Consider the following 126,433-nt stretch of genomic DNA (forward strand, 5'->3'; position numbering starts at 1 on the left):
CTGGGGACTGTTTGTCGTTGGTGCAGCACTCATAGACCGTAAAACGTCCAGGGGTGGGCTGTACAGGGCGGAGGGCCCGCGACATTAAAGTGGTGGCAGCGGCGGGACGAAAGATTGTCATAAAGTGGTGGTCACATCAAGATCAAAGATAGATCTAAAGTGTTGGCAAGAAGTGCCAAGGTACAAGAAGGATTTAAGGGTTACGCATTGTGTGAAGTGTGAGGCTTAAAGAGGATTTAAGCAAACTTCTGTGAGACTCTACAATCTAGGCAGAAAGGGGATCGCATACACCTGGAAAGGGAGAAGGGGAATTCAGAGAGGAATTACCTGGCCCTAGGGTGTGGTGTGATAGCGCCTAAGACTGTGAGATTGTGAGAGAGTTACAAAGATACTTTGCGTTTGAAACTATTTCAGGCAGAAAGGTTTATAGTGAGAGGTCGGAAAAGTACGCTGGACAAAGTGCACTGAGGCAACTTTAGGCGTGACTTTGGACCTAAGCTGTGGAAACTAAGCCTGGAGAAATAGTTTAACTGAAACATCCTTGATTTAAGTACAGAAATAATACCACCAAATAAATAGAAAATGCCACCTAGAAAGACTAAAACAGCTCTTAGGGACTCACAAGTAGAAAGCTCTGAAGACGAAAATGGGGTTTCCCAGATGGAAGAAACCAGTACTGAAACAGTTAACAAAAATCCTGCTGAGGGGACTAGTTTTAAAGCCTCAGAGGAATTTGAGAAATGGAAACTAGAACAAGAATATAAACTGAAGGAATTAGAAATGAGATTGCAAGCTGAGGCAAAAGAGAAAGAAATGACCTTAAATATTGAAAGAGAAAGAGAAAGAGAGGCAATAGCACTGAAAGAGAAAGAAATGACCTTAAAGTTACAAGCTGAAGCAAAAGAGAGAGAATTAAAGTTACAAGCTGAGGCAAAAGAGAGAGAATTAAAGTTACAAGCTGAGGCAAAAGAGAGAGAACTGAAAGAGAAAGAAATGACCTTAGTTATTGAGAGAGAAAGAGAAAGGGAGGAAAGAGAATATTTATTAGAAATGAAAAGACTTGAATTATCAGCTGCAGATAATAGAAACAACAACAATAGTTCCACACAAAATCCTAGCAGGGTGGATTTAAAAAGATTCCCTGACTTCAGAGATAAAGACGATCCTGAAGCGTTTATCATTTCTTTTGAGAGGGCTTGCGAAGATTTTGAAGTAAAAGATGAGGAGAAAATGCAAATACTGAGAGCTCGTATTAGTGGATCATTAACAGAGATTTATTCTCAAATGCCATCTGATCAATCTAAAGATTTTGAAGCATTTAAACAGTTGGTTTATGTTAGATTCGGAATTACTGCAGAACAACTGAGACAAAAGTTTAGAACAATAAAAAAGGTGCGTGAGGAAACATTCGCTCAATTAGGAGCTAAAACTACAAATTATTTAAACAAGTGGCTAGAACAGGAGGGTGCTGATTCTGTGGCAAAAATAAAAGAGGTGATCGCATTGGAACAATTTTATGACACGATTAATAGTCATCTGAAGTATTTAATTAAAGAAAGACGCCCTAAAACCATCCTGGAAGCTGCTAATCTGGCAGATGAAATAAATGAAATCCGAGAACACGCTTATGATGCCCCAAAATATAAGGACAAGCAGTGGGAAACAAATAAGTTTAAGAGAACGCAACAGCCCACAAAGTTTACCACAGAAACTGCCAAGAAAATTTTTCCCGCCAATGCAAATGTTCCCCATAACACGCCTATGACAACGGGGGGGACTGAGGGAAAAGTAAATAAATATAGTGAGGGTAAAAGACCTGAATTAATCTGTTGGCAATGTGGGAAAAAAGGCCATAGACAACTGGACTGTAGAACTGAAATCAGAACTAAGAGTGCAAATAATATCCCTCAGAAGCAGACATATTGTGTCCAAACTGTGGAGACAGAGCCAACTGCCAACATGGTTGCCACGGCAACCGAGGCCCAGTCTAGAGAACAGGCTGATGAGTTACCAGTGGCCCAAGTTGTGAGGTGCTATATAATTCAACAAGATGACATGCTATTACACAAAACAGGAGAAGAAATTTGGGTGAATGGTAAACAATATAAAGGCTTAAAAGACACAGGGTCTCAGATTAGTATTGTACATCCTGATTTATTAAAGCCAGAAGACTTTATTAAAGACAAAACAATCAGTTTAAAAGGAATATCAAAACAGCCAGAAATCTTGCCAGTCGCATTAGTTAATCTGACATATAAACAATGGTCTGGAAAATGGCAAGTAGCAGTTTCACCAGAAATCCCAGCTCCAATGTTAATCGGGTGGGACCTACTTGACCATGTACAGAGTGCATTTGTGATAACTAGGGCACAAAAACTGCGACAGTTACCTCAGGAGGAAAGGCCTGATACAATTGTTGAACTGACACAAGATACAAGTATAATACCAGTTACAAATAGTCAAGCAGCTAGTTTTGCAGCCAAGCAGAAACTAGATACAGATTTACAGAAGTATTTTCAAGCCACAGCCTTGAATACAGTATTAACCCCGGAAAGCCCGGAGCGGTTTATAGTCAACAATGGGTTGCTATACAGAGAGATTCTTTTAAAGCCTAATAGAGGGGGTAATGAAATCCACAGGCAACTGATAGTACCTACTGAATTTAGAACCAAGATAATACAACATGCACATGGCAGTATCTTTGGAGGTCACTTGGGAATCACCAGAACCAAACAAAGGGTGTCCCAAAATTTCTTTTGGCCTGGGATGGGCAAGCAAATAAAGTTATTTTGTCGAACGTGCCATACTTGCCAATTACAAGGACATGGGCAAGATAAGACGAAAGCACATGAGAGATCTTTTGAGCCAGGACAAGATATTTTATTAATCAGATCAGTAAACAGTGACAAGTTACAACTGACATGGGAAGGTCCTTTTAAGATCATTTCAAAACTGAATGATGTAAATGATATAATTCAGCACGGTGAAGGGAGGCGGGTCATGCATGTGAATATGATAAACCCAATCAAGTCCCTAAACCATGAACCCAATCTAGACTACAGTAGTCACGTTATTGAAAAAGCCTGTGATATTGGTAAAGGAGTGTCTACCTGCAATGTGACCAGTGACCTATCTGTGAGATCAGTTAGAACAACTAGTCAAATTTATGATAAACCATTCATCAGTTGGAAAGATAGAAAGAAAGACGTGCTAGAAGTTATAGCTGGCATGGGGTCCCATCGACTTTCTATGAAAGTGAAATTGTTTCCTACACTAGAGATTGTGTGGTGGGAAGATGGGTACCCTGCTGCTCAGGCAACACAAATAAATGCCCAAAATGAATGTAGTTACACAGCATTAACAGGGCTACCACGTCAAAGGCATACAAAAGTAATCTTAAAATTGCTCGAAGTGGGAACTAATAAATCACTACAGACCAAAGATGAACTGACAACAAGGGAGATTGCTATGAGCAATAAGCAATCAGAGCTTGTTAGCCTATTTTCATTAAGTGATCACGCTTGTCTAGAAAGCTTCAGCAAGCTGACTAAAAAAGAAGATATCCACAAACTTCTGAAAATAGTTCCCAGTGCATTTAAAAGCCAGACAACCAGTTTATATGCAGCTTATGATGATTTGGAGATGTGTGTACAAGTCTGCGAGCTTAAACATTTAACAGAGATCCTGAAGGAGGGAGAGGTTGAACTAAGAGAGCTTTTGATCCTGAGAAACAAGGACTCTACCCAGCTTGAGACCCACAACCGTTACAGACGCCTCGAGTGCAGAGATCGGAATGGGACTGTGTCATCTGGCCGGGGAAGACAGCTTACATCCCATCACGTTTGGCAGAGAAAAGACTGGTGCCCCGAGAAAGATACTTCTTGCGACGGTTAAGGACGATAAGGAGCGTGAAAGGATCCTAAACATCATCGCAGACGCCTTATAATGAAGACCCAAAGACAAAGGTTAATGGACAGTTACGGTTTTTCTTGCAATAAAGACCTAATGCTGCATGAACTATTGTATATAATGTTCACAACCATATGTACTTTTACTGAAGATGTAACTGTTTATGCTATAGTTAGGTAATATAGGTAAGAGTTATGAAATGTAATGTTTATAGTAATGTTTTAAACTGTTGTTTGTATCAGAGGGATACTTTGGCTAGTAACTCCTCTGATACAAACCTAAAAAGGAGGGAGGTATGTGGAGAACTAGCCCAAGGCCAGGTAGGGGTTAACTTTTCTGACAGTTAGAACCCTCAGGGGCGGGCTTAGCCTGAGTATAAAACACCCCTCCCAGTGGACAGTAAGGCAGTTGAAGTGTGGGCAGGAGGAGTTAGAGTTAAGTGCGGGGAGTTAGAGTTGAAGTTGAAGTGTGAGTCAAGAGATAGAGCTGGGAGTTTAGAGTCTTAGGTGGATGTTAGCAGAGAGGATAAAGAGATTGTGAAACGCGTTGTTATTGCTATTTAGTTAACTATTAGAGGTATTAGGCCGGTAACATTTAGAGGTATTAGGCCGGTATAGGACAACTGTTATAAGCTTATTGAACAACCTTTTATTTATCAGCAACCACAAGCTTTGTACGCAATAAACATCTTTTTAGTTCACAATATCCTCGTCTGTGGTGAATGAAGTAAGCAGGATCCAGCTAGTAGTCTGAAGGGCTGCAGCTGGGGACTGTTTGTCGTTGGTGCAGCACTCATAGACCGTAAAACGTCCGGGGGTGGGCTGTACAGGGCGGAGGGCCCGCGACAACTTCCTCCCCCCTCAGTGTCACTTCCTACTCTCTCTGCTGAAATCTCTGCCATTGTTAAAAATTACCACTCCCCCCCCCTCACTTCTTCTCCATCCCTGGTCTACTCAAACGTCTGCTGTTATTAAAAACTGCCACTGTGGTGCAGCACTACAAATACTCCAATGGGGACTGCGTAATGATAGCCTTCTTCTGATCTGAAAAGTAAATTAGGCTTTGATCCTATACACACTTACCTTGAAAGTAATAACCATTCAGTTCAGAGGAGCTGGTGCTTACTTCTGAGTAGACATGCATAGGATTGTGCTGTTATCTAATTTTAATATAAAGCCTTTTAATATTTCTATTCACAGAATTTTTGCCCAGAAATTTCAAATCACTACAGAAAAACAGCCCCTGCTCTCAGGTTTACGAGCTAAAACAACATGACACAAATGGTAAGTGGTTTAGAAGGAATGAGGAAATAAGCAAACTTGAGTTCAGGTTCCCTGGGCCAGTAACGCGAGATGAGCGCCGCAACCCTATAGTCGGACACGACTGGACCTAATGGTCAGGGGTCCCTTTACCTTTTTACTATACTAGTGACTTGAGATGGTATCTTGTTAGAATCATAGAATCATAGAGTTGGAAGAGACCACAAGGGCCATCCAGTCCAACCCCCTGCCAAGCAGGAAACACCATCAAAGCATTCCTGACAGATGGCTGTCAAGCCTCTGCTTAAAGACCTCCAAAGAAGGAGACTCCACCACACTCCTTGGTAGCAAATTCTACTGCCGAACAGTTCTCACTGTCGGGAAGTTCTTCCTAATGTTTAGGTGGGATCTTCTTTCTAGTAGTTTGAATCCATTGCTCCATGTCCGCTTCTCTGGAGCAGCAGAAAACAACCTTTCACCCTCCTCCATATGACATAGAGGACTTCTTAGGCTTTTGTTCTGGCTCCCAAATTCTACATTCTGGCCACAAGGCTTCTCCTTGCACCACAGACGTGTCTTCAAATATCTGCCCCACACTGCTGAGACTTTATAAAGTCTTTATTGTTGTTTCAGAACATGCTTTTACTGAATTTACAGTATATTAAACTGTTTTATTTCTCCAATATATATGATACAATTTGGATTTGAACTACTTGAAACATGTGGTGCGGCATAGAATAGTTCGAGCTGTTACCTTTGGTAAGGTTTTGATTGCTTCAAATAATTTTTATTTACTTATTTAAAACAAACTTTATGAATTAGAATTTATTTGATATACAAACTGAGCTAAGAATGGAATGGTAAAAGCAGCTGTTTAAAATATCTTGCTTGTTTTCTAGGAAATGCTAAAGATTTAAAGACTAGCACTGGTTGACTGCTGCCTACACCTCTATAATCTAGTTGTATGTTTGAAAATAAAAAAAGATATTTATAAAATGCAAAATGTGTGCAGCACTCTCTGCTTCAAAGGAAGTAACCACAAAGCTGCTCTCTATGGAGCACCCTACTGCACAAGGAAGTGGTGAGGCATTAAACACCATACAAATATGGTGTAACAGGTCCATTAGATAAAACACATTCAAGTAAATATGGATGCACCTAAGAACAAGTGAAAGTCATAAAAGCATGGAATATCAATGCTGGTATTGATATAAATGGTTGATGCAAAGTGCTGTAAGCAGACTGCCATGCATCTTCACACCTAAAATTGCCCTATACTTTGGGTTGTCAATATCACTATTATTTCATTCTTTGCTCATCTATTGATTACAATCCTCTGTGCAGCTGCACACTTTTAAAACCAAGTGTTTTTGGCTGATGGATCCAGTGTACTGAACAAATACAAATACATAGTTACTATGATCTGTCAGAAGGTACGAGTCAATTATTTGCAATAATATTGAAACTGCTTGCTGTTCTCAATTTCTGTGCCAATATTATATCATTGAATACCAAGCTTGCAACAGAGTGCATATTATATCAATGATCACTTGCAGACAAGGTTTCACTTTCTTCTTTTTTGCTACAGGATGCCTAAAATATACAGTGTCAAAGCATTTTTATTTTTTAAAAAAATAGCCACTATTGGTTTCAATATCAACAGGATTAGTTCCACAAATCAGAGCAGCAGCTGGGGAAGGAGGGCTATCTGATCGAAAGGGTGTTTTTGTTCTGGTCTAGAAAAATAGACTCCCAATATCTAAGCATTCTAAAATGAATTTAATTTTTAATATGCTCTCAAAACCTCTGCTAATGAATCATGATTGCTGTGTGAGTGAATCAAATTATTGTAAGTGATGATTCACTCCAGGTGTTCAAAAGTGACACAACCCCACCTCCAATTTCTCATTTATTATGCCATTTGATTTGGAAAGGAGGGTGTTAAGGAGCCTTGTGGCACTTCTTTTAACAAACCATAACATTTCTGGAAAAGATGGAGATACACAAATCATTTGCTTCTTCCTTTTCTTTGGCAGCATCAGCTCATCATTCCATGTCAGTTTGGTACCAACAAGCTGTTGCTAGGATGTGGATGTTTCCATGGCAATAAGCAAACCACTTAGCAGAGCTAACAAACAGAACTCTCTCTTTTGCTCTCAACTCCCTCCCACACCTTACCACGCTTGCTCAAGGCATATAGGTGTATTCACTATTATTAAGCCCAAACAAAGCTGAGAACACAGCATGGCTGAATGCATCTTTTCTTGTGTAGAACACATCTGCAAATTCGATTATTCCAGTGAAAGTTTTTGATTGGGGGGGGGAGGATTTAATTCACCCCTTGGGAGTAATGTGTGGCTGTCTGATATGGAGCCCGACTTCCAATGGATAAGCCAAAGTTATCTCAAGAGTCAGAAGGAACATCCAGTTTCTCTTAAATGAATGTGGATTGCCGAATGACCCAGGTGCTCTCTTGTTCTATCTAGATGACTTAAGGATGCCTGGTAGCTTCCTGTAGCACACTCTGCAAGCATTAAGAGACTGTGTGTGATTGCCACCTGTTGGGTCTGAAACTGTAACTACAGTGTTGTGAGCTGCGATGGGCAAATAATATGACTTGATGGAGTGGTTGCCCATATCGCTCCAAATACCTATTTCCAGCTTCAGAGGTTCTGTGCACACATTAAGATTATGCTGTTTTTATAGAAAATACTACCACTTTCAACTTTTCCTACATTCTTCAAGGTGTCTATGTTTTAGATGAGTCATCTGATGGCATGTCTTCAATGTAAACAAGGAGCTTGGGAACCTTTGTTGCCATTCATTGCCACTCTGTTTCCGTAGAAGAGAGGTAGTTGCTAAGTAGAACATAGGAAGTTGTGTTATTGTCAGCTTGCATTTCTTAGTATTGATCTGATGTGTAGAGATGTTTCCTGTTCTGCTTAGTTCAAGAGGGTTCTGGAAGCTTGTCTATATGAAGGAAGGTTTCTGATGTTTGGGTTATTCCTTCTGGGAAGCTGAGTACAGCTGGTTTAAACTGGTTCTGTTATCCTTTCTGTCAAGGTCATTCTGACTATAATGGTCAGGCCAGGAGGAGCCTGGGTTTCACACTTTCTCTTTCTATCTCTTTGTTCTGGTGTGGTGTTCAATATGCAGTGTTCAGGTTTAGTCTTATTATAACTTCTTGTTAGTTTAATTTAAGTCTGCTGCAACTGGATTTTTTATGGACTGTGCCAATCCTGAATGTATTGGATTTGTGACCATTATGCTTATTTGCCTTCAGTAGCAGTAAAGCTCTGCTGGATGAAATACAATTGCCTCTGGTCTATTTTAGGAACTCTGCAATAGGTTTAAGTTTTGCTCCACACACAACAGTGATGCCAGGTCAGGCCATTTGTCCCTCTAGAGTAGTGTCCACTCTGACTGGCTACAGATCTCAAACAGAGCTCTTTCCCATCACTTGCTACCTCATCCATGCATCTCTAGAGACTTAAATCTGGGACCTTCTTGTCATGGACTGGCTAGACACAGAGGAATGGTGGGAGGCACCAGCTAGGGAACCCCCAAGGAAACCCCCAGGGGAAGATGGCTCAGATCCAGGGGATTGGTGGTGGGACAATGATGCGAGGTCAAGGGGGGGGAAGAGGGAGCAGACTGAGAGGAGGAGGTGTCGGAAGCTGGAGCAGGAAGAGGCTGGGGCAGAGAGCAGTCCAGGCTCAGAGGCTGGAGAGAGGAGGCTGGAGAGGGGCCAAGAGACAGCAAGGAGGCAGGCTATTTAAGAATGCAGGAAGTTTCCCCCTCCTGCTGCAACCAGCTCCCCTCTGCCCCCCCCCCATCTCCTAGAACATGCATATAAATGAAAAGAGCAGAGGAGAGATTGGCTGTGCACAAAAGCAGTCTAAGATTGCTGGGGGGGGAAACCTGGAGAGGAAGGGACTTAGGCAGCTGTGGAAGGGGGGATATTCTGTCCTCACAACAGCCTCATTGAGGCAAGACCCACAGAGTGGAGTTGCTGTAATTACTAGGCCAGCATTGTTTTGAATAAAGATTTAAGTTCACCGAGACTGTGCTTTTTATTGCTACACCTGACTCTGGCTCCTGCATGGAAAGCTGATGCCCATTGGCACTGGTGGGGCAGAAGGCAGAGAGTCCAACAATAGGCAGATCCAGAGCAAATGACAGATGGAACCAACTAATTCTAGTTTGACCTTCCTCCTCCATGCTGAGTTTTACCAGGACAATACTGAGACTAAGGAGGAACGGCAGGCACAGCAACCCTAAAGGTAAAGGTAAAGGGACCCCTGACCATTAGGTCCAGTCGCGGACGACTCCGGGGTTGCGGCGCTCATCTCACTTTATTGGCCAAGGGAGCCAGCATACAGCTTCCGGGTCATGTGGCCAGCATGACAAAGCCGCTTCTGGTGAACCAGAGCAGCGCACAGAAATGCCGTTTACCTTCCCACCGGAGCGGTACCTATTTATCTACTTGTACTTTGACGTGCTTTCGAACTGCTAGGTTGGCAGGAGAACCCTTCCCTAGACTGGTTGTAAGTATGACAGTGGAGGAAGCTAAGGAGCTGGTTAAATGCAGACTGGGTTTAGTGGAGCAGTGCCCCAACGGACCAGCTTCCACTACTTTACTATACTTCTGTGTGTAACTTTCCCCAATAATAAATTGTCAATCTTAAATTGGTTGTTTTCCCTCATTAAAGGCTGAGTCACAGAATGGAAAGAGCAAAAAGCCAACCAAGTTTCTTTTGTTGCACAAAGTATTTCAATAGTTAATGTTCTGAGTCTTCCACTGTAATTTCTGGCAAGTCCTTTAACAGCCAGGCAGAAATTCAACAGGAGCATGGATGGGTTCAGCAATGAAGAAATCTTCACCTGCAAAGTTTCTGCCTGACACACAGACAAAAGGGTGGCAATTTTTTAGCCCCATCCAAATATTATAATTTAAATCATAGAACGCTTCCATATGACACAAGATGCTACCTCACTTAGCTAATAAACAGAAAATGCTATAGAAAGGGTTGCCAACTGACCAGAAGAAAAGAGGGTGATCTGTTCCTGTGCCTTTCGCAGCAACACAACCTGCCGAAAACATCAGGTGAAACATTTTGTAGCATGGATATAAACCCGCTGTTCTTTGAAGAACAAAATTTGTTAAAGGCATTGAAGTAAGAGGCAGTTTAAAAACAACAACAACTTGGCAATGGGAAATAGCTCATTAAACAAGTTACTACCTATTTAGATCTCTCATTGCTATTTTGGTGCAGGGGTGATTTGTCTCTGGTGCCAATCTTGCCAATTTTTCTGAACTAGCAGTAAAAAGAACTCGTGCTGTCCTTTGGGCCTGCGTGAATCATGGGCAGATGATGAACATCAGCATGATTAAGAGTACCAATTCTCCACAAACCCATTCACATGGAAACTATTTAGCGACAGGCAGAGAGCATGGAGTGATCAAGTCCCAATGTGCATGAAATGCTTCAGTGGCTAAAGAAAAACAGGATGAGCAGAAATGCTAATATGTAGGTAGAGGGGGGAGGGAAATGGTTTACAGTATTTCACATTTAAAAGTAAACCTACATAATTCACAGTTTCCAAAACTATACACAAACTGAAAGACAGCAATCCTTCAGAAACTGCACTTCTCCAAATTTTGCAATGCAGTTCCCCAGCCAAGTGATGCATAGAAAAATGCATATATTATTGAGTATAGCATACAAAAATGCATTGTATTAGGTTAAATTATTTTTTTAAAAATGTGTGTATTACACAAAATTACATACAAACCTGTATATAATTGTTGTTGTTTTTATTTTGATTGTGTATTTTGTGGTTTTATATTTTGATTTTATTCTATGAACTGCCCTGAGACCTCTGGGTATAGGGTGATCGATATATATATAGAGAGGGGGGGGGGAATTCGGGTTAAAATGCTAATTAGTTTTCAGGAGGACTTTTATAAAAAAATCATCATCATCATAAACTGATGTGGGATTCTAGAGGATTGAATTGCAGCTTAAGAAACAGAGAAACAAAAAATGACAGATCCAGCCATCCCTAGGAAAGGGGATTATGAATCCTTCATTGAATGGTAAGGAGAGGATGGTGATTCCCTTTTGGGTATACTACAATTGTTTCTTCTGAAAGACAAAACCTCTGTGTGTGTGTGTGTGTGTGTGTGTGTGTGTGTGTGCCTTGCTTTTCTAAAATAAGACCATAAGAAAAGCCCTGCTGGTTCAGACCAGTGGGCCGTCTAGTCTAGCATCCTGTTCTCACAGTGGCCAACCAGATTGCCTGTGGGAAACCTGCAAGCAGGATTTTAGCACAAGAGCATTCTCCCCACCTGTGGTTTTCCGCAACTGGGATGATGATGCAAGAAGGTCTGTGGGGTGGGTGTGTTTCCCTAGGCTAATGATATGCACAACATATTTTTAGGAGCTGTGTCTAAATATTTCCAACATACTGTGCACAATATGGTTGTTTGTGCCTTCCTTCAATATGTGATAACATTTGTTTAATGATTTTTCAGGCACCGACCCAAGCTTGGCGGTACCTGCTGTTAAGTTCTAATGAAACCGGGGGAGAGAGTTGCTTACTAAAACTGGAGCAATGTATTCAGCAGCGCCCCCTCCAACTTTCCTTTCAAACCCAACTACAACATGTTGCCTTGGGAGGAAATAGCATTCATTGCAAGAGAACTTCATTCCTTCTTCATTGTTAGGGCGCCAACAAGTTGGTGTGCTGAAGTGCAGCAGTCAGTCAGATAAGCCAAGGTCAAACAGTCCGGGTCAGAGGCCAGCTGAAGTCAGATATCCGTATGGGGTCAGGAGAAGCCGAAGTCAGAACAGTCCAAGTCAGGAACCAGCCAAGTCAGTCAGGGAAAAGCCAGGAGCCAGGAACAAGCCAAGGGTAAGGAACAAGCCGAGGTCAGGAACAAGCCAAGGGTCAGGGACAAGCCAGGAGACAGGAACAAGCCGAGGGTCAGGAACAAGCCAGGAGTCAGGAACAAGCCAGGAATCAGGAACAAGCCAGGAATCAGAAACAGAACGAGCAAGAGCAACCACGCACTCAGCATATCAGTTGCAGGTGCTAGTGAAGGGAGGAGCTAACCTTTCTTAAGTAGCTGGCCTGCAACCACGTCTCTTACGAGTTGCAGCTGCCTCTAATTGTTCCCTGCATCTCTCAGCTCTACGCTCTACAGCTGAGAAGGGAGGAGGGGAAGGGCTGTTTCTCTCCTCACAAGGGCCTGATTCTGGCTCGACTTCCTCCTCCTCCTGTTCTGGTCTTTCCCCCTCTCCATCTGACTCTTCCTCTTCCGAGGAGTGCCGCCACCAGTCTTCTCCAGGTACGAACTCCTCCATTTCCCCAGGTTCTTCCGTGGGTGCAGCCTCACCAGGGGGGGCTTGCCACCACTCCTCCTCATCCGGCTCAACCCTGACATTCATATGCATGCTTATTGTTTCATCCTTAAGTTTCCCTCTTTGATATTTTTTTCTTCTAGTCTTAGGATCACTTGCACTGCTAAGATTTTAAAGTTCAGGGATACACCTGCAAACCAGTTCTGTGTCAGGAGAAAGCATAATACACATTGCCAACAATGAGGAAGAAATGCGCTGGCACTCTAAGAATGTAGGATAAGTTTATCATTCCTTTTTATTTAAGGAATGATTAACAGCTGCCCCACAAATGATTCCAAAGTGACGTGCAATCGAAATATAAAATTGTGTACACTTGAAAACGTTGGCAGCATTAAGATAAATTCAACAGTGTGAATCAGTTTTGATGGATGGAATAATGGAATACTGAATGGTTTAATTAGTTTTTGTAAAATATGCAGTGATTTATGATATGCAAAATGAACCTTGGAAAGAGAAGAACAGAAGTCATTGATATTTTAAGGATGCATTAATGAGTATTCTAAATTGTAAAGCAGAAAAATTAATAAAAATTAACCAAAAAAAAAACCCACTCTCACCAAAACTGATGAAGTGTAGCGGTGGCAAAATGACACTGGTGCATTTTAAGCTGTTAATATGTACAAAGCTCAAGAGAGAAAAAGATGCAAATTTTAAAGGGGATTTTAAAAAGGCACATGGATACTATTATGATTTAAAAACAAAACAAAACTGTGAAGTTTCAAGGTTTGCTCTCTTTTGTGTCTCCTCCTGAAAAAGGGGAGGTGGAGTTCCTGAAATGATTTACAGATTCAGCAGCAGGTAGCAGCAATGAAGACAATTCCTGGTTTTACTTTTCTTTTTCTTAAAGCATTTTAATAGGGGGGACTTCAGGCGTCTTCTCCTCATTGCCCCTCCTTTCACACCCTCCTGCATCTGCTCTGGCATTGCAATTAGCACAGTGGGAGCCAGAAGTTCTTGCTCCATTGTTTCACTTCCCCTTTAGGCTGTGATGAGATTGCAGGAAGCAAGAAAGATTCTGTCCTAGATGTGTGCGTGTGCAATTTAATAGTGGATATATTCGAGGAAAGGCCTTTACACTTTGCAAATTATTAGTCTTCGCTAGAGAAATCTCTCTGTGCCAGGGCCTCGTGAAATCTCCAGCAAATATTTCGATTTCCTATTCAGAAGAATAGACATCTTTCTATTGCAGTGGTCCAGATCCACAATTCTCAAATTCACTGTCTCAGTGATGGAACTGCTGACACTGAACATTCGGATTTCAAAGAGCCAGGCATGTTTCTCCTCCTTCTTGTAGTAGACATAGCTCTGGGAGCTAATAGTGAAGACCTGGAGAAATGTGCAGTGACTAGCTCACTGATTTAAAGTGGCTGATGGAACGCAAATGGTTATAAATGTTTTGTGGCCTGCACATGAATTTCGTGTTTGCAAAGTGTATGGTTGGAAAGGGCCTAATAGGATAGGATTCCAAAGGATATGATTCCCAGGTAAGTGTTACAGGCTTAAAAATGCTTACACTGTGGTGGGTTGTGCCTAATAGATTGAGCTAGTTTAGAACCTGCATAGGTGCCAACTCCTGGGGCCCTGGGTGCCCAAGCACCCACAAAATTCCCCATGAAGGGGCGGGGCATCCACAAATTTTGGTGCCAGGGCCATGCACACTGTATGGCACCCATGGCCCCAGACACCCATGGTTGCTGGGCCAAGTTGGCACTCCTGAGAACCTGGTTTCCAGTAGTCACCCAAATTGTACTTGCAATATTACTGGTCATTTCTGTTTAAATCACTTGCAAATGAGAATGCTATTTCATCTTCTCCACTCTCCAATTGATTATGAAACTAGTGGACCCCTCAGCAAATATTTCTTTAGTAATTAAAAAAAATATGCCACACACTCTAGATTATGGATTCATTTAATGCTTTTTAAATATATAGTTTGTAAATGGTGTCCATGTGGTATTAGCTTGAGAAAGGGGAGCTAAGAAAAATAGCCCTGCAAAATGTAGAAAATAGATTGTAAGCCTGCTAGCATTTTCATATTGTGTCTGTTAAAAAATCCATCTCATCTAACTATCTGGATTTATGAATAAGATTCCCAGGAATTGTGAACTCATATATATCAAGTGTCATTTCACGACGGAAGAGGTGATGAAACAGTAGAGTGAAACTACGCACATCTCTGGGGAGCTTTCATATTTCAAAATCATATGAATAGCATTTTTCTTTTTTATGCAAAGGTTTTTCCAGGAATCCTTATGTACTGTAGAAGCTAGTCATAGTAATTAATAATTGCAGAACCTGGGAGACAGTCTGTATTTAAAGAGACTGATTTTTAGTTCCAGATTGGCACAAATCACTATAAACCCCAATCCCCCCCCCCTGTAGCAATTTATAGCTGCCTCGACCTAATCCAACACCTAACTATGTTCTTTTCCAGCGGAGGGAAATTTACCTCTCCTCAGACCTCCACTTACTATGATGCTAGTATAGGAGTTGCGAGAGTTCGGGGGGGGGGGGACTCCTAGGCAGGAGAACCATCAGTTAACATTGAATATTGGAACCTTCCAAGCACTGAAGTTGCCTCACCCCCCAAGCCTTGCTGCCCTCCTAGTCAGGGCCTTTGATCTGGCACTCCTGATCATAGCTGTCAACTTTTCCCTTTTCTTGCGAGGAATCCTATTCGGAATAAGGGAATTTCCCTTTAAAAAAGGGAAAAGTTGACTGCTATGCTCCTGATCTTGCTTGCATCTGCCTGTATCTATGTGTAGGACTCCCCCCCCCTCCTCACCTGATTTCAATAAACTGAATTGTGCTTAGTTATTGAAACAATATAAAATACCTACAGTTAGAAAGTGTTGCTGCTGAGCAAATCAAGGGCTCTTGGAGAAATCTTCCCTATCCAGTGGCAATTTCCAGCTGCCTAAGTCTGAGAGCTGCTTTTCCACATCCTGGCCATCCCGGTCTGGGCTTTTGCATTGGAAGTTGCCAATCAAATGATTTTCACTTCTCCATATATGCAGTGTCCCCTTGGGCTCACTTTAAAAGACCTCAAAACTTCCCTTTGCACATTAAATGAATGCTCCTTTTTCTGATTGGCTTGCTATTGGGATGCTTTGGTTTCTTTCAACATTTGCTCCATCTTGGCTTACACATTTATCTCACAGAAAAAATCCCACCACTGACACCAGTCTGTCAGGAGCTCCTCGCTTCCCTGAGCAATGAAAAGTCAAGGGACTGCACCTGTTTGGATGCATAAGCACTGGATATTTTTGTTGTTGCTGTTGTTGCATTTGCTTTATTTTCAAATAAACAGGTAGACCAGGGGCAAATTAATCCCCTCAATAGAAAGCATAGGTGTGAATCCTGCATCATATTCCCCAAAGAAAAGCCCTTGGACTCCAAGGTGCTTCCCTTTCAACTAACTCACAGCTCTGACAGTCTCGCTCCTCTGTCCTTGAATACAATAAAATTTGCTTTTAACTGTCTCTCAGCCCCTCCTCCAAATGGGTGTCTGATGGATGTCGTGTGCCAAAGGCTAGGGCTATTAAGGTACATTTATGGTTCACTTCAGCACCCTGAGCAAAACCTTCCTGATAAACCCATTGAGAGTAAGCCAAACTTATAACAGCCACAATCATATTGAGGAAAACACATCTGCTTTCTCAAACCATAATGGTGACTGTGCATTTGATGCTGTGCCCTCCAGGCTTAATTAAACTACTTACTTGCAAAAAAAAATGTCGCACTCAAAGAGAACTAGATGCTGACATTTGAAAATGTATGAAAGACGGGAAGAATTGGTGTCTGTTGAACAACTGCCGTAACACTAATTCTGTACAACTCCTGTTTAATATTTTTGATTATTAGTTGCATTAACAAATATTGGAAGGCAATGGGTGACGGTTCGTTTCATAGAATCACAGAGCCATAGAGCTGGAAGGGACCCCAAGGGTCATTTAGTTCAACCCCCTGCAGTGAAGGAATCTCAAGTAGATCATACACGACAGGTGGCCATCCAACCTCTGCTTATAAACCTCCAAGGAAGGAGATTCCACCACCTTCGGAGAGAGTCTGCTTCACTGTCAAACAGCTCTTACTGTCAGAGACTGTTCTTCCCGATATTTAGTCAGAATCTCCTTTCCTGTAACTTGAATCCATTGGTTTGGGTCCTAGGCCCCTCCTCCTAACCCCACCCCTCACACCCTGATCGTTCCCCTCTGTTGGAGGACAGAACTGTACCTACAACATGTCATGTCCAGGTCTCCCTAAACTGCCCCACTGCCAGTCCAGTTGAGCTCTCAGCATGGAAATGTTGTCTAGTCCTTCACCTCAGCCACGTAAATATATCAGATTGCCTCTGGCTTTTTTCTTATGAAAAAAATTATAGCCCAGGTACCAATTGTTGATTTTCTGGATGGCCTAGTCATTTATTGCTGCCAGATCAGATTTGGTTTTTATGTTTTGCTTTGTTTTGCTTTTTAAAGCAAAAGCACTTGCTCACATTTTCAGTTTTATTCTCAGTACAACATTGTAACCCACTATCACAAATTGCCCAAAGATCACAAAATGGTTGTCTGGCTTTGGCATCTGCACATAAAAGGGTTATAAAAATAACCATGGCATGTTTCGCATACCAAAATACAGCATTTTGTCACCCAAATGATACTACTTTGCAATGATGCCTGGTATTTAGGCAGCTATTGCAGTTTTATGAAAGCATGAAGTTACAAGGAGTCTGTGATTGTCTTTCGCTCTGCCGTGAATTGATGCTACTTCACATGCCATTGATTTTGATGCAAGGGGTACATTATATGCTGAAAATTACAATCCTGAATCCACTTACCTTGGAATAAGAATAACTGAACTCAATGAATTTACTTTTAAGTAGACATACATAGGATTGCACTATAAATCTCTCCCAATAAAGCCAGTTAGTTGGACATTATCCGTGCTGAACTTTGGGCAGAATCATGCCGTGTGTGTGAAAATAGAGGCATAGCATTAAGCACAGAGAATGAAAGAAATCAAATGGGAGCAAGATAATCTTGACAGATCAGTACCGGTATTAGGCTCTTAGCTAAGGCACATAAATTTAGTTGCCTTCAGAGACGAGCAGCAGATCCAAATGAGCTCAGAATTCCAGCTTAGCAAAACGTGCTTAGACTTCAGTTCCACAAATGCCGCAGGATGCATTTGTTAGTTATAAAAGGTAAAAAGTAAAGGACCCCTGGATGGTTACATCCAGTCAAAGACGACTATGGGGTTGTAGCGCTCATCTCATTTTCAGGCCGTTTGTCCACAGACAGCTTTCCGGGTCATGTGGCCAGCATAACTAAACCACTTCTGGTGCAACGGGACACTGTGACGGAAACCAGAGTGCATGGAAACACCGTTTCCCACTGCAGTGGTAGCCATTTATCTACCTGCATTGGCATGCTTTCGAACTGCTAGTTATATTCCAGCATGGCTGCTGTTAGCGGGTGGCTCAGAGGGCCTGAGCCCAAGGTCTGCTGACCCTATGATTCCCCTTTAAAAAATGTAATCCCCCCTCAAAAAAACCACACCTTTGCTTACAGGGCAGTTGGGCACCCAGAGGCATCTAGCTGTCTGCTAATGGTATGTAAATTTGTATCATGGACTTCTGCTTAGTAATGCTCCTGTATTCCAGGGTGAGTTTGAGAACTCTGTCATTTTTGCTTTTCCAACTTTTCATTTTTTTCAAATCATAAATTCAATTCTCCACATTTCTGCAATGATTTGCAATTGTTATAAATGCTGATGGAAAATTGTCAGCATTTTAGTGCAGATTTCTCCTCATAAACATATTGCTGTATGCAGTTTTGACTGAGATCCACATTTCACAAGCAGTGCTTCATAACATAATGCATCTTTGTATGTTATTTTTTTTGTAATATACACATTTTTATAATAGTTGCTCTTTTTTGTAACTTGACTGGAGAACTGCATTGCCAAAATTTGGAGAACTGCAAATTCTCCAGTTCACATACCATTTCAAAAACTGTGAATGTGCCATGTTCGCATTTATATATGAACGGAACTGAATTTTTCCCCATCCCTAATTTCAGGCCACTCAAAGCCTAATGCATGCTTTAAAAGCCAAAAAAGGCTAGATCCTATGATATCCAATCATGGAAAAAGCCCTCCCAGGTATCTCCTAAAGGCAGGAGATGCTATTGTCACAGATCTAGGGTACCAGAGTCTGTTAGTGAATGGTAGAAATTAATAAATGGTACTATTTAAATAATATTTGGGATATGAAGGGAGAATGCATGCTGCAGAACTGTGCGAGACAATAAATTCCTGGGTTACCTTATGCAAACCAACCTAGTCTGGCTAGCTAACTGCAGAGCCATTGAGAAAGATTGGGGAGCTAGGTACTTGGCCATGAAGGGAAATTGGCAGTGCAAAAAAACTATCCTTCCCTCTGCTCTGAGGCGTGGACAGAGGCAGGAGATTTCTGAGGTTGCCAAGGTGATGGGAGGAAGTAAGCAGAACTCCACGCACTGACTGGAGGAGGCTGCACTGAGAGACGGGGGCCATGACTGACTGCTGCTTTAGACCCAGGCTTCCTGAAGCTATGTGAGGAGAATGAGAGACTCTTGGAGTATAATGTTCTGCACTCTCTACATTGAAGACTTTAGATGTAAATATGTGTAAAATAAATCACTAGTCTCCACTATGCCTCGATTTTCCCAGTGGAAACACAACCCTGGGTGAGCGCCTGAAACCCCTTGGAATCTTGCTACCCATTGGCAGAGATTGAAGGTGGCGCACAACCTTCATAACACCGTGTTAGCTGACTCGGTCTTACCCTGCAGCACCTGTGCGCCTTGAAAATCAGCTTTAGATGGGCATCCTCCACAGCAGCAGGAGGGAGTGGTCAGCAAAAATGGCCTCACCCACTGAGTCCTTCCATTCACATTCACAGGAGGGCACCTTGCGATCCTACCCATGAAGTCAAACCTCTTAAGGAGAGTCAGAGTCCTCCTGGTTCAGGCATTTACTCAGCTGGCCAAGACTTTTATGGGATGTAAAAGATGAATGCTAAGCCCTCGCTTCCAATAGCTTCTTGAAGTACTTTGTGATGTGGATTCTCCACATTTGATGTCCCAACTCACACTGTTGGTACCACTCAGAAGTGCAGAGATTGCCCAAACATGGTTCTCAAGGAATCAAGTTTCTATGATATGTTCCTTTGGAGAGAAGGGGCATGCAGCCTTTCTTCAACCCCACAGAAGAACAGATGACTAGGAAAGTATCTAAACCAGGGTTTACTTAAAAAAGAAAGAAAGAGCAGCCATTGATTTAGAACTGATACGCTTTCCTGAAAATTTGATGATATTTTGTGTCTGAGATCAGCTTCTATTTTTTCCTTGGGGTGAGGATGCCTACGATAGGAGTTTGCAACCCTACATAGTTATCTCATGAAGTGGCTGACTGATAGGAGACAGCCTTCCTGATTGGCAGTTTGTCTGTTGTTGTTGTTCTCTCTCTTTCTCTCAGAATATCTTCCCAAAATTTTCACCCAAGGAAATCTGTCTTCACACCAAACATTGATACCTGTCTATATAACTTCAGCTTTCTCCCAAAACAAATTAGTCATCACTTGGGCAGAAGTGACATTTCAGGTTTCCCTGAGAGTGGCTGCAAAGGATGTGATTACAGGTAAATCTGTCACCAGCTCTGAGAGCTAAAGTGCCTTAGGAAAAGACAAGATTCTGAACAAGGGCAACAAACAGTAATAGGTGCCTTCAGCCTGCCTTCCCTTGCCTGCCTCCGGGTTTCCCTCCTAAAAGAGGAGAGTGGCCTTGTGATCCTAAGCACATTTACATGGAATTCAACTCCTTTCATAGAATCATAGAATTGTAGAGTTGGAAGGGACCATGAGGATCATTTAATCCAGCCCCCTGCAAGGCAGGATCCCACAACCCTGAGATTAAGAGCCTCCAGAGTGATTCAGTCAGAGCATGAGACTCTTAATCTCATGGTCATGGGTTCAAGCCCCATGTTGAGGGGGGGGTGAATACTTCATTGTAGAGAGTTGGACTGGATGACCCTCATGGTCCCTTCCAACTCTGGAATTCAGTGAAAAAGGCTTCTATGCTCTACCAACTGAGCTGTCCCTCCAGTAATACTTGGGACAATGATGTTAATATTCAGTGCTCATGCATTCTTCTGGACTCTGCCTGCTTAACATTTTTTAAAGTACCCAAACTGGGATGCAGTCCAAAATCTTTTTGAAGTGATCTATAGTTGCGCGCAAAAGTACAGCAACCTTTCTTTCTTCTGCCTGTCTCCAACACATACAATTTCTGCAGAGGAGCTCTAAAAAGAACACTTTCCTCTTTGGAGTATCCATTGTTATGAAAGGAAAATCAGCTGAAAGCAACTATTTCTGTCAAGGGGAAGTCCAATAAGAACTTTGTTCTTACACCAAACAACCTTATGCAGGGGATATCTGTCTCTGCTATTGGAAAGGCCATACCTTCTCTCAGTTGCCAATCCCTCCTCGTAGATACCATTGCAATCTTTTGCAAAGAGCTGCCGTTTTCTGTTGGCTTTGTTCTTGCAGCCTTTGTGGTAGCAAATAAATGCATAAGGTCAGGCACAAGCCCTTGCAATCTCTGTTTCTTTTGCAGTCCATATGTCTTACCTTGCAGTCAAGCAGAACAGTGAAATTAGCACAGCGAAAATGAAAATGATGGCAAAAGGTAGCACCTATGCTTTGACTAGAACAAACTGTGCGCAAGTTAAAATCAACACATCAGTTTTCTTTCTCTGCACAGTTCTTTTGTTGCTGCTGTTAATTTGGGGAAGCACATTCATACAGACCACTGACTCCTCACACCTGAATCGTTATCATTATTTTTTCTAACACAAATACACACAGGCAGATTTTATTTCACCAGGCATAGCTCCACAAAATGTTTTTGAACTTTGCAATCCTAAGGACTAGAAACTTTGTGTGTGCTGAATTTTTAAAAAGTGAAATCCTGAGGATGCTGAATTCAATATATTATATGAATTTCTACACTTGTGTGGTCCATTCTAAGATGTGCAATACACCAAATTCTGACAGAGCCCTTAGATGACTGGAACTTGCGGTAGTTTCTAAGGTGTAGCAGAAGGGCAAGCACAAGATGGACCGAGCAAACAGGATGAACCAAAGAGACTAGTGAAAAAATAGAGCAAGTTGCCACTTCTCCGCCTAGTCTACCTCACACAGTTGTTTGGATGACAACAAGGGGCACTATCCAAGCATGATGCCTGTGTACTAACTCAACAAATGAAGTTTTGTTGCTCATCATTAAGGTTGTGCAAAGATTATCTGATAGGGGCTTATATTGCTCATGAACTTTTACATATTGCACTTCAAATGGCACAAGGTTCCAAAGGAAAGGGTGTGTGTTTTTTACCAGCAACAATACTTTACAGCTTGAATTCTGGGTACTTGTGATATTTGTGAAACCGAAGAGTTTATTTGCTCAGGCAACAAATGAGCAACTATTGCATCTGGAAAAAAATGATGAAATCAGCTTCTTATTCCAAAAATATGTTGGCATCCATCTGTCTCAATAGACAGTGGAGTGCACCTCTAGGGATGAAGTCAAATGCTGGAGAATCACAGCACTTTTTGTGGCTTCAGAAACTGGTAACTTGCAATTGCTTATTCCTGTATTGTTTTTTGCTCCATTAGCAGCACTGAAGTGACCTCTCCAGGGAACAAGCCTGGGCAATGTGTTTGGAGGTCTTGGGCTGCGTAGATGACAAGATCTCCTTCTCGACTTCACTGATGTGGTCCAAAGGGAAGCAGAGCAATATGTTTGGCACCAGCTTGGCTGCAGGAGTTGCCAGAAGGTACCCTCTAACCATCTTAGGGAGTCCAGTTCAGATTTGTAGGGTTTATTCCTTAGCCATTTCTTCTCACAAAGATGTTTCACAACGCAGCAAATAGAGATTATTGCTCAGGGTTCAGTCCCAAAGCCTTTCTCATGAATAAGTATAGCAGCTAGGCAGTAGAGGTTTAGGATTAAAGTTTTCCTTCTCCTGGATGGGACTTGTCAACCTGGGAATGTATCCCATCTGCCCAATGGAGTTTTTAAAGTCCAAAACATATTGTCAGCCTAAAAACTCTTGAGTTTTGTAACTGGAGCAAATTCAAACAAAAAACCAAAACCTACATTTAACAAAGTCAAACCACAGCTGAAGTTAAGAAACTCGTGAATTATCCCATTGGGAGTGTCATTTAAAAAAATTACTATATTTTATTTGACATTTTTGCATGACTGATCTGCACCTCGTGGGGTTTCATTTCCGCAGTTTGCCAGAGCAGCCCCAAATGGATAGCTCCATTAAATAATCAAGCCATAGTCCCAGGTTTTGCTGGAACATAATTGTAATTCTATGTTTAGAAAGGAGAAACACAGGAGCTGCTTCAAATAACACTTTCTACTACTCAGCATGTGTAATCAAACAAGGCAATATATACAGCTCAAAGCGTGCTGTTGACTGTTTTTTGACCTCAGTCACATGCACAGAGTGTGCGGCCATGAAAATCCAAGGTAACAATAATGTTGTTTCCAAACAATGTGTACTACTGAAAGCATCCTTTCATTTGACCCATGTTTTCTTGATGACAACAGTCATTGTTAGGGAACATAAGGAATGTTTGTAACAAGTGCCTGTAGCTTCTTTACTTATTAATTTGTTTATTGACTAATTTGATAAATTAGCAGGCACAGGAGAGCCCCTTCTGAGGGGATGAAGCTTGTTCAAATATGTGCTCTCAGTGGCTGCTAGCTACAATCACTATATTATGCCTCTGCTGTTGGAACCAGTATGCCTTTGAGCACCAGATGATGGGAACTGCAAGTGGGGAGAGTGTGGTTGCACTCAGGTCCTGCTGATGGACTTCGCATAAGAGACTGGGCAGCAGCAGCTTTCTCAAAACTTCTGGATCCATGGGGTGCCTCTTTAAGACCACGCCTCTTTCAATGTGGTGGGCATAACTCCCTCCCATTCTGACTCACTGGACTGTCCAGCCCACCCTCTCCTACTGGATTTTACCAGCCATGAATTATGATGGGCAAGGGCAAGCATTCTGTCCAGGAACTCAGGCTGCAACAAGGAAATGGATCCAACAGACAGTTCTTATTGGTTCTTTTAAACAAAGGAGACCTCCACCTGCTTACTTTTCTTAATTGTTGTTGTATTCCAAAAACTGGAATAATTAGATCCTGCTGTTAGCACATTACTACTAGACCTATGGCAGCTTTTAGCATAAAAAAATAATCTATTGACGGAACATTTTAAACAATAAAAAATGTGGTGAAGCAACAGAAAGGCAACAGCCTCCCAACCACTTCTACTCCAACATTGTGCGCACCTTTTCCCCTTCTAAAAAAAATATGCTTGATATCATTTACGGAACGCCATGTGTTCCCTCTCTCTGGTACTGGAAGCTCACACCTGACCGGATTTTTAATTTTCTTTTTCGTTGCAGTGAGCAGCAGTAGAACTGTGCCCGTTGCAGAAAGGCTGTCCTGTAATTACTATGCGAGGGACACTTCTGGCAAGGGTATAAAAGCGGTAGAGTCACGCTGTCATTTGTCTTCCGGATAAGAGCCCTCTTCGCTTTCCTTTATTTAAAACAAACAAAGCACCAATCTGCTGGCAACCATTGGGCACTGCAGCCTAATGCCATCTCATTGTTCTAGGAAAGCTGCGTGAACGGAAAGAACAAACTTTCCAAGTTCGTTACATAATCCAAGGTAGTCGCAGCCCGTGACTCGGACTGCAGACCGATAGTAGCTAAACCCCCTTCCCCTCAACCTAGAAAGCACCTTGAACTCAGCCCTCCGCCGCTCCCTGTGCTGGAATCCAACTCTCCCGCACAATTAACCCTCTTCCTACGATTATTAAACCTGGCGGCTGCTCTGGTTAGCTAAAGAAGGGAGAGACCGGTGAAGGTGAGGGTGAGGGGAGAGCCACAGCTGGCTCACGAAGCGAGACAGCCTCAAGTGCTCCTGCCTCTGTGCAGGTTGGGTTAAAAAGAGCCCCTCCTCGCCTCCTCGTCCCATCAGCTGGAGGCTCCTCCTCCCCATGCTTAGCCATCCCCCTGGCACAGGTGAGCGCGCGTGTGCCAGAGCCAGCTGTGGGAGCGCACGTGTGTGCGTGTGCGGGAGCGCGCGCACATCTGGAGGGAGGGAGCGCAAGCTTTTGGATTGCTTCCTGCCGGCTCCTTCGTCCCGAGCTCCTTGGTGCCTCCTCTGCGCTCTCCGGCCCTGGGTTTCCTTTTGCTCCGTGCGCTCCTGTCGAAGGAAGCGGCGGCAGCTCAGAGCAGAAGGCAGCGCTTCTTTCGTCTCCCGCTTTGCCACTGGCTTAGCCGGGAGGTGTAACCCACTGGTCCGTCTCCCTCCCTCTTTCACTCTCCTGCGTCTGGGGCAGCTTTCGACAGCAGCAGGGGTCCCGCCCTCCTTCACTGCAAAGGGGAATTTTCCTTGGGGCTGTCCGGTCAGCACCACGGACAGCTCCCTAGCCGGCCGCTCCAGCGCACGCAGCCCCTTGGAGCCTCGCTGTGGTCGGGCGGCCGCTGGGCGGGAGAAGCCCTCTCCGGGACCATGGGGGGCGAACCCTGGAACCAGAGCGAGCCCAACAGCACCCAGCTGTCCTGCGGCGGCCCCAACAGCAGCCTGGAGGCAAGCGGAGGCAGCCTGTGCTCTGCCCACGGGGTCAGCCCTTCCATGGTCACGGCCATCGTCATCATGGTTCTCTACTCCGTCGTGTGCGTGGTGGGACTCTTCGGCAACTTCTTGGTCATGTATGTCATCATCCGGTAAGAGGAAGCGGGTCTCGCGGGGAGGCGGTGGCGGGGTGCTGCCTGGGATCCAGAGAAAGGGCCATTCCTGCAAATAGGCAAGGAAGGGAGCTGGGGGCAACTTTTGGGGCGATGGTTCTCCCCACCACCCCATCATGGAGACTGGAAAGGGGGGTGGTTCCCTGGTCTTTTTCAGGGTGCTCCTTCAGGAAGGTGCAGCCAGGAGAAGTGCAGTGAGGAAAGACCCAGAGAACATAAGTGTGCCCTTGAGAACCCTAAAACGGCTTCCCCAATGCTGCTGGCTGGGATTGATGGGAATTGTAGAGGGGACACCAGGTTGGGGAAGGCAGACCTAAAGGTTTGGCTGGGAGGTGCTCTTTGGAAGATCTTCCAAAACCAGGGATTCTTATTCATGTGGGACCCATCTTCTGCAGAAACCCATTTGCACAGTTCATGAAAGGAGATATTTGTTGGACACCTTTGAGATGGACCAAACTGCAGGAAACCAATTGGTGGCCAAGGTGCCATGGCGCCTCTCGTCCTCACCAAGCCCTGGCTATGCTTACCACTGCCACCATGTTGATGCCTCTTCGCTCAGGAGGAACTGTATTCGTGGGACTTTAGTTGTGGTGGTGGGGATCATGTTGAGAAGAGATGCAGTCATTGCCTCTTGTTTTGATGCCTAAGGACTGATATGCATGGCAGTTCTGAAGACTCTGTGCTGGCAGCAAGAAGAAGTGTGTAATTGGAAAAATAAAGTTGCAACAGGGACCATGTCTGATTGTCCAAGTAAATCGGTTTGGAGTTGGAGTGGTGGTCAGGAGATCAGAAGACTTTCTTTTTAAAAAGAGAAGAAATTATTCTTGAGTGAGAATGTGAATTTTTACGAGTGAAGAGTTTAATATATGTATTAGATAGGAAACAACTTTGGGTCATAGCTCTTCCTATATCCATGGAGAGAGAAAAGAACAAAACAATAACCCCTTCACAAGTAGCTCAAAAGCAGTGCCTTCTATGCTCAGGTTTGCTGTCTTAGAAATACATGTCTGTGCTCTTTTGCCTGCCTCCCAGCTAATAAATCACTTATATATAAAGAGATGAATACCAACAATCCTTTCAGAAAAAACTAACAGAATTTGATGGTCATATCCCCCACCCTCTCCATTTGTCCTACTGACTTTCATACCAAAATGTTCCCTTTGTATTTTAGTTGTGAAAATATCTGAACACCCCCCCCCCTTTAAGGAATGCATTTTCCGGGCAAGTAAGTTCCTCTTCCAAAGAAACGTTGTGCAATATTTTTCCACAGAATACTTCTGTCAGATGCAAGTTTACTGCAAAGAGATTTGTTGCCCATTTTAAGGGAGGGGGGACAACACTCTTCTGTATGTGGAATGGGTTTTCTTGTTGCCTTTGTGAAATTAGATTTCTTTAATGAATGCCAGGTAGGACAGCAATCAAATTTGCTCCTAGCACCCAGCTAACATTTAGGAGAAACGAGATTACAATCAATATCTAAAAGAACACAGCACCATCTATTGAAACGATTGATAACAACAGGTGGAAATGGCTGCTTCTGAGAGTGGTATTGGAATGGGGGGGGGGGGGGCGGGACCAGAGTTTATTTATCTGAAAAATTCTACCTGGGATGGACAAAAGCCTAAAGAAGCAAAATCTTCATTTGAAAGTAATAAAGGTATTCAGTCATATTTTAATATTTAGTAGCACCTGTAACAAAATCTTGCAGTGTACCCCTCTCAAAAGTTCCCTTAACTTACTTCCCTGGGAAACTATATAAGCAATAAGCAGCTGAAACCAGTCTCTTTTTTCCAGCTGACACTCAAAATTCATTGGCAACTGAATTTCATTTCTTTTTGGTGGGGTGTGTGTCCCCCCAACCCTTGGGTCCATGTGTTGACATTCTATTTCAACAAACCTCAGAGTTCTCCAAAGCTTACTGATACCACCCTCTTTTTTTCTCTCAATGGCCCAGTTTTGACTACATAACCACCAGCACCACCCTGGCTTCGGGTTCTAGAGGGCCCTTAGGCAAGACAGGCCCTGTGCTTCCCCACACTCAGGGAGCCTCCCTCCTCACCACCATTATCACCAGCAGCTGCTTCTACTGCTGTCCCCATCCTCTTCATCATTGTGATGACCCGCTTGCTTGCCAGGCAGAGAGCCAATGTGCAAGCAGGCAGTGGCATCGACTGCTCCTCCTCCTCCCCACCACCACCACTGGTTGAACCAGACAGGTGAGTGATCAAACAGGAAGAGGAACAGGTCCAGGGAAGCTCTTGTCAGGGAACTCTTTGCTGGGTCACCCTCAGCAGCTGTCCAGCCACGCCAACACTTGACACCAGCCCTGCATTCACCACCTATGTCTGCTCTTAGCGGGAAGGAGTGGTGCATGTTGTTACTTATACAGTGCTATGAACTCATTGCAGGCTGACCTGTATTGCCTTTTTTTAATTATTTCATCATTTGGTTAAGAACTGAGCTAACTCAGGTTGCACAAGTGGAGATTGTGACTGAGAAGGAACACCACCTTTGACAATGATTATCTACTGTTTATTTCAGCAGCATCAATAAGAAATCTGCTCTCTCTCTGCCTTTCTCTTTGCAATGCTATTTCCATCTGCCTGGGAGTAAGCCCTACTTGACTCAGTTGGCTTACTTCTTCGTAGATGCATTTAGAATGTCATTGCTCTTTCGTTTATCCCCTGTTCTTCCTATATGGGACTCAGGACAGCATGTATGGGGCTCCCACTGAACCTCCAGGAGTTGAGTCCACAGTCCCACACTGCTATAAGACTAATTATTCAAATGCATTTCCTTCCTGCTCATCATTGCAAAATGACTTAATTGCTTTCTCAATAGTGGTTAGAGTGCTGATTAGTGCCAGGGAGATCCAGTTCAAATCTCCACTCAGCCATTGAGCTAACTAGTTGGCCTTGTTATGACAATAAAATAGAAGAAACATTGTGAGCTACCGAAAGGTCTTTGGAGGCAGGGTAGAATAGAAATTATATATATGTGGGTGGATGGGTGGGTGTTTGAGCTGATGAATGGTTTCCCACTCCATACCCCACAATGCCCAAGAGCAACATTTTCATTGACAGCAGTGGATTTGAACTCCAGGAGGCACATTGAGAAGCACATCAGCAGCAACCTCACATACTGAACATACAAAAAACCCAAAGTAACAGGCATCCTTTTTAGGTCTATAGGAAAGAGTAGATTAATTTTGTGTGGGGAACTTGCATTTCAATCTATACTTGGATATGAAGTTCTCTAAGGCTCAAATTACATGTGATACGTAACACCCCCCCCCCTTTTGGTAAATCTAATTTTTTATTGTTTTTACAGAACATTTAAAAAGTAAAGCAGGCATAGTGTGACAATGCAGAATCCAGACATTGTTCCTTTTAAAAAAATGAAATAAAGCAAAGTATCTGCTGGGAGAGACCATCTTGAGTGGGTGACTGTATAACTCCTACTTTTTAAGCGTTTGTTCATTGATTCCCACCCCAGTAGCCTTCGCACCTGTGGGAACAAGTATATTGGGACCTGCAGGTCTCCCTTTCTGGAGAGAAAATCAACGTGAGGTTGGGGAAAGTGGCATAAGGAGAGGTAAGAGTGAAGCAGAATGGATAATCTCCCTTCTGTTGGTGCTCTGATAAAAATACCAGTCTCCCACAACTGCTTTTTACTTTTTAAGAAAAGAAAATGCAGATCAAGTGGAGGAACAATAGACATCCAAGTATCATGTGTACTGATCATGGGGGACTCACTTTCTCTTGGTACTGTGAACAGTTCTATAGAATAATAATCATAGAAACATACAAACATAGAATCATAGAGTTGGAAGAGAACCCAAGGGCCATCCAGTCCAACCCCCTGCCAAGCAGGAAACACCATCAAAGCATTCCTGACAGATGGCTGTCAAGCCTCTGCTTAAAGACCTCCAAAGAAGGTGACTCCACCACACTCCTTGGCAGCAAATTCCACTGCCGAACAGCTCTCACTGTCAGGAAGTTCTTCCTAATGTTTAGGTGGAATCTTCTTTCTTGTAGTTTGAATCCATTGCCCTGTGTCCGCTTCTCTGGAGCAGCAGAAAACAACCTTTCTCCCTCCTCTATATGACATCCTTTTATATATTTGAACATGGCTATCATATCACCCCTTAACCTTCTTTTCTCCAGGCTAAACATACCCAGCTCCCTAAGCCGTTCCTCATAAGGCATTGTTTCCAGGCCTTTGACCATTTTGGTTGCCCTCTTCTGGACACGTTCCAGCTTGTCAGTATCCTTCTTGAACTGTGGTGCCCAGAACTGGACACAGTATTCCAGGTGAGGTCTGACCAGAGTGGAATACAGTGGTACTATTACTTCCCTTGATCTAGATGCTATACTCCTATTGATGCAGCCCAGAATTGCATTGGCTTTTTTAGCTGCTGCATCACACTGTTGACTCATGTCAAGTTTGTGGTCTACCAAGACTCCTAGATCCTTTTCACATGTACTGCTCTCAAGCCAGGTATTGAGACATTCTAGAGGTAAAGTCTGTCGATCAGAAGAAAAACTTCTTACTTCCATTGACCGGATTTGAGTAAGCCTTGTGTCTGCATAAACATGAATACCGGTAGAGTTACAGCCCCCAAAGTATTTTTCATTTCCTGAAATTTTGATTATGAGTCATGTTTGATTACACTCTGAGAAATAGCATCCCTGCCACTGCAATGCAAAGAATTAAGTCATTATTGCAACAGGTAGAAATTGGGTGTCCCGATTTATGTCTGCAGCCAAACAGAGACCACCCTGCCTGACAATTGCACAGTGTGAGGACCCTGCGTGAAAGGAAGTATATGCAGAATGCTTCCATTCTGGTAGATTATTTTAGATCCATACAGGCAATTTATATTTTAGGTTAATACAATGACTGAAAGGATTTGTTTAATCCAAGACTGCTCAAAACATCTGAGAAAGAAGAGCATACAAGTCCAGTCAGCCTCCCTAAATCATGGGCTGGAATTTACTCAGGGCATTGTTAAATGGTGGTATTTACTAATGTGCTAATGGCCACCAATTTAGATGACTTTAAAGGGGGATTAGACAAATTCATGAAGGACAAGGCTATACAATCACAATGGCTAAACCACTTCTAGCTTCATATTCAGCATACCACTCAGTCATAGCTGTCAACCTTTCCCTTTTTTGTGGGAAATTCCCTTATTATAGCATTGGGAAACAGCAGGGAGGGTTGACAGCTACGGGTATGTATATAGCAGTGGGGAACAGCAGGGAGGATTGACAGCTATGCCAGTGCTACTTACTGTGAAACAACAGTGGAGAAAGGCTATTGATCTCATCTTCTACTCATGGGCTTCATATCTGATGGGCTACTGTGAACAGACACAATAGGCCTCCTGAGAGACACTTCTTCTGTTCTTGATCAGGAGTGGGGAACCTTCTTCAGATAAAGGGCCACATTGCAACCTCCTGGGGGCAACTTGCCACTGGGTGGAGCCATGGATGGTAAATGTTTACCTTTGTACAGCAGGCTAATTTCTATACACACTTACACATCCCCTTTCATCCAAGTGCGTGAGAGGCATTAGCAGAGTTCAAGGCCTCATGGCAGCCAGCCAAAAAGCATTCTTGGAGATTGCAAAACAGGACTGAGGAGTAGCCTGGACAGATGAGGGTGGCTGGGGAGGGGGTGGCCTGGAGAAGGTCCTTAGGGCCAGGTAAAGAGGCTCAGAGGGCCATATCTGGCCCCTAGGTGAACCTGAGCAAAGCCTGCTTGGTCCAGTTCCACTCCCCTAGCCACGGCCCCTTGGCTGCCATGGACTGGCCAGTTTGAATAGCGGGCCTGGTGGGAACCCATGAGCCTCTGCTGTGGCTGAGGGGACATGATAACAGCCAGGAAAATGTCACGGTGCAGTGGGGCAAAGTGGAGGTGCCGCGGTGGGCCACAACCGCCACTCACAGTGAGGTCCAGCCACCTGAAACTCAGTAGGGGTGGTGCTTATCTAACTTATTGCAGGAGGGAGTTCCATAGAGCTGGGCCCAAAGTGTTGATTTCCCCTTCAATGATCTTGACTTGGGGTATACAGGGTAAAGAGGTCATTAAGGTTTTCTGGGCCTAAGTTATTCAGGGCTTAGTACACTAATCTTGAACCTGGCCTGGTTGATCCACACACACCCTTCCAGGAGAGCAGGTAGCTTTCTTTGTATTTGCATACTTTGATTATATGACCTGATAACAGAGTTTGAGGGCCAGAACTTATTTTACCCTAACAGACGGAGGGATAAGGAGAAGCATTGTTTGATCTTTCCATTTGCCTTCTTGGCATTTAAATACTAGATGAACTTGGGCCTGTTCCCTAGAAACATTCTTTGTTTGAGACTGCACAGTTATTGTGACCTGTAAACAAAGACCTGAAAAAGAAACCAGAATGTCAGAGTTGTACAATATCAAGAGGCCTGGAAATAGTTCTGCCAGGAACAGTCATTTGGATACAATATGTTGCTTTTGTGAATCCATTAAAATGATCTCAAGCACAAAGCAAATGATTTGCATGCTCTCCTGTCATGTCTAGTGTTGGTGCCAAAAAATTGCCCTTCAGTTTCTCAGAAGCTTTTTTCCTCTGAAAAGGAGGCTTCAGTTTTAATGCCCCATTTCAGAGCACATTAGAAATGCTTTAGAAATTTGATGGGGGTGCATTTTTGAGCTTACTGTGAGGTGGCCGGGGATGGCGTTTTTTTCATTGTAATAGGCTTCGGAGGGAAGCTGTCATTCATGCCAAGTGTACACCCCTGCCCCATAAGCCTGTTTGCTGTGTGGGAGGGTCAAGGAAGAGAGGCCATGAGCTACATCTAAACAGAAGTAGAATCAAAGTGTTTGAACAGCTGCATTGGGGGCTACACAGAACGTTTCCAATGAGTATTTTTAGGACGGAGCTTTCAGTCAAAATGATATCAGCCTTTTACACATATGAAGTGGACCAGGCAGTGCTGCGTATTGAGAATCACTGGAATGTTGCATTAGTTGCTATGGCTGTAATCAGTTATATTGTCTTCAGTAAATTTGCTAAAAAGCACCTTTTAAAACATGTATAGTTAAAAATAAGATCTTTGAGTGATTTTCTTTCAGATGAAATGTTTGGGGGTTTTTTTGGTCTGTTGCTAAGGTAGAAAACGAATTGTCAGTTTATTTAAAATATTTGTATAGCACTTTCACACAGCTCAAAGAAAATGTAAGAAAACATTTTTAAAACAATAATTAAACACCAAGCAAAATACAAATCAAAACTCAATGGTTGTGAGCTGAAATCTGGGCAACCTACCAATTGCTTCAGCAGCCAAAAAAAAAACCTCCCTGATTTTGCAGTCTCTCCAAGAAGGCTGTAAGGGAGGAGTGGATTCTGACCTCATTGGGGAGGTTATTCTAAGCTATTGTGGCAAAGGCTCTATTTTTTTTTTTTTTTTATAAGATTTTATTATTTTCCAATAGAAAAAAGAGAACAAAATATAACAACAACACATAGCATAAACATCAATAAAAACACAATAAACATTGAACATAATCAGCAATAAACAATAAACATAATCAACATTGAAAACAATAACAACAATAAAAACATAAAAATGACATATACAAACCTTAACCAATATCTTTCTTTGAATATTTCTTGTTTCTAACTTCTCTGTTTGGGGACTTCCCCCGTTCCCTCCACTGTCTTCAGAAAACATATACTTCTTCAAGGTAGCTTTATATATTATTCAATTCACTTTTACCCAAATTTTAATATACTTAACTTTCACTTAGTCAAATATCTCAGTCACTATGTATCTTATCTTAACAGCCTATCTTAACATATTTTGACATATACATCTTTCACATAACAACAATTCCCCTTACCATTCATATCTAACACATATCTACCAAAGCCGATGTTCTGTTTAATTCTGCTCAAATATTCAGTTTAACTGATTTAACCAAATAGTCTTTGAATTTTTTCCACTCCTGCGACGCCTTCCCCTCCCTCTGGTCTCGGATTCTGACGGTCAGTTCAGCGAGTTCCATATATTCCATCATCTTCATCTGCCATTCCTCCATCGTTGGTATCTCTTCACCTTTCCATGTTCTTGCCAATAAAATTCTAGCTGCTGTTGTGGCATACATAAAAAACACTCTATCCTGACTGGGTATCTCTTCATTGGTTATGCTCAGGAGAAATGCCTCTGGTTTCTTACAAAAGGTAACTTTCATTACCTTCTTAAGCTCATTATAAATCTTGTCCCAGAAGGCACTTACCACTGGGCACAACCACCACATATGAAAAAAGGTACCTTTCGCATGTTTACACTTCCAACATACATCTGACATTTTGGTGTTCATCTTAGCAATCTTAACTGGTGTCAAGTACCATCTATAAACCATTTTCATTATATTCTCTCTTAAACCATGACAAGCAGTAAATTTGATACCTTTTTGCCACAATCTCTCCCAGTCATCCATCATAATATTATGTCCGACATCTTTTGCCCAATCTATCATTGAAGATTTAACCAGTTCATCTTTTGTATGCCACTCTAGCAAAAGATTATACATTTTGGAAAGGTTTTTAAAGTTCGATTCTATCAGTTCTGTTTCCAGTTTTGATTTTTCTACTTGAAAACCAATTTTTTTGTCTATTTTAAATGTTTCGTAAACCTGATAGTAGTGCAGCCAGTCGGGGACCTGACTTTTTACTTGATCATAGCTTTTTAGCTTAAAGGAGTCCCCTTCCTGCTGCAATATGTCCATATATCTTAACCAGTTTGCAGACATATTCGGTCTCTTATATGCCTTGGCCTCCACTGGAGAGATCCATCTAGGAGTCTTTCTCTCAAACAAGTCTTTGTATCTAGTCCAAACCTGATATAGGGATTTTCTCACAATATGAGACTTAAAAGTTCTGTGGATTTTAGCCTTGTCATACCAAAGGTATGCATGCCAACCAAACATATTATCGTGTCCCTCCAAGTCCAACACATCCACGTTCTCTAGTTTAAACCAATCCTTTAACCAGCAAAAGGCCGCAGCTTCAAAATATTGCCTTAAGTCCGGCAGGGCAAAGCCTCCTCTGTCTTTAGAGTCTGTTAAAATCTTAAATTTTATTCTTGGCTTTTTGCCCTGCCATATAAATTTCGATAGGTCCTTTTGCCATTTTTTGAAACAGTCTAATTTGTCCAAAATTGGTATGGCTTGGAATAAAAACAGCATCCTTGGTAGGACATTCATTTTAACCACTGCTATTCTTCCCATTAACGACAGTTTGAGTCTTGTCCAAATCTCCATGTCTTTTTTTATCTCCATCCACAGTTTTTCATAATTGTCCTTATACAGGTTCAAGTTCTTACTTGTGAGATTGATACCTAGATATTTTACGGATTTGACAAAATTGAGGCCTGTGGCTTCTTGAATTCTTTGGATCTGTTCTGCACTCATATTTTTACCTAAAACTTTGGTTTTCTGCTTATTTAGTTTAAAGCCAGCTACAAGTCCGAATTGTTCAATTAATTCCAAGGCTCTGGGGACACTGCCTTCTGGTTCTTGCAGGGATAGCATCAAATCGTCCGCGAAGGCACGTAATTTGTATTCCTTCTCTCCCACTTTAATTCCTTTTGTCTGTTTATCTTTCCGAATCATATTCAGAAGGACTTCCAGGACCGTAATAAAGAGTAAAGGGGAGATAGGGCACCCTTGTCTTGTTCCTTTCTCTACTTCGATCTCCTCCGATATCACACTGTTTACAATAACTTTTGCTCTTTGTTCTGTATAAATGGCCTTTATGCCATTTAAAAAATTTTCTCCAACTCCCATCTTTTCCAAATTCTTTTTCATGAATGTCCAGGATACTTTATCAAAAGCTTTCTCTGCATCAACAAACAATAGTGCTGCATCTGTGTTTATGTCTCTCTCCAGTTTTTCTAAAATGTCCACAATGATCCTCGTATTATTACTTATTTGCCTTCCTGGCAAGAAACCTGCTTGGTCTCTATGTATATAATCTTTCAACACTCTTTTCAACCTTGTAGCCAAAACATTTGCAAAGATTTTATAATCCACATTCAAAAGGGATATTGGACGATAGTTTTTCATTAGAGTCTTGTCAGTATCTGGTTTTAAAATCAGTGTGATAAAGGCTTCTTTCCACGTCTCTGGTGCCCTATCTCCTTCTAGTATTCTATTGCAAGTTTCTCTTAACGGCTGTGATAGCCAGTCTTTCAATATCTTGTAATATTTTGCTGTTAATCCATCCGGTCCTGGAGCCTTCCCCAGTTGCATGTTGTTTATTGCATCTTCTATTTCTTGTGTCGTTATTGGGTGGTTGAGAGTTATTAGTTTTTCTTCTGGGACCTTTTGCAGTCCATTCTTCTCCAGGAATCGGTCTATCTCTGCGTCATCTATCTTCTCCTCCTTGTACAGTTGTTTATAGAATCTCTGGAAACACCATCTGATTTCCTCCGGTTTCTCTACATTTTTTCCATTTACTACCAATTTACTGATGACATTTGCCTTTTGTCTTTTCTTTAATTGCCAAGCTAGTAGTTTTCCACATTTATTTGCAGATTCAAATGTTCTTTGTTTCATCATTTTCACTTTCCATTCGATATCTTGATTCATAATATTAGCGTATTGGGATTGCAAGTATTTGATTTCTTTTTGAATTTTAACACATCTAGGATGTCCTCTTAGTTCTTTTTCCTTTTCTTTGATTAATTTCAACAATCTCTCCATCTCTGCACTTTGTTGTTTCTTCTTTTTTGCCTTTTCACTAATGAGGAATCCTCTCATTACCGCCTTACTTGCATCCCAGGCAATCCTTTTCTCCACATCTGAGTTCCAATTGATTTGAAAATATTCTTTCATCTTTTTCGCCGCTCTTTCTACTAGCTTGGTATCTCTCATCAATGCATCATCCATTCTCCACCTAAAAGAATCCTTGGAAATCATTTTTAGGTTTACCTGTACCGGATTGTGGTCTGAAAGCGTTTTAGGACCGATTTCTGCTTTTTGTAGTTTTGGAGCCAATTCATTCGAGATCCAGATGTAATCTATCCTCGACCATGACTGCTGAGATTCGCTGAAGTACGTTGCCTCTGTTTCTGTGGGATTTTTTAATCTCCAAGAATCTACCAAGTTCAAATTGTCCACCATTTCAAAAAAAGTCTTTGGGAGTTTCCCGTCATTTGTTAATTTTGTTCTTTGAGATCTGTCCATTAATGTGGAAACTGCCCCATTAAAATCTCCAAGGCAAACTACCTTATAGTCCAAATAATCCAACAGCAAGTCATGGATTTTTTTTGTAAAAAATCGACTTTCCATCATTTGGTGCGTAGAGTCCCAGGATTAAAAATTTTTCGCCTTGTACATTAATTTCAATTGCGATGTATCTCCCTTCTTCATCTTTAAATAGCTGTCTTGGGCTATATTTCTCCTTTGCGTAAATCACTACTCCTCTCTTCTTGACCTTGTCCGATGATATGAATTCTTGGCCTAATTTTTTGTTCTGTAGCAATCTTCTGTGACGCCGAACTATGTGGGTTTCCTGTAGACATATTATATCCAAATTCTTCTTTTCTATGCTGTAAAACACTCTGCGTCTCTTTGGTCTCTGGTTTAATCCCCGAACATTCCAAGTCATTAACTTGAGCGCCATTTCTTTGTTTATTCCTCTCCTCCAGTTGCCTGTCCTTTCTTATCTTGTTCTGGATCTTGGCTTGGTCCTGGTGGTCCCGGCGGTGGTGGGAATACTTCTGGAAACTTGTAGAGCTGTGCTGGATCCAATGGAGTTCCTTTGAAATGTTCCAGATGCTTGTCCAGGAACTTTTGCTTATCCGCCAAGGACCTTATTCTTATCTTTTTCCCTTCAAACGTGAATGCCAGGCCTTCTGGAAATTCCCAACTGAAGGAGATTTTTCTTCTTCTTAGCTCCGTCACCAGGTCGTTATAAGGAGCTCTTTTATCTAAAAAGAATCTGGGGATATCCTTGTAAAAAATTACTTTATTCTGCTGTACCACCAGGTTGTTTCTATAGTGTAAATCCAGAAAATAGTCTCTGTCGTGCCTATCGTGTAGCACAATCAAACAGTCACTGACTGTTTTAGTGCTTTTCTTTCCTCTGGAACCTCTTGGTCCAAATCTGAAGGCCTTCACTATGCGTGCTGAGACGTTTACCTCTTCCAACTCCCAAAAAGTCGAGAATAGTTTCACAATATAGGCTTTCAGGTCTTCCCCCTCCAATTCTGGAAGACCCCTTATTCTTAGGTTTCCTTCTCTCTGATGTAGTTGCAAAAAAGCAAGAGACTCTTCCACAGTCCTCTGTCGTGTTCCAATATTTTCGATCTGCTCCAAATCTAAATTGTCCAATTTTTCCTCCACCTTTTTTATTTTTTCTCTGACCACTTTAATTTCCTCCGAGTCTTTTTTTAACGTGGTCACCTCCTGCCCAATTTTATTAATTTCGTCTCTGTTCTTTCTTACGTTTTCCTCAATTTGTCCAATCGATTTTTCTAACGTTTGGGTGGAGGCTTTAATATCAGCCTTAATATCCACTTGGAGCTTTTCTATTGCAGAGTTGACTGTTGTATTCACTGATGCACCAATAGCATTAACCGATTCTTGTGTTTGCTTCAACCCTTCGGTGACACTTTTTAAGCCTTCTGCAATTTCTGCAACACTTGCAGCCAATTTCTCCATTTGTTCCTGAAGAGTTAAGGAAACAGAGCCTTTCCTTTTTTCAGAGCCAGTTCCTTTAGATCTAAGTTCCATTCCTTGTGGGCTCTGTAACTGTAATCTCAAGGTCACTCCAGTTGCTATAGTAACAATCTCAGACATTCACAGCAGAAGACCAACAGTCCCAAAAGTAAACACCAGGTGGCCTGCAGCTAGCCTTCTGAGAACAAAGAGGCTGCTGAGCCAGGAGTCCACAATAGTCCATTAATCCAACTTTTAGGCAAAGAGTTCAGATTTTTCAGAATTGTAAATTCCTTAAAGCCAAGAAGAGTCTATTTTAAATAGCCCAAGCCAGTAGCTGTTTTCTCACTTGCAGTGTAACCACCAAGTCTTTAAAGTAACTTGTATCTGGCTGTAAAAGAGTCAAAGTATCTCCACTGGTAAACAGTCACTGTAACACTGGAACACCAACAAAGAAAAAATGGCAACAATATAACCCAGCCCGCTACTGACCCGGAATCCTAATCCAGAGGGTGAGGGGCTTCTTCTTTTGCCATATCAACTGTTTTTGGAACTTTAAACAAACTTTAAACAACTTTTAAATCACTTTTAAGAAGTTTGGCAGAGTTCGCAAAACTTTCCCGTTAGCCGCGGCTTTGATCCTTTAGCGCTACCAAGCTCGCGCAAACAGTTCAAAGGGAACAGGCTTCCTTTTAGAGTTTCCTCTGCAAGCAGTGCTCTTTAAACTTGTGAAATAATCCAAAATTTTGACTTACAGAGTTTCTTTGGAAGTTTCTATGTAGGAAGTGCCGGGTGCTCGGGTCTGGCGGGATCGCTGCTTTGATCCTCCGCAGGCAGCCGCTTCTTCAGTCCCGTGCTGGGGCTCCGCTCGCCCGATTCTCCCCCTTACGAGGGTAAATCGGGAGCGAAGACAGCACGTCTGGGACCCACGAAGCTGTCGGTCCACGGGACGCTCTTCCCGTGGCTTTAAGGGACCCGTGGCGCAGGCACGGAGCTCCCTATCGCCTAACGGAGGACGGAGCCGTCGGACTCCCGTCCGCCATTGACTCGGCACCTAACCGCATTGTGGCAAAGGCTCTAGTCTATGCAGGGATGTTTTCACTCATACAGTGAGGCTCTATAGGGAAGGTTTGAAATGCAGTCCATAACCAGTAAATGCAGGGGCTCATTCATGAAATTAAAGACTCTCTAGTTTGTCACTTCCAGCCCAGGCCAATAAGTACTTTCAAGGTAGCCAATTTAGCTTGGTGCAGAATTGGCTAAATATGTTGTCACCACTTAATATTTTTCAGGAGGCAAGCCAAAACAACTTACAAGGTGTCTTCAAGGACAGTCCCATGTAAAGCACATTTTGAAGCAGTCAACCTCACAGCTCGCCCACAATTACATTCGTCATGCCTAGAAAGCATGGGTCCTTCCCCCACTCCTTCCCAAGGGAAAACCCACTCTTCAGCAATAGATCAGAACAAAAGATCAGAACAGAGTGGCTGGGGAAACCCAGCCAGATGGGCGGAGTAGAAATAACAATAGATTATTATTATTATTATTATTATTATTATTATTATTGAAATCAGCTCTGATTGAGCACTATGTCTGCAAAGGATGATTACCATCCTTCCTATTACAAACGCAACCCTCACTTAAGAGCCTAGGGTTTGCTCTTGTTAGCACCATGTATTTCTTGTCAGGATTCAACTTTTTTAACTTTATCCCATCTTCTAGGCCAGTGTTTCCCAAACTTGAGTCGCCGGCTGGTTTTGGACTACAACTCCTATCATCCCTAGCTAGCAAGACCAGTGGTCAGGGATGATGGGAACTGCAGTCCAAAAACAGCTGGAGACCCAAGTTTGGGAAGCACTATTCTAGGCACTAGTTTTGCAAAACTAGGACAGGTGCTCCTTGATGTCTTGTTATAATTGATACCCCAAACCAAAAGGCACTCTTTGTCTCATATGATCAGCTGCCCAATGACCAAGCTCAGAGCTACAACAATGAGATGGAAAGAAGTGGAGTAGGGTAGTGTTTCACACACCTTTCACAGGTAAACATGCAGAGATTCCACATCAGTAGAACCAGGGGTGTCCATTATATTGCAACATTTTCAAATGCAAAAAAAAAAAAAATGTGGCAGTGTTCAAAATTCAAGAAGTTGGGGTTAAATGCCAAATAATGCCAAGTTCTGGCATCCTTGAGAAATTCCCTTCTAGCGTTAGAAGAGTGGCTGAGGAAACCCAGGCAGATGGGTGGGGTATAATTAATTATTAGTAGTATTAGTAGTATTAGTATTATTTACTACTACTACTACTATTACTACTACTACTCCCTCCCTTTTTAAAATGTAATGTTGAAGCCTTCTGAGCTGCACAGTGAGAAACCGACTGGGCAATTCCATTCTATACTCACACCTGTGAGGCACCCCATTTAATTCAATGGGGCTTCATTCTAAATAGCATGAATAGAATTGTGCTGTCAGTCTTGGAAGTTGGAAGGGGTGAAGCAACACTTTTAGCAGCTAAGGGTGAGCCTTCAATGCCTGTCTAGATCTTTGCCCCTCAAAATGAGTAGAAGAAGCAAAAAAAGATGATACAAGATAAGAAAATATAAACTAGCGTGCATCATTTATACAGATCTTGTTGCAGATTGATTTTTTAGCATGGAATACAAACACAGACCTTACTGTAGCCAATAAAGCAAGCCATCTCCTGCCTCATCCTGACTGTCTACATTGACTAGTGACATCTCCCAAATGTTTCAGTTGCAGCAGGACTTCTCAATCCACCCTGGCTTCCAAGCCCTACTAAGTGTAATTCTGCCCTTAATGGTCAAAAGCCTTAGCACAGCCACTTGCTGGCGTTGCTTATGTACCTGAATGTTAACTTTGCTTAAGAGAAATTTCATTCGGAAAAGATATTAGCAGCCATCTGGGGAAGGCAAATAAAAGAGAATTGGGAGCATCTTATGAGTTTATATTGGAAGGAAAATAATAGATCTTCTGCCAGCTATCTTGAGTTGTACTGCTAGGATTGCAATAAAGAAATACAAATAAAATGTTTGGTATCGCCTCTTTTTTCATTTAGCTTTGGCTCTTGTCATAAATATGTAATAAGAACCATGAAACAAAATTATGAGAAAGTGTCAAAGCGAAAATAACTTTAATCATAGAAAAAACACTGGAGGTGGGTATTACATATTCCATCTTGAATACCGGCTCCTTATCTGTCCTATTCTCACTCGGTTACAATAAAGGAGCAATGTAAACACTGCCCTCGCAAACAGGAAATCATCTTTCTTAAATGGAGAAATATGCTGTTCTTTATAGGTGTGGAAAAATGAGACAACTTCATCATAAAGATAGGACAAAATGCAACATGGCCTAACCTAAGAATATAAAATGTAATATGGAGAAAATGAAGAAGGAGGTTAATAAAAATGTAAATGATACTATTTGAGTAGCTGGACAGCACATATTTCTTAGCCAGATTTCCCAATAGCTGCATAGATGGTTGCCCAGGGCAGCAATTTATAATGGGTACCAGTACTGCAGCATCAGATAGAAGAGACCTTTCCAGAGAAACATTGGTATGCCTGCTTCTTTTCCTCAGGAATATCATTAGCACAGTTTATGAATTCAGGTTGGTTTATGAATTGTGTGTACATATAAGTCAAGAGTAACAGGGTCTGGCCTGTTTGGCTTAGCAAATAACTACCGGTAGTCACAGGGATAGGATTGCAGCCTTTGAATATCAAGCTGGTAGCATAGTCAAGTGGGGCGACCTATAATTTAATTCTAGTGATTGAAAGGAATAACCTCCAGGATATTCTGCCGCAGCAGGAGCACATATGCAAAAAAGCACCATAAATTTTGGGAGACGGAGAAAGGGGCTCCTTTCAAAAATGGGATTTAGATGGGATTGAGTCAGCATCAGAGCCCTAGCTTGAAAAAGAACTGCCCTTATATTCACACACCCCTACTATCTTCACGCTGATCTCAGGTTTGAGAAGGGGAATGTCCTCAGTGAGGACCCCCCCCCCCGCTCCATTAAGGCTCTGGACAAGGGTTGTGCTAACCATGTTATGAGTTAGTGCATTTTCTTTAATACTCATTTTATTTTTCAGTCTCTTCACATATAAAGAGGCCTGTGGGGATGCTAAAGCTGTGCAAAATCCACGTGGCTATGGCCAGGTGCAGGACAGGAAGCACATAAAGTGAATTTATGCAACTAGCCAGAGTACGTCTCCGCTTAAGCCATGCCTTCCTGCTCTTGATCTCTCTTAGATATCTCAAAACGCGGGTATCAAGTGCCTTTCTTGCAGACACCTTTGCCCTTTGACTTGGGTTCAACGACGCTTTGTGGTAGACATTTATTTGTTGCTCTTTGGCAGCATACAGGGCAGTTAAGCCCAAGTACCTCAGACGTAGGTGGCGCTGTGGGTTAAACCACAGAGCCTAGGTTTTGCCGATCAGAAGGTCGGTGGTTCGAATCCCCATGACGGGGTGAGCTCCCGTTGCTCGGTCCCAGCTCCTGCCAACCTAGCAGTTCGAAAGCACGTCAAAAGTGCAAGTAGATATATAGGTACCGCTCCAGCGGGAAGGTAAACGGTGTTTCCGTGTGCTGCTCTGGCTCACCAAAAGCAGCTTAGTCATGCTGACCACATGGCTGTACACTGTACACTGGCTCCCTTGGCCAGTAAAGCGAGATGAGCGCCACAACCCCAGAGTTGTCCGCAACTGGACCTAACACTCAGGGGTCCCTTTACCTTTACCTCAGTTAAATTCTGTCCAGTGGAATGGGCAGCCTTGTCCTATAGGGATGCTTTAGCTGCAGTGGCACAAGTAGGAGTTTATGCCATATGTACAGAGCATCCCAGCTATAAGTGAAGCAGAGCTTTGGGGCTCAGGGTTGTGTCCATAGAAGAGATCTACAATCACTTTGGTTCTCATTGGGTAAAATGCTGTGAAATAACCACCTTGCTCACAACCTCAACTAAGTGCCCCACAAGAAGAACAGGACAGAGCAAAACTCCAGTGTGGTGAAGTGGTTAAGAGTGGTAGGCTCATAATCTGGTGAACCGGGTTCGTGTCTCCGCTCCTCCACATGCAGCTGCTGGGTGACCTTGGGCTAGTCACACTTCTTTGAAGTCTCTCAGCCCCACTCACCTCAAAGAGTGTTTGTTGTGGGGGAGGAAGGGAAAGGAGAATGTTAGCTGCTTTGAGACTCCTTCGGGTAGTGATAAAGCGGGATATCAAATCCAAATTCCTCCTCCTCCTCCTCCTCCTCCTCCTCCTCCTCCTCCTCCTCCTCTTCTTCTTCTTCTTCTTCTTCCAATGCAGGAGGGGCATCCTCACCCTTCCTAGAATAGCTTTCCAATGGCATGATGGAGAGTTCTGCTCTCCTCTCTGTAAGAACATTGTTTTATAAGTATTAATAAGTATTTATATACAGTTATATACAGTTATATACATTATTGTATATATCTGCTTATGTGCTTGTTCCTTTAGGAAACCCAGAATGTATAGGTACAAAATAAGTGCATAAAATTATTTATCTAATTATGTGTATAATATGTGAGAAATGTTTATATTTCTACTAGAACAGGTGGGGGGAAATAGCATGCTTCTCATCAAGATCAAGGAGAAAAATGGGAATTAGGGATAAAATATCTACAGATAAGCTTGATACTGAGTCCCCCCCCCCCCCGAAAATTCTTTCTGTACAATATTGCTGCACCAAGGCACAAAAATGTGATATTCTTAATCCCTAGTCCTCAAATCAGACACTAGTCTGGTTATAACTGCATTTGATCTTGTTATAGCTTTTCATTCCTCTCCTTTGTTGACTTTCTTAGATATACCAAAATGAAGACTGCCACCAACATCTATATTTTCAACCTTGCCCTGGCAGATGCCTTGGCAACAAGTACGCTGCCATTCCAAAGTGTGAATTACCTCCTGGGAACATGGCCGTTTGGTACCGCCATTTGTAAGATTGTTATCTCCATAGATTACTACAACATGTTCACAAGTATTTTCACTCTCTGCACGATGAGTGTGGATCGCTACATAGCAGTTTGCCACCCAGTCAAGGCTCTGGATTTCCGCACCCCCAGAAATGCCAAAATTGTCAACGTCTGTAATTGGATTGTTTCTTCAGCCATCGGCATCCCAGTTATGGTGATGGCAACCACCAAAGAGAGCAATGGTGAGTAAGGATTTCACACACCATTTCCAGATGCTCAATTATTTCAGCCGTAGCAGGAAGGCAGGGAATGAAGGAGAGAGAGGAAACTCATGCAGAAATCAAATTTCTAGGTTACCTTCCAGTGAAAGCCATAAAATTCAGTAGCACATGTAATTTACAATGTAAAGGGGACTTTTCTATACCGCACACTCAAATGGGGGGCTCAAAAGGCATCCACCCCCCAAATGGTGATACTACCACCCTAGTGAGAAATCTGACACTGATTATGGAAATGGGGGGGGGGGTGGATCTTAAAGGGAGGGCATTTGCAAATTAATATCAAGAAAGAGAGGAAAGATACCCTCCTAAACATTAAGGTACTTCCAGAACACCCAGAAGTAGGAAATTTGGTATACACATACATAACATGAGTCACAGTGATTAGTGGGAATGCATCCAAATAGGGTATTTTAATACCTAATGAGAAATAATGTTTACCTAAAAACAGGCTGACCCTCTGGCAAAGAACAAGCCAGGCCACAAGTACGATGCAAAATAGAGTTGTTGAAGGTTTGTAGGTTCTTCACACACTTCCATCAAACTGTGATTATGTGGGTAGAAAGAAGAATTTCTAGAAGCTGCTAGGAACATTATGGTTGCATAAAGGGAGCCTCATTTAGAAGTTGTGCGTCTACGTTTTATTTTTATTTTTTGGCTTCATCTATCTCTCTTTATGTAATCCATATAAACTAAGCGGTTTAGGATACAATCCTGCACCCACTTTCCTGGGAGTAATCCCCTTAGAAGACAGTGGGAATTACATCTACATAAGTACATACAAGGTTTTGCTGTTAATCAATAAACTAATCAGCTAAGAATGGGGTTATATTTTGTCTACTACAAAGTAAACCGGTCCATTCCAGTGGGACCTGCTCCCAAGTTAATGTATATAAGGATCACAACCTTGAGTTGTGGCTCATTTAGTGCTGGAGACCCAATTTAAGTTGTGGGACTGTGATTTAAAGGCACACTTTTATATTTAGATTATTTTAGAATTAGATAGCTACTTATAACAGGGAATGAAAAAGCAAGATATTTAAACATGATGTTTTTTTCTAATAGCAGTGAACGACACTTTTTTGTTATTAAACAGTAAATTATCTCAGACTTTCTTTTGCTCCTAACCGGAAAGAAGGAAGGAAGGAGACATCTATGAATTCCACTAAGTTATCTAACAGTCAAAGTGATGCTTTTTGACCAGAACTATTGCTGGTCAGCTTAAGGAAGCCTAGTTATGTGAATCTTATCTCCTATTTTCTCATTTTAGAAGAATGCTTTTATACGGAAAATAGGCTAATTTAAGCCAGCAAGACTCTATTCAGGGATCTTTTCCTTGCACAGATGCACTTTATCAGGGTCCCTGATAATGCAGTAGGTTCTGCTCATTTTCAAGCAAGCATGAATAAAACTTCTGCAGACAACTCCCAGTCAACATGAGAAGTTCAGGGACTGGACAGGCACAGGGAAATTTGGAGTGGGACTTGTATGTGTGGCCCTGCCCTTATTGACCTTTTGAACACTGAATCTCTCCCCCCACCCCTAAAAATTCTATGTTGTAAACATCACACTAAAAGCGAGTGAGTTTTCTTACAGGCTCACGCCACAGTATAATATAATTATGGCCTTGGAGTGGAGGGGGTGAGAGAAAGAACAGGATTAAATGGAAATAAATAATTCTGTCAAACCTCATTTATTCCTTTTTCTTTTCCTCCTAGGATCTGTTGATTGCACACTTATATTCTCTCACCCAGCATGGTATTGGGAGAACTTGCTGAAAATCTGTGTTTTCATCTTTGCCTTCATCATGCCTGTCCTAATTATCACGGTATGCTATGGGCTCATGATTTTACGCCTGAAGAGTGTCCGAATGCTCTCTGGCTCCAAGGAGAAGGACAGGAATCTTAGAAGGATCACCAGGATGGTCCTCGTGGTTGTGGCTGTCTTCATCGTCTGCTGGACCCCCATCCATATTTACGTTATCATTAAAGCCTTGATCCATATCCCAGAAACTACTTTCCAGACTGTCTCCTGGCACTTCTGTATTGCTTTGGGGTACACAAACAGCTGCCTTAATCCCGTCCTTTATGCCTTTCTAGATGAGAACTTCAAAAGGTGTTTCAGAGAGTTCTGCATCCCAACAGCTTCAACCATGGAGCAACAAAACTCCACCCACGTCCGACAAAACACTCGCGAGCATGCCTCCACCGCCAACACGGTGGATAGGACTAACCAACAGGTATGACTAGCAGTGGAGATGTCATCTCTGGATTCGGGAATCCCTCCTGGAGATGACATGAATTCTGAAATTACAGTCTTTACTGATGTGTAGGTTCTGGAAGATGTGACAGTCTTTTTGATTTATCTTCCCTAGCTGGGGCGATACACAAACATGGAATGATGAATCCAGACATCATCAGTCCCAATCGGGTTTTGGGAAACTAGAGAGCTCCCAGATGTACCTTGCATGGCCAGGCCCTTGTCTGTGTATCATTGTGATATTTATTCCATAGCTGAGAAAGGAGGAGATGCTTTCATAGTGTTTGAAGCAACAGAATGTTTGCTATTGCTTAACATTCTAGAACTGTATATATTTTAAGAACTGCCTTGTACCCAGTCGGAATCAATGTAACTAAGGTCTATCAGCCCTACTAGCACCTGGCCTTACAGCCAGCCCACAGGGCCCTTGATAGCCCTCCTTCTTTAGACTTCTGATTGGCAAGCAATAGACTTTCAGTCAATACTTTTAGACAGGTCTGCATCACCATGATTCATTTTCCTACCATGGCTTTTGTGAACAAGTAACCCATAGAATTCTTTGGTTGTGATCTCACCTTGAAATAACTATCTATTTTGCAATGGGTCATGTGGAAACTCACAATGGGGAGGTGTTTTTGTGAGCAAGCTCAAGTGGGCTGAACTCACAACAAGCCCACCATATTCTATTGAGTATTCACAATTTATTCAGTAGAGGTATTCCCAGTGCTCATTCCAGGGGTGTGTGTGTGTGTGTGTGTGTTGGGGAAGGGTGTTCTTGGAAAAGATGCCCTCTGTTGGCCCTCTGTTGTGCTCCTTGGGCACAATCCACACAAATGTTCAGAGGGAAAGAAAAGGCACTTGAAGGATGCTCTTTCTTCTCTTTGCTCCTGCCACTGCTCATAAGCTTAGAGGGGACAAGTGAAGAGGGAGCAACACCATGGAGAGGGGGGGGCAGCAGGCCCAGGGTAGAGGACTAGTGTCCAGCATCTGTCGGTGCCCAACAGTACTTGCCCCAATATCCCAGCCCTGTGAACTACCCAAAGTACAGGTTTGTTTCACCTTCATTTTGTAAAGAGTAACTGCCAGGGTTGATTCCCACTACAGCCATCAACCACTCATGTGATACACATATCCCCTTGCTTTCAGAATAGAAATAGAAATAGAATAGAAATAGAAATACTTTATTGTCACTCTGTACCACATGTTTACAGTGAGATTAAACGAGCCCCCCCCCCCCAATCTCTCATTCCTTGTCTATCAGCCCTATCTATGTGCTGTCGTACAACCACCGACCCCGAACGTCAGCTGCAGTGTTGCTATCTTCCATTCAGCAGCCTCACAGCCCACAGATAGAAACTGTTCTTTAACCTGCTGGTGCGGCTTATCATGCTTCACTATCTCCTGCCCAAGGGCAGGAGATTAAAAAGGTGCTGGCCAGGGTGTGAGTCATCCCTGAGAATGTTCCTTGCTCTTTTGAGGCAACGGTCTTCTGCGATAACATCTAGTGGACTCAGCCCATGATGTCTTGTGCTGTCTTCACCACCCTCTGTAGGGACTTTCTGTCCATGGCTGTCAAACCAGCGTACCACACCATGATACAGTCTGAAAGAACACTTTCTATCGTGGACCGATAGAAGGAAATCATTAGTTGTTGTCTAACATTGCTCTTTCGCAAGACCCTAAGGAAATGAAGTCTCTGTTGGGCCTTCCTGACCACCTGGGCTGTATTGACCTTCCAAGTAACTCTCTCCACACAGCCCCCCCCCAATATACAACAGGGCTAGCTCCCCTCTCTTCCTCCAAAAGTCCAACACCATCTCCTTTGTCTTGCCAATGTTTAGGTGCAGATTGTTCTCTGAGCACCATGTGGTTACCTTTTCAACCTCCCCCCCCATACTCAGATTCGTCTCCACCTGTAATTAAACCCATTGTGGTGGTGTCATCAGCAAACTTAATAATTGCAGTAGAATTGTTCAAACAACACTTTCTCCAAGTCTGGCCCTTTTGCATATTTCTTCTTTATCCTCCATGGTGACTCTCTTCCTTTTCTTAGTAATTCGTCCCTTTTGCTAGGGACCACAGACCACATTTCTGGGGCTCCATGACAGATTTTCATTGTGCATACATGGTGGGCATTTGCAATGATGGTGAAGAAATCTTTGCAGAAATAAGGGACAGCTGATCAGACAGTTAACAAGGTTGCTGTTGGTGAAGAGCGGCAGGAGAAGGGAATAGATGTTCCTTTTGGGTCACCTGATCTAAAGGTGTTGAATCTCTCTGACCAAGGCCTGCTCAGAATTTACCTTAAGTATAGTTGCCACCTCTAAGTAGCAAGCAAAGATATCAAGATTGTTTACAGATGTTACTTCATTATCCTGAGACAAGCATTGTGGCTGAACTGAAATTCAACAACTCGGAGGGAGGGAAAAGGGGTCACACTACTAATATTGGTATAGAGATATGGTAAACTTACAGCAATAAGCCCTGAGTGCTCACTAGAAGAAATCAGCCCTGAGTGCTCACTAGAAGGACAGATCCTGAAGTTGAGGCTCCAGTACTTTGGCCACCTCATGAGAAGAGAAGACTCCCTAGAAAAGACCCTGATGTTGGGAAAGATGGAGGGCACAAGGAGAAGGGGACGGCAGAGGATGAGATGGTTGGACAGTGTTCTTGAAGCTACTAACATGAGTTTGGCCAAACAGCGAGAGGCAGTGAAGGATAGGCATGCCTGGCATGCTCTGGTCCATGGGGTCACGAAGAGTCGGACACGACTGAACGAGTGAGCAACAACAAAACTTACAGAGGCCTCCTAAATACCTTTATGTTTCAACAGGAACGCTGAGTGCCCCTGTCTAACAGAACTACTCTAAAATTGGCACATTAAGTGAATTTATGTGCCTGTTTCTAAGGAATATCCCTGAATGGGTATATGAGGATTTATAAAGTCCTCCCACTTTGCCTGTGTGGTTTGTTGAACCTTGCCTTGAAATGGCAACCTGTGGGCACTTGGCAATATTGTAAAATTTCATTCTTATCTATTGCATTCATAAACACAGAGTTCAGGTGAGTATGTGTGGTTCTCCCTTCCCCACTGCAATTTAATGCTCACCACAACAAGTGAGGTAGGTTTGGCTGGATGGCATGATAGGGAACCAGTCCAAGGTGACTCCATGAGTTTCATGGCTGAACAAGGAATTAAACCGAGTCCTCTCACTACTCTAATTCAGCTCTCCAGCTCTCCATTTCTCTTCGCATTTTTCATTCAAAGTGGTTCTGAGATTCAGGTTCAAGGCCCCTGTCCTACTGCGTCAGTCCAAAAATGCCATATATACACCCTTTCCCGTATTTATTTTAGCCAGGACATTTTGCCCAAGGCATTTTACTATCTGAGGCAAGTGATGGGATGGCAACAACCCCCAATTCCATGTACAGAAACTGACTGGTCTGACAGCCAGTTCTTATTTCAATACTGGCAATGGGATAGTGTCCTTCACTGCACCTGAGGGCAGCAGGCTAGTTTCAGGCATTTGGGGGAACCAATGCAACTATCATTCTGAAATGTGCAGGCTGCACCCCATCAGAGGAGATGATAATACCTGCAAATTCTATCCAATTCTGGAAGAAATTGAAAACAGATTTTCTTTTTGTTTTAAAATGTCAAATTTCAAAGGCACCCTGCATGCAAACCCCCTGTATATATCTGCCTACAACAGCCTTTCTCAACCTTGGGTCCCCAGAGGTTTTTGGCCTACGACTCCCATCATCCCTGACCACTGGTCCTGCTACCTAGGGATGAGGGGAGTTGTAGGCCAAAAACATCTGGGGACCCAAGGTTGAGAAAGGCTGGCCTACAATTTGGCAGGTGTGATCCAATGGGGGGACAGGGCTGCTATTCCTGCAAATTTCATCTAGTTCTGTGAAAAGAAAAGAAAAGAAAAGAATCACTATTTTCAGATTCCCCATTACAGTGAAAGTGGCGCCAGGGAAACTTTATTTTTAGCAGATGGAATTTGGTCTCAAATAATGAGTTGAATTGGAAAGAAATAGAACAGCTCTGAAACAGACCATACTGCTTCCCAAAGCTACAGATGCATGCTAAATCTTGTGGATGGCACACACCCCCATGGGACTGCAGCTCTTCAGTATGCTCCAAGATTTAAAAGGAACCCACTGTGTGTAGAGACATTCTGGGATCATTACCTTTCAGCTTGCTATACCTCTGTATTTATATGACTCATTTTCAAAACTGTTCCATGGCCCTCTAGCAGGTGAAGGAGGAAATGAGAACTACCTCATATTTTTGTTGAATTTGTTTGTTTTCCCAGCATTTCAACTTTAAAAATAAAACCTTAAAAGTATGGGGGTTGTTTTTTTTTACTTAGTAGTAGCAATGTGAGTCTGCAGTCATAAACAAAAATGCTTAAATACCACTGGAATCAACTGGATTTTAGTGGCCTCAGGATAGGATTGTTGCTTAAGACATTACTGTAGATAACATTACATTCAAAAATAGGGTCAGATTTCAAACAATAGTTTTTCATCAATGGCTACAGAAAAGAAAACATCTACTAATGCAGTCTACAAAGGACCCATTGAAGCAGAGGAACAATTGTACTCTGTGTTTGATATATTATGTAATGGTGTGTGGGTGTGGGTGTGGGTGTGGGTGTGGGTGTGGGCACTGTATTTTTATATTCTATATAGTCTAGGATGTGTAGGTCCAAATCTTCAATTGGTATAGGTTAATGAAACTTTGTTCAACTCGGTGATATCTTACTAGACAAGATGATGCTCTGCCCAGCATGCCCCAGTCCTCTGGGTAGAATATTTCATTATTAAGAATCTTCTGAAATTCTCAACTACAAGTTTGGTGACATGAACCCACAAGGCAGACACTGGGAACCAAAAGCTTGTCACAAAGGGAACTACCATCTCAGTTTCAAAGTCCAAATGGGTCTACAAATGAACTTTCCCCACAAATCACTCTCATTCTTTAGAGTAAGAAGAGTGTGGCATGTTACTAGAGAAAGCAAAGATAATGTTAGAAACAACTTATGGAGTGTGAAATGTTGACAACTGGGGAGAGGGGGTGTTGCATGGGTGAGAAGGAGGAATGGTGGAGGAATTTGATTCAGTTCATGTTGAAAAACAAATCCACGCTTTCTGAAACAATATGAGAACTGAAACTTTGGAAAATAAAACTCGCAAATTGCTGCAGAAATGTGGGGAACTGAATTTAGGATTGGAAATTAAGAACAAAAACTGACAGCCCCTTCGTAAACATTGTGGTTCTACTGGTGGTTGTTAACTTGAAACCTGAAAAGCAAATATGTTTCTTTGTGTGCACCTTCAGATATTTTCTCCTTTAATCTTGCAACTGCCCACCTCCTTTCTGAGATAATAGGTCAGTTCCAACCAGATGGGCTTTTAGAAAGGTTTTGAGGTAAGAGAGAGAAATGGCATCACCCAGCTGATCTGAGAGACAATTCCAAGCCTATGGGGCAGTAGAGTCTTTTGAGGGAGGTGCAACATGGGATGCTGCCTTAGAATGAGTCAGGCCACTTGTGTCCATCCAACACAATATTGTCCATGCTGACTGCCACCACTTTCCAAGATATCAGAAAGGGCTCTCCCAGCCCTACCTAGAGATGTTAGGGCTTAGGCCTGGGACCTTCTGCATGCAAAGCTGATGCCTCACCACTGAGAAGCAGCCCTACCCCAGTCAAGAGAAGTGCCCATGTCCACTGCTTCTATTTTCCATCCTGCAGTTCTGTATTTTACACTCATATACTGTTGTGCAATTTTTAGCTCATCCAGTATCAAAAGGAGTCCTGAGAGGCAGGCTGATTACCATTTACACAGGAGTAACTGAGGCTGCAATATTATGGCTTCTCCGTGACTACCAGGGGAGCGAATGGAATTTGAAGCTTGAGGCTCCTACCAAGCCATCTATTGCCTCAGGTTGGGTCACTTATTCTAAGAAAATACACTAGTGATGTATCAGATACATTGCATCTATTGCAGAGATGAAACATCAAGGTTTACACTGGAACCAGCCTGGGTTTCTCAGGCTTCGTTGTTCCTTGTTGTCATGTGAAAGGGTATTCCTACCACCTCAAAATGACTCCACTCTGATTTGCCCCCTGAGAAAAGAATGGCTCGTGCTGAGCAAATCCACCCAGCATCATTTGCAGGCAGCAGGGTGGAGAAATTAGCTCATTTCTTTTCTCTCTCACTGTATTTCTTTCCTTTCAGTTGGAACTTCTGGAAGCTGAAACCACACCTCTGCCGTGACAGGGCCCCCTGCCGTGTAGCAACCCAAAACCAGTGCCACTGGGTGGCTGTGCTATAAGTGTGGTGGGGATATGGAGGAGACTGGTGCTCTCTCTTGCCCGCCCCGCCCCAAGGCAAGTGCCTGCATATAGTGTCCATCAGAACAATTTGCCCCTGTGGCAAAATCCCATTGCACAAATAACTTCAAAAGAAAGTCTGACCAAATGGGAACTTTGCAATCATAATCTACGGTACTGAGAAATAGAGCCACACAGAACATGATTCTGAGATTAGACAGCCTTACCTTAAACCAAACTCAAACTGCAGTGGCTCAGAGTCAGAGTAATTCCATCTGCCCCCTATTCCACTCCCTAAAAGGATCAGAGGTATGGGGAAAAGGAACCCAGTGGAGATTATCACTCAGAAGTACCATACTTTTCCGTGTATAAGACAAGGTTTTTTTTACTCTAAAATAATGTTTAAAATCTGGGGGAGGGGTCTTATACACGGATAGTGCATATGTGGGGCGGGCAATTGGTTGCAGCTGCAAGCAGCAGCTTGTTAGCGGCGATTGGGTGGGTGATTGGTGGCTGCAACAAGGGCTGCTGTGGATTGGCTGCTGCTCCAGCGACTGTGCGTGCGATTGGCGTCTGCTGGCGGCGAGTGGGCTGACACTTGTTTTCTTCTGTGATGTGTGCAATTTCAGCGTCCAGTGAGTGATTGATTTTTGGGGCTCAACAACTTTGGCAATCCTCCCCAAAAAAGCTCAACAACTCTGGGCCATCTCACCCCATTTTCTTAAATTTGAGTCCCCAAAAGTAGGGGGCGTCTTATACACAGAAAAACACAGTATATATCCAATGCATTTGAATAGAACTTGAAATAGTTCATTTTTATCTATATGTGTTTAGTTCTGCAGATTCCACCCCCCCCCCCATACAATTATTTCCAACATATCATTCTCAGAGAGAGAAAAATTATTTTCAAGCTAGCTGCAGTAACAAGACTGATCAAAGCTACCTCTGAGTGTTAGTGGAGGTTGTAACCCTCATCTGCTGAAGTCCTCCATTTCACTAAGATTTCATCCAAAGAAGATTCTTCATCTATATTCTGTGCTGACTTGGAAAAATAATCTCCTTCTTTACACATTTACAAATATATGAAGTGCAAAATTATGGAGTGAGGCAGCAGATGGATGGAGTGTAGAAAAGCTTTTGTGTTGTCGCTGCTGAATGTATGTATAAAAACAGAATACAACTGTAAATATTGTAAAATACCATAGTCAATACTTGTATATTCAGTGATAGGTTAGGAAATAAATTACATTCATATATTATTACATGTGCGTAAAATAATTGTTTGTGTGTGTAAATAACTACACCTGTAAAGTACTTGAGCATTTTTAATATACTTAAAATTGATTTACTACTTATGTAGCAGGAAATTATAGATTTTGTTTAAAGTTAAAAGATGGGCAGTCATATTATATAAGGTTTTCTGTTCCGTTACCAATGCCATCATCTGCTCCTCTGTTTTATGATAGCAGCAAAAATAATTCACAGCTTACAAAAGCATACTCTGTAAAAAGGGGGGGGGAATCTAATCTCCAGAATAAGCAACAGTAATAATTGTCTAGATAATTTGTAGTTCTATATCATTTTCTACTTGCTGTATAGTGTGTGCTGTAATTAAATGGTCAAAAATTACCCAGGAAGCAAAAAGCACTTTGATGAATTTGTGTGCATTAAAAAAGAAAAATCATATCCATGGTTTCTTTTTAAAAATTTCTGCCACTGCATTTTCATTGCTGCTCTGCTCAGTTGTGGAAGTGGTATCTACCTAGTGTGTAAAAAAGGAAGTCTACTCTTCATCTTGACTGAGATGATGAAGTTCAGTTACTTTTAAAAGTGAAATCAAGTTACCTTAGCTTTTTGAATTCACATGTACATGATTATGTAAAAACATGTATGAAAAAGTGCCTTATTTTTTTCTTGCATCTCAATTCTCTTTTGAAATCATGTTTTTTGCTAGCTTCAACCTTTGGTGAACCAGTTTTTTTGAAATGTATCCCGATTTTGATGCAAAAAAATGCATTGCACCAAATCATTCCCCTAACCACTGGCTCTTACAGGTGTTGAACTGAGTTTTACTCAGAGAAACCCACTGAAATTTCAGTGGGTCCACTCAGACTAAAACTTAGCTGAACACCATCCCAACCTTTCATTTTTAGAAGTTACCCACCTAACCAACCATCAAAGCTACTAGGCTCAAATCAACCTGCAAAGGACGAAGGAGAGAAAAGAGTGGTAAAATCTAAGGAAGGGTGGGGGGAGAAAGAAATGAGGGGTTTGTGTGTCTTCAACAGGAAGTAGGTCAATAACTTTGAGCTTCCCAATTTTATTTTATTTTTTTTATTCTGGGATAATGCATTCTTTAGATATACTGACCTAAAACCCACCCATCAAGGCAACAGTAAATTCTACAGGTATAGTGTTTTCTGTCACCTATGCACATGGGCATAGCCGGCGGGGGCAGGGAGGGGCAGCTACCCCCACTAAATTAATAAAAATACACAGCAAACTGAGGTTCTCCCCCCCCCCAACAAAAGGCCTGCCTATGCATACAAGTGTGTTAGCATGTACAACACAAGGCTTCATCCTTTACCACTCAGTATTGATTCATCTAGATTGTAGATCAAGAAGGAAAGGCTCTCAACTGCCTACAAATCTCTGCATTTTCTCTCTGCATTTTCTCTCTGTGGGGTGTCCTCACTGGGGCATATTGCTGTTGCAAGCATTAGCATCAAAGAAAGCTGGGGAAGGTTTTGCGAAAACAGCATGCTACCTAGTAATAAAGTAGATTGTTGAGGAGCATGCTAAGTGAGGAACTGTCTGGATGAATCCCAGAAACCAAGGTCCACGTTTATGAAGGTCCTATTGAGAACATTTATTTAACAGAGGAGGCATGTGGCTCTAATAAGCACACAGGGACACACAAATGCAAAAGATATGGTTTGGCCATGGTGGATGTCAACTGCATGTTTACAGACACCATTCCTCCTCTTCAAGCATTCCAAGTGTTCACTGGGGGAAGCAAGCCTTTTGCCCTGCAAAGTGTGATTTGTGCCTGCCACCAAAGAGCAATTCACAGGAACAGTAGATGGACTTGTTTTGGGGCAGGTGTGCAGGATCTGGACCAAGAGTCCATAGGATCCTAGGTATTGGAACAAGCACCAATCCAAGGTCAGGAAAGAGCTTTCTCAATCAGGAAGAAAAGAATTTTGCTCAGGTTAAGATCTGGATGAGCCCCAAAACTAATGGCTAGGCCAGGTCAGAGCAAGCAAAAAATGATAATTAAAAAATGGCAGTCCTCTTAGCAGAAGAGCTTCAGAAGGACTTTTCCCATTTATGCCAAGAAGAAGTCCAAGGTCACATGTTCAGCGATGCATTGGACAAAATGTGATCTTCCATAAAATATCAAACAACATGAAGGTTTGTAGCTTAGTGGGAAAGTATTGCATGCAGAAGCTCCCAGATATTTCCAGGTAGACCTGTCCCTTCCTGAAACCACAGAGAGCTGCTGCCAGGCAGTGTAGGCAATACTGTACTTGATGGACCAATTGCCTGACTAAATATGTTCCTATATTCCTATGTTCCTTTATTCCTAACAGCAAAGTATGCGAGCAAAGGGCAGCCATCAGCAACAAGGAGGTTGCCTGGGCACCATCTGGTGGAAAGGCAGGATAATAACAAACAAATACTGTACAGCAAACCAGTTGTGTATACAGCTGATGAGAACTAGGCTGCTGCTGATCTCTCTGAAAATTGTTTTACACATCACTCTTGGCCTCCTAATTAGAGCTACTGAAACACTGTAATCCCTTGCAGATAGAATCCAGGCAAGTCAGTCCCTGGATTAAAACTAATTTAAATACATGTTTGCAAAGCGCCCAGCACAGTATGCATCTGCATCTTCAAATCTGGCTTTTGAGAATCAACATGTAAAAGTTTTCTTTGCACAGATGTGAGCTGGTTCACCCCAGTTAAGCCAATTCCTGATATATGGGAAGGAAGTGTCTTACCATCTACAATGCAAACCAGGCCCAGTTTCTTACAGTTAGGGGATAGGGCTCCACAGGTGGAAAAATACAAGTTTCAGTACTAATAGTAAAAGGGACAAAGCACTTTCTTTACTCCAGAAAGTCAGGAAACAAACATGCAAACCAGCACCTGTCTTTGGCCTGGAGACTGAACTAGCAAACCATAGATATAACTCTGACCAGGTTGTTTGCAAGCCCAACTATTTTCTGGGCAGCAGTTGGCCATTGTCTTAAGCAGCTTCCCCATATCTGGTGTCCCCCAGATGTTTTGGAGTACAACTCCCATCATCACTGACTCATTCTGACTGATGCTGCTGGGAGTTGTAGTCCAACAACATTTGGAGGTCACCATGTTGGGTAAGGCTGATCTTAAGGCTCCTTGATTCTAAAGAAAAGCCCAATGACTCTTGCAAGGATGTTACGTTATTATTGGAAGCATCTTACTTGTTATCAGATGAAAAACTGAACACAAGAGTAGCCCCAGCAGCCAACTTGTCTAAACCACTCGATTAACATTACTGATCTGCCCTCAGTGCTCCAATACTCCATGTCCATTATGAACCTCTTGAAGAAAACGTAATTAAAGCAGAGCTCAGAGGTTACTGAATTCAATAGCTCTCCCACATCCTCTCGGCTACTTCAAACCATTATTTCTTTTATGCCAGGAGTAGAACGATGTCTCTGAGCATCACAACTTCTCTCCGTGGGTTAGTCAAGCACAAGAATTTGAAATATTCGTTTGTGTGAAATATCGGAATTGTTTTCAGTACATTATTCAACGTATCTTGCTGAAAGTGATGGGGGGGGACCTCATATCCAAGCATAAACAAACACTGCTGAACTGTGCTTTTTCTGAGAAGGTGTGAATATTCATTGTAAATGTGTTACAATAAATTGTGACCTGGCTTCTTTGCCCCCGATGCATTAATAAAGAAAAATCTGATTCAAATGCTGTTTTCATTTATGTGTGGTGTACAGCTGGTGAAGCTGGTGGAAACAAGCAGCAGAAGGGGAGGGCAGGTGGTCAGGAAGTCAGCCATCCCTGCATGGCTCTCCACGGAGACGGAGCACTGCTTGGGTGGGCCCATCTCTCCACGGCCCCCACCCCAGGTCCAGCTGCCAAACAAGGTCAGAGATCCTCCCTTCCACTCTCTCTTGGGTCAGTCCATCAGAGTTGTACAGTCAGTAGCACAAATATATTTACAGAAGACACCTATGCATGTCTATGCAGAAGTAAATCCAACCAATTTCAGTAGGGCTTACTCTCAGGTAAGAGGGTATTGGATTTTAGCCCTAGTCACCCGAAGCAACCCTACCATGAAGCAGGTTATGTAACTGTCTTCAAGCAGTAAATTTGGGGCTATTATTTCCTGTGACAGTGAGAGGTTGACCCAAAGGGCCAAATCCATTGAAGAAAAATTCTCAGCGAGACTCACTGAAATGAATTGCACAACAATTCATTGTAGTGGGGCTTCTGGCTGGAACTTTCTAGGAGATTTGTTCAATAGACGGAAGGTCCCATATCATTTTCTGCCTCCCATGTCAAAATGTTTTATTGACAATACAACTCACTACAATACTTTTTAGATTCAGCATTCCAAGATGTAAACATTATTGAGGAATACGAATATATAAAGGTTCTCATGTACCCATCGGTTTTGAGTTGTCCTTTTTTTAAAAACAAAAAACAAAAAACCCTGAAACAACAATGCTTATGAAAACATCTTTGTCACAAATCAGCTTTCATAGTCAGTTACTGTTACAAAAACCACACACACATAATCACCAATAATTAGGTTAGATTGCTCAATAAATTCTGCATTTTCATTAGCAATCAAGGCTAGTTTGCAGTTGCAACAAGAACCGGAATAGGCCTTATTAAACAAAATTAGCTTTCATGCTGAGCTCAGCAATAGAAAAGAAACTCAGTAGATCTGAAATGTCTTTTTTTTAAAAGTAGCGTTGATCTTATGGGAGTGAAACTTCTGCCTTATGAGAAGTATCTGGTTGCCAGAGACATTCAGCAGAGGAAAGGAAGAGAATTTCATAGGGCATTGAACAAAAGGGAGAAGCTTTCAGGCAAGGGCAGAGTTTGAACAGAAAGAGGGGTGGGGGCAGAAAGGGATCACTACAACTTCCATGAGGATAAAGGTTCACTGTATGAATAACTGTCCTCTTCAGATTTAGTCTGCCCTGCTACACACACCAGAAACTGAAGCAGGAAACCAGGGTTGGCTTAGCACTCTGTGTGAGTGATTGGTCTTCAACTGGTGGGCTAGGATCACTACGGCAAGGGTAAAAGGACATGTGGCCCTCCAGATGTTGCTGGACAGGGATAGCCTAACTACTGTTGTCTATGTTCTGGTAACCTCAAGGTTCGATTACTGCAAGGCGTTATACGTTGGGCTGTATCTGAAGATGGTTCAGAAACTTCAGCTGGTGCAGAATTCAGCGGCCAGGCTGCTTACCGGAGCAAGATGGTTTGAACATATTACACTGATCCTGGTCTGACTGCACTGGCTACCAATTAGTTTCTGGGCCCAATTCAAAGTGCTGTTTTTGACCTATAAAGCCTTAAACAGCTCAGGACTGCCTCTTTCCGTATGAACCTACCCAGACCTTGAGATAATCTTCCGAGGCCCTTCTTCATGTGCCTCTTCCTTGAGAGATCCAGAGGGTGGCCACACGAGAACGGGTATTCTCTGCAGTGGCTCCGTCTGTGGAATGCTCTCCCTAGGGAAGTTTGCCTGGTGCCTTTATTATACACCTTTAGGCACCAGGAAAAAACGTTCCCTTTTAACCAGTTGATCCTATTTACATCCTATGCCCTTTTAAAATGTGTTTTGGGGGGCATTGGGTTGCTATTTTTATTTTTATTAGGTATTTTGTGGTTTTATATCTTGATTTTATTCTGTGAACTGCCCTGAGGACCCCCCCCCCCGGGTATAGGGCAGTATATAAACTCAAATAACTACTACTACTACTACTACGGTACTACTACTACTACTACTACTACTATTACCCAAATCCCAGGCCATTAACCATGCTGGCCAACAAAATCTGAAGATTAGAGATTCCCCATTCCTGCTGATCTAAGGTGTTGCAGGAGCAACATCAGTACCATGTACAGATATGTGGCTTAAAAAGAGAGAGATTAGTCCTCAAGTGCATGTTTGGGCTAAAGGTGGGTCCCAGAACAGAAAAAGCTGGAGACTAATAGTGTCAAAGTTTTGACTTGTTTTGGCCTGTAACTGTTCCTCAAAGGTAACCTGCTCCTCAAAGGTGGGGAACCCCTTTCACCCTTGTGGGCAACCTTCCAGGGGCCACCTGCCATCCCACCAGCTCCATCCAACTCACCCAACTTGCAGTTTGTGGGTGTGAATGGGCAGGCTCCCTCAAATAAGTGCTATCTGTTAAGTTGTGGGTGGACACAGCAAACGACACAGTGATTTCCAAGCAGCTCTTGTTTATTCTCAGGCTGGAACAGAAGTGAGCTGAAGGCCTCAGCAGCCTGCTTATATAGAACTCAGCTACAAAGCAACAGTAACAACTTTCCGCAGTTAACCAATCCCTGAACGTTACTTTACAATCCTTCTTTTGCATATGCGGACCTGAGTGAAAACTGCAGCAGAATGAACTATATACACACACCCCTAGTGGCCTAGGGTGAGAACTTCAATACATAACACTATCGCTTAGCAGAAGGCGTTGAATCTGTGTGCAGCTTCCCCATGTGGTGAAACACTGAACTGAACTGGACAACTTTCTCTATAAAACTCCCTCAGGCCCTGAACTGACTCCACCCACCCTGGTTGGCAGTGGAACAGACTCCCACATGAGATGGTGGACTCTCCTACATTGGAGGTTTTAAAGCTGAGGTTGGGGGGGGCATCTGTCGTGGATGCTTTGGTTGACATTCCTGAAATACAGGGGCTTGGACCCAATGACCTTCAGGGTCCCGTCCAACTCTACAATCTATGATTCTTGGTCAACTCTGTTGAGTTCAATGGGATTTACTCCCACAGGATTAGCCATGGGGAAACCCCTGGGCAGAAAGGAGTAGAAAGGGTTTCCTAGTTCAGCTGAGTCTTCAGTAGAAAGGGTTTCCTAGTTCAGCTGAGTCTTCCTTGAGCAATGATCTTCTTGAGCGGTGGCGTATTCCTGTATCCTTCATTATTGACGTCCTCTGGTTCAGATTTGCTCTTTAAGCCTGGCTATTGGCTTGTCCCACAGCTTCTGGTTCTGGGTTCACCTCAGATTTATGTGTCCAGCTGACATTGCCAGGGTCATAGCACTGTGGTGGTACACCTGCCCTGCATGCAGAAGGCCCCAGCTTCAATCCTCAGCATCTCCATGTAGGGCTAAGAGAGTCCCCTGCCTAAAACCCTGGAGAGGCCCTGCTAGTCAGTGTGTAGACAATACTGAGTTAGATGGACCAATGGCCTGAGGCTGTTTCCTATGTTCCTGATGAAGTGACCTTCTATTGGAGAAATTGGGTTCTAAATTGGGGAGGGGCAGGGGGTAGAGAGAATGAGCACATTCATATCATACATTGAAAGCACTATGAAACCACTTTAAACAGCCATGGCTTCCCCCACAATAATTCTGTCAAGGGTGCTGAGAGTTGTTAGGAGATCCCAGATTCCCCTTCCAGGGCTACAATTCTCAGAGTGCTTTAGCAATCTTTCTTCCCAGGGAACTCTGGGAAATGTAACTCTGGGAGTGGAATAGAGGGGGCGGGGTGTCTCCCAACAACTCCCAGCACCCTTAACCAATGGCAGGTCCCAGAATGCTTTGGGAGAAGCCATGACTGTTTAAAGTGATATTCTAGCGCTTTAAATATGTGGTGTGAATAAAGAAGGAAGAAAGAGAGGTCTCTTCCTCAGGGCAGTCTGTCAGAGAACCAGCCCATCATTCTCATGGGTGCTTTGCTTGTTTATGAATTAGCACAAAACAAAAACAAACATCAGCCAGTTAGCCATAGCACTCATCTAGAAAAGAAATCCTACACCTTTACGTGAAACTTATATTTAACAAGGGTTGTTTGTATGTGAGAATTTATGTCTAGGGCATGGCAAGTCATGGCTGGAACTGAACCATGACTCTAAGGGGTCGGAGTAATTGGTCTGTATTGTGGTGGGTCTCTGCTTCTAAGCACAAATCAGCACAGTTCAATAAAGTTTTTAGTCCAAGTAAAGAACTAGGAAACAGCTGCATCTCTTTGCTTCAGTGTGACATGGATAGGCAAAACCCATTACTTATGCAAATATAAGCAAATTATATTCTGCCCTCTGGTCAAGGCATCTTCAGTTGATCAAATAAATGCATCCATCATACAAAACAGGAACAAAAATGAAAATATATGCTAACAAGCCCTTGTAGTACCATGAAAACCCAGCAGGTTGCGCTTGTGTGCTATTTTCAATAACTAGTAGATTCTTTAAGCAATTTGTGGAAGATGCAGAAACACACACACACACACACACACACAAATACACATTCACACACACATACTGCTTTTTCTAGTGATGCAAGCAGTTTTCAGGTACCGTATTCAGTCTTGCTGTCATAGATATTAGAACACTTTGTTTTGAATTTTTAAAAGCATTTAGAATAAGTCACGTCACAGACAATAAATTCTTTACCATGTTCATTCAATTCTTAAGTTTGCAATCACAATGGGAGTCATCTTTTACTCAAGGTGTAATCTCTAGGCTGCAGTCCTCCTATACACACCTACCTGGGAGTAAGCCAGGATTGCTCTGGAAGGAGTTCTTTTCAGGAAGTACTTAATTCAGCTCGGGTAGACTGGCATCTCCAGAGGTTGGTGGACCATCTGCCAGAAATTCTTTAGCTGTGGTTCCTGCACTGCACAGGATTGGACTAGAGCAGTGTTTCCCAACCTTTGGCCTCCAGCTGTTTTCGGACTACAATTCCCACCATCCCTGACCACTGGTCTTGCTAGCTAGGGATGATGGGAGTTGTAGTCCAAAAACAGCTGGAGGCACAAGGTTGGGAAACACTGGACTAGAGAACCCTCAGGGTCCCTTCCAACAGTTCAATTCTACACAGCACTACTGGCATTAAACAGAGTGATGAAGTGGTTAGAGGAGGAGTTGTCAAATGTGGTACTCTCCAGATCTGGTTGAACTACAACCCCATCACAAATGACCACTGACCTGAGTTTTCCCAGACCTGCTGCAATCATAGGAAGCCAGTCCCTAGGGGCTAGTGGCACTTCACACACCCCCTCCCAGTTGACTGGCATTGTCATTCAAATGGTGTGCACCTGCACATCTTGTGATCAATTATGTGTAGCAGGACTTAAATGCCCCCCCCCCCGATACTTTATTCAAGTTGGCACCGCTGTTTGCAATGTATACCAGACTGGCACTCATACTTGGAATTGTCTTGTCTTTACCAGAAGAAAAAGAAAAGAAAAGAAAAAGTTGTTCATTCTCTGCTTATATGAAATTTCAAGGGCAAAAGCAGTTTCTGTCTGCCTTCTCCCACTTGCAATAGAGTGGGGGACTTTGGGACAATGTCAGGAAGGCGTTATTATTAAAAAGCAAAACTTGCCACAATCCAAAAAACAGCTCAGTCAAGAGAAACAAATTTAATTGGAGTTGTATATTCCGTTACGAGTGTTTCACACAAGCCAGGAAATACTATTCTAACTTAGCATCACAAGAAAGCCGAAGAATTTCCTTCCTTCCTGCTAGAAAATTCACCTCACATAAATTAAAGAATGCTTTCTATAATTACAATGAGTTTATTTGTAAACTAAGAGATTCCTCAGGTCGACTGCTTTTCTGGGACTCAGCTGGAATTGAGCCAAAAAAAAACCTACCCATTTTTTAAAAAAATAAATAAATTGTGATTTTGTGGGGGGGGGGGTAATGCTAAAATGTGCTTCCCCTTTTCATTTTTGGCAGTCCTTGTAAAAATATTAATTTATCCTGAATTCTATGTTGCCCTTCACTGCCTTCAATGGCATCATCATGTTGCAAGATTTGATTGGCTGTGTTGACCTGTATCATTTTATGCACTGATGCGATATCACCTGTAGCATCATGGCATGATCCATTTCACTACAAGATCACTGACTACAACCACATTTGACAACCCTTCCTCCATGGTGGGCAGGAGATGGGTGGACAAAAACATCTGGTGCAGGCCTGTATTCAGGCTGGTTCCCAACATTCCATCACACTCTAGCATATTATTGAAACTAAACCCAGGGGAGAGATGCTATGCAAAGTGGACGAAGCATTGTCTTTAATGGCTGGAGTCAGCGCCAGGGACAAAATTGATTCTTTAACAATACTGTACAGTGAATATGGGTAGTAAGCAACAACATGCATTTGTAGGGTAAGTCGGCCAGATGCATTCTGCTGCAAATTAACAAAAAAAAAATATCCTGTTGAAGCTCCCTGCAAAGTATACATTTTCATATTGAGTAGAAGAGTTTTCTTTTTTCTTTTCTTTTAGCTCTCTGCTCCATAAAACAGGAAAAAAAACCCAGAAACTTAACACGAGTTTGCACAATGCTGCAGAATTTATTTTGGCATGAAAAACAATTTGAATGCAACTTTCCCCAGATGTAAGGAAACAGCTTTTTTTCTGGCCATTCATAAATACGGTGATGCTATGACTGCAAAAGGTGTTCACTCAACAGATGACAAGGCTTTTTAACAGAAGACAGGCACCATCCTGTCATCAGCAAAGGTTACAATCTTAATGGAAGTTTAGACAAGCTACAACAAAAGGGTGGTTTGTTTGTTTTTTTGTTTGAACCCTGGCAGCATTTCTACAACTTTTTTTTTTTTTTACTTCTCTTAACAAACTTTAAAATAACCATGAATTTCTTATTTACAATATGTACATACTCTTTAAAACCCTTAACGTCCAGATGCTGTGCTTGCTAAAACATTTATGTTATGAAGGTCAGCCATTTTAAAAAAAAATGGAATTCCAATTCCCGTCCACCAGATAATTGCTCTCCTCAGAAGTTCACAAAGACTAGAATCATTGTGATGTCACCACTTGGGTAGTGGCATTCTATCTTGAAGGAAGGTAAGGTAAATCACTCACTTAAAGGAAGACAGAATGGTGAAGAGCCATTGGTGAAGACAGAATGGTGAAGAGTATCTGTTTTGCATGCAGGAGGTCTGAGGTTCAATCCCAGGCATGCCCTGGAAGGGCTGGGAAAAATCCCTTCCTGCCGGCCAGTGTAGACAACACTGAGCTAGACAGACTGCCTTGGCTTAAGGCAGCTTCCTATGTTCCTAATATTGATTGAGATAAGAAACAATGATCTGGCTAACGGGTTGAGTTCTCCACTAGAAAAACAAAACAGGAAACAGTAGCAGCTTAAACTATTTGTAAATGAAGACAAACAGTGTGGGGAAAGTACCACACAGTCCACTTCTCTCAGATAGTGCTTTCGATGAAAGATGGTTGCAGCATCGTCTCTGCTTCTGTGCTATTTTCTTCAGGTGTATTCAGAACATCCTGCTGCTGGTAGATATCTTGAACCAACATGGTGTTTGAATCCTTCCACTCCCTGTACTTCCTTGCTGTTAGCTCAGGATCCTCCAACAACTGGTTAATCGTGGCCAAGTCATGTTCCTTGCACTAAAAGAAAGAAAGAAAGAAAGTTCATGAAACTGGAAATGTGAGTTGACCACTAAAGGTCTCTCATATCTGTTGTCCAATCCTAATGTTCTCCTCTCCAAGCTATTGGCTCTGGAGACCTTGTTGTTGTTGTTGTTGTTGTTGTTGTTGTTGTTGTTGTTGTTGTTGTTAAAATACCCACATTGTAAACACAATCATGATTGCAGGGATTTTCTGTGGCTGCTAAAAATTACAATGAGTTAAATGCCTCGACAACAGCTGAAGCACAACAACAACTCCACAAACACTTACCTTTAACGTACTATTCAGTGCTCGGATTTTGTGGAGTTTCTCATTAACAGTTGGGTTTTTGCACCTCTTGATGAAGGATTTTCTCAGTTCCTTCTTCGTAGAAGGTCGCCTGTCCCCCATGGGAGACAAACTCGCTTGCTCTAAGGACTTGTAAAGTTTCTCCATTTCATCTACGGAACATTTTGCATCTGTAGGGAAGACAGAAGACAGGCTGTGTCTAGGGCTACTGAGTTGTACTAAGTGTGCTCCTTATTTGTCTACTAGCTCTCAAGTGACCATACAAAGGATATATATATATATATATTTAGAGAGGCTTTGTTTTAATCTCTTCCAAGTTTTCCTAAAGTTGTTTTCCCCACATTTAAAACAGCCAAGATTTAGGTCTGTGGTATACCTGCAAATATTTGTATTTGAATACTTCCTAACGTGTGCATTTAGTCATTTCACAACGCTGCACAAAGATAAACACCCTGTCAATTGTACTCGGACAAGAGCTAAATATAGACCATGCTGAAGAAAAGAGCTGGTTGTGTCGCAAGACCATGACAGGAAAGAGCAATACTGGGGCCAATTTGCTGCAGCAGCATTTCCTGTGCATCTCACTGCCTCATTAAACATGCCCTAATTATGGCCAGAAAAAAAAACCACTTTTCTACTCATTGTAAAAAGCAGTTGCATATAATTAACAGAAAGTCTCATCAGAATTTATAAATGTACACATGCATAAAGTGTTTCTGTGACAACTTTATGGAAACTCACACTGACGAGAGAGAGCAAGAATTAGCTGTGAATGTGTTGTTTCGTTTAGACTATAGCTACTCAGTAAAAAAAAAAAAATCATTGATGGATGATATTGTTGTTGTTGTTATATTTATTTATACGCCACCTTTTTCTCCGACAGGGACTCAAGGCGGCTTACAGATAAAATAAGAATATCTCAAAACATAAGAAAAAAATAGTTTAAAATAATTAAACATTAACAGTGTGTGAGAGTGTAACATACAATCACAACAAAAACAGTCTATAGATCCCTACTAATAACAACTCTGATGATGTCAAACTAGGGTGTCCATTGTGGTGCTGGATATCAGAACAAAACTATGTTCATCAGGCACTTGAGCCTTTATCACCGTTGAGCATTTGCTTTAGAACATCAGTTAAAGTTTAGAGGAAGGAAGTGGTCACCCCTGGAACCAGCACAATGCCACTTAGCAGTTATCAAAGATCTTGCTCGCTTGTGTAACCAACCACCCTGCCTTCCCTCAAGGCAAGGAACGCTGTCCCCCACACACAAAGAAGGAAGCAACAGGCTCTGTCTCATATGATGGAAACATTTAATGGTCCTCATAGACCAGGGTTCTCATGAAGATTTCATGCTACTTCAGGCCCTCCCCCCAGTGCATCCCTTCCCCAAATTTATGGAATTTGTATGGGCATTCAAGGAGAGCTTGCAGGAAACACAGGGTTGTTGTGGCAAATGGGAGCTGTAGGCTGTACAGTGATACCTCGGTTTAAGAACAGTCCAGTTTAAGAACAATTTGGTTTACAAACTCCGCAAAACCGGAAAGAGTGTCTTGGTTTGAGAACTTTACCTCGGTCTAAGAACAGAATCCGAATGGTGGAAGGGCACCGGCAGTGGGAGCCCTCATTAGGGAAAGCGCACCTCGGTTTAAGAACGGACTTCTGGAATGGATTAAGTTCATAAACCAAGGTACCACTGTATATGCATCAGATGTTTAAATCTCATTCCTCACTCAAGAAATTCTAGGGACTATGGCTTACTCCTCAAAGAGCTTGAGTTTCCAGGACTCAAACTACAGTTACCAGGATTCTTTGTAGAAGGGGGTGCTGTAAAAGAATGGCATTTGCACAGCCTACATCTAAACCATCGGGAGAGCACCAGTTGGAGGGGCTATTATACTATTATACTACAGTGGTACCTCAGGTTACAAATGCTTCGGGATACAAATGCTTCGGGTTACAGACTCCGCTAACCTGGAAGTAGTACCTCGGGTTAAGAACTTTACCTCAGGATGAGAACAGAAATTGTGTGGAGGCGGTGTGGCGGCAGCGGGAGGCCCCATTAGCTAAAGTGGTACCTCAGGTTAAGAACAGTTTCAGGTTAAGAACGGACCTCCAGAATGAATTAAGTTCTTAACCAGTGGTACCACTGTATTATAAATAATGCCTCATTATGTTGCAGCGATGTCTCATTTTCTAAAGCGTCCCCCTTTTTTGTTCTCTTTTATAATCAGTCTTGCTGCATCAACAACTGCCAAAGGAAATAAAAATGGCCGTGGTTGGACACTGCTCCCCCACTCCCCAAAAGGCCTGTAAATTGGAAGAGAGGCCTATGGACAGAGGGGCACGTAGTCACAATGCTTGTTTATAGCCTCACAGTCTCACACACAAACAAGAAGCCACAGAGATTTCTGTTTATTTTTCCTCTTCTGGTTTTTTTTTAAAAAAATTAAAGCCAGGAAGTACTCTTGGCAGGCTGCAAGTCAGGATGAACAGAAACATAATGTTTAACCCTTTCTTTTTTGTTCGTGGGGCAGGGTGGGGGGTGGGATCAGTTTCCCTGTGCTGCTGCTTCCATGGAGGAAAAGATAATGGGATCCCACAATTTTCACACACACACCTCCTTGGGTAAAAGAAGGCGTTTGTGAAGGGAGATTTAAGTTGAATAATGATCATTCAATTTTACCTATTTATATAAGCAAAAAATCATTCATTTCAAGCCCTGGACTGGTTTCAACAAATCACGTCACTTCCTTCACCCATACTATCACTAAATGAAAGCAGAGGGGGCAGGTCCAACTGTTGGATCAATCACTACAACTTAAGTGTAGATATGGCACCAAATGATGGTGACTGAACCTGGGACTGTCTGCAGGTAAAGCAAACAGGATACAAGTGATCTGTTCCTCTTTATGGGTCAGGCAGGAAGAATATTGTAGGGCCGACAGATCATCTACTGCTTGACTCACCTTTAGGCAGGGTTTTCGATGCTGCTATTCTAGGCACGGGTAGGCTAGCCTTAGCACTGCATAATGTAGATGTAGCCTCATTCAAAGAGACCTGAAAGCTGCAGTCGGGTTTGACAGTCTCGCTTTCCAGTGTTCTGTTACAGCCTGTTACCAAGTGATCAGTATCCTGAGGGTTGCCAGAGGCAGCTGGAGATTGATTGTCCATTTCTTCCCCAGTGGTAGAGTTGTTCACGATGTCGAGCCATGACTGTCTCTCTGGATACAATACTTTGGACAACGAGGAAGACGAGGATCCTTCAGACTTCATTGTGCTTTCCGGCGAGGACAAAGAACATGATACTTCACTTGATGCGTGCGATGTCAAGGAAGGCTCTTCCTGGTCCTGTTTCTGAGAATAAATAAGAAGGTGGGGGTGGAATAAAGTCAAGTCAAAAGCTGGTCGTGGGTGGCAATATAAGAGGACAAGGATCAGCAAATATGAAATCATACTGTTCATCTGGGCCACTGCCTGTGAACTTGGGGCTACCATATAGCATACGAGTGAGTGGTATGGCTCCTTTGCTTAATTTTGCCTCAGTTTCACTCAGCCAAAGATTGTTTCCTTCAAACAGTGCTGGTTTTAAACAGAAGGCATCAGGTAGACACGGAGATAACCTCATAAATGTATGAAAGACTGTCTCTTTCCCTACAGACATTCTCAGGGGTTTAGATCAGCAGAGGGGACCTAGTTGGTAGTTCTACTGCTCTCAGAATGCCAGGGGTAGTGGCCTGAGACACTGACAGGGCATTCTTATGGCAGCTCCTAAGCCATGGAATCCCCTCCTCACAGAGGTGCAACGAGCACCTTCGTTCTATACTTTTTGCCATATGCTGAAAACTCACCCCTTTATCCTGGCTTTTGATTTATATATATATATATATATATATCTCCAGTCCTTCTCCTTTACCTCAGAGAACAATCAAGGAAGATCAAGCAGGAAATGCCACCTGAATAATCCCTGTCACCACAGAGGCATTTCTTTGATATTACTTTTATTGTGAAAATTTTTTGTAATCTGCTTTGAGAAACACTTGGAGTTATAAAGCAGGATATAACCAACACACACACACACACACACACACACACACACACACACTTATTTTGATCCTATGGCTAATTAAACAATTTACAGCATTTTAACCTGGGGGAGGACGTGTTGTTTTTGGCTGTTACAACGTTACATATTTTTGTGTTTTCGTACTGTAAACCACCTTGTGATCCTTGGATGGAGGGTGATTTAGGAATTAATTAATTAAATGTTTTAACTGGTTTTAATATTGTATTTTTATGTTGTTTTAACATGGGACAATACAGTGAGGGTTGAGTAAGAAATCAAATAAGGAGTACACCTCATATAAATTCTGCCAGAAAGAAAGAAAGAAGTTGGGATGAACTGGAGGCAATGAGAAATATTATCCAGACAGATTCCAGGAACTATCTCCCCATGACAGCTACAGTTGAAGTCTCCCTGCTCTGGCTTTGCCATATTGGCCCAGCAGTCTACTTTCCAGGCTTGAATATTCTGGACTTCATAAATCTTTAGAACAATTTAGATGGTCCAGAGTTTTGATACAAGTAGGACTAAGAGGTAAATGTGTCTCACTACCAGGGGAGTTCATTTATTCCAGGCTGAATACAAAGTAGAAGGATGCATGAAACACACCAAGGAGAGACATGCTCATTCCTAGGCAATGCTATTACTACCTGGGATGCTTAAGAATGTATATCTATGGTTTTAACTGGGGGGGGGGGGTGCAACATGAAATGTTGCTGTGACAAAGTGGAACAGATCTTGATACACTATAAGCCAATAAGAGAAACTTAACAGACTCAGAAGAGTCAGCAATGAGATGTTGATCATCTGTTTTGGCCATAAATCTCCCTCCTATTTCTATAGGTAGAAATAAAGTGTTTTGTTGAAGCAGATCACAAAATGGAATGCAAGGCAGGAGGAGTCGGCAGCCAAGCATAGCAACTCAATTTTTAAAAGCATTAAATACCATAGGATGTTAATACTCTCATGGAACTTCAGATAACTGTTGAAGATGGTGCATTATACTTGTGCAACTGCAAGAATAAACCACCCTTTCCCCATTCATAAGCATTTCTTTTTTAAACCCCCTGAACTTTTGACTGAGCAATTTTCTATATCACAAACTGATTTTATTCAACAGTAAAATTAAAAGTGGAAATTATTGTCCCCATGATTTTCTTACTTAAGATGATCTACACTTAACTTTTCAACTGCTTCATGACTCCCATCTACCAATAAACACCCAAGGAAGAATATTATAAAATGCAGGTGTTAGTGTTAGTAAATGGGAAAAGGATTCATCGGAAGATTAAGGAGCCCCGAGGGATCTATTTCAGACTAAAGAGATATGCTGCACCTTGACAGCCCACCTGGAAATCTTTGTAGTCTATTGTCTCGAAATGACTGTTCCATTCAAGTAGATATGGGGGAGTTTGCAAATAAACATTTTCTTGCCTGTTTAAGGAAACTTGTAAAAAAAAAAAACCACCCCCACCTCAAAATACTAATTTGCATTTGTTTCCATCTGGTTGGTGGCTAAACAAAGAGAAGCATATCTACTCTTGGAATTAATTACCCAGTAAATGATCACATAATCATTGAGTAATACGAACTATCCCAGCTTTAGATACTTACCGTATATACCCGAATATAAGCCGACCCGAATATAAACCGAGGCACCTAATTTTCCTACAAAAACCTGGGAAAGCTTATTGACTCAAGTATAAGCCGGTTCACCTTTGCCGCTGTGGAGGAGGAGGAGGAACGAGCAGCCCGAAAGCAGCCCTTTGGGTTGCTCCTTCCTCTTCCTCCTTTGCCAAGTTTGCATTTATGCGAGCAGTTCAGGAATGGAACAAGCTGCCTGGGGAGAGTAAAGAACCGCCGTTCTTGTACACTTCTTAAGGAATGGTTAACTGGGGAGAGCGGGTGGCGGCACAAGCGGAGAGAAAGGGCTTCTTTCTCGCTGCCCCCACCGCCCGCCTCACTCCAGTATAAGCCGAGGGCAGCTTTTTCAGCACAAAAAATGTGCTGAAAAACTAGGCTTATACTCAAGTATATACAGTACATTCTCCCTGTACAGGTATTCCCACATTTGAAAAGCACACACGGTGAAAGCAAAACACAAAATTATAAATCTGGATGATGTGTTCTAAAAATGGAGGCAACAGCAAAATTTGGATCCTACTCATTCCAGGGCCGGCTCAAGACATCTTGGCACCTGAAGCGAAGCACAAAATGGCGCGCCCTGCAAAGACCATGTTGCCTTGATTACTGGGAAGTTATGAGTTGGGTTTTATTGTTTTGTTTCCAATAGTGTGAACTGCTTTGGTGTAGAGGAAAAGTGATATAGAAACATTTTAAGTAAATAAATGTTGTGAGGACAATGTACTCCCTCCAGCAACAGAGGCAAACTGTCATTGGATACCAGTTGCTGGGAGCCACAAGCAGGGATGGTGCTGTTATTCTCATGTCCTACTTGTCGATTTCCCGTAGACGCCTGGTAGTCCACTGCGAAAACAGGATGTTGAACTGGATAGGGCTTTTGTTTGATCCAGCAGGGCTCATCTTATGCTTTTATGATTAACGACCAGAGGCCTCAGGCCCAAACTGCCCCCCCCAGGTGTATCAGCTGAGCTGCAGCCCAGGGCACCAACACAGAGAAACAATGGGGAACTTGCTGCCCTCTGGCCTACAACTCACTACCTCTTTCTTTCAGTAGCTTTCTCAAAAAGGAGTATGATAAAAAGTCTCAATAAAATTAGGGGGGGCAATCAAAAAGGAGGAAAAAGCTTGTCAGGTCATACGTCCTAGTCCTTCCTACAAGTTCTCTCTCATATGATGGGGGGGGGGAATCTGACGGGAAGAAATGATCTTGCAGACATGTTGGAAACAGGCAGACTGAATGCTGTTAGTGGCCTTGAAGTCAGAATGAAATTAACAAGCACTTCACTTTGTCAAAAGATGTGGAAGAGGTTAATGCCTCTTACATAGCACTGCAGGAGAGGGAAATAATTTCTGTCCTTGGAATGGGATGGTGGTTGATGTTCAATAATATGAGGCTGCTTTATTCACTGCTGTTATGGGGGGGAATCAACCGCTAAGTTTTAATATTACATTTTAATATGGCTTTATATTGCTGTTTATAAACCACTCTGTAAAGCCATGTGGTGAGATATGAAATGGAGAACAAACAGCAGCCTCTTTTGGCTTATGCTGGCATACCTGAGCTGCAAGCAACTCACTAGATTATGGAGTCACTGCTGTGAATGGGAGACTTTCTCTATGTAGACTCTGGATACAACCCTGTATCTTTAATTTGATATTACTGTAAAATTATCCGCTGCCAGCTTATTCTTGAATTTAATGAGGATGGAGGCGCCAGTGATTTCCTTATCTTCCTTAAACACAAGGGGGTTGAATTAGGAGAGGGTGTTGGCAGCAGAATGACCCAATATCCAAACACTATAAAACCAAATTTAGCACCAGCAAAGTCTGGCATAACTGACAATTGCGCAAGCCAAGTACCCGCCTTCCCGAGCTCTACCTGGATGCGAAGTTATTGAAGGACAGAAATCCATGATTTAGAGGAAACTGCTATCAACTGGGCTCAGTGAATGGGGGGGGGAGAGAAATAGGTTACAGAAGAAGATTGGTTCAAAATTGTTGCAGTACTGTATTGTTAGAATAAATAATGTGCTAGTGTTGAAAGCGCTAGAGCCATCCCAGGATGCATTTGATTCAACAAAAGCAAAGTGGGTTTTTGTACACCTGCCTCAAATTTATTTATTTTTAAAAACAAACTTCTGGCAGAATTGCAGCAATCCTAAGCCATGTGTTAGGTGCTGTGTGAGAGGCTTGTTCTTTTCTCTAAACCAAAAGGAAATAAGGCTGCCTGGGAAGGCTTTAGTAGCTATTTGGCTGTGATAACTGTTATTTGCTTTCAGCATATAACAGTGTATTTAGCCAAGAGACGTCCGCACTGTGGCGCAATGGTGAGAATGTCGGACTAAAACTCGTCCATACTTCCGCTTGCCCCATGCCTTGAAAGAATGGGTTTTCTGCCTTTATTGTGCTTTCTATACACCGTTTGCCCTGCTGCTTTCCCTGGGAAAACCCACTCTTTAGCCTCCCTGCAGGGAAGAAGGGATGAGTGAAGATCTACATCAGGAGGGAAGAAAGACTGACATTAGGATCCGCAGCCTCTGTGGATCTTGCTGCCTGAGGTGGTCACCTCACCTGGCCTCATGTGCAAGAGGCCACATGTAGGATACGAGTGGGTGACAGTCAGTGGAATGCCCCAAAACAGGGCATTCTGAGGGCAGGGAGGGGCTGAGCTGGGTCTGGACTTGTTGGTTCCCAAGCTGACCCCAATGCCATCAGGTGTCAGCATCAGGCCCAGTGTGGGCCTGACTTCCATTTTGGCCACCATGCACAGTGGATGCAGTAGTAGTGACCCTTCTGGTGGCCAGGGTTAGAATGGAAGTCTAAGCAACCTGAGTGACCCTCAGTTATTCTACAGGGCTGTTGTGAGGGGGGAGGAATGGGGGTGGGGGAAGAACACGTATAGCACCTTGAGCTCTTGGGAGGAAACATGGGACAACAATTTAATTAATAAATGGCAAAGGAGTGTTTTGTATTTATTCTTTCGTATGACTGATCTCACAACAAGCCCCCTGCAAAAATACCGAGTAGAGAAGAAATGTACAGCAATTTACTGCAGATTACTTATCAGAGTGGCATCTTGCGAACTGGATAGGGTGACACTTGTACGAGCCATTTAGCAAACAGAAGCTAGCTAATTACTATAATACATACCAAATGAGGTGGCGGCAGCTGATCTGAATACGGAGGGGGTGGCGTCTCCACGTTTATTTCTAGATCTTCATGCTCGCTCTCGCTATAGCACTCTGAAGCAAGAACACAACAGTTGAAGTGCATTAGACATGCCAATTATAGCACTGGAAACAAAAGCAAACCTCTTTCAGGTAACCTGAACTGAAAGCAAAACATACCGGCTCTGACTCAGTCAGGGTCAACTGTATGCAAAACAAAGGGTATTTTCTGACATTTCTAATTAGCGGAATCTCTCATTCTCTTTTCATCTTTCCACAGCATTGCATGAAAAGAAGAAAGAGGAGGTGGTGGAGGAGGAAGAAGACAAAGGCTTTAAAAAAAGCTCCAGATTTACAAAGTTTCTCGTGATCAGAGACATGGGACAAGCAGAGGGTGAGCTACTGTTTAGAAAGGCAATAAAAAGCTGCAGTACCCCCCCCAAAAAAAACCCTTCTAACCACTGATGAAACAGGCCTCTCAAAACAAGGTTGCTCTGCAGGAAATAAACTATAACTTTATATCTAATTCTATGAAAAATGAATTGATGCTCACACATTCTGAATGAACAGCCATGGCAAAAAAGTGGTATCATAGTGCTTTAAATGTATGGTAGGAATGTCACTATATGAGCTATCCATTGACAATGCGCAGGCAAAGGCAAACGTTTAATTTTATTTAAGATCTTAATTTTAAAATGCTGTTTTTTCGTGTGTTTGTCTTGTATGTGCTTCATTGTTCAGTTGAAGAGGACGATTTGGTCTGTGACCGTTTAATAAAATTTGATTTGATTTGATTTGCTCACACATTCTGAATGAACAGCCATGGCAAAAAGTGGTATCATAGTGCTTTAAATGTATGGTAGGAATGTCGCTATATATAAATACATAAACTTCTGCTTCAGATCAGACTTAAGAGGGAAGTGAAACTCTTAGTTGCTACTGGTACAAGGTTGGGAAATTCCTTGTCTTGTCCCATGCACTGAAATAGGATGTCCAAGGAGACCCAGCTTCAGTGCTGTGGAGCTCTAGGAAATTTTGCCTCTGCCAGGGAAGGCTGGGAGTATTCCATCTGAAAAGCTGGAGAGCCTCTGTCAGTAACTGTAGACAATACTAAGCTTAATGACCCAATGGCATGACTCAGGATAAGGCCTCTGTTCCTAAGATGTTCCCCTCTCTTTTCTGCAACTATGTGCCTAGACAGAATAAGGGCTTTAGACTAGAACATCCTTGGCCTATTGTCCTCCTTCCCAGGACAAAATGCATCTTTTGGATATCGTTTCAAAGCTCATAACTGCTAATCTAATCAAATCATTAAAAAAAGTTGGCATCTTGCTCTAGTTGAACATTCATCTCTGAGTATTTTGAATATATATGTGTTATCCCTGGAAAACTCCTCAGGTAGAAAGGTGTGGAACAATCCCATTCAAAATATTCCACTTGAGCATACCTTCTTCACTCTTTTTATTGGCTTGTTTGTCAAGGACAGCTGTACCTAATTTCTTCAGCCATCTGAAAAAATAAATGCAAGCACAGTCATTTGTATGGAATAGAAATAGCCAAGATGAGAGAAAACAGGTTTGGTAGTTACCAAGTCACTTCTGATCTTAAACTGAGGGTGAAATCCAATGTGTGCCTTTGCAATCATGAAAGGGTTCTGGGAGACGAGAGGAAGCAATTTTTGCCCACTCCTCCTGAAAATCGGCTCCAGAGAATTGGGTAGCCTTCCAGAACAGGGAAGGAGGCAAGGATTGCCTTGCTTCCTCTTCCAGTAGCAGCTCAAAAACTCTTCAGTCAGTATAAGGGATACCAACTACATTCCACCCTGAGGATTTTATAACAGTACAATAAACCATGGGTGGCTAACCTGTAGTTCTCCAAATGATGTTGGACTACAACTGTCATCACCCCTGGCCATTTGGCCATGCTGTCTGGGGCTGATGTGAATTAAGAGTTCAATAACACCTGGAAGGCACTACACTGGCTACCTCTGCAATAAACTAAACCAAAGCAAACCCATGAATCAAGTACAGCACCCATTGAGTGAGAATGATTGAAGATATCTCCTCCTGTTACCTGCTGAGTATCACAACACAAGCCATCAAGCACCAGCCATTATGGTACATCACATTCAACCTGCTCTCTGTCATTCATGGGCATGCTGCATGTTGGCCCACCTTGCTTTCAGCTTATGGCACACTGTAAGGTGAACAGTCACAGAAATCCTTCCATCAGCTGTATACTTTATGGTTGGGCAATCTTTTATGAACACTCAAGAGACAGAGGCTACCATCTCCAGTAACAACCAAGGAAACAACAAAGAGATGGTTCTTTTTTGTCGTAAGAAAAAAAGGAAGCAAGACTTTTGATTTTACTTACATGTTCATTTCCTCCGCATTTTCTGCTGCAAAATAAAATGTCTTGATCTGTGGATGGATGATCTTCATAGCGCTTCCAAAACAAAAACATATATTCATATATATGGGAAACATTAGATTTAAAAAGTGAGTACGTGGGTCAGTTTACCAAATACTTATTTGGTCTCTAAGGTGCTATTGGAAAATTTTTAAATTTATTCAGTCTAGGGGCTGCCATTTGGAAAGCCTTGTCCTGAGCCAACACTCCCTGCACTTTTGAGGATGATGCAACTACCAAGACAGTCCTCTCTAGTGACCTTAATGCATTATTAGAGGGTCGGTGGGGATGGAGACAATCTTTCAGATATGTAGAATGAATGGTCACGGCTCTGCAGTATTGGTTGCAATAAGCCTTAAAGTATGAGAGTATCTACATAACTACATCAAAACAATGAGTTTATATTTAACTAAGGAAAGTCGGCTGCCCTTCACATAAGATTTCAGACCAATGGGACAGTAGGGAAGTCATTTTTAAGGCTGCGATATCGCAATACTAAGTGCTACCCTCCCTTGGAAGGAAAACCAAGCAAGATCATAATTACATTTTCACAGGCAGGATTAACCTAAGCAGTGGAAACCCTTGCTCAACAGGTATTTCCTCCTCCTCCCTCCCATGTGCCCCCTAAAATTGTTTTTTGGGTATCGGGAGACAACCTCCCGCCCCGAGCAATGCACAGGGGGAGGAGGAAGGAATCATTCCATCTAGCAAGTGGCAATGCCTGCAGAAGGAACAACTGGAAGAACGTGACATTGAATTCCACCCCAAGGATTTCCAGTAACATATTAAGCTCCCATAAATTCCACCCGCATTCATCTCAATGGAGTCTATCGGTTTGAAATATTGGCAATGCTGTAAGGACAACAATGATTGGAGGCCTGTTGAGTTTATGTCCTGATGGACAGTTCTATTTACATAAATATCCATGATAAGCAGAACTAGCTGAGCCCTAGGTATGATCCAGCAGGGATCTTCTTGTATTCACATTTCAGCTTGTAAAATTTCACTTTCTCAAGGCTCCAAGTAGAATGAAAGACTTACTACTTTTTCTTGCATTCTGTTGCTTGATTCACTGTGAATTCTGGAAGGCTGAGGAACCCTTCAGCTTTCTCTGCCTGTGACAAAATAAGCCCGCAATATTAAAGCATGCTACATAATTGAATGAAATTAGACATTGGAAATTAAGTTGATTTCAGAAAGCTTTTCAGATTACAGAAATAATTTCTAATAACTTCAGATCTAAACTGTAAAGCGCAGTAGATAAGAAGAGCAATTTCTACCTTTCTTGGGTGTATATGTGGAGAGGCAGGTAGACAGTAAAGGGGGGACCCCTGACTGTTAGGTCCAGTCGTGGACAACTCTGGGGTTCCAGCGCTCATCTCACTTTATTGGCTGAGGGAACCAGCGTACAGCTTCTGGGTCATGTGACCAGCATGGCTAAGCCGCTTCCTGTGAACCAGAGCAGTGCACGGAAACGGCGTTTACCTTCCCGCCGGAGCAGTACCTATTTATCTACTTGCACTTCGTGCTTTTGAACTGCTGGGTTGGCAGGAGCAGGGACCGAGCAACGGGAGCTCACCCCGTCTCAGGGATTCGAACCGCCAACCTTCTGATCGGCAAGCCCTAGGCTCTGTGGTTTAACCCACAGCACCACCCGCATCTCAGGTAGACAGTAGTGCATGGTGGTACAAAAATGCAGGGCTTTTGCTGCACTCCCATGCTCAGAAGTTTACCAACCAAGTCATCCATTTGCATTGGACTGCAGTAAATTTTATCTCATTAGCAACCACACTCTGGTTTCTGAACAGCTGCAAAAAAACAACAACAACAACCCAATGTACTCATCTCGCGTTGGGTGGTTTCTTCACACTCTCTCCTCCATCCAAACAAGCAAGAGGCATTATGAGATTTCAAGAGAACATTCCAGCCAGGCATGCTCAGAAATATAAATTTACAAAATGGGAAACTTCATTCAATTAGGTCTCTCCAGGCTGCATCCAATGTGATATTGCCTTAGGGGAAAGTGCTTTTGATCATGCAACTCCAGGCATCCAACATTTCACTGATTCCCCCCCCCTTCCCCGTGAAAAATGCTCCTGAGGTCTGGTGGGTTTTCCAGAACATGATGGGATGTGGCATGGAGCACTGCAGTAGGTGGGAAATGTGGTGCTCTGACTTGTGCAGGAAGAAGCACCTCCTACCAAGGCAAATTGGTTATTTCAGGAGTTGGGAGCCTTTTACAGCCTAATGGGCACATTTCATCATGTGCAGGGGCAGGAACTAGCTGAAAGCAAAGGGAAGGTGTGGCAACAGGTTAGTGGTTTTAGGCAAACAAACCAGGTAAGCAAGAAGTAGGGTATCAGTTCAAGGACACATTCCAGTCAGGCAAAGGCACTGTGCACAGATAAGGACAGTGAGGCTTCTGAAGGGGCATATTCTGAAGAGAGTCCCAAAAGCTAAGGAGACAGCTCTGTAGTGCTGCATCTGGCCCCCAGGTCTGTAGTCTCCCACCCTTGCATTAGCACCCCTCCTTCATGTTTTATTTCACAATTTAAACAGATTTGGGTTTAAAAATAAATAAACCAGTCCTCCCTGGTTTTCTCCCTGCCTGTCCCATACCCATCGTTTTTGATCAACATGCCAACGGAGAAGTAGCCCCCATGTGTTTGGGTAATTGGTTGAGGGGTCCAAATATAGGCAGAATTCATTTCAAATGCTAACAGCCTTATATTCTCTCAAAGCTCACTGGTGGACTACGAGACACACTGCACCAGCCTGTTGTTGCTATGTTACGGTTCCTTGCATCAGCGCAACTCAAGTTTTTTTTTTTTTGTTTTTTTTTTACTGAAACAGAATTCGCACTTCATAAATATATAACCCATCGCAAAGAAGTACAAGTATTCCAGGCAAGCGAGATGAACACCGTTTATTTGAGCAGAGTTTCTGCCCACACACAGATTCATGAATGCCTTGCCTCTGAAAACTAAAATGTCTGCTTAGAATCTGAGCTGTGCCATCTGTAGGTGAAGGGGAAAGGGGTTTTCCCCAGGACCCTCACAAAACGGTAACCTCCACTTCCCTAAAAACACAGAAAACAGCAGATGTTGAGTGACGCTAAGGAACCTCTGTCTGCAGAGGAAGCTTTTGAACTTTTAAACCAAGGATGAAAACAGTCGTTTCAAGAGGGCTGAAGGCAAGTGGCCTGCTGGAGTGAGAGTTTACTGAAAAGCAAGGATTAAAGAGTGATAACCTTCCACTGCCCGCCCCCAGCTTCTGATACTTAGCTATACACCATAACTCAGCAGCGTGGAACCAGGTGCCTTCCAGATGTTGTTAGACTCCAGTTCCATCAGTCCCAGCCAGCATGGCCAATAGTCAGGGATGATGGGAGTTGCAGTTAAAAAAAATCTGGAAAGTCACATGTTCTGTATCCATGCTATTTATGAACAGAGAGGTCATTACATTTGGCTAATATGAAAGGACTATCAATGTCCATGTTATACCCTCTCATTTCCTTACTCCACTAGTGAAAGAGGTTTTGGAGGTTTGCCGGCCATTAACTGCCCTGTAAAACTTTGATGGTGGCTCAAAAGTTGTAAGCACACACACACCATGCACAACAATGGCTCCCATCCCCTTTCAGCTCTCTGCAGGACCAAACTCCAGCCTGCAGGGCTCCACACAGAAGAAACTTTCTTTGTCAGCAAAATGACAGTCCCAACATCTATTCTGGAAGGGAAACCCAAATCAGAGCTTCAAAGTGGGGTGTGGGAAATCTCTTCCTTGATGCAAGGATGCTCTGGGCTGAGTCAAATTCTGGGGTCCTTGGGCAGTGCGCAGCAAAACATTTGCCTTGTCACACTTTATAAATGTATGTCTCTTGTACACAAGGGATATTCATGGGCTCAGAATGTTGTTTACATTCCAAGTCTTTCTTTAGAGGGCTTGAGGTCAGCCAGCTGAAAGGAGAAATTCACTCTTTTCCACAGTGTAATTATAAGGTGGGAGACAAGGGGATTCTCTGTGCGTGGCTTGTTCCTTAAGTGTCACATGCCTTGGTTTACAGGGTTTTCTTTTTCTCAGATACACACTTTTTTACTTGTCATTTTATAAGCAGCATATCTTGTGGACAGGTGATATGTGGGGAGGTGTTTGTCCCTTGATGTTAATGTAGCAGTAGGCGTCCTTGGTAATGGTACCCACTCATTGGAATGCCTTCTCTTGGGAAATTCAGGAGGCAGAGACAGTAACCTCTTAAAAACTTATATGCTTTCCTGGACAAAACAGAGATTGAAAAATTAACAGTCAATTCTGTATTTTGTACATTGCACAGTTTTGTTCTGTTTTTATCCTTTTTAAAGGAAATGCTATTGTTTGTATGGTTTTTACGTAAATCACTTAGAGATTTTTATTATGTTAAACTTATATCATATTTTATATTATACATTTTTGTAAATAAGTAAATAGCATGGCTCCATCTGTTGATCTGAGCAAATCTGGAGCTCACAGATGTGGCTGCCAGGATCCTCTTCAGTGCCAAACCTAAGCATTTCACTTGGAAGGAAGCTCCACTGTGTACAAAGGGACTTACTCCTAGATAGGTTTGTGCAGGATTGAAGCCTTAGACCCCAAACTACGGTACTTCTTGCTGAACCTCTGTGGGAGGTCAAGAGCAATCTGCTCTCCAGCTCCAAACATTTGAAGATGGGAAAGGATACTGGAGCTTTGGGGGTGTGCATCTGAGGCATTCATGGTGCCTTGCACATCTATTGTCAATACAGTAAGTCCCAACCTTTTCCTCCAGAACTGGAGGGAACGACAGGCTCGTTTGGAGGGTGGGCAGCCATTGTATGAGTATCTCAGCTGCCCACTGCCAAAAAACATCAGTCCAAACTTTCCTTTCTAATTTGGAACTGGAGCGGATGCTGTCTTGCCAGTAATCTCCCTTGTTGTAGTGCTGGGCCTGTTGGATACTCTTAGATGCAGAAGCTTCCATGAGCTCATTCAAACTGTGCACTTTGTCCTTAAGGGAGGGTGTGACCATTACAAGCATTACAAGCAACTCACATTCTCCAATGCCAACTGGACCTTCCATTGATTTCCCCAGTCTTATCTAGCTTGAACTTGAACTTGAGTTTATGTTTTGATTTGATTTGATTTGATTAGTTAATTTATTTAACACACTTCTGTCCTGCCTTTCAGTAGGACTTCCAGGACAGTTCATAACAAAAACTTAAACAACTGAAAACAGCAATTAAAAACAACTAAGACAACAGTGAAATGAAAGACCATAAGCCAGCAGGCCCCTTCATGGATCACTGCCTTGTCGTGGCGAAGGGGCTTGAATTACTCAGGGAAGCTATGGACAGGTCAAGATGGACAGGTCATAGTGGAGAGTTTGGACCAAACGTGATCCACCTGGAGAAGGAACTGGCAAGCCGCTCCAGTATCCCTGCCAAGAAAACTCCATGGACAAAGACAACAGGCATATAAAAGATATGACGTTGGAAGATGTGCCCCTCAGGTCGGAAGGCGTCCAACATGCTACTGGGGAAGAGCGGAGGACAAGTACAAGTAGATCCAGAGCTGATGAAGCGGCTGGGCCAAAGCCGAAAGGATGCTCAGTTGCGGATATGCCTGGAAGCGAAAGGAAAGTCCAATGCTGTAAAGAAAAGTATTGCATAGGAACCTGGAATGTAAGAACCATGAACCTTGGTAAGCTGGATGTGGTAAAAAATGAGATGGCAAGAATAAACATTGACATCCTAGGCATGAGTGAACTAAAATGGACAGGAATGGGCGAATTCAGTTCGGATGACTATCATATCTACTACTGTGGACAGGAATCCCGTAAAAGAAATGGAGTGGCCCTCATAGTCAACAAAAGAGTGGCGAAAGCTGTACTGGGATGCAATTTCAAAAATGATAGAATGATCTCGATACGAATCCAAGGCAGACCTTTTAACATCACAGTAATCCAAGTTTATGCACCAACTACCAGTGCTGAAGAAACCGAAATTGACCAGTTCTATGAAGACTTACAACACCTTATAGAAATGACACCAAAGAAGGATGTTCTTCTCATTATAGGGGATTGGAATGCTAAAGTAGGGAGTCAAGAGATAAAAGGAACAACTGGCAAGTTTGGCCTTGGAGATCAAAATGAAGCAGGGCAAAGGCTAATAGAGTTCTGTCAAGAAAACAAGCTGGTCATCACAAACACTCTTTTCCAACAACACAAGAGACGACTCTACACATGGACATCACCAGATGGGCAACATCGAAATCAGATTGATTATATTCTCTGCAGCCAAAGATGGAGAAGCTCTATACACTCAGCAAAAACAAGACCTGGAGCTGACTGTGGCTCAGATCATCAGCTTCTTATAGCAAAATTCCAGCTTAAACTGAAGAAAGTAGGAAAAATCACTGGGCCAGTAAGATTCAATCTAAATCAAATTCCTTATGAATACACAGTTGAAGTGAAGAACAGGTTCAAGGATTTAGATTTGGTGGATAGAGTATCTGAAGAACTGTGGATGGAGGCTCGTAACATTATACAGGAGACAGCAACAAAAACCATCCCAATGAAAAAGAAATGCAAGAAAGCAAAGTGGCTGTCCAATGAGGCCTTACAAATAGTGGGGGAGAGAAGACAAGCAAAATGTGAAGGAGATCGTGAAAGATACAGGAAATTGAATGCAGATTTCCAAAGAATAGCAAGGAGAGACAAGAGGGCCTTTCTAAACGAGCAATGCAAAGAAATAGAGAAAAATAACAGAATGGGAAAAACCAGAGATTTGTTCAAGAAAATTGGAGATATGAAAGGAACATTTCGTACAAAGATTACCACAATTAAGGACAAAAGTGGAAAGGACCTAACAGAAGCAGAAGACATCAAGAAGAGGTGGCAAGAATACACAGAGGAATTATACCAGAAAGATATGGAGGTCTCATACACCCCAGGTAATGTGGTTGCTGACCTTGAGCCAGACATCCTGGAGAGTGAAGTCAAATGGGCCTTAGAAAGCCTCGCTAACAACAAGGCCAGTGGAAGTGATGATATTCCAGCTGAACTATTTAAAATTTTAAAAGAGGATGCTGTTAAGGTGCTACACTCAATATGCCAGCAAGTTTGGAAAACTCAGCAGTGGCCAGAGGATTGGAGAAGATCAGTCTACATCCCAATCCCAAAGAAGGGCAGTGCCAAAGAATGCTCCAACTACCGCACAATTGCACTCATTTCACACGCTAGCAAGGTTATGCTTAAAATTCTACAAGGCAGGCTTAAGCAGTATGTGGACCGAGAACTCCCAGAAGTGCAAGCTGGATTTCGAAGGGGCAGAGGAACCAGAGACCAAATTGCAAACATGCGCTGGATTATGGAGAAAGCCAGAGAGTTCCAGAAAAAACATCTACTTCTGCTTCATTGACTATGCAAAAGCATTTGACTGTGTCAACCACAGCAAACTATGGCAAGTTCTTAAAGAAATGGGAGTGCCGGATCACCTCATTTGTCTCCTGAGAAATCTCTATGTGGGACAAGAAGCTACAGTTAGAACTGGATATGGAACAACTGATTGGTTCAAAATTGGGAAAGGAGTACGACAAGGCTGTATATTGTCTCCCTGCTTATTTAACTTATATGCAGAATTCATCATGTGAAAGGCTGGACTGGATGAATCCCCAACCGGAATTAAGATTGCCGGAAAAAATATCAACAACCTCAGATATGCTTATGATACTACCTTGATGGCAGAAAGTGAGGAAGAATTAAAGAACCTTTTAATGAGGGTGAAAGAAGAGAGCGCAAAATATGGTCTGAAGCTCAACATCAAAAAAACTAAGATCATGGCCACTGGTCCCATCACCTCCTGGCAAATAGAAGGGGAAGAAATGGAGGCAGTGAGAGATTTCACTTTCTTGGGTTCCATGATCACTGCAGATGGTGACAGCAGTCACGAAATTAGAAGACGCCTGCTTCTTGGGAGAAAAGCAATGACAAACCTAGACAGCATCTTAAAAAGCAAAGACATCACCTTGCCGACAAAGGTCCGTATAGTTAAAGCTATGGTTTTCCCAGTAGTAATGTACGGAAGTGAGAGCTGGACCATAAAGAAGGCTGATCGCCGTAGAATTGATGCTTTTGAATTATGGTGCTGGAGGAGACTCTTGAGAGTCCCATGGACTGCAAGAAGATCAAACCTATCCATTCTCAAAGAAATCAGCCCTGAGTACTCACTAGAAGGACAGATCCTGAAGTTGAGGCTCCAGTTCTTTGGCCACCTCATGAGAAGAGAAGAATCCCTAGAAAAGACCCTGATGTTGGGAAAGATGGAGGGCACAAGGAGAAGGGGACGACAGAGGATGAGATGGTTAGACAGTGTTCTCGAAGCTACTAACATGAGTTTGGCCAAACTGCGAGAGGCAGTGAAGGATAGGCGTGCCTGGCGTGCTCTGGTCCATGGGGTCACGAAGAGTCGGACACGACTGAACGACTGAACAACAACAACAACAACAAAGCCAGCAGGAGGTTAAATCACATTTTGTTGTATCCTACCAAGAAATAGGCAATTCCTTTTGGGTAGGGCAGCATTGTCCTAGGACCATCTTTTGGTACCTTATTATGAGACAGGAGTAGAGCTTTGCAAACAGGTCACAATGGTTGTGAACTGGTGGTCCGTCCTGCTGATCTAGGGCCCTTTGGGCTGCGATACTACACCCGTGAAACTAGAAGTAAACTCAGTAGGACTTAGTGAGTAAGCATGCATAGGATGGTGCCACATGCCAGTCAGTAATGTTCTGCCAGACAGTACAGCACAGACTCAATAGGAACAGAGCAGCAAGGCTGAAATTGTAACCATGTCCACTCCAAAGCAAATCCACAAGAAATCAACAAGGCTTACTCACAGGTAAGTGGAGTTTTTCCACACTGCCAATCAACATGTGGAACCTTGTTGTTCATTTGAACTCATTCTTCACTACCCATGTGTGCTCCAACTGGGTTGTCCTTGTTGCTTTGTCACCCACAACTCTCTCTCCCACTGCCCACACTGCACCCCAAGAACACCAGAGACAAGGTTGGACTCTAACCTTTGACAGAGGCCAACTTGGAGCAATCTTGACAACTGCCTAAATTCTCCACCTGTTCCAGAAGTCCAGAATAGCTTGCAACATTAGCTAGAAATTGCAAGGACAGTTACTCAATGGCTCCCGCAAAGCTGCACTAGAATCCTTCATCTCAAACGTTCCTCCTGTTGAATTAGAAACATGGAGGGAGCATGGAATATGGGGAAATTAACTTCCTATGGGCCCCAAACTTCTCTCAAGCAATCTATTTATCCACAAACACTCTGTCCAGCTAACACGTTTCAAAACAGGAGAGCTTTGTTCCAAACAATGAAGTTAAAATTAAAATAACTTATTCCCTTCCTGTGATTGTCTAAACACACTAAACCGATAGATTCTTGAATTACACATGATAAAATGGCTTAGGAACGCTGAATCTTCCCTTAATTTACCTGGAGAAGCTAAGAGGTTAGCATGCTTACCACTTGATTGCTGTACCAGTACAATGATGAACACTTCAGGACACACCAGAACTTTTTCCATTTGTTGCCAATAAAGCCCCCTTTCTCTTTTTTCTTGTATAGCCATCCCTGGCAATCAGCTAGCCCCAAGTCCTTGCATGATATCCTTCGACGGCTCATTGTACAAATTCCTGTGTGAAAGAACAAAGTGCCACCTTTAAACAGGCATGCAGGGGATCCCAGCATTTTCTTTTGAAATACAATCCAGAATTCTTTCTGTATGGACAGTTAGCAAAGACAAATTAGTCAAAATGAAGCTTCAGGAATCCATAATGACAGAGAACATTGTGCCAGTGAAACACAATGTACATTTAAATCCATTACTGGATGTTTTCCATGTGTGCGTGTGTGATCATAAATATATACAACTGTTAAAATGCCCTTCCAAACTGATACGCTAGAAAATTATATTTTCATGACAGTCAGTACCGACTAGCAATGAATTAAGCAGAACAGTTTCTCTCTCACACACACACCCAGAGCTTTGACATACCGAAACAGCTTAGTCCAAATGAAGAGTGTGTCATTATCCTCCCCACTGAATCAATGTAAAAACTAAGCAGAATAACAGCGTGCTCAACACCAAACAAACAATACAACAACAAAAACCGTCCTCCTCGCATGAGCAAAATTTTAACACTAAACAAAAGCAGGAACAAAAGGAAGACCTCGTTACCTTGATTTTTCTTCCTTGTCTTCTGACGCAAAGGAACCTGCAAGAAATGCAGGAAGGAAAGAAAAGAGGAAATTTCAGATGGTGTTGCAACATTTGTCAAAAAGGGAGGGGGACTCTGGAGGAGGAGGAGGAAGAAGAAGAAGAGGAGGAGGAGGAGGAGGAGGAGGAGGAGGAGGAGGAGGAGGAGGTAGTAGTAGCAGAGAGTCCCAGCACAGAATGGAATCTTTCAAACAAACACACAGTGAGAGCTAATGGGGAAGCAAGTAGCTGAAGCATAAAATACTGTAATTAAAATTGATTAATTGTGAAGCTCCATGAGAGCAAGTACAGCACTTTGGTGCCTCTGCAGCTAAAGCTTCCTGTTTCACACCCGCAGACAGCTATGCTGTGTAGGGGTATCTCAAACCAGAAACAAAAACCTTCAGCTGAAGCTTCAGTGCCCTGTATCAGCTGCTAGACAAGCTTTCCAGCACTCAAAGGGTGAAGGCACACTGAACATTGGTACAACAATCACTATCCTCACCGCACACTGCGGTCGCCACAATAGAACAAGTTTGCAAAGAGCCAGAGGATCAAAGGAGGGTATGCTCGTTCAATTTCTTTTTTTCCTTAAAGGTGAAAAGATCTCTCAAAGACACAGTGATATCCAACTATGCCATACTCAGAAGCAGACCCATTTAATCTATTGACTGAAGTTAGGGGAGTTTGTTGCTTTCAATGGGTGGGCTGTTGAATATCACCCAGCATGTTTAGTATTGATCTCCTGCTGATCTTTAATAAATGATGTGAGGACTTAAGAACAGCCTTGTTTCAATATTTAAATCTCCCAGTAGGGAGATCAATTGGGTATTCAATTAACTTTTTATTATGGGACAGGTCCCCCTACAACTTAGCCAATTTAATTCTGCTGAATTCAAGGAGAATTAAGGCTCGAGTCACATATATACACATACCAGCCAGTGACTTAGTGCAGTGTTTTTCAACCTTTTTTGGGCAAAGGCACACTTGTTTCATGAAAAAAATCACGAGGCACACCACCATTAGAAAATGTTAAAAAATTTAACTCTGTGCCTATATTGACTATATATAAAGTAATTCTCTTGAATTTTTCAATTTTTCCCACGGCACACCAGGCAACATCTCGCGGCACACTAGTGTGCCACGGAACAGTGGTTGAAAAACACTGACTTAGTGCCTGATGACTCACAGCTGAACGTTAAGAATTGCCTCTCATGGAAACAGTGGCTATGAAAGGAGAACTTGACCAGCGATGGCTGTTTCACACAGGAAACATAGCATCTGATGTTCACCTGTATTTCAGAAGGCCATGTCTGCAAAGCTTTGGGTCCCCTATACAGCCCTCGTGAAAAGAAGGGGCAAAATAAAACATCCAAGGCAAAAATGAGGAAGGTATTGGTCAGGCAAAATAGGGGCAGAAGACTGTTAATTTCTCCTGCCCCTCAGAACCAATAGTTCTCTGCTGCTCTTCAGGTTCCACTGAAGTGATGCCTCACAGCACAATAAACATGTTCACCCTAATGTCCAGTTCACATAAGTAACTTGGGCACATATTGTCTTGTGACTAGCTCAGCACCTATCCAAACTGCACCCAACCATATCCTGAGGATTGTTCAGGGGTAGGATACAGAGGTTCCAGTAAGGTCTGGCCTAGCTACTTATTTTAAAAGGTCGAACCAGCTGACCAGGTTATTATCATCCCAGGGTCTTGGTACTCAACCTCTTACTTATGTTAGGTTAACAGAAAATAATAGAAATGGGACCTTCTGCACGTAAAGCAGTTGCCCTGTCACTGAACTACTGCCCTTCCCAAGTGAATCAACCAATGAACTGACAACCAAGTTAGAAATCCAACAACAGGAAACATAACAAAAAACAAGAAAATTTAGACCCATAGAAGAGCCCTGTAAGCTATCTGAACTTGTACCAAACACCCAACACCAAACAGCCAGAATGAAAGAGATTGAATGAACTTTCCCAGAAGGGAATTCAAGAATTTTGGTGCCACTGTAGAAAAGGCCCTGCCCAAAGCAGACCCCTCCTCACACACCTGTATTTCAGATATTGATAAGAGCAGAATCAAGGTCTCTAATCAAGATGGAAAAATATGGATAGTTAGAACCAGCTCTATAATCAACTGAAATCAGAATCCTTCAGGCTTGACCGAGTTGTGGACCTAGCTGTACAATCTTATCCATCACTATTGAGTTCAGTGAAGAAGTGAGTTTCGGACTGCAGGTTTGTGTGACAGAGGGAAATGTGATGTCACAAAATCTATGCTGAAATGACAATGCAACATCATTATCATGCTGGCAGTGAGTAAACATCCTACAGTTTCATCATAGGTTTAACTCATCCACAGGGCTTGATTTTGCAACATCATGGCAGGAAATGGTTCTTTTTTTCCAATTTCAAAACAAACTAGTGGCTGCCCCGTACAAATGCACTAGTGGTTAGCACTGGGATAAGATAGCATAGCACTTTTCCCCCCTTCTATTTCCAATGTTCTGGCTGTGCATGCAATCCAAATGACTTCACCCATGCACAAGGCTTGGAAGGAATCCCAGGGTTTGCAGAAGTATCAAAAAATGTTAGAAAAATACTAGGGGTTAAAACCTCCCACAAACAGCTTAGTGAAGACTGAGCACTTTCAGTGGTAAAGGAATGATTAGTGCTTGTTGTGTGACGAAAAGGAAAACGGGCAGGGATCCTGAATAGTGTAACTCCACATTGCAACATTGTGCTGCGTGTTCCATTTGTTTCATTAAATAAACTTTGGGAAAAGAGGGGACACACACACACACACACAATTCCATAATATAATTGAGAAGGTACAAAGCAGGAATTAAGCTCCAAACATGTATTGCCCCTACTGGAACATTTGATTTAAGCATTGTTTAAGTTGCAGCATGACATTGGTTCATAACCATAACGGAACAAATATCCAATCCCCTTAAAAGTATGACCAACGTTGTGTTGTGCCTGTAAATTTCAGATCTCCAATCCTTGCCTATGTGAAGAAGTCTCAATAAGTTCTTCACCAACAAAATTTGACCCAAGAAAATGTTGCAGAGAAATCAGCAAGCTACTTCTTGTTACAAGATTACAAATAAAGAACTGGTCTACATAGTGAGATATCACATGTTTTGATTTTTACACAGGTTCCTTGTACACAGAAAAGTAGCATCTTGAGGAGAAAGGTTCCAGCCCAGGATTCTTCCTGAGGTGCTGGATTTCTGAGATGCAGGCAGGGCTTTTACAAGAGGAAACACGAGGCATCACATATGAAACGTTCCTTCTTCTGGATATATGTTGTATGTACCTGACACAACATCGTGTTGTGGGGGCAGATTTCTTATTGTTAGGATGTTCATGTGTCTTACTTTACCGAGGACAGTCTTCTGTTTGAAGAACTGTCGTTGGAGAATCCTCTATTTGAAGGTCCAAGTAGAGTTTGAGATAGAGAACCTTACAAAAGGAGAGCAAGAGCCTTAAAGTGGCCCATTAATAGCAGGCTGCTCATGAGAACAAGTAATTTGGTCAGTCTTTCACGTGATGATGAGATGCATTATATTTCTATGTCAATTACTTATAAATCTGCACCTATACATAAAACTTTGGGTGTGCAACTTTTATGCAAATCTGTGTTGCCCTTTCCCCTCTTTCCAACGAAACATATTTATTTTGAACATGTTCCAGGTGAATCAATGGGCCATAAGGCCTTATACCCCTCGACGTATTCTGCAAGTAATTGTTTCCCCAAAATGGATAATATCACTTGTTCTCCATTAACAGTGGCATTGTTTACTTACAGGAGCTTTTCCATCAGCGGCCATACACGAAACCGAAATTGATGGGGAAGCTGGAAAAGAGAAAGATGCAAAATAATTACATTTTAAATAACATTAACTGTAGGGGGGAAAATATTTCTCACCAAACAATCCTACAACACTGACCATGTAGTGGAGATAAATCACTACTACATCAGTACCACTCAGCTCAGGAGTGGAGAGGGAAACACACAGCACAGTAAATTGCATGCAAATGGCAGACATGCCTCCAGCACACTGGGAAGCACCACCAAGGACCCAGATTGGTGGACCTTGGGAGCCAATGAACTCGCAACAATGGATATATACCTCAGCATACATCCCTGCATCACAACACCCTTACATCAGTGTCCGCAATCCGTCAGCCCCAGTGGCACAGCCAGCAATGACCCCACTACTATAGGTATCTCTGTAGCCAGGGGTTTGAAGTCCCCTACACTCCTCGCAGATGCCACGCGGGTGGCACTGTGGGTTAAACCACTGAGCCTAGGGCTTGCCAATCAGAAGGTTGGTGGTTCAAATCCCCACAACGGGGTGAGCTCCCGTTGCTTGGGCCCAGCTCCTGCCCACCTAGCAGTTCGAAAGCACGTCAAAAGTGCAAGTAGATAAATAGGTACCGCTCTGGAGGGAAGGTAAACAGCATTTCGTGCACTGCTCTGGTTCACCAGAAGCGGCTTTGTCATGCTGGCCACATGACCCAGAAGCTGTACACCGGCTCCATCAGCCAGTAACGCGAGATGAGCGCCACAACCCCAGAGTCGGACACGACTGGACCTAATGGTCAGGGGTCCTTTTACCTTTACCTTTACACTCCTCAAAACCACTATTTTGGTGATGAGAATGGAGAAGCCATTTGGGGGTGAGGTTTTCTGAAAAGCTCTACATCAAGCTAATTTACACTGTTTTTTTCTAATTCCTGTCTCATTCGTTAGGCTCAGTGAGAAGCAAGATCTCTGTGCACTTCTGCTAAAAATACAAATAATTCTCATGTATTGCATGCATCATTGTAGACATTAAATTGCACTATTATACACATAGTATTATGTATCTATTCTGTGCATAAACAAGTTTCCTAAAGTAACCAGCATATAAACAGAGCCATACAAGAATACATATAACTAGATATACATATGGAGGCAAGTAGACAGCTCGGAACAGTAATTTAAAGAGAAAAACAAGAAGCTAATAACTGGGAATGACAGGTGAGAACACAACAACTGCCGTTTCACTCCAGGGTTCTTTCACCAGTTCATGCCATAAAAAACACTCTCCTTAGCTTTACAGCTTTAAAATGCTCACAAACTGTTCTGAGTTGACACGCAGTTAGACAGCTTACGTCCAAAAATGTTCAGAAGCGGGGGATTAAAATTAAGCTCTCCAATCCATATTTAGGTAATTATAGAAACGATTTGATTTTTTCCAGAATTTCTGATCCTCCACAAGATATTCTCCAAACATATCTTGGGAACTCTGAAAATAAATTCTTCCCATGAGATGATTTGGAAAAACTCCTGGCCCACTTTTTGGTAGTAACTAATCAGGCTGAAGAGAAACATGCATGAGACATAAAATGTAGCCATTTTCTAGAGCAGCTATCTATCTTGCCTACGTGAGTGTGTGTGTGTTATAGCTGATCAGCATCGAAGTTCCAATTAATGGATTCGCTTGTCTGAAATTTTGGGGAATCCTGTTCTTCCTATGGGATGTCCTGCTGACAGCTGATGTAGCATACTAGTGAAAGCTGCAATCCTAGATCACTTCATTGGAAGCAAACAGCACTATTCAATATGTTGGGCCTGTCTTTTAAATAAATGTAAATAGGGTCAGGCCGAAAGGATGTGAGCTGTCAAGTCAGGAAATCCACAGCTGAAATCTCACCTTAGCCATGAATTCACTATGCAGTTTTAGGTAAGACACATGCCTTCAGCCTCAGCCCCTTATGTGCAAAATAATCTTTCTTTCTTTCAGTTATGTATTTTTCTTTTCCTCCAAGGAACTCAAGACAGTGAACTTCATTCGTTCCCTTTTAAAAACCCAGACAACTAACCTGTACAGTAAGTTAGGCTATGTGTGAGAGAGTAACTGGCCCAGTGTCACCCAGTGAGCTTCATGGCTGAGTGGGGATTTGAAACCAGGTCTCATATGCTAACATTCTTATCTACCTTCAGAATTCTTGAAAGGAATACTAAAAAATGTATGCCGAACAGTCTGAACTCCCTAAGGCAAGTAAAGGGCAGAATGTAGATAGAATCTACCTTTTTATCATTGAGGGCTTTGCAGTAGGCTGAATTAGGCTACCGAAACAAAGACAGAGTAGAGGGGAAATGGAAGTGGATTTAGGTGTGAAAGGCTGGTGCATTCACTTCTAGTCCTAAAAGCAATTTTCTGGTTCAGTCACAGAGACACCCCATGCCAGATTCAACAAAACTGTTGCCCCAGCAGGAGCCAGCATAAATCCCACAACTGCAATGGGACTTTCCCCATCTTCTCCTCCTGTAATGATCTCTGGCAGGCAATCAGGCCCCGATAAGGAGTAATGACTCTTGGCAAGTTTATGTACGTTTATTTACAAATAGACACATCCAGAGCCCAGCTTCTTGCCTGCTGGAATTTACATTTGTTAGTCAGTCTGAAGTTTCGCTCCACCCACAGCAGGAAGGACGCCAGACTCCTGCCTTTCCCCTCTTGCCCTTCCATTGCCTTCTGATTTTATCCAGCCACCTGGATCGGGGACTGAGAGGCTGACCTTCCCCCTCCTCCTTGCTCCCACTCAACCCACACTCGGACCACTGCTTAACTGCTGATTGCCTAGCAACGCTCAGGCTACCTTCCAACTCTTCCTCTCCTTGGGTGCTAATAGTCTTCTCCGAATATGGGGTTCGAACTGCCCTTTCTCAATTCTGACAACCAGTTCTCATCCTCAGAGTTGGACCCTCATTCATTAGTTCAATCTCTGAGTCTAACTCATCCGCTGCACTCTGGGTGGGGGACACGTTCCTGACACCTCTCCACCCCCCCCCCAAAAAAAAAAATGCTTAGGAGGATCAAGACCAGGGCTTTTTTCAGCCAGAACTCACTGGAACTCATTTGCAGCATCTCTCAGGTGGGTGCCATTGCCATTATAAGAGAACAGGGGAGGTGTTCATGGTGAGTTCTGGCACCTCTTTTCTGGAAAAATGGCACTGACCAAGAGAATCCGTCAAACAGTGAGTGAGGAGAGGGGCAACTGGTCCACCTGGCAAGCAGAAATGCTTGCACTGATGGAACCATCTCCTTAGTGCCAATTCCACCCCCGTTCTTTAATTCTAACGAGTACATGTCCATGCCTCTGAGTCAATGTTTGAGCATCTGACTCTGGTTGGTGGACCTCTTGGGGTGTAAGTAAAAGACAACATTGATCATGTAAGCCTAAAGTCTACCCACACCTCCTCTAAAACACTGTACATTTTCCAAGTGTTGTTAAGTAATTAAGACATATTCATTCTGTTCTGGATGAGTAATGAAAAAGCATTAGGCTTCACTAGCCATTCAGTTCAGAGTCCCTCTTTTTCGTTCTTCCCAAAAAGCAAAAATAGTTCAAGCTGTTATAAAAGAAACAACAGTTTCTCTGCTTTGCTAACATGCAGTCATGCAATTTGCCCTCTCTTGTCTCGAGAAACAGCAATGGGGTGATCTGATGGGCTAGATGATCCTCGTGGTCCCTTCCAACTCTAAAATTCTATGATTCCTCTAGGAGATTGTTTTGCAAAGCACTTTCCCCCAATTAGAAGCTGCTGTCCTGAGCACTTTACCAGATACATGTCCCATTTAACTTCCCAGTAAAAGTGGTGTGTGTGTGTGTGTGTGTGAGAGAGAGAGAGAGAGAGAGAGAGAGAGAGAGAGAATAAATATCATCCATTGATGCACTATAGTTTTGGGTTGTTGCTATTATTCATAAAACATTTGTTTTTGTTCTTATTTGTCATTGGGATTTGTGTTCTGACATACTCAGAAGCAGACCCAAGACCCATTTAATCTATTGACTGAAGTATTGACTGAAGGGAAGTTTGTTGCTTTCAATGGGTGAACTGTTGGATATCACCCAGCATGTTTAGTATTGATCTCCTGTTGATCTTTAATAAATGATGTGAGGACTTTAGAGAAGCCTTGTTTCAATATTTAAATTTCCCAGTAGGGAGATCAATTGGGTATTCAATCAACTTTTTATTATGGGACAGGTCCCCCTACAACTCTGGAAAAAGTCACCTGTTTTGTCTTTAGAGCAGCAATTTTAAGGACAATAAAGTGTGGGGATGATAAGCTACATTCTTCAAGTGAGCAAACTCTTATCTGACAGTATGTCTGGTTTTAATAATTGTTTTAACTGTGTGATATATTTTATTTATTTTATTTTGTTTTGTGTAGTTTATCTTTTGTAATGGCTTTGGGAAGAAGAAGAAGAAGAAGAAGAAGAAGAAGAAGAAGAAGAAGAAGAAGAAGAGGCTTTTAAAATTTTTAGAAACTGTTGTAATAATTGAATTTATCCCTTCCATTGATGAGTTACAACTTGCCACCTCTCAGGATAGTGTTGTCTCTCTTAAGAAAGTGGCCCCTCTAGCCATAACTAAGGCATTCTCCACCACGAATATGGCTATACAGTATTAGCACAGAATTTATTTATGGCCATTTTGAACACTTTGAGCAAGGCTGGATTTCAGAAGCTCGAAGTTAACATATAGGGAATGATAAACAGTGAGTTAGAGGCAGACTTAGTCATGATTACAGGAGACCCTCTGAAACCAGGATTACAGGAGACCCTCTGGGACTTCAAGTTAGTCATGACTAAGAAGTTCTATTGGTTTCAATGGGTCTTCTCTGTGACTTAAGACTGGCTCCAACCCATGTACTTTGGATACATCCATCACATTTTCATGCATGCCAACTAGAAGTCTGGAAATACTTGCATTGAAGGGTGGAATTAAAATACGTTGAGTACATTTTTAAAATAATTTGTTCTTGATGAGTTTCTTTCTATACACAAACACCTCAACAACAAAAAAAGACTGTGGCACACCAGACAGATGTTTCCCAAATGTCTGTTAGAATTTGTGAACTGAGATGTGCTATTCTCAATATGCATTTTGCTTTTAATAAGCTAAAGAACAACAAACACCGTAAAACAATAGACCAAAATGCTCACATTGTTGCCTTCAGCTATTGGAAACTAAAAATAAGGCAGATGTTTCTAAAAGTAGCTGCAAGGGAGGAAATGAAAATGAGGAGGGATCGTATAAAAGAAAAAGAAAAAACCCAATGCTGTTCAGAAATTATATTTCAAATGTAAACAAGCAGATAGGAAACACCTTTTTTCATCATGCAAATGATAAAGGAACATCAAACATTAATCAGAAAACAATGAAACAGTATAACAAAAACAATAATAGCATAACTAAATGGGCTACAACATATGAAGGAAAAAATGAGAGTCTGGGGAACTGTGGTGAACAAAGAACAAAAAAACCTTACTATTGGTGAAATAGTTGGTTATCAAATTTTAAAGGATGCAGCTGGATATAGGTTCTTGAGAAGGGTAAGTCAATGCTATGCTAAGAAAACCTGGGTGTTTAAATATAGCCACACATGTTATATAAAGGGTGTATGGGGTGTTGGGGGGCAGAACCTCGGATTTGTATTGATTGGGGGGGCACCTGACCCCAGGCTACACCTGTGTTCGTAGAGGACACATTGTGTTCCTTCTGGGGTAGTTTGTCCACATTTGGTCCCCACCCTGCACTTGGCTCTCACCTGTTGTTCCTAGAAGCTGTCGGCATGTGAGAGCGGCCACACCCCAGGAAATGACTTTGACTGGCAGGCTAAACCAGGTGAGGGTAGCCAACAGGGCTCAAACCCTTCGTCAGTTAGGGGCTTCCCCTGCATGCAAAGACAGGCTCCGGCAGATTAAGCGGACGAGACCAAGAACGAGTCCAGTGGTCAAGAAGAGAGAGAGAAAGAGTCCAATACTTTGGCCACCTCATGAAAAGAGAAGACTCCCTGGAAAAGACCCTGATGTTGGGAAAGATTGAGGGAACTAGGAGAAGGGGACGACAGAGGGCATGATGGTTGGACAGTGTTCTCGAAGCTACCAACATGAGTCTGACCAAACTGCGGGAGGCAGTGGAAGACAGGAGTGCCTGGCGTGCTCTGGTCCATGGGGTCATGAAGAGTCGGCCATGACTAAACGACTAAACAACAACAACAGCAACATCCAAATATCTGACACCGGAAATGCTCCTCACTTTTCCTCACCTCCTACCCCCTTGCTCCCATGGAAAATTCAGAAGCTGCTGACAAACTTTCAGCTCTACAGGGTTTTCCAGGTAACATTTGGATGAAGAATTAATGTGTATGGAGCAACACTGGGGGGGGGGGGAGTGGGATCATGGTAAGAGCCTCTCTCCCTGCAACCGGGAACCCAATTTAAGCAGGTTTTCCAATCAAGCAAAGAGAATCTGGCATGCACAGATTCTCTGACCTTCCAAATGGATGTGTGTAGGTCAGTGCAGGAAGAACCTGCAATTCTGCTCCCTCATCGCTCTGGCAAATTCTTTATAAACCTGAGAGTCAAGCAGAAAGGGCTAATGACTGCAGCTCTAAGGGCTGAAAGCTGGGGCTGTCACAGAACACATTGTCACAGTCTAGCTATATATAGAGCTGCATTTCTGGAAATGTACAGCTTGAAATAAATAAATGACAGTATGAATTGCAATTAAATTACCACAGCCTTCTCTGAATTGCATGGACAGCTGCAGAGACCCTTATGGTGGGTATGACTTGTCAGCGAGATTTGAATATTAATGCATGATGTGTGTGTGTGTGGAGAGAGAGAGAGAGCAGCTCTCCCACCCCCAAATACATATATTCAGGATTTAATTGAAAATGCCAGGCTGTGAAATCCAAGTGCAACCTTTAAACATACACAGAGAAAGAGAGAGAGAGACTTTCCTAGAGACCCTGAAAAATCTAAGTATGCCTAGTCTTTGCTTCTAAATTCTTTTCAACATATGTCCTGATCCTATAATTCACCCAAATCAAGTAATTTTTTATCTACAGTACATTTATTTGTTTCCTTGCAGTCCTATGTGCTCTGTTTCTGTAATTATCAATATTCCACACATCAAGAGGTGCATTTATCAAGATACAATTCTCACGTTGCTTTCTCATATGGCAAAAATCACTGAGAAATTAGTTTGGTGCATAATTCTGTTGTGGTGGATGTTTCAGTTGAGCACGCCCTCATGTGGCAAGAGCCAGCATTTTCCCACTTCAGAATGAACTACTGTATTGCTTTCAGAGGGGTGAGAGAGCCCTGGGGCATGTCAGAAGAAGATTCTCTCATTGATTGCAGTACAATACATTACACAATGCATTAAATACATGAAACAGTATGCTGTGGCACGAACCATCCCAGCCATAGCTGTCAACCTTCCCTTTTTTTGCGGGAAATTCCCCTATCAGTGCCCATTCAAGGGAACATCAAACTGGAATATATTCTGCCTTTCACACTGTTCTTCACTATTAAAGTAACACCAGTAACACATTTGGGAGGTTTCTTCAACAATGGCTGTGTCCCAGATGGCAGCTTGCGAGAGACTACACTGTGACAATGTCCACATTACATGCATGCAGTTGCAAACCCTGCTATATCTTGGTCTTCTGCACGTTTTTCTAGCACATCAAGCTGCAAAACCCAGCATTGTCAGTATAGGTGCAATCACTGCTTCTTTACTTTAAAAAAAAAAAATGTTTAGGGGTACTCTCATTTTGACTCAAGTTTAAATCGGGGGGGGGGGGAATACAGTAAATGGACAAAAGTACAAAGATTCACAAAATGTTTAGGAGTCCTCCAGAAAAAAAGCACTGGGCGCAATACATGTTCCTTAGTCATTATATATATATATATATATATATATATATATATATATATACATACACATACACACACACACACACACACACACACCGGTATACACCACACACACACAAACATATAATTCCTATATTCTTGGCAAGTTCATCACTATGAAAGTGTTGCAGTATGGCCTTTAATAAATCTAAAGTCAGATTTTGAACTGACTCTTACGACTACTTTTTCAATGGAAAGAAAACACAGTTTCACAGAATAAATTCAATATATACTCAACTCTCAAAGGAAGTACCAGTCAACCCAATTATGGTCTCAATACCTACTGAAGACATTACTGAGACAGGACTTTCCACAGGGACCATCCTAAGCTGTGCCAATTTTATGAAGCAGCAGAACTGTATTGGATATTGTTTTTAGAAGCCTAGGGCTTGTCGATCAGAAGGTCAGCGGTTCGAATCCCCGTGAAGGGGTGAGCTCCCGTTGCTCGGTCCCTGCTCCTGCCAACCTAGCAGTTCAAAAGCACGTCAAACTGCAAGTATATAAATATGATAGGTACCACTTCAGCAGGAAGGTAAACGGTGTTTCCGTGTGCTGCTCTGGTTCTGACCTGGAAGCTGTACGCTGGCTCCCTCGGCCAGTAAAGCGAGATGAGCGCTGCAACCCCAGAGTCATCCACAACTGGACCTAATGGTCAGGGGTCCCTTTACCTTTACCTTTACCCTTGTTTTATATGCTGTGATTTGGTGTAATATTGTCTTGTGTGTCGTTAAAAAAAACTGAATAGGAAATTATTAATAAATTCTTCACATAAATAACAGAATTTGCTATTGGGAGTGAAACTGACAAAGGGATTCATCAAATTTAGCCTGAAGACTAGTTGGCCCTGTGCATTTCCTAATATTTGCACACACAAAAACACTAGTGTTATGGTGGCAACAGGACATTGGCATGGGAGAGGGGACAAATGTAATTTAACAGTGACACCCCAGGTACTATCCAATAGGTTCTAGAAATGTTATGCATCCACATTCTAGACGGCACTCTGAAACACAAGGTAAGCTTGGGTGAAAATGGCATGCTGTAATTTGAGAGTTAGGGAAATACAGTGTTCTTGAAACAGAAAGGCCTCCTTGAATAGATGGCTCTCAAGAACAAAATGAGAAGCTCTAGTTCAGGGGTCAGCCACAAGCGGCCCACGGAGGTCATTTAACCGGCCCACGAGCTGTCCCCGAACCGAGCCGCCCGCTTGGTGAGTCCCCATGTGCTGTGCTAAACCGGCGCAGCGTGGCACGGGGACTCGCTTCCACGGTGCTGGAAATTGCATTTGCACAGATGCAGATGCTGGAAATCACGGGCACAAGCACTCACACACATGTGCAATCTTGCCCACGGAGGGATCTCTGCTGAAGTGAATCGGACCAGGAAAGATAAACCTTGCCGACCCCTGCTCTAGTTGCACCACAAAGTGATTATCTGGAAAGATCCCCCTGGAATAAGAAGAGAGAGAGCTATGCACAGGAACTACCTCCAAGTCACCAAGGAACAAAACAGAAGTGATAACATTGTACAGGAAGTAGCCAAAGAAGTCTTACTACTTTAAGAAATGTCCACAAGAAGCTTCCTGTTCATTGCACAAGCACAGTATCACAATGAAAGGCCGTTACATGCTGCCCTGTGCACAAGGCAACATGGCATTTGCTTAAACCATCACAATTGAATCCATTTCACCACCCTTCATGACCATCTATTGCAAGCAGCCAAATACTTAGCCTACATTATTCACTCACAGCAAACATCTGTTCTGAAAACCATCCTGGAATTTGTGTAGCATGCACCAGCCATAAGAGGCAGCATTTAACTGGAGCCATAGGGGCCCAGGCACCCACAAATTTTCACTGAAGGGGCAGGGGGCCCCCCCATACATAGCTGTCAACTTTTCCCTTTTTTTAAAGGGAAATTCCCTTATTCCGAATAGGATTCTTCGCAAGAAAAGGGAAAAGTTAACAGCTATGCCCCCATATAAAATTCAGTGCCCCTAAGATTTCTCATTCCTCAACTGCAACAGTGGCATAGTTAAGTGGTCAGCCATTTGGAAACGTAATAAACCCACTTCTGCAAACATAGGATCTAGTTATCATTCAGCACTACTTTTAAAAGGAGACACTCAGATACACTTGTGCATTGAATGAACACACACACACAATTTTGCAACATGTGTTAACTTGCTCACCAATGCTAGGGTTCCTGTTTTATCAACACAGCTGGGTTTTATCCCACAAACAGTCATTGTTACACGCGTAATTATCATAATCTGTTCTTTTCTGCATTTCCTTTCCTTCTGACTGTGTTGTTCACAATCCCCTGCCCCAAACCATGTATATATAGCCTGCAAGGCAGGATAACATTGGATGAATCTGATGAAGTGGACCGCAGCCTACAAAAGCCTGTGCCAAATATGCTACCCTTTAAGGTGCCATAAGGCCTTTAATTGCTTTTATTTTATTTTATTGCTGCAAGAGGCTAACACAGCTATTTCTCTGGTGGGGAAATGGATTAAGGCTCAGGGGTGTCAAACTCAAATTCATCGGGGGCCGCATCAGCAGTTTGGTCACCCTCAAAGGGCCGGTTGTATCTGTAGGACTATGTGTCCACTCTTTATTATCATAAATTATTGTCACTGCATTCAATTATGACTGTTTTTTGTAATAATGTAAGTAATAATGTCGCGCGTGCGCACTCTGTCGCTGGGCTCCCGCTGCTGCTGCCGCTTCCGCAGTGACTTTGCGAGCCCGCCGGATGAAAAGGCGGCTTGGGGGCAGCTGCCGATCGCGCACGGCAGCCCCCCCAAGCCGCTTTTTCACTCAGAGGGCTCGCAAAGTCGCTGCGGAAGCGGCAGCAGCAGCAGGAGGAGCCCAGCAACGGAGTGCGCACGCGCGACATTTTACGCGTGCGCACTCAGTCCTGACGTTGCGTCGTAACATCACGACGCCCCGCCCCCAGGGGGGGAGCCTCCTCCGCGCTGCCGCCCCAGGCGGCACGGAGCCTCCCTGCGGCCGGCGGCGGCTACACGGGCCACATGATGAGGTCTGGCAGGCCGGATTCGGCCCGCGGGCCTTGTGTTTGACACCCGTGGATTAAGCTCTGCAAGGAGAGGCTGTGCACACATTGACAATTTAAAACACAGCTGGATAACTGAACACAACAGAAACAATTTAACCAAATGCCAGCACTTTCTACCTTGATTTCAATATATGTAGTGTGATCCAGAATTATTCTTATTAGTTATTACATTTATATCCCACCTTTCCTCCAAGGAGCTCAAGGTCGGGCACATAGTTCTCCCCATCCCCATTTCATCCTCACAACATCCCTGTGAGGAAAGGTAGGCGGAGAGTGAGTGACTGGCCCAAGGTCACCCAGTGAGCTTCATGGCTAAGTGCACATTTGAACCCTGCTGTCTCAGATCCTAGTCAAACATTCTAACCACTCCACACTTGCCTAGGAACAAGTCCCACTGAAAATAATGGGACTTAACTCTGAGCATATATGATTGCACTGTAAATCTCACCTCTTTTATTGTAAAACCTCGTTGATTTAGACTGCTTAATTTTGTCTGGGCTTTGCACTCCTTTCAATCAGTCACATGCATTGTCTAACTAACCAAAGGAAAAGAGGAAGTAGGACTGATCTTTGAAAAACAAAAGCAACATTACTGTGAATGCATCGTAACTCCCAGCCTACTATATCACACACAAGGTAAATACCAGAACAGCATTTCATTGAAAATTTAGAGGAGCAAGTTGCACGTACCCAGGAGCCAGGAATTCAAGAGACCCCTTCCAACGCTGCCACTTTCTCTACCTTCTCAGAGGAGACAGGAAACTCTTCTTACTCAAATTGGTTGCAATGAAAGATTACCCAAGAGGAAACTGGTGGAAAAGTCATGAGCAGGCAAACCAAAGAGAGTAAGCTGGCTGGCATAACAATTTCCAGTTGAGACCGAACTGGAAGAGAGGGGGCATAATAATTTTGCTCAGTCAAGATTAAGCAGAAGCAGTCAGGTTCCCTAATTCTTAACCTACGTAGCCAAGAAACATATTGAGCGTATGAATTGTGTTGTCATGTTCACTGTACAGGCTAACATAACTGTGGACACACAGGAAATGCATTTAATGATGCAACCCAGAGCTATCTCTTTTAACTCCTCCTTTATCCCCTATGTCAGTGTACTTCAACCTGACCATTGGTGGAACCGGCTGTGGATGATGGGAGCTGTAGTCAGTCCAGCGACATCTGGGGGCTCAAGGTTGAAGAACACTGCTAGTCTGCACCACTAAAATTAGGGCTGCTGTTTCAGGTTCACGTGAATTTGGATTGGGGACCTTTGCCCCACTCGCCATCAATTGGCAATAACTTCTGTCTGTGCACATTTTAAGCTAAAACAAGTCTTGTCCAACATTTTACATTGCATCTCTTGCACTCTTCTCCTTCTCCACACTGTCCGGCTATTGCACGTACTTACAAGCTTCCTGTCACCTGTCAATATCATCCACACATGACATCCAACTATCATGATAGGTGTCACAACCGGAAAGCAAACTAAGCTTTTGCAGGGCACCCTGCCACCCTGTAAGCAAACTTAAAAAAAAAAGTTAAAGAAGCAGGAAATTGAGGGAATGGCACAAAAGACGCAGAGTCCCTGAGCCACACTCCTGATTTAAACAGAGCCAGTCTCTCACTCAAAAGTCAGTGGAGAGTTGACTGGTTGGTTTTCTTAAGTCACTGACTCCTCTGGAATATATTGTATTTAGAAGAGAAACCACTAAAACAGCCAAGGCCAGCCTCCTTGGTTTCCCACTGCTTTTCAATGATAATTATTTCCATAGAGACAAGTTTTATGTTTCTTCTTTTTAAAAACAAAAACAAAAAACAACCAGCAACACTTAACTCCTCTGCTTTATTCCACTCTTTCGGCACCTGCTAAAAACATTCTTGTTCAGACAAGCCTACCCAGATGCTTTGAAAGTTGAGGTGATTTTAATCTGTTTTAGTAATTTGAGTTCTGTATGTTTTCTTGTTTTTGTAATGTTATCTTTTTGTAAGTCACTTTGTGGTGGGTTTTATACAATCAGACAGTGTATAAATTTTACAAAAATAAATAAATCAATAAAAGCATTTGAGTACAGCAATCTAAGTGGTTACCATGAGGAAAGGTCGCATCATTTGATACTTTTTGATTTATTAAAGGGGGGGAGTAAGAGGTGACATGATAGAAGTTCATAAAATTACGCATGAAGTGGAGAAAGAGAAGTTTTTGTCCCTCTCTCATAACACTGGTGCCAAAATGTCTTGTGCCAGCCCTGAGGGCAGCACACATATGTAGCCCTCAGTCAGTCAGGTTTGTGAGCCCAATTATCCTGAAAGTGCAATAAGAAAAGGACGTTGATGTTGAGATTTGATTCCTCCATTACTGGATGTGTGATTGTTTTCATCACATGTCTGTGTTGACATTCCATACTATTGGAGTCATGAGAATGGAAGTTCAGTTACACCAGGTGTCCCCAGACTTACCGGACCTTGGGCCGCTTCCTGCAGCGCTGATTGCATGCGCAAGCATCATTTCCGGCACACTTTCAGGTCAGTGCAATGCCAGTAAGAGCTTGTGTGCGTGCACACAGGCCTCCGCGGACCCAGAAGTGCGCCAGAAATTATGCTTGCGCATGCGCACAAGCTATTTCCGTCCTCCACTGACCTGAAAGTGGGCAGCCGCACCGTGCCACACCAGTAAGAGCGGGCGGTGGGGGTTGCCAGGGGCCGGATAACTGAGCCCCTTGGGCTGCATCCAGCCCACGGGCCTTAGTCTGGGGACCCCTGAGTTACACTGTTCCATTATGTTGTACTATTGCTTTTAGTCTGTTGTCTCACGGAGAAGAAGAAAGAGATGTTCCCTTTGTTTTGTAACACTTGTATATAAGAAAGTAGCTTAGATTCCACACCTCAAATGCCTAGCTTCTGCTTGGACTCTGCTACAGTATCGTGTGCATGTATCTTCGGATATGTGTTTCAGAAGTGCATCGGGAAAGAAGAGTGATGAATCATCCTGAGGGTCGCTTGTGGGGGAGAACGCACCTGCCTGGAGTTCTCTAGTTGGTGTAAGAAGCCCAGTGCAGTTTAATGTACCAACAGTTGGGAGGGGGCACCAGAGTACAAACAGGGCATTTGTTCAGCTGTTTCCTAAGGTCAAATGGCACAACTCTATCTTATCCATGAGGAGGGAGAAAGAGCTTCTCTTCTATGCACCAATACTTCATCACTGACAATTGCTTAATGCCCTAAGCAACTACAATACAAGTCTACCCAATTCAACTCTGGTGTGATACCCACGCAAAGTGAACTTGGCGGATGACTCACCAAGGCCCATCGCTCTCAATAGATCCTCTGTGTGTAATGATTCAGACAGAGCTAGCAGCTCACCCACTCCCCCTGGCCTGGGTCCCCTGTCAAACCCCTCAACACCAGTCACCCCCACCTACAGCTGTGCTGCAAATAGAAGCCACTCACCCACCAGAATAAAAAGTTGTTTCCTCTGTGCAAGGCAGGATTAGCACTCCTCCTCAACCCTCAGGCAATTTATCTTCAGATTCATTTTTCCCCAACATGAGATAAAGTCTGAAACAGATGTGACATGGGCTCCTGATTTTTTTTATTTAATTTAAAGCATCCACAGATATGGGAGGGTTTTGTTCTAAATTTATTGGCGGAAGAGTACTGGTGTGTTGTTTAACCCAATCTCCTGTGCCATTTTCCTGATCTAAACTACATCCCAAGCTACTATTAGCCCTCATTGGGGGGGGGGGGAAGAGGAGTACCTGTATCAGAGGTGGGCAGCTGTCAAGGTTATGGGAAATGATCTAGTGAGTTTGGATTAGTAGAACTTGGCAGGGACACGGGTAGCACTGTGATCTAAACCACTGAGCCTCTTGGGCTTGACGATCAGAAGGTCAGCGGTTCGAATCCTTGCAATGGGGTGAGCTCCCATTGCTCTGTCCCAGCTCCTGCCAACCTAGCAGCTTGAAAGCATGCCAGTGCAAGTAGATAAATAGGTACCACTGCGGCGGGAAGGTAAATTGTGTTTTCGTGTGCTCTGGTTTCCATCACAGTGTTCCGTTGAACCAGAAGTGGTTTAGTCATGCTGGCCACATGACCCAGAAAGCTGTCTGTGGACAAATGCCGGCTCCCTTGGCCTGAAAGTGAGATGAGTGCCGCAAACCCATAGTCGCCTTTGACTGGATGTAACCATCTGGGGTCCTTTACCTTTTTTACCTTACTAGAACCTCCAAACAAGGTCAAGTGGAAAAACTCAAGACAAACATTTAGAATTAATAAGGGCCAGAGATCCTATCAACCCATGAATTTGTTTTCAGTATAAGTAAAGAGTTTACTGCCATTTCAAATACGTTTCCTATTTTTCTCCCAAGACTCATCCTTTAGAGTAGCCAATTTAAAAAGAACTTACAGATCAACCCAATAGATTTTTATCTACCTTTTTCCCACCTGCCACTGCATAATGCAGGCATAACTTTTCCCCCCACATCAGCTATTTTATTGTCAGTTGTTCTTATCCAATTAATTCTAGCTGTACACGCGTGATGTGTTCGTTTTCCAAAAAACTTTGCCAGCAAGCAACATGACAACACTCTTCAAAGAATCTTCTTCATAACTCTTAACCACACCTTAATCAGTGTTCGCACACCTTATCTGAAATTCTTTGAGCAATCTAAAGCAATGGGTCCCAAACTCCCCACACACCCCACACCTTCAAAATTGCTGAGGCTCTTGGCAGACCACTTAAATTATTTTTCTACCTGTTGCAACAGTTGTTCTAGGCAGTGCTAGGGGTTATATGGTTTTTAATCATATTTTTTACAGACACACCACAAACCACCTAAATTAAGCGCATGGACCACAGTTTAGGAACCCATGCTCAAAAGCAAAGAATGCAAGGTTTACCTAATTAGAAATATTCATTCCAATTCAAGGACTTGCAATATTGCAGCTATCTCTGTAGCTATATATAACGTTATATAAGTCAGAAATAAAAGACCAACTCTGTCCTTTATTTTGTAATTTTTAGTCTGGATGATCTTGCACAACACTAATGCTCATTGGATGGTTAAGCAATTTTTAAAAAAGTCATTAATTATATTTTATTATAGACAGACAAACAGATTAGTTTTCAATAACTGCCCTGGTGTATCAGTTCAGGAGCTACTCTTAGTGCTATTTTCTCTTGCTAGTTTCCACATGGTGGCAGTATCTATTTCTTTACTTTTGCTATTCCATTACATTTCATGGTTGGTTAGGATAATTAACAATAGATGTACCACTGGAGTTGAAACAGAAACTACCAAAAAGCAGCCACATACCTACAGTGTAATGCCAAACATTTGAATCACTCCTTTCCTGAAATGTTTGTTTAACACCATTGCATTAGTATATGTAGTTGAAATTTTTTTACACAAAGAAAACAGTGAACACAGTCCTACTGATTTGAAGGGGAAATATTTAGACCTCGATTCTGTATGTACCATTGAGCTCAATGGGACTTACTGCTGAGTAAGTCTACCTGCTCAGAATTAAACCCCATTAGGTTCAATGGAACTTATTCCCAGGCAAGGGTGTAAAGGATTGCAATTTAGGGCATTTGTGTTTCTACCCCTATTATCTCAAGGCAAGGAGATTTGCAGGTTTGCAGGAGGCCTGCAATTTTGTTGTCAAAGACTTCTCTATGATAGAGTTTTATAGTGATTACTAATGGTTGGAAGGAAAATGTAGGTGGTTTATAGAACTGAAAAGCCCCCCAGCAAGCCACAAATTCATCATTCCGTTTGACTGAATGTGGAGGTGGACTCAAATGAAAGTATTTTCCATTTTCATAAAGAAATACAAGTCATAGTACTTGTATTATAAAGACCCAACATCAAAGCTCCGATTACACACAATACATGTATGCTATAGTACAAACTTTATTTATTTTTAATCCATGAGGTGTTTAACCTTTAACTACCATCTAGGCTGCAAAGTCCTTAACCGCAAATGCACGTCTTTTTATATATATACCTAATAACATTATGGCTGGAGGAGAGTATGGTTTGCAATTAGGGTGTGGTTTGTTTTTGTTTTTAATTATATGGGAGCCCCAGGATCCGTTCACCTGTGCCCACAAAGAGTGAGGTTGTGGGAGCCTGTTATTCTCAGGCAAAGCTAAAGGCAAGAAGTTCTTTTTTCTTTTTCTTTTAAGCATTAGCACACCATCACCACCAGTAACACACCACCTTCCCCTCTTTGCTATGCTCCTTGCTTTGGAGCAGCAGCCTGATACACAAAAAGCAAGCAAATAAAGTCGTATGTTCAGAGTAACTCCTGCTCTGTAATCCCAGGTAGATGCATACCCCCTGCAAGTGTACTGGAAAAACTGGGGCATCCCGTTTTTTATCATGAGAGAATGGTGACCATTATGGCTGCCATGATCTCATGAAATTTTGTGGCATGCAATTTCGTGTTTTGGGGGGTCCATGATCTCGTGTGGTGCCTCAAAACTCTCATTTTGGGATTCCATCCCCCAAGGTGCAAAAATGCATGAGATCACAGCAACCATTCTCTTGCAAAAATAGAAAAGATGGAATCCTGAATTTTGGCTTTAAAGTGTTGGAGGGTACATGTATGGAAATACATACATATGGCAATACATGTGTGAAGGAAATGTGTTTTGAAGGTGCTCAAAGAATCTCTGAAAGCTCTTGTCCTTACTTTGTTCCTGGGAAGCTGCTTCTGACCCATAATAGCTCAGTCGGTAGAGCATGGGACGCTTAATCTCAGGGTTGTGGGTTCGAGCCCCAGGTGGGACATATAAATTCCTGCATTGCAGGAGCTTAATACTACTACTACTACTACTACTACTACTACTAATAATAATAATAATAATAATAATAATTTATACCCTACCCATCTGGCTGGGTTTCCCCAGCCACTCTGGGCAGCTTCCAAAAATATATTAAAAATACAATAAAACATCAGACGTGGAAAACTTCCCTAAACAGGGCTGCCTTCAAATGCCTTCTAAAAGTCAAATAGTTGTTTATTTCCTTGGCATCTGATGGGAGGGCGCTCCACAGGGCGGGTGCCACAACCGAGAAGGCCCTCTGCCTGGTTCCCTGTAACTTCGCTTCTCGCTATTACTAGCTTGGACTAGATGATCATCATGCTCCCTTCCAACTTTTCAGTTCTATGATTCTGTGATTCTAGGGGTGACCTGGCAAGCCCAGACTCAAAACAATATCCTGCTTAGACCAAGGTAACTGCTATCTACATCAGGTATGGGGAACATTTGACCCTCCAGATGTCACTTAACTACAGCTCCCATCATCCCTGCCCATTGGCCATGTCTGCTAGGGCTGGTAGAAGTTGTAGTTTAGCAACATCTGAAGGACCAATGGTTCCCACTCCCAAACTACAAAAATAAACCCAGAGTTGCTTTGCTTTACAGTGAGTCTATTTAGCTGAGGTAATCATGTTATCAGTGTAATGTCCATGAGGCAAACATCAAAGTACTGCAAGATTTTTCAAGATCCCACTAGTTTTAACTGGCTCTTAAATGCTACACAGTTTAATTTAAGTTTCACATATAATAGCCCTGCCCTACACATTGCTAAGAAAATAGGTTACTAAATCTCTGGGGAATAATCACACACTTAGCAAGTTACATGTTAATAGTAAAACATATGCTGTGTTTAAAAATAATTTTAAAAATCAGCATCTGTACCAGGAACATGTCATTCCCAAAGTATTGCAGAAAGAATTATTCCATAAGAATGCTAGGGGTTGCTAACATAAAACCAGAAGTTAGAACCTTTTATTAGCCATGAGGGCATAACAACTAACAGATATGGCACAATTCTAAGCATGTTTAACCAGAAGTCAGTGCCACTCTGTTCAATGGGATTTACTCTCAGATAAGTGTGCATAGGATTTCAGCCTAAGAGCATTAATTCCTTAAAATTGTCATGGTTCCACACGGGTAACTATTTCAATGCCAGGTTCATTATTGCCATCTCTGATGACAGAACAATAAAGTTATTTTTATGCTTATTTATAGAGCCAGCAAGTAAAGCGTACCACTGATTCTGTTTCTTTGGCCCTCGTGGCATTTGTTTGCCACTCAGTTCTATGCAACATTCATGCAGATGACACTCAGTTTTAAGTGTTGTTTAAGTCACAGGCTGTTCTGGATCAATGTCTGGATCAATGTCTGGAGGTGGTAATGGATAAGATGTGAGCTGAATTCAGGCAAGGTCAGTCAAACTACTAATCCAGCAATACAATTCAGCTTGGATGTTGGATGGGGTAGCATCTCACTTTAAAATGCAGATTTTTATAGCAAAAGACAGATGTGCCTTTGCCCAGCTTAGTTTGGTGCCTCCAGTTTGTCGTTCCTAGACACTAGAGATCAGGCCACTGTAACACATGCCTTACATACATCATGTCTGGACAACTGCAGTATGATCTATGTGGGACTGCTTTTCAAAAGTATCCAGAAACTTCACTTGGTCAGATTGTTAACTAGAGCTGTTAACTGGGAATATTCAACTCCTGTATTGAAAATTACCTGGCTGCAGCATCTAAGCCGACTGAAGTTTCAGGACTTTGAATTGAGTCAAAAAACAAATTGGATGTCAGCCTGGAATCTGATTTGTTTAGGAGACCAAATCAAAGTGCTGCTGCTAACCTTTCAAGCCTTTTAGTCTGGGGCCAGGGTATCTGAAGGGCCTTCTTCTGTACAAACATGCCTGCTTGCCTCTCATTTGTCCCACTGACCCTGATGGTATCCTTTCTTAGGATCAGGGGACATTTTTGGAACTCACAAGGGCACATATGTTGAAGCCTATATTTCCACACCTTACTTTGCAGCATATTTTGTGATTTTAAATTTCTGCCGGGGTTCTCTCACCAAAGAGTACTCACCCCAAATATGTATCTTGGCATCCAGGGAATTCTCTTTTTATACCTATAGGTTTTCCTTGCCACCAGCAGTTACTGCAAGCAATGGGGGAGAAAGTCTATTCAGTTGGTATTTAAAGGTGAATTTATCTAACCGATAGTTTCTGAACCAATGCCCAAACCAAAACACAGCCATTCACTGAGATTCAAACTTATCCAAATTCTGCATGCAGTTCTCCAGCCTGCAAACATGAGAAATTGAGAGAAGCTGAAATTGGCAGGTTCTCCCATTCCTAGCTATCATCTCCTGAGGTTTGAATTCCTTTGTATGAGAGAACAGTGGAAACTTATACTGTAGTTTCTTTGTAATCTTTGCCTTACTTGCAAATACACATGCAGAGAGTGGCTGGGGAAACCCAGCCAGATGGGCACGGTATAAATAATAAAATTATTATTATTATTCTATTGCAGGCAGAGGTTCCATACAGAGCAATTTGGGCAGTCTGCCAAAAGCTGCCCTCCAACCCAAGTTTCCATTTAACTCCAACTAGAAGCTCTCAGTTTTCTCTCGTCTTGGTCTGCAAGCCACCCTGCATTCAACCACCAAAAGCTGCCTCCTTGCTTGCTTGCGACTCAAAGCAAGGCATAGAAATGACCTGCATGAGAGAAAGTCTGAGAACTAAACATACAGATGGAATGTGAAATGTCTTTTAGCAAATCGCATCTCTTCCTCACTTAAATCTACAGTTCTAAGCTGTGAAAGTGTCACATTTTGGTCCAAAAAATGAGTTGCAAAACTTATCAAATGCCAAAAAACTAACACGATGAATCTGAAGCTTCCTTTGAATCTGAAGCCTATCCTCCTGATAGGCCCTGGTCATTAAGGAACATTGGTATGCTTTTCTCAAAATACCAGATTCCCATTCACAATCCTTTTCGTTAAAACCATAGAGACTGACTCATTTGCTGTGAGCCAGAAAGGGCAAGCTGATAACAAATACCTTCAATTTTACCTAAAGCAGAGCTTTAGAACTGGAGAAACAACCATCAATTTCCTGGTGTCTGGTCTATACACACTGGGCTGTTCCACTTCTAGATGTTTGTAGGGAATGATATTTTTAGATGCTCTACCACACAGACAGACACCCAACAAGTGAAAAGAACCTAGCACACCAGAGAGGAAGTTTTAAACTCAAACAGCTCCCTGCTGGTTTCAATGTGAGACAAATTTCTTATGTAAAGAAGCCTTTACAAATATGACACACACACATCCAACCTGCAATGAAAAGTAACATAGTGTGTTCTGTTATCTACTGCATGTCCACCTAATTGTTGCAGAGGTAAAGGTAAAGGGACCCCTGACTGTTAGGTCCAGCTGTGGATGACTCTGGGGTTGTGGCGCTCATCTCGTGTTACTGGCAGAGGGAGCCGACGTACAGCTTCCGGGTCATGTGGCCAGCATGACTAAGCCGCTTCTGGCGAACCAGAACAGCGCATGGAAACGCCGTTTACCTTCCCGCTGGAGCGATACCTATTGATCTACTTGCACTTCGTGCTTTTGAACTGCTAGGTGGGCAGGAGCAGGGACCGAGCAACGGGAGCTCACCCTGTCGCGGGGATTCGAACTGCCGACCTTCTGATCGGCAAGCCCTAGGCTCTGTGGTTTAACCCACAGCGCCACCCATTGCAGAACTCGGTGCTAAAAACCAAACGGCATTAATCACCATAGTAAAGATTAATGCTTTGACCCAACTTTGATTCACACAGCACTTTCTCCATACATCCAAACAAAATGAAACATCGTCAAGCCAATGGTGTTGTGGACAAATATAAAATGTACAAACTGGGTGATAACATATATCACCAGAAGCAATTACTATTGTTGCAACTGCTGGGCGATAAGCCACCACAAGTCCCTTCCAACTCTAAAATTCTTTGATTCTATGAATAATTGAGTCAAAATAAACATGGAGATTATTGCTGCTGCAGACATCCATATTAAGACAATAAAGATATTATGTTTGTCCATATTCTCAAGGATAGCTAGGACTGTTCACGTGGAAAATGAGTATTTTATATATTTTTTGCGAAATAGTCCTAAGCTTATACAGAATTTAGACTAAAGCTGGGAAGATTGTTTATTCCCAGGCTGTTCTTCCATGTTTTAATAAGCTTAAATCCTCTGCTCTGAGCCAAGGAAATTGTTTTTACATCATTTTTCTCTCTGATCTGCCCTCCCCACTTGTGTTCTTTTTTCTTTCAGACTTTCCAGTTGGTTTTATTTATGTAGAAATACAAGCATGGTAAATTTCAGGGCTATAATTTGTGGCTTCCTGTCTCCAGGATCATTCTGAAGCAGTTCTCATGCGGCCAATTCTTCCAGCTAAATATTTACACATACATACACTGCACATAACTTTTACTTACGGGCAAGCTCTCGACATAGTTTCACATAATTTTTCAGGCTCTACATGTGGTTCTTATCATGACAACATATTGAAAATATGTGCCTACAAAACACATTTTAAATATATTTATACAAGCCATTATGTGCTTATCTTTAAGGCATTTACTATATATAGAAAAAAGGGAAGATTGGATTTCCTGTTCTCATTGCCTGCCCTTATATATATTAATCACATCCAGGCCCTTGTTTTGGAGTCAAGGCTACAAAGTATCTTTAAAAATCTCTGCTATGCTTGAAATCCCATGCCCAATATTGCAATAGGAGCATATGGTGCAAGGCTGGACCTATGCAAGATAACACAATGAGGCCTCAAACAGTCCTTCATATACATTAGAGCCACCACAGGACATATTTTCCTCTTAGGGTGTTATCTACATTTTGAAAAAAATCAATGCAGTAGTGAATGTAAGATGTTTCTCCCAAGCAGCTGTTCCTTTAACATCTGCAGAGCAAATGACAAAACCACTACTCCATTCTGTGTTAGCTTTACATCACCCTTGTGACATCAAAAAATGGCAGGTCTGGACTGAAGCTACGTTCTCTTGAATAATCTTTCTGAAGCAACTGAAACTATATTCTAGAGGCATTCTGAGCTTTGGGGTGCATACTCCACTGTTTCCCATAAATGCAATTGGTGCTGCATAGAATCAATAGGACAAGGCTTTCTACTGACTTTAAAAAAACTTATTTGCCATTAATTTGGTAGAATGGCCTAATGGTGAATTTTTGAAATGCAAGAGGTCATTGCCACACCCCCAAGATAATCTACAGTCATGTGCCCAAAGAGAACATAAACATTCAGGCAACTATGTTGATCTTATATCGTACTGAGACTGGAGAAAGCTGATTGGAGTTGGTAGATACTCCCCACAACCCTGACACTCTGGCTGTGAAAAAAGACTGCTAAAGAGGTCAAACTGTGTGGATAGGCGTATGTGTTCACTGCAAATGTGTCCACTGGCCCCGAAAGGTTTATGATCGCTGCCTTGTGTCCATCACAACTGGACTATTGCAATTATTGTGTTCAATACTGGCTACTTCAGAAGAAATTTTGTAAGCTGCAGTCATTCTAGAATGCAGCTTCAAGGACATTAGTAGGTGCATCTCCATGAGACCACAATGTGCCTAGCCTGCAATTAATGCACCAACTACCAATTTGCCCCTGGGCACAGTTCAAAATGTCGCTGATTACTTTTAAAGGTCTAAATGGTTGGAGCCAGATATCATCAGAGGGATCAGCTCCTCCCATGCTATCCTGCTTACTGTTCTCTAGGTCCACTCTGTTGGAGTGTTGATGCTGTGAACCTTCAGTCTTATGCTCAGCGTGTATTCAGTGGCATAGTGTGGGTTACCAGAGCCCAGGGCCACACGGAGAGAGGGGTGGGAGGGAAGGAAAAGGACAGAGCACGCATGCGCGTTCAACTGCTTAACAGCATCGGAGTCACCCAGGAGATTGTAGCTGTAGAGATAAGAAAAGAAGAGTCACTCTGTTGTCTGGAGAGGTCACTTCCTGTTTTACATGGAGAAGCCGTTTTCAATGGAGCCCAGCAAAGGAAGTGTGCAGCTGTATTGAGGCAGCACCAGGTGTTGAAAGTTTGCACCCCTAACAACTTTCCACCGGGGGGAACTACCCCATGCACACTATGCCACTGCATGTATATATACAGTGGTGCCTCAGGTTACAAACACCTCACGTTACAAACGCTTCGGGTTACAGACACCGCTAACCCGGAAGTAGTACCTCAGGTTAAGAACTTTGTGCCAGGATGAGAACAGAAATCGCGTGCCAGTGGCGCGGCAGCAGTGGGAGGCCCCATTAGCTAAAGTGGTACCTCAGGTTAAGAATTAAGTTGGTAACCAGAGGTACCACTGTATAGGTAAATAAAATCTTATAATCACAGAAATGCCATCAGTTCCTAGTGATCTTAATTCTAAGAAAACCCAACCAGCCTCTCACCACCTCTCTGTTGGTGTCAATAGAGAGGGGAGCGTTCTTCAGGGCATAAAGAATGATGTTGTCTGCCAGAGCATTGGGGAATTGGCTGACTTCCCTTGCTCTGGCAAGTGAATGAGGAGATAATGAAACATTTCAAGTTTGTTTGTGACAGATTAGCATAGAGGAAATCAGAGAATGTGGAGAGTAATCAAACAGAGGCTCATTATGGCTTTGATTTTCTCTTATTTGGTTCCTGCTTCATGCTAATAGATGAAATGTTAACACATTTCTGCAAGTTTGTATGCATTTGTAATTAAAAGAGAGTGAATGCATTTCAGTTGGCTGAAAATCTTTTGTTCAAGTGCAGAGTTATGCTGTCTAAAGTAAGCACAGCTGAGTTCAGTGGCGCTTACTCCCAGGAAACTGCACAGAATTGCAGTTCTTCTTATTCTAATAACCTGTGTGTATGAACGTGTGTGGATATCTATAAATATATTGTTATGCACACCCAAACAAGACCCACAGGATCTTCTAAGTAGGTGTGCAAAGGGATGCAGCTGTGGAGAGCAATCCTGTGCACATTTACTCAGAAGTAAATTACACAGCAGTTCAATTGGATTTACTCCCATGTAAATAAGTGTAGGAACTTGCAGATTTGCTCACACAGTCCTTTGAATTACATCTTTAGTTTGCATTCTGAAACTCTCTTTTAAGCCTTCTGTTCTGGATGAAGGGGAGAAAACCTAATGCTAAAAGCCATGTGTTGGAAAACAAATAACCCAGAAAATAAGTCCAAATTTATTCAAGCTACTTGTTTTAAGCGGTTTTTCCCCGCATGAACTTTACCAAAACACACACACAAATACTGCTTTGTGCTTCCCTGAATGCAGTCCACAGTGACTGGCCCAAATAAATATCAACACTATGTCTATTTGAGGAAACAGAGAAAGAGCCTGTTGACTATACAGACAGTAGCTGATTCTGGTCACAGTAGAGATCTGTAGTCCTCATTGCGCCAAAGGCCTATTAATCTCCTCCACTATCTTATCAAGGCAGTCCAGATCTCTGGTTACCGGTCTGCTCCACAACTGTGCACAGACTGCAATTTTGCATACATGGAAGTCAATGGAATTTTAAGAGACCTAACAATAGGCAAGATTGCACCCTTTATTTTCAATAAGCAAGCATGAAAATGTTACATTTGTCCAAGGTTCATTAATTTTGCAGCAAGGTAACACTGTAACTGAATAGTTTACGCAGGGGAAAGTACCATTTCTTCAACCACAACAAAGCCCAGATCTTACCTACGCTTTGTGCACCTTTCTCTGTGGCTGACTTTTTAAGCTTCAGGAAATTATTGAGGCAAAATGTTCGCTTCTCTTTAAGGTGCAGTCCTGAGACATCTTGACATTTTTCAGCAGCTGGGGAAATCTCTATAATCCCACAGCACTTAGTAAAATTCTTTTACATACTCTTCAAATTTGGGAAAGTTCCTCTCTTGCTTCTCTAATTTCCAGTTTTGTTATTGTTGTAAAGCCTCCATTGTGACACACATGTGCTATGTATATGCTACGGGGCTACCTGGAAGGAAGTGGTTTCAACATTTAGAGTTTGCACTCTCACATTGGCCAGTTGGTAGAGGATATTTTAGGACCCTAAATGAGTCTAGGTGCAAGAAGAAGATATTAGAGATGCTTCAAGGTCCAGACTATGGGGAGCCCCAGAAAAATTAATAATTAATAATTTGATTGTAATGATTGTAATTTGGTTGTTTTTTATTTTAGTTTATTGTTTTTAATTGGATTATTATGATTTGATGGATATGTTAATTGGCTATTTTTACTGGAAAATTAATAAAAAATATTAAGGACTAAATGAGTCTAGGGTGTAGGACCCTAGACAACATGCAGCAGCAATGAATGCTACCTGTATTATAAATGCAAAAAGATCAGCAGTTCTTCCTAAAACTATTTAATTATTATCATTAATTGTAAAATTTATTTATAAAATTTATATACTGCCTTATACCCACAGTTCTCAGGGTGGTGCAGAGGATAAAATCACAACATAACACGAAATACACACTCAAAACAAAAACAACCCAATAACCCCCCTTGCTAGGGAAAAGCAAGGGCAGAAAAACCTAGAGTGGCGTGGGTGTGGGGTGGGAAGAGAAGTGCAGTTTAACAAGAGAATTGTCTGTGGTTATCAATCCACCTAGAAAAACACAGCAAAACAGGGAAGCATTCAAGAATAGTGTGCACAAAAGAGAAATATATTTCACAGACGTCAGAAAAAGGACAGGTTCTTTATTTCTGAAATATACCCAATGCATTTTGGTCACAAATCCCTTTGTCAAGGGCTTATCTAAAAAGATAATAATGTGATATTTATTATACAGTTATTAACCCACACATAAACATTATTTAAAAACTTAGTATACATTAACATCCTAAGTGTAATAAAATTACTGTACAAATAAGTATTGAATGGAAAACCTGGAAACAGCCATAACACATTAAAACATATGACCGTACTTGTTTCTTAATAAACCAGTCTCAAAGCTTGCTGTTGTCAAAAACATTTAGGGCAAAATCTTACGGGAGGGCGCCTCCAGTGCACATTTAAATACTTCCTGTAGGAAAGGGAGAAGGCATCTTCTCTAAACTCCCAACTAGCAAATCTATATGAACAAATATATTTCTATATAGTAGACTTTGATGCTGTATGATGTAACTGACCTTTCACCCTTTGGTATATCATTTAGAGCAGTGGTTCAGATGGTACTGCCCCCTACGTGGAATTACCTTGGGGTGTTGCTAAGAGGAAGGGGGTGGCAGGGGCACTAAGAGGCAAGGGAGGTGCCAGAGGTGGATTTATGGGAGCTTGACTGGTTTGGTCATACTGGACATGGAGCCATTCTACAACTATGCTGTAGAATGGAAGGTGAGAGGAGGAGGGGCACCAAATTTTGGCCTTGCAAAGAGCACCACTGAAATTTGAGACCCCAAGGTCCTCCACTGGGGGATCTGAAGGTGGGTTCCTCTAAGCGTGTTGCTCACTTATTATTAAATGAAATAAATTTGCACTTACAAGGAAATGAGGTCAGTTTTATTAAGGCCAAAACTGTCTTTCCTACATTGATTTCAAAGTTAACTGTATTCAAGCGTAATATCATCAGCGGCTGTACCGATTTCTGAGCCTGTCTGAGCTAGAAGATAAAAGCAGGATACAAGGCAGTGTTCTGCAAGCCTTTTTTGTGACCATTTGGATAAGCTGCATAAAAATATGTCCGATCTATCTGAGGACCTTCTTTTGATGGAAATTCCATATTGGGTAATAAATCCATTTTCAGATATCGAGGAAATTGGGGTAGTGGAGGAAGAACTAATCAAGCTACAAAATGACATTGAGCTGAAGTCAGAGTTTAAGAAATATGGTTACAACATGACAATTCTGCTCGCTTGTTGCATTTCCAACATCCTATTTGGTGGTTTTAGTGAGGTCAGCCAACTTCTTTCCAAACAAAGAAATTGACTTCAGATTACTAAACGCGGTGATTCAAGACTCCTGGTACGTGACTTTAAACCAGATACTAGGAAACTGGTATCACTTCATCAAGTCCATCCATTGCATTAAGAATTTACTGAACAGTGAAGTAGCTACTAAATGTGGTACCTTAGACTCTTGCTAAATGACTCTTCTTCTTTGGTGATCACTCATAGCCAAGTAAGATTGTCTTCCACGAACACGGTCTTAACGGTGAGGCCGTAAGTGACTGTGGAGGCCAATTCTGGATCTCCTGCTGCTGCAGATCCTCCTGCCTGAGGCAGCCATCTCACCTTGCCTCATGGGTGGGCTAGCCTTGAATAGTATGTTCAGACATAGTATTGCATAGAACACATGGCCTGCAACTGCTTTGTTAATATTACTGAATTGTTTTGCATCCCTACTCCTTCTATATCTGTATGCATATATATTTTTTTCTTTACAAATATGTCCTAACTGCATATGCTGCAGCTGTCCCTATTCTCTCCCAAACCCCAAATATTTTCTGGTCTTTCTCTTTGGTAAATAAAATTGTCAACATTATCGCTTTTGGGTAGGAAGGAGAGCTGCCTCTTAATATTGCTGTTCATAATATTCTTATTCCCCATAGTAAATACAAGTTAAGGCTGTGCACCTGATCACACCACTAGAAAAATAGGCACTATATCATTGCAGTCCCTTCCCAGTTTGTTTTTCAAAAGTTTATCCCTAGAGAAACTTTGTGGGGAGGAGGAGGAAGAAGAAATCATAGGCAACAAAAGGGGAATAAAGAAGCAGGTTGTTTTTTTAGAAACATGCTTAAATTTTTGTGTGGTGATGGTTGAGGTGTGATCCTAACTCTTGTGTATTAAGGACAAAAATATTAGACCCCAGCTTCCCCACACTCCACAATAATTATACAGATAGCAAATGTTTCTGGATATGTTTGAGTTGCAGCTGTTCTGCAATGCATACAATCAGTTACATACAATATGCATGGCAGTGGCAGATTGTTAGTAGCAACAGGCTGCAGACCAACCTGTTGTCTCGTATGCCGGTGATCGGTAGAATAGAAAAAGCAGCCCCTCGGGTACAGGTGATTGTGCCCACTCTTTCATTGAGATTTTATTGGTTTTTAGGTTGAAAACCTCTCAGGTAAGGTTTACAATAGGATGAACTTAGCAGTCAGCCATTTGCAATAGACAGGGAAACCTGTGGCTTTCTTTTTACATCTGTTTATATCATAGGTTAGAATTCACTGTGATGACTTTAACTGAGCTATGGGTTTTAATCAGAGCTGCCTCCAGGTGTGAGAGGGCCCAAGCCTAAATGGGGGAACCCACCAAGTGGGCCCTGCCCCTGTTGGGCTTACTAAGCATGGCAGCAGTACAGATAGGGGCACTGCTAGAAGCCCTTGGTGAACACAGTAACAGTGAGGTGCCATTTTAATCCCTTCCCTCAATGTCCCACCATAGCATTTCCCTGGAGCAACTCTCTACTTGGGAAAATGGAGGAGGACTAAAACGGTTGCTCACTGCACGTGGCTGGTCCAGTAGCCATTCGACTATGGATGTTGATGCCAACCCAGATTGTAATATTCTTCAAATCTGAACGGAAATGTTGCCTTAAATGAAAGGAGTCAGCCTTCATGAGAAGGTTATCGGGCAATGCAGTTTCTCCTCTCCTCTTTCTTTGCTTCCTCTGCCAAATTTCTACGGCTCATGTGCAGGGACTGCACTGCAGATGGTAGGGCTGCCAGCATTTTCTGAACAAAAAGTCCAACTCACTGACGCGTGGCCTATTTGAAAATTATGCCAAACACCTGTGGTTTTGAAATCATGGAGTATCAGAATCCATGCTACCTCATAAGATGCAAATCTTCATGCCTTCATGGTTTGTTGCTACATATCCTCTTTTAAAGAAGGTCTCGTGGCTGGTTTTCCAGAACTAAAAGTGTTCCCAGCTGCCCCTGTCCATTTTTAGTGGGATTGTTGTAAGTCAGAGGTTTTCAACCTTTTTGAGTCCACGGCTCCCTTGACCAACTACATTCTTTCCGTGGCACCCCTGTGGAGCTCAGGAGCCCAGTTATGTCACCCCTTGGCTGCAGAGCTGGCAGCATCTCACCCTTTCCCAACCCAATCCCTTGTGGAATGATCCCTCAGCCTCCTCTCCTCTCCCCTCTCTTTGGGAGTCCTCTGAGAATCCGCTGCTGCCACCCCTGATCTCTTGAGTTGTGCCCAGGGGCATACGAAGGGGGGGTGGAGGAGACGGGCTGCCCTGGGCACTGCCCTGGGGGCTGACAAGATGGCCCACTGCTTCCCGGCTGTAGAGCGGTGGAGGGCACACACGCAGTCAGTGTGGGTGCCGCTCGTATCGCGTTGGCACGCGTCCGTACGGGCTGCTGCTTGCATGGCGACCGTACAGGCTATCATGCGTGCGCAGGCCGTACGGACATTGCACATGCGTCACTGGGCGGTTCACCCCACCCCTTGGTGTCCTGCCCTGGGTGACGGAAAGGGTTCCTCCGCCACTGGTTGCGCCCCCCTGCCCCAAAGAGAGGTGCCTCCTCACCTGCCCCACAGGGGCCTGGGACTAGTCTGTCCAAACCCAACAGCAATGGCTGGTGGACTGGCTGGCTGGGTTCCCTCCTGCTTGCTTGCTTACTCCAAGGCTGCCTCATCTCCTGGCAACCAGCACCCCCAGAGGCACCATTCGTCTGCAGAGTTTATAGCCAGGGCTGCTGCAACAAACAGCCGCAAAAGCCTTTGGGAAGCAGAGACATGAGAGGGCATCAGAGGAGGGAGCAAAGGAAGGAAGGAAAGAGGGACAGAGGCTAGTGTTGTCCACAGTACCCCTGACCATCATTCAAGACACACTGCTTGAAAACCCCCATATTCAGCTATGGAGAATTATCCACACTTTTAAAAGTGGAAGTTTCATGAAAGCCAGCAGGCTGTACAGAAGTGTGTGTATATTATGGATACACTATTGGAATTCTCGGGCTCCCAACCTTTAATCTACTTTCCTGCAAGTGGCCTAACATTTCTAGCCAAAATGTTTTCTTATCAGTCCCCCAAACTCCAGCAGTTCAGCACAGTGCTGATGAGTAGAGGAATAGCCTTTGCTAACTCATTATAATCTCTTGCCAAGTTAAACAAATACCGGCATGTGTAACACACAGAGCAACCTTGACGGGACCTCTCACGTGGATGACCCATGGACTTGTTACTCGTTTCCAGAAGGAGCTGGGAAGCATCAGCACATCTCCAGCACAGACTGTAATAATCACATCGTGCGCATTTCCCCTGAACGTGGCTTCTCCCCAAAATATTCTTCCAACAGCTTTAGAAAATTTGCTATTTTCATAGGACTGAATATATAAGGGCATTTTATAATGCAGCTGTTGTTGGAATACTTTCCTTAGGGAAATTAGTGGTTTTTATTTTTTGTCGCTGATAATAACCGTGGGTTTATACAAAGCTGTAACTACGTACTTAACTCTGATTACTGTCATACTATATAGACAACATAAAACCTGTGGAAACAGAGATGTCGAATGTCTAGTTCTACCACTATGTGAGCCACGTATATGAAACAAGCCCTGTTCTGTGTTTGCCTCATGCCATTACTATTTTCCTTGTGTATTATTATTTCCTTTCTGTTCTGTACTTCCTCCCATCAGAGCCCAGGATCATGAATAGCAAAACAATACAGGGTTGTAGCCAGTGTTTTTTTTTAGGGTGTACTCAAGGGTACGCAGAACTGGCACCTCATTTTTGTTGTTAAAAAGCGTGTCACTTACTGTAACAACTTCATGGTGAGTACTGACACCTATTTTTCTAGAAAAAAAGCACTTGTTGAGGCTGAAAATCAGTTCAATCCTTACCATGTCTACTCAGGTAAGCCCTACTGAATTTTGTGGGGAATGACTTCTAGGCAAACAAGAGTGCAGCGAAAGTCATAATCATAGAACCACCGCTGAAATCTGAAGAGCCATTGAAATCAGTGAACTAGATTCAATAAAAGTGTCTAAGAAACACATTTCTAAAATGTGAAATGCAAAATAATACCTGCTGCTGAATTTTAATTCAAAGACCAAGTTGAATAGATATGTCTTCAATTGGTGTCCAAGCATAAATGTAGCTGCTGGCTATGCAGAAAGGAAACAATCGCTATGACTTTCATTTCTCCAGCTGTTTCAGGACTGTATAATAGTTACAGAGGACTAGTTTCCCATGCAGCTAGGGTTGCTAGGAGCACATTTTCAAGCAAACAATGTGCTTCAAATATTGAGTTGAGCCCACCCTAGAAAAGGAGTGGCTGGGACTGGGACGAAGGAAGAGAGCAGAAATTGGGAAAGTCAGGTGTGAGGATTCTTTTGCCCTCCAGATATTGCTGAACTACAAGTCCCATCAACCCCAACAAGCATGGTCAATGGCTAGGGATGACAGTTGTAGTTCAGCAACAACTGGAGTGCCAAAGGTCCTTCCCCCCTGAGTTAAGCAAATCTTGAGAAATCTAATCAAGAGACTCATATAGGCATAGCAAAGATACCTTGTATCTGCAGTAATATGGTCTGAAGCTCAACATCAAAAAAACTAAGATCATGGCCACTGGTCCCATCAACTCCTGGCAAATAGAAGGGGAAGAAATGGAGGCAGTGAGAATGATCCATGATCACTGCAGATGGTTTCAGCAGTCACGAAATTAAAAGACGCCTGTTTCTTGGGAGAAAAGCAATGACAAACCTAGACAGCATCTTAAAAAGCAGAGACACCACCTTGCCGACAAAGGTCCGTATAGTTAAAGCTATGGTTTTCCCAGTAGTAATGTATGGAAGTGAGAGCTGGACCGTAAAGAAGACTGATCGCTGAAGAATTGATGCTTTTGAATTATGGTGCTGGAGGAGACTCTTGAGAGTCCCATGGACTGCAAAAAGATCAAACTTATCCATCCTTAAAGAAATCAGTCCAGAGTGCTCACTGGAAGGACAGATCCTGAAGTTGAGGCTCCAGTACTTTGGCCACCTCATGAGAAGAGAAGACTCCCTAGAAAAGACCCTGATGTTGGGAAAGATGGAGGGCACAAGGAGAAGGGGACGACAGAGGATGAGATGGTTGGACAGTGTTCTCGAAGCGACTAGCATGAGTTTGGCCAAACTGCGGGAGGCAGTGAAAGATAGGCGTGCCTGGCGTGCTGTGGTCCATGGGGTCACAAAGAGTCAGACACGACTGAACAACAACAAAAGGAAGATGTCTAGGGGGCCCTTTTCTGCTTTAAGAATCTAGTGGGATCAAGATAATGTCTCTAAAAGCAAAAGGTTCAGTGGACAGGTGTTAGAAGTAGATAGGGGGGTAAATGGACTCCCTTGGTTAGATATTCATATCTGGGAAAATCATCCATGCTCCAGGGTAAGCCACAGATTTCTATTAAATGAGACTTGCAAACTACTTCCAAGGCTTTTGTGCTGGCAAACCAATATTCCGTGTTGTGCAAATTGAGGTTTTCCATCCATTTTTCTTCTTGTTATGAAACTTAACCTTAAAATTAGATGTGCATGAATATGATTGCATTATGCAAGTGAATTTATCCCTCTGTCCCAAAAGTAAAGATTGCGACTTGTGAAGCCCTAATCACAGAGTAAATTGTTAACTGCTCATAGAGTGATAAAAAATATTACTGTGCAAAAATATTGCCATTTCTGTTTGATGCCCGTGTTACTGATGAGGCTGTTTCATTGAAGAAGTAACCAGAAGAGGCTGAGTCATTGCAAAAAGGCAAGTCTCTCCACTAAATTCACTGAAGTGACATTGTACGAATGCAGCTCCCATCTCCTTCTGTGTGGGCACCCTGTCAGAGCTGACTAACGTTTCTTTTCCTCCAACTCTCCTACCTCGAGACAAAGTCAAGTGCTGAATTCTCCCTGCAGTCGGCAGCTTTCTATTTTTAAAACCAATGTCACAGCAACGTAGGTGGTTGTAGAGTTGCATTCAATTAAATATTAAGACGTAGCTTCAGCTGCCAGTCAAGGCCATCACGCCACTGAAATAAAAAAACTAGACCAGGGGTCAGCAACCTTTTTCAGCCGTGGGCCAGTCCACTGTCCCTCAGACCATGTGGTGGGCCAGACTACATTTTTTTTTGGGGGGGGGAATGAAAGAATTCCTATGCCCCACAAATAACCCAGAGATGCATTTTAAATAAAAGCACACATTCTACTCATGTAAAAACACCAGGCAGGCCCCACATCCATGGGCCGGATTGAGAAGGTGATTGGGCTGCATCTGGCCCACGGGCCTTAGGTTGCCTACCCCCGAACTAGACAATAGATGCAAACAGGATGGGTATCTCTAGAGAACTGGCTGGTGGTTTCTACAGAAATCTTCACCAGTCACTGCTCTTAATATGAATCATGAAGCAAAAAACCCTAGCACTGAGCTGCAGGGTGATGGCCGCAATGGGGAAGGAGAAAATATGTGCCTTACATTTGACCACATGGATCTTCTGTCATTGGTGCTCTTCTGACCAAGTTTGTTCTTGTTTTGCCTGTGCTGCTTGCAAATTTGCCGTGAGAAACTGCATAACATGGAAAGACTTGGCACTAATGTAAGTCTGGATGCAATGGAAATGCAATGCCAGTCGTGATGTGACAGAAGACTGACCTGTGGCACCTCTTACTGGTCTGTAGTACTTCTAGTGTGAAGCACTTGCAGGATTTCTGCTCAAGACGCTTCCTTTCCTGTAACTACAGTCAAGAGACAGAACAAAAGGTAACCCCAAGGTCATAATTTTGGTAACCCCAAGGTCGTAATTTTAGCTCACATGGCAGTGGCTTCTAAATGATATACCATAAGTGAACCTTTTTCATATCAGTTTGTCTTTTGAGGAACCCATACACAGTTAACACCACTAAGGATTCTGGAGTATGCTCTGGGATGCCATACCATGCTTCGGCATCATCCCACATGTATTGATATTGCAGACTGGAATCCTCCAGAGCTTGTGATCCACAGGGCAAGATTTGTGGGCAAACTGTTTTCCAGGGAAACTTGCTCAAAATTAGCTGTTCTGATGAACCTCAGTAAGCTTCAAAAGAATCCCATGGTTTCCTGGAACGCACTTTGAAATCCACCGTTTCCCAGTCATGTTTAAACTTATCTCCATATATCAACAGCTCAGTTCAGTAGCGCTGCACAATGCATCAGA

General features: G+C 42.6%; 2 protein-coding genes across 9 annotated transcripts; one reads left to right on the forward strand and one right to left on the reverse strand.

The window, feature by feature from the left end:
- The first annotated feature begins 24,878 nt into the window (after window positions 1–24,878).
- OPRM1 (opioid receptor mu 1) lies at window positions 24,879–53,279 on the forward strand. 4 transcript variants are annotated; one of them, XM_033144030.1, is made up of 5 exons: window positions 24,881–25,448; window positions 44,028–44,380; window positions 46,135–46,244; window positions 46,516–46,655; window positions 52,931–53,279. In XM_033144030.1, the coding sequence occupies exons 1-5, from the start codon at window positions 25,234–25,236 to the stop codon at window positions 53,025–53,027; spliced, it is 915 nt and encodes a 304-aa protein (XP_032999921.1). In that variant the 5' UTR covers window positions 24,881–25,233; the 3' UTR covers window positions 53,028–53,279. The 4 variants fall into 4 exon arrangements, with proteins under 4 accessions (XP_032999922.1, XP_032999921.1, XP_032999920.1 ...); XM_033144031.1 differs by lacking the exon at window positions 46,135–46,244 and having other exon boundaries at window positions 24,879–25,448; XM_033144028.1 differs by having other exon boundaries at window positions 25,239–25,448; window positions 46,135–46,655.
- Window positions 53,280–65,352: 12,073 nt separating this feature from the next.
- IPCEF1 (interaction protein for cytohesin exchange factors 1) lies at window positions 65,353–103,247 on the reverse strand. 5 transcript variants are annotated; one of them, XM_033144036.1, is made up of 11 exons: window positions 103,110–103,247; window positions 91,379–91,428; window positions 87,549–87,585; window positions 86,834–87,003; window positions 78,324–78,397; window positions 77,247–77,318; window positions 76,318–76,379; window positions 74,854–74,945; window positions 68,966–69,353; window positions 65,976–66,163; window positions 65,353–65,684 (listed from the first exon to the last, which is right to left on the reverse strand). In XM_033144036.1, the coding sequence occupies exons 2-11, from the start codon at window positions 91,400–91,402 to the stop codon at window positions 65,481–65,483; spliced, it is 1,311 nt and encodes a 436-aa protein (XP_032999927.1). In that variant the 5' UTR covers window positions 91,403–91,428; window positions 103,110–103,247; the 3' UTR covers window positions 65,353–65,480. The 5 variants fall into 5 exon arrangements, with proteins under 5 accessions (XP_032999927.1, XP_032999929.1, XP_032999930.1 ...); XM_033144038.1 differs by lacking the exons at window positions 91,379–91,428; window positions 103,110–103,247 and adding an exon at window positions 89,617–89,762; XM_033144039.1 differs by lacking the exons at window positions 91,379–91,428; window positions 103,110–103,247 and adding an exon at window positions 88,072–88,140.
- Window positions 103,248–126,433: the final 23,186 nt, after the last annotated feature.

Source organism: Lacerta agilis, chromosome 3 (assembly GCF_009819535.1).
Source record: "Lacerta agilis isolate rLacAgi1 chromosome 3, rLacAgi1.pri, whole genome shotgun sequence".
Taxonomy (NCBI): Eukaryota; Metazoa; Chordata; class Lepidosauria; order Squamata; family Lacertidae; genus Lacerta; species Lacerta agilis.

What these genes read in the sequence shown, in the direction of transcription:
- OPRM1 (XM_033144029.1), top strand. Translation starts at nt 25,234, where the DNA reads ATGGGGGGCGAACCCTGGAACCAGAGCGAGCCCAACAGCACCCAGCTG. An exon ending in GTCATGTATGTCATCATCCG is followed by an intron (nt 25,449 to 44,027) that starts GTAAGAGGAAGC and finishes TGACTTTCTTAG; the next exon opens with ATATACCAAAATGAAGACTG. An exon ending in AACCACCAAAGAGAGCAATG is followed by an intron (nt 44,381 to 46,134) that starts GTGAGTAAGGAT and finishes TTTTCCTCCTAG; the next exon opens with GATCTGTTGATTGCACACTT.
- IPCEF1 (XM_033144034.1), bottom strand. Translation starts at nt 87,495, where the DNA reads ATGCGAGGAGGACGGTTTTTGTTGTTGTATTGTTTGTTTGGTGTTGAG. An exon ending in CAATAAAAAGAGTGAAGAAG is followed by an intron (nt 74,946 to 76,317) that starts GTATGCTCAAGT and finishes TTCTTGCTTCAG; the next exon opens with AGTGCTATAGCGAGAGCGAG. An exon ending in ATCGAAAACCCTGCCTAAAG is followed by an intron (nt 66,164 to 68,965) that starts GTGAGTCAAGCA and finishes TCTTCCCTACAG; the next exon opens with ATGCAAAATGTTCCGTAGAT.